This window comes from Nicotiana tabacum, chromosome 18 (assembly GCF_000715075.1).
Source record: "Nicotiana tabacum cultivar K326 chromosome 18, ASM71507v2, whole genome shotgun sequence".
Classification (NCBI taxonomy): Eukaryota; Viridiplantae; Streptophyta; class Magnoliopsida; order Solanales; family Solanaceae; genus Nicotiana; species Nicotiana tabacum.
Window position 1 is genome coordinate 10279880 of NC_134097.1, and position 104689 is coordinate 10384568.

At 36.0% G+C, this 104689-nt stretch overlaps 4 protein-coding genes, 1 long non-coding RNA gene, 13 other non-coding genes and 1 pseudogene across 19 annotated transcripts in view; all 19 read left to right on the forward strand.

Moving 5' to 3' along the window:
• The window catches only part of LOC107796016 (uncharacterized), a 5336-nt gene extending 5074 nt beyond the window's left edge, over positions 1-262 (forward strand). Inside the window, exon 3 of the mRNA XM_016618729.2 lies at positions 1-262. This exon is cut by the window's left edge and continues 242 nt beyond it. Within this exon, the coding sequence (XP_016474215.1) occupies positions 1-60 (60 nt within the window). The 3' untranslated portion in view covers positions 61-262.
• A 3774-nt stretch (positions 263-4036) lies between these two features.
• Positions 4037-4197, forward strand: LOC142173041 (U1 spliceosomal RNA). Its single transcript, XR_012702475.1, has one exon. It is a non-coding gene; the product is annotated as a U1 spliceosomal RNA (small nuclear RNA).
• A 1396-nt stretch (positions 4198-5593) lies between these two features.
• On the forward strand, positions 5594-5788 carry LOC142173043 (U2 spliceosomal RNA). Its single transcript, XR_012702477.1, has one exon. It is a non-coding gene; the product is annotated as a U2 spliceosomal RNA (small nuclear RNA).
• Positions 5789-6568: 780 nt separating this feature from the next.
• Positions 6569-6729, forward strand: LOC142173035 (U1 spliceosomal RNA). Its single transcript, XR_012702469.1, has one exon. It is a non-coding gene; the product is annotated as a U1 spliceosomal RNA (small nuclear RNA).
• A 1042-nt stretch (positions 6730-7771) lies between these two features.
• On the forward strand, positions 7772-10820 carry LOC107796018 (uncharacterized). The gene has a single exon (XM_016618731.2). The coding sequence runs from the start codon at positions 8016-8018 to the stop codon at positions 9990-9992; it is 1977 nt and encodes a 658-aa protein (XP_016474217.2). The 5' UTR covers positions 7772-8015; the 3' UTR covers positions 9993-10820.
• A 5627-nt stretch (positions 10821-16447) lies between these two features.
• On the forward strand, positions 16448-16643 carry LOC142173055 (U2 spliceosomal RNA). Its single transcript, XR_012702489.1, has one exon. It is a non-coding gene; the product is annotated as a U2 spliceosomal RNA (small nuclear RNA).
• An 8693-nt stretch (positions 16644-25336) lies between these two features.
• LOC142172865 (uncharacterized) lies at positions 25337-32539 on the forward strand. The gene is made up of 2 exons (XR_012701886.1): positions 25337-26042; positions 32208-32539. It is a non-coding gene; the product is annotated as an uncharacterized LOC142172865 (long non-coding RNA).
• LOC142173045 (U2 spliceosomal RNA) lies at positions 32335-32530 on the forward strand. Its single transcript, XR_012702479.1, has one exon. It is a non-coding gene; the product is annotated as a U2 spliceosomal RNA (small nuclear RNA).
• Positions 32540-33219: 680 nt separating the features above from the next.
• Positions 33220-33380, forward strand: LOC142173036 (U1 spliceosomal RNA). Its single transcript, XR_012702470.1, has one exon. It is a non-coding gene; the product is annotated as a U1 spliceosomal RNA (small nuclear RNA).
• Positions 33381-34626: 1246 nt separating this feature from the next.
• LOC142172866 (uncharacterized) lies at positions 34627-37567 on the forward strand. The gene has a single exon (XM_075236591.1). The coding sequence runs from the start codon at positions 34925-34927 to the stop codon at positions 36908-36910; it is 1986 nt and encodes a 661-aa protein (XP_075092692.1). The 5' UTR covers positions 34627-34924; the 3' UTR covers positions 36911-37567.
• A 1226-nt stretch (positions 37568-38793) lies between these two features.
• Positions 38794-38984, forward strand: LOC142173066 (U2 spliceosomal RNA). The gene has a single exon (XR_012702498.1). It is a non-coding gene; the product is annotated as a U2 spliceosomal RNA (small nuclear RNA).
• Positions 38985-45521: 6537 nt separating this feature from the next.
• Positions 45522-45717, forward strand: LOC142173044 (U2 spliceosomal RNA). Its single transcript, XR_012702478.1, has one exon. It is a non-coding gene; the product is annotated as a U2 spliceosomal RNA (small nuclear RNA).
• Positions 45718-51394: 5677 nt separating this feature from the next.
• Positions 51395-51590, forward strand: LOC142173046 (U2 spliceosomal RNA). The gene has a single exon (XR_012702480.1). It is a non-coding gene; the product is annotated as a U2 spliceosomal RNA (small nuclear RNA).
• Positions 51591-52272: 682 nt separating this feature from the next.
• On the forward strand, positions 52273-52433 carry LOC142173039 (U1 spliceosomal RNA). The gene has a single exon (XR_012702473.1). It is a non-coding gene; the product is annotated as a U1 spliceosomal RNA (small nuclear RNA).
• A 1456-nt stretch (positions 52434-53889) lies between these two features.
• On the forward strand, positions 53890-58404 carry LOC107759675 (uncharacterized). Of its 2 annotated transcripts, none has more exons than XM_075236592.1 (2): positions 53890-56582; positions 58054-58404. In XM_075236592.1, exon 1 carries the CDS (start codon positions 54144-54146, stop codon positions 56118-56120), a length of 1977 nt encoding a protein of 658 aa, XP_075092693.1. In that variant the 5' UTR covers positions 53890-54143; the 3' UTR covers positions 56121-56582; positions 58054-58404. The 2 variants fall into 2 exon arrangements, with proteins under 2 accessions (XP_075092693.1, XP_075092694.1); XM_075236593.1 differs by lacking the exon at positions 58054-58404 and adding an exon at positions 56915-58040.
• On the forward strand, positions 58134-58314 carry LOC142173063 (U2 spliceosomal RNA; annotated as a pseudogene).
• Positions 58405-60110: 1706 nt separating the features above from the next.
• LOC142173040 (U1 spliceosomal RNA) lies at positions 60111-60271 on the forward strand. Its single transcript, XR_012702474.1, has one exon. It is a non-coding gene; the product is annotated as a U1 spliceosomal RNA (small nuclear RNA).
• Positions 60272-73469: 13198 nt separating this feature from the next.
• LOC142173053 (U2 spliceosomal RNA) lies at positions 73470-73665 on the forward strand. The gene has a single exon (XR_012702487.1). It is a non-coding gene; the product is annotated as a U2 spliceosomal RNA (small nuclear RNA).
• A 5370-nt stretch (positions 73666-79035) lies between these two features.
• On the forward strand, positions 79036-79232 carry LOC142173047 (U2 spliceosomal RNA). Its single transcript, XR_012702481.1, has one exon. It is a non-coding gene; the product is annotated as a U2 spliceosomal RNA (small nuclear RNA).
• The last annotated feature ends 25457 nt before the right edge of the window (positions 79233-104689 follow it).

Genomic DNA, 104689 nt, shown 5'->3' on the forward strand with positions numbered 1-104689 from the left:
AAGAAGTTGACGTCCGTTTGGGAGCGTAGAGCGCGCCAAGCTGGTTGGCAAGGAGAATAAAGATTTAAAACAAAACTAGTGAATAAGTTCATCTTTAAGTTTCACTGCAGTAGCTCAAATTTTGTTGTCCACTGTTGTAGCTTATGTTAGTTCTCTCTCTATGAGCACAAAATTGCTCATATTTCTTTATCTATATGTGTATTTACTTACTCTCCTGTATCTTTTGATCATATGAAATATATACTCTTCACATTATATTTCAGCATTGAATCCAGTTACAACCCTTTATTGATGTCATTATGCACTTTTTTAAGCCATTTACAAAAATTCTTGGTCAAAGTGAAGTTACATTTCTTGGCTCACCATTTACATGGTGAAGAAGGAAAGAATGTTGGTAGCAATATTTGCCAATAAATGTACTATGTAGTTTTTAGCATCTTGAAACTACGTTTCTTACGCAAAGCTACTTTCTTTTTGTATTATCAGAGGCGGAGCCAAGCTTATGAGCTCGGGATTCTAATCGTTTTAAGTTACTAAATTGAAATTAATAATTTATGTGTATTCACATGGAATTTTAAAGATAAATACAAATTCGAACCAAAACTACTGAGTTCGGACGAAATCCGCTCACGACACTCTAGCTCCGCCCTTGATTACCTCTTGGAGTAAGGTGTCCAGCTGATTTGGATAATCAGTCTCCATTAGAACACAAGGTTTGGACCCAAGTGTGACTGCTGAATATTAAGTGAGGAGAATCATGAGATTTTAGGTTCAAATTCTAGCCGGAGTAGAAAACATTACATAATTTCTTTCTATCTGCTCGAGCCTAATGGACAGAGTTATCGATACCTGTGAATTGTAATGATGGAAGATAGCAGCTAGTCAGTGAAATAATCGAGTTGCACGCAAGTTAGTCTGGCACCACGTCTCAATAAAAAGACAAATTTTGGCTTGAACTATAGTATGATCAAATTTTAAACTTCATCTTTCGCAAGAAAACACCACATATTGCACTAAACTGATCTAACAGTATTTTTTCAAACCGTCTTATGAAAATTTAACTCAAATTTGTATGACTCTACGAGCTCAAAGTTTTGTATGAAGGAATTATATATCCTCTCAAATGAGAAACTGTCTATTTATACTGTTGAGCTGTGTGTTTTAATGATTAACAAGTGTTTACAATAAACATGTGCTAAGAACCAGGTTCTCATTGCGGCCGCAAAACGTTCCTTACAAGGCAATTAACTTTCTTTGGATGAATCAAAAATTATTTGTGGAAGTTATGGTGACGAAACTTGAGGAGTCCTTATGACCTCAGGACTTGTATGTTGATTATAGTTTGATTGTGCCTAGGACTCTCAAGTATCAGGGTGCTGTGACGACTTAAATACTCTGTTCAAGGACTGTTCAAGACTATCCTTTTTACACACCTACAGAGTACGAAGGAGCATTAATTTTCAGTCTACAATACACTTGAAGTCGTTTGATCAAGTCTATTCGTGCAGGAGAGCAAACTGTGGAGTTAGTTCATATGCTACTTGAATCAGTCTAGTTCATGTGTATTAAGGAATTGAGTTGTATTCATATTTTATTCAAAACGATGTAGTTGAATTATTGTATGAGTTTACAAGTTAGAGTAACTTGTAGTTTTCACATGATAAACAAGAGTAGTTAAGGTGTGGAGGTGTATTAGGTTATTAGTTTCTGGACACGTGCGTTGCACGTGTATTTCATATTATGAGTATAAACTTTTGAAATGGCATAAATATTATTTAAAAAGCTATGTCAAGCATATATCATACAAAAAATTGAAGAGAAAAAATGCAAGGCGAAAACAACGAATGGCGAAAATGATATAGTTATGTGCTCAAAATGATTGGATAGAGTTTGAGTTGTGAAGGGAAACAATTCTATTTGGTTAGCTAGATATGTTTCTAATTATATTAATTTTTATTTTATGAGATACAATCATGTTATATGATCATATATCTCACCTAATAATTTTTTATAGACGATATTCTCAGAATATGCTCATTCTGGGTAACGATTGCCCTATCATAACAAGAATTTTTGTTTACGGATTGACATTAGTATTTTTTTGAAAGTGCAATATCAAATTATCCATATAGCAAATATGGATAGAAATTGAAACTCTTTCGTACATACTATATTTTTTCCGAAAGAATGTAAGAATAAGATGTTTGTACAAAAAAATGCCAATTAAGTATAAAGCAACCAACAATAATAAAAATAGAACAAAAAGAAAATAAAAAAATTCCAATAAATGCGCAAAATGATACAATAATTAGTTAAAAATATGAATTGTATCGCCAATTTGAGCAAACCTTACACATCGAACTAAAAATGGAAAAGAAGAACCAACATGGTTAGTATATTCAGCAAACTTTTCTCAAGGCATAAATATTCTAGAGAGGAAATTAGAAAGAAAAAAAATGAGTTAACAACATGCTAATCCAGAAATAAAAAATTAGTGCGTAGATTTTAATAATATTTAGAGTCCTTTTTTTAAGAAAAATAATATTTAGAGTCATATGCTATAATTTTAGCAGCAGGAAAAAAAAAAAGAGTCATATGCTATAAGATTAGTATTCAAGTTAATGAAGTTCTCCAATTCCTTGGACAAATGTGTTTCCCTTCTCCTTTTTTATTCCCCTTATTAATGAAAAAGCATCGAATACACTTATAAGCACAAGATCAAGAAAGAAATTATCGAACTTAGAACTTAATTCGAACTCCATGTCTGGAACTAAGCAATTGAAGCAAAAGATTAATTAGACATGGGGTTTTAAGAATGCAAAATTAAGTGTGAGGCATCTGATAATAAACTTATTAATTACCACTTCAATTTGCAAATAATAACTATTGCCATTTTAGTTTCAATTTCAACTACCATAAGAAGACAATAAGGAGAAAAAATAAGTATATGAGAACATTCAAAAAGAAGACTAACCATTAGAAGAATGTCTGCAGTGTTTATATTCAAGAGGTGGCTGCATTGACTTTCAAATTTATCAACTGGATACAACACAAATATAAGAATTGACAAAAATGATCCAGTAAGAGGTGTAAATAGCTCATGCTTTCTCCACTTAATGAGCATAAAATTCTCACTATTTAAACTTGACATGTGATTAATGTTCAAACGTGGTTTGATAAGTTTTCGATGTAGGAAGTGGATGAGACTATCGGGCATAAAGGTGAATGTTACAAAATTTGAAGGGACTCTCGGGCATTAATACTAAATAGTATGGCTGAAATTCTTTATTTAATTATATTTTTTCCTTTTTTATGAAGGTCAAAATAGTCAATTAATTTTAGATGTACATTTTCGTAATTTAACTTTTGATTTAGGGGCTTCCTATATGATAAGAGTTGAATATGTACTTTTGGCTCATTTGTTTTAGTAAAGTTAGAAGCTTAAAATCATACGTGGTAAGTCGTAATTTTTGCACCTTTAAACCGGGCGATTTTACACGTTGATACTGTTTGAACATAAAAAGTTAGATGAAGAACGGAGGTTTTTGGTAATTTAGGACATACAAACAACCTAAAGCACAAAAGAGCAATGTTTTAAAATTATGGTTTCATTTTGTATTAACTCTTGGAGTCAAGTTACTAAAAAACAATTTCATTTCTGGAAGATATAAGCACTGATGATTGTGTTTCAATTTTATAGAGAATACAATAATACATTACCGACGTCTTTTTTTCATCATGTTGTAATATTATATTTCATAAAAAGGAACACATTAAAGGGTTGAGAAGACATATTTAGAAGAAATCTTGTCGATAATATTTTTAAAAATAAATACATCTTAGGATGAAATTGTATATCTCATTGTTTTCTCGCATTAATCTTTTTTTTGGTGTGGAAAATATAATGTATATTTTATTTACCTCTTTCTGAAGATGTTATGTAACTTCTTTCAGTAGTTAATCCCACGTCGGCAAATATAAACTGAGAGTGAGCAAATGCTGTAGAATAAAACTTGGGTTGGGCTGACTTGATAACATACTTACCTGGACGGGTCAATGGGCGATCAATAAGGTCCATGGCCTAGGCTGGTGACTTTCATTACACTCTAGAAAGGGTGCTAGCCTAAAGTCGGCCCAAGTGGTCGAACTTACATCATAATTTGTGGTAGTGGGGGCGTGTGTTCGCGCGGCCCCTGCCCAATCGTAAGTCCAAACATTTGGGCCTCAAGCCCTATTTCAGCTCGAGAGCGGCCCTTTCTTAGTTGGCTGGAAAATTGGGTCTTTTACGTGGCACGTTGATATGAAAAATTATATTATTTATATAAGTAAAAATATTTTTTTTTGTATATATACTACTATGTATTGACCCCTCTTGACTTACTTATGTAGTTATTTTGTTAAATTTTGATATCCCTTAATGAAAATTATACCTTTGTTGTTGCAGCTTCCATTTACTATGCAATCTTCTTGCAAGCAAAAGCTATTTATGACGTTTTTCGGCTTTGATTATTTTATCACTAGCTGGCCTTTTTTATGGGTTGGAATTTGTAAGGTGAAACAGAAAATTAGTTGTGAATTGATCTAACCCTTATTATAGCATGTCAATTTTAGACCCACAATAGTTCTTGTTAGTTGTATCACTCTCTATGGGTTCAAAGTGGCTGATTTATGTTATTACTTCAATACATGTAAACATTATTTTGGTGATACTTGTATTGTTAAACCATGTGTATGTTATTGCAAATATTAGGTTTTTACCGAAGGATGTGGTGCATTAAACAGTGGATGAGACTGCTCTTTCCTTAACCAGAGATCTCGGGTTCGAGCCATGAGTATGGAAAAATTCTTAATACGGAGTGCTTCCCCCCGAATGGGGCCGTACGTGGCGCAAATCCGGATATAGTCGGTATTCCAATGTGGGTACCGGACACCGGATGGGAAAACACCCCCAAAGGATGAAATATTTTATCTAATGTAAACAAAGCTAAAGAAAAAAAATTGTTAGGCTTTTGGGTAATTATCTCAGAAATATCTCCATTAGTTTATGTTTGCTAGTATTTATTAAGGTTTAGAAAATTGACGAGGTTCAATTTCGGCCAACTGGTAGAACGTAACTTACCGGCACCCCCGGTCGTTCATACACCATTTATCACATACATTAAAACCTCTTTGTAACACACTCATTTGTTTCGAATATTTTTATTTATTATAGCGAAGTACTGTTAGAGATAACATATGCTACTATTATAACAGAACATAATTGATTCCATAAAAAGAAATTGACTTTTATAGTTAATAGTAGTTATATAACAATACGGTAATAGAGATGTCTGACCGTATATGTATTCTCACTTTATTTTTTAACCGCTATGATTAAATTACTTAGCTTGGCATAAATATGGGGAGTAAATATTTACCATGGTAGAACAGAATTTCAGATCATAACTTTTTTCCTTTCCCTTGCAGGCAAGGAGAAGGCGCATATATGAAACATAAAATTCTTCAATCTGAAGGAAATCCCACATCGAGAGCTAACAAAAGCCAGAAAGGAGAGGACTGATATAAAAGCGGAAGGCCGTGTACAAGATAAAGCATACCTTTCTCGGCCTTTTGGCTAAGATCAAGTGTAGTATCTGTTCTTATCAGTTTAATATCTGATATGTGAGTCATCGACTCACACGATATTAACTTAATTTTTTAAGGGGAGAGTCTATTAAGGTAGCTTGCTACCTGGGCTCTCAAGTGTCGCCCATGCGTTGCACTATTGCAAGGGCCTGGCGCACCCCACCAAATCAAATCTAAATTTCAGCACTGGCCTTGATTTGTATTGCTTTATTAGTATATATTTTAACGCTTAGATTATACGGTAGACTACAAAAATGTTACTGACTCAAGTAATATTCACTATTCAATTAAATGAATACGAAGAAAGACTCTTGCTTTAGAATATGGACGTATTTATAGTAGACAAGGCAATATTTATCTCCCTGTTTTAGTCGGGCGACTATCGTATTGCTCGCCAAGGAAAAGAATTGATATCATAGATCAAATTTTGTCGTCCAATCCTTCGACTTATCTCAATCTCAAAAGCTAGCTCAAACTATGATCCGCATTTCTGATTAGTACTTCTCTGGGAATTCTCTACTTGAAAGTTTGAACTTCAGAATTTTATTGGTGCCATTGTGCACTTTTCTAGCCAAATGAGAAACTGTCTATTTATGAAAACAACCTAAAGCACAAAAGGGAAATATTTTAAAGTTATGGTTTCTTTTTGTATTACTTTCTGGAGTCCCGTTACTACAAGATAAAAGCACTATTGTGTCTCAAATTTTATAGAGAATACAATAATACATTATGATGTTATTTTTCTTCACGTTGTAATATTATGTATTTCATAAAAAAGGAACACATTTAAGGGTTGAGAAGACATACTTAGAAAAAAGATCTTGTAAATGTAAAGAGAGTGTTTTCTCTTTCTTCATTAGTTGATTAATCCCACACCGGCCAATACAAACAGAGAATGAACAAATGCTGTAGAATAAAATATGAGCTGGTCTGACAAATTAACATACTTACCTGGACGGGGTCAATGGGCGATCAAAAAGACTCATGGCCTAGGCTTGTGACCTCCATTGCACTTTGGAGGGGTGCTAGCCTAAGGTCGGCCCAAGTGGTCGAGCCTACGTCATAATTTGTGGTAGTGGGGGCCTGCGTTCGCGCGGCCCCTATCCAATCCTCAGTTCAAATTTTGTGGTCCGTTCCAGTTTTAGTTTTAGTTTAAGGTCGGCAAAGCAAACTCTTGTCGCTACTGAAATCCCAGGAGAGCGTTATTGCATAAGTGTTATATCCTTTGTTATTTGGAGACTAGGATCTTCCAATTACATCTAATACAATATGGTAAATGAAATTTTATCTAAAATTATTCTCTTTCCTAATATTTTATATTGTTGTTATTTTGTTTTCGCCAAATGGTTTCTGCCCACTTAAACTTGTTGGGTATTTAAAAGTCGATACATAAACATTTTACTTTTTCTTTTAAACACTCAAACTCATTTTTCCCGCAACTAATAAACACAATTGACAAGAGACCATACGTGTCCATCCAGTCATCAAATGACCAATGGATGGTCTTACATGTCGCGTGAAAACCATAACCCAACAAATTTGGGTCCCTTCCAAAATCGATCATAAATCACTCACCCGTTTTTTTTCCTTATATTATATGTTAATCTCGTTTTGATCGAGCTTCGTTTGGTCCAAGTGATGCAAAACTTAGCTTCAACTCCACAATGACAATATACAACTTTTTATCATTTTCATGGTCCGGAGAAAGAAAAAAAATTAGAATTGGAGCTTCAGATTTTACAAAATTGAGGAATGGAGCTTCAAATTTTAAAAATGGAGGAAGATGGTATTTTAGAAAGAATGAATAAGAATATACTTAAATACAACCCATTTTATACCGTTGGACGTTGGGAAAGAGGCTTTCACGCTCCTATGCGTCGTGCGACCTGCTGATTAGGATCAACTGACGCTACCTGAACATGGTCAATGATCAAATGTGTTTATTAGTAACGGGAAAAATGAGTTCGATTGTTCGAATGAGATAATTGAAACTTTATGTATCAGCTTGTAAAAAACCCGATCAAATTTAAGTGGCTAGGAAGCCATTTCGCTTTTTCTTTAAGACTTACCCAAATTATTCCTATATAAACAGAAGCTAGTGCTTATATTATTCCTATATAAGTTTGTTTTTACAATCCCGAATCAATTTAAGCACTTACGTTTGTCATGAAATTGAAACACGTGAAGTCACTTTAATAAAACCCATGAATTTGATGTTTGTTCGACTAACAGACTCTTAAATGTCTATTTTCAAATTTGCCTCTCAGAACAAGTTACAAGCAAATGTGTCTCTAAATTCTGTTCCTATCACATCTTTAATCTGTGTATCTACTACTACTAGTATTTCCATACAACAATAATCCCACAGCTGAGATTATCAACAAAGAATCATGTATAAAACCAGAAGTTTGATTAAATTAAGCCACTCTTTTATAGTTTGGAGTTCACATTATTTGCTGAATAATGATTATGGCCGCATTTTGAGGCGTCCATTCCTTTCAAGAACATATTCAAAACCAAAATCACCTATTCAAAAACATATACAGTCAAAACCCCACTTAGAATCTACCACAAGACAGTCCATTTGTAGCTTTAACAAAATGATTATGACATTAGGCCGTCAAGGCAAAGTTATAGAAGCTAGGAAGGTGTTCGACGAAATGCCTCGAAGAGATGTTGTTTCTTATGCTTCAATGATTACTGTTTATTTAAAACATAAGGATCTTCCTAAAGCTGAGAGGTTGTTTTATTCCATGCCTGAGAGAAATGTAGTGTCTGATTCTGCTATGGTTCATGCATATGCTAAAGTTGGCAGACTCGATGAGGCTCGAAGAATCTTTGAGCGAATGCCTGATAGAAACGTTTATGCGTGGACCAGTTTGATTTCTGGGTATTTTCAGAACCGTAGAGTGGATGAAGCTCGAAAGTTGCTTCAAGAAATGCCTGAGAAAAATGTGGTTACCTGGACTACAGCAATGGTGGGCTTTGCTCAAAATGGTTTGATTACTGAGGCACGACGTATTTTTGATCAGATTCCTCAGAAAAATGTCATTGTTTGGACGGCGATGATCAAGGCTTATGTTGAAGATAGTCAGGTGGATCAAGCTCTTGAGCTCTTTGATAAGATGCCTGAACGTAATTTATATTCTTGGAATGTTATGATTCAAGGTTGTTTACATGATAACAGGGTGAACAAAGCTTTGGAACTATTTAACGCAATGCCATGGAAAAATGCAGTTTCTTGGACAACTATCGTTACTGGTCTTGCGAGAAATGGGTTGATAGAATTGGCAAGAGAGTACTTTGATCAAATGCCAAATAAGGATCCAGCTGCGTGGAACGCTATGATAACGGCCTATGTTGATGAAGGTCTAGTGTCTACGGCCAATGAACTTTTTGATTTGATGCCTAATAAAGATATTGTAAGTTGGAATGTAATGATTGACGGGTACGCAAAAAGTGGCCTTGAGGGTGAAGCATTGAAGTGTTTCATTCTCATGCTTCGGTCGGGCTTAAGGCCTAATCAGACTACTCTTACCAGTGTAGTGACCTCGTGTGTGGGCATCTTGGAGTTATTGCAAGCACATGTTCTTGTTTTACTGCTAGGATTTGACCAAGACACTTCGCTTAATAATGCTCTCGTCACCATGTACTCCAGATGTGGAGATATAAACTCATCATTGATCACTTTTGAGAATCTCAAAGTAAAGGATGTTGTTTCATGGACTGCAATGATACTGGCATATGCTAATCATGGTCTTGGAAACCAAGCATTACAAGCCTTCGCGCAAATGCTAAGGTCCGGTAACAAGCCAGATGAGATCACTTTTGTGGGACTTTTGTCAGCTTGTAGTCATGCCGGTCTTGTTAAGAAAGGTCGAAAGTTTTTCGAGTCTATGAGACACGCCTATGGTTTAAAACCGAGGGCTGAGCATTATTGTTGCCTTGTCGACATTTTAGGTCGTGGTAAGTTAGTTGATGAGGCTATGAAGGTGGTGCACGAGATGCCTCCGGAGGAATGTGATGGTGCTGTTCTAGGGGCTTTACTCGGCGCTTGCAAGTTGCACGGAGATGTTGGAGTAGCGAACCAGATCTGCGATGAAATAGTAGAGCGCGAACCAGGTAACTCAGGAGCTTATGTACTAATGGCAAATGCTTATGCTGCTTCTGGGAGATGGGGTGATTTTGCGCAAGTAAGAAAGAAAATGAAGGAGAGAAATGTGAAGAAAGTACCCGGTATTAGTGAAATAGAAGTCAATGGGAAAAATCACATATTTTTTGTGGGAGACAAGTCTCACCCCGAGAAGAAGGAGATTTACATCTTGCTTAAAGACAATTTATTGCCTCTAATGCAAGAGATGATTTAGAGAAATCAAAGAGATGCATTGAAGGGGAGCCTTGGCGTAACTAGGGATTGACGAATATGATTTGAACCATTTGTTCATGTAAGTTTTGAAGAAAGGCGACCAAGTCAGTTATATTAACCTAATAAGTTGTACTATGGGATTAACCAACCACCAAATCATGAAGAAAAAGTGTGAGAAGATGCGCTTAGCAGCGTTATTTTATGTTCCAAGAACCAATGTAGAAGTGTCATGTACTGGCTAATATGGCGTGATGCTGAAAGCTCGAGTTGAAGTGAAGAAAAAGGTATACCAGGAATATTTCTCATTTTTAGCACTATACATGCTACATTATCAAGTAGTTTATCTGGTTGTTAAAGTCCCTTCTAGGAATTGGAATCAACTTTCCAATATATCATACTGCTCTTGTTTGCTATTTGCATTCTCTCTCACAGTTCTTTTCTAGTTAGAACGTTGAAACTTGTCAGATAGAGTATATCCAGAAATCCTATCCACAATCTACTCTTTGTCCTCAAGAGCACTTTGTATGCTTCAATTTCATATGAAAATTGAGTTATCATGCAGCTATGATAGGATATGATATTAGAATGATATCTGAATCCACCTTTACAACTCCAGTGAGGAAAGTTGAATTTGCTTAATGGTCTGTGACTCTGTGCGATATCTCTGCAACAACTACAACAACAAACCCAGTGGAATCCCACAAGTGGGGCTTGGGGAGGGTAATGTATACGCAAACCTTACCTCTACCTTATGAAGGTGGAGAGGCTATGTGCGATATCTCTGCATATGCCAGTATTCTGATGTAAAGAAAAGGATATCCCAATTTTAAATAAGTTTATTTTAAGGAACATGTTGCTGATGCTTAAAAGTTTAGGACTTTTCTCCTAGAAATAATTCTTTCATATTTCGGGTCAAATTATACTTCATCACACCTTATAGCTTCCACTTATTATGAGTTTCTCTTGCAAACTAAAGCTATTGATAATGCATTTTGGCTTGGTACTTCTATCATTAGCTGGCCTATTTATTTGAATTATGGTTTTAGCTAGCTATTATCATGTCAAGCTACTTCGTGGTGTTTTCTTGTTGCTATCAGACTATGGCTAAGATGAACCTTCTCAAAGGAGAATTTGAGAACCAGTTGAACATAGCTCAAAGTAGCTCATGTATTTTATTCTTTCAATATAAAGGTCAGCCCGATGCACGATGCATCTTTCATGCAGGGTCTCGGGAAGGGTCGCATCTCATGGGGAGTGTGATATAGGCAGGGTATGTGGAAGAACCGCACCTTAATGGGTGTGATGCAGACAACCTACCCTGATGCAAGTATCAGTAGCTGATTCTACGGCTCGAACCCGTGACCATCACAAAATATAACTTTACCGTTAGCCTGACACGTTTCCCAACAACTGGTATCAGAGCACAGACAATGTAATTCTGGTAAAAAAGTACGTTATCAGTGCAGGTACTATTCACAAGAATAGTGCGACATTATTGATCATCGTTATTATTCACATAAATTATTTTTGTGAAAAATAGCATCGGAAGAAGGGAATGTTAATATTGACAAGTTCAATGGTAAATATTTTGAATTCTAAAAAATACAAATAGAGGATTATTTGTACCAGAAAAGATTACACTTACCTCTAACCGAGGTAAAACCAGAGAATATGGCCAAAGCGGATTGGGATCTATTAGATCGCCAAGCTCTTCGTGCGATTCGTTTGACGCTAACACGAAATGAGACGTTTAACATCATTAACGAGAAGACCACTGCATGCTTGATGAAGGCATTATCAAATATGTACGAGAAGCCATCTACTTCAAATAATGTCTATTTGATGCGTCGATTGTTCAACTTAAAGATGAAAAAAGGTGGATCTGTCACGGAACATATCAATGAGTTTAATGTAATATTAACTCAGTTGAGTTATGTCAATATAATATTCGATAATGAAATCAGGGCATTGATTCTACTATAATCTTTATCGGAAAGTTGGTCTGCAATAGTAATTGCAGTTAGCAGTTCATCGGGAAGTACCAAACTCAAATTGGATGATATTAGAGACTTGCTTCTAAGTGAAGATATTTGCCAGAGAGAATCAAGTGATTCCCCAGGATTTGCTTTGAATACCGAAAGCAGGGGGAGAAATAGCCAAAGAGGACAAAGTCATGGTCGTGGCAGATCAAAGTCAAGGAGAATAGGAAAATTCAAAAATCGCAAAGACATTATGTGTTGGAATTGCGATAAAAAGGGTCACTACAATAGTCAGTGATGATAATTCAGCAAATGCAATTGCTGAACAAGTTGGTGATGTACTAATTTGTTTTATAGACAGTCCAGTCGAATCTTGGATTCTCGACTTAAGTGCATCATTTCACTCTACATCATGCAAAGAATTATCGCATAATTATATTGCTGGAAAATTTGGGATAGTTTATCTAGCAGACGGCGAACCTCTAGACATTGTCGCGAAATGTGAAGTTCATATAAAGGCTTCACAAGGCACGCTATGAAAATTGCAAAATGTCTGACATGTTCCTAACCTCAAGAAAAATCTGATATCTATGGGTCAGATTGACAGTGAAGGATATACAACAATATTCGGTAACGGATCGTGGAAGATAACTAAAGAAAATTTGACTGTGGCACGAGGCTTTAAGAAGGGAACATTGTGTGCAACTGCGATACAGAGAGATATTATAGCAACAATTGATCATGGTCGTGATACAACATTGTGGCACCGAAGGCTCGGGCATATGAGTGAGAAGGGAATGAAGTTGTTGGCATCCAAAGAAAAGTTGCCAAACCTAAAGCAAGTTGAATTAGGTTTGTGCGAAGATTGCATTTACGGGAAACAGAAGAGAGTTAGTTTCTCAAAGGTGGGAAGGACGCCAAAGAAAGAGAAGCTGGAACTAGTGCATACAGATGTGTGGGGACCAGCTCTTGTAACCTTCGTTGATGATTCCACAAGAAAGGTATGGGTTTATTTTCTGAAAAATAAATCTCATGTGTTTGTTACCTTTAAAAGATGGAAAGCTGAAGTTGAAAAACATAACCCTGAATGAACGAGCCAGAAGTATGAAAATACATTTTGGATTGCCGAAGTATTTTTGGGTTGAGGCTATTAACACGGAAGCTTACCTCATAAACATGGGACCCTCTATACCACTGGATTTTGAAATTTCTGTAGAGGTATGGACATGAAAGGAGGTAACTCTCTCATATCTGAAATTTTTTGGGTGTGTTGCTTATGTGCATGTAAACTCTAATGATAAAGATAAGCTTGATCCTAAGGCCAAGAAATGTTTCTTTATTGGCTATGGTGATGATAATTTTGGTTATCAATTTTGGGATGATCAGAATAGAAAGATCCTAAGACACATGAATGTCACATTTAATGAAAATGTGATGTACAAAGACAAGCTCGAAGTAGAACCAACCAGCACCAGAAGACGGACATCTAAAACAGTTTAGTTAGAAGAAATATCAGAAAATAAAGGGGCTAGAGAGACTACAACTGGATCTGAAATTGAAGATACCGAACCAGAAGCCGAATCTGGATCAGAATCAGAATCAGAACCAGAATCAGAGATAGAAATAGATGGAGAACCATTTTTGGAGTCAGGACTTGAATCAAATTCGGGATCAGTTAATCCTGAACCTACTTTGAGGAGATCTAAAAGAGTCACGAATGCTCCAGATAGGTTAACTCTCTCTCTCCACTATTTACTTCTGACTGATGCTGGAGAACCAAAGCATTTTGTTGAAGCAATGCAGGTGATAAGCTCTGATAAGTGGAAGCTAGCCATGAAAGAAGAGATGAATTCTCTTCAAAAGAATAAAACATGGATACTTACAGAGTTACCAAAAGGAAAGAAGGCATTGCAAAGCAAGTGGGTGTACAGGGTCAAGGAAGATCAGGATGGTAAGACGAGATACAAAGCACGATTAATAGTAAAAGGCTTTCAGCAGAAGGAAGGGATTGACTACACCAAGATCTTCTCTCCTGTAGTCAAATTAACTACTATCAGGTTGGTGCTAAGTATCGTAGCTGCAGAAAATTTGCATTTGGAGTAGCTAGATGTTAAAATTGCTTTCTTGCATGGTGACCTTGAAGAAGACATCTACATGAAGCAACCTAAAGGTTTTCAAGTTTCTGGTAAACAAACCTTGTGTGTAAGTTGCAGAAGAGTTTGTATGGTTTGAAACAAGCACCCCGATAATAGTACAAGAAATTTGATGGATTCATGCATAATAATGGTTTCACACGATGTGAGATGGACCATTGTTATTATATCAAAAATCTTGATAAATCCTATATCATTTACTGTTGTACGTTGATGATATGCTAATTGCAGGATTTAGCATAAATGAGATCAACAGGGTTAAGCAACAATTGGCGGAGGAGTTTAAAATGAAAGACTTAGGACCAGCTAAGCAAATGCTTAGGATGAGGATTAGTAAAAACATGTCTGAAGGAACCTTAAAATTGTCTCAAGAAAAGTACATACAAAAGGTGCTAAGCAGGTTCAGTCTTCATGATGCAAAGACCAAAAGCACTCCACTCGGAAGCCATCTTAATCTGTCAAAGGGCCAATCACCTAAGACAAATGAAAAAAGGAAGTACATGTCCAAAGTTCCATATGCTTTAGCAGTAGGAAGTTTGATGTATGCTATGGTTTGCACTAGACCTGACATAGCCCCTGCAGTTGGATTTATCAGTAGATACATGTCAAATCCAGAAAATGAGCATTGGGAAGGTGTAAAATGGATATTGCGATATCTCAAAGGCACCTCAGGTATGGCACTTTGTTTTAAAAAGAGTAATATTATCTTACAAGGTTTTGCTGATGCAAATTTAGGCGGCGATCTGGATAGTCGAAAAAGTACCACAGGCTACGTGTTCATCTTGGGTGGTACTGCTGTTAGCTGGATGTCCAGACTTCAGAAAAGTGTTGCTCTATCTACCACTGAAGTAGAGTACATGGAAATCTCAGAAGCTGGAAAGGAGATGATTTGGCTTAAGAATTTTCTTACAGAGCTAGGTAAAGAGCAGGACAATTGTGAGCTTTTCAGCGATAGCCAGAGTGCAATTCATCTTGCCAAGAATCCAGTGTTTCATGCAAGATCGAAGCATATCCAGTTAAGGTATCATCATATCCGAGAGTTGATAAGTGAAGAAACTCTTTCCATGCAGAAGATACCAGGATCAAAGAACCCGTCAAATATGTTGACCAAAGTTGTCGGTGTTGACAAACTGAGGCTGTGCACTGCCTCAGTTAGCCTTCAAGACTGATAGCATGAAGGCGCCACCATAGAATAGCAAATCTTTTTTTTAATTTCTTTCTTGATGTAACATAGGTTTGAGGATAAATTTATGATGTAAGCACTTACATTGACATTCCTATGATGTAAGTGCTTACATAAGCATTCCTATGATATAAGCGCTTACCTCGGCACGGCATTCAAATGCCTATAAAAGGGGTATGCATTTTCATTTGTAAATCATCCCTCAACTTCTTCTTTCTCTCTTCAATTAATAAAGAGCTATTCTTTGTGTGGTCGTGGAGTAGGCAAAATTGATGAACCACGTAAATTTTGTCTTGTCATGTACAATTTATTGCTTTTCTCTTTTAAATATTTTCTCCTTCTATTAGCCTGACACGTTTTCCAACATCGTCGACATAAATACAAATAACAACTCCATAATCTACTGTAAACTTCGAGTAAATACATTTGTCAGCCTGATTATGTACGAAACCATTTGAAAATATTATACTATCAAACTTTTCATGCCACTGTTTTGGTGCTTGTTTCAAGCCATAAAGAAACTTTATAAGCTTACAAACTTTATATTCATTACCAGGAAGAACAAATCCTTCAGGTTATTTCATATAAATTTCTTCACTTAAATTTTCATTTAAGAAAGCAGTTCTAACATCCATTTGATGTACATATAGATCATATATAGATGCCAATGACAAAAGTACTCTAATAGATATTATTGTTGCAATTGGTAGTCTTGCTTTGAAGGTTTTTATAGAACCGTCTGTATTATATTTTCTCTTGAATATCCATTTACAACCTATAGGTTTAGATCTAGCAGGCAAATCAACTAAAATCCAAGTGTTGTTGGACACTATTGAATCCATTTCATCATTGATCACCTCTTTCCAAAAATCAACATCTCTTGAAGATATGGCTTCTTTGCTTGTTCTAGGATCTTCTTCTATACTAAACAAAATAGGTATTTGATTACCGACTTTAGTTCTATCTCCCTCCACTAGAAAAATTATAGATTCCGAAGATATAAAATTTGGATCAAGAGTCTTTTCTTTTCTACTTCTTTGGCTTCTTCTAGGCTCTAATTGAACATTGTACCTTTCTCGGCCGTGAACGATTCAAAGGAGAGAACTGGTACAAAATATGCAGGCCGTGAACGCTTCAAAGCATACCTTTCTCGGCCTTTTGGCTAAGATCAAGTGTAGTATCTGTTCGTATCAGTTTAATATCTGATATGTGAGTCATCGATTCACATGATATTAATTCTATTTTTTAAGTGGGAGAGTCCACTAGGGTAGCTTGCTATCTTGGCTCTCAAGCGTCGCCCATACGTTGCACTATTGCAAGGACCTGGCGCACCCTGCCAAATCTAGTACAATTTTTTATGTGCCTTGATTTAACTTGCATTGTGTATTCACAAGCTGTCTGTTAGAGGAAATTGTTTTTCTCTTTCGACCTTTTTATAATTTGATCTGAGCGTTAAATCTTTTTATGATATGAATATAAATGAGGTTTTCTTCTCCATTCTACAATTCTGTTGACTTGTTAAGTTTTCATTTTTGTTTATTTTTAAAATGTTGTCGTTGATTTGGTATTGTTGAATCAACTATGAAATACGCTCTTGCGCACGAATCTGATGTTCTAGCTCAGACCAAGCTATCTCCGAGAAAATAGGGGTCCCGAACGGGAGAAGAATAAGGCAGGCTGTCCTTTGACTAGTTTATAATTTTTTATGGGGCTATTTATTCTAAATTTCCCTCCTCGCCTAGAATAGAAGGAAAGATAAAAGGCAGGCTAAGTTCTGGATTAAACGAGCCAATGAGTTCTGACTGCCAAATGGTTAAACCAAAAAAGATCTTATTTTAATGCAAGTCGTTCGACCAGATTATTGTCGAATTGGGTTCCTTTTGCACTTGTTTTCCACCATGATATTGACTCACATGATATTAACTTAATTTTTTAAAGGAGAGAGTCCGTTAAGGTAGCTTGCTATTTGGACTCTCAAGCGTCGCCCATGCGTTGCACTACTGCAAAAGAAATACTGTATGCATTATAATACTATAATTTGATTTGATATTTTATAAAGGTTTAGCATTTTCCTACAAACTTTGATACTCTTATTTTGTAGAAGATTGACCATTTGAATGTGTATAATTGCTATAGTTACAAGTTATTTGTTTTTTTATATATAATTTTGACAATGGACGTAGAATAAATTAAATTGTAAATGTGAACATTCAAGATAAAAAGGATTCTGCTTTCAGTCATTCCACATGAATCTTGTTAATTGATCTAAAGTTTATCTTCTCGAATTTTGTGTTATCTTCTGTTCATATTATCTGTGTTTTAAGTTATTTGATAGCCTTAAATAATATTTCATTCTCTAAATCGTGAAATATATTTCGGCAAGTTCACTTCGCCAACCCAACTAATTATTTAGGATATTTGATAGTCGAAAAAGTGTATAAAATTTGAATAATTTTTGTATATAACATACAAAATGTATATATATACAAAAAATATAATTTCTGTTCAACCTGCTCAATCTTATAAAATATAAAGTAGATTTATCAAAACACCAAACTTCAGTCATACAAGTAAATCTGCAACACGCCCTGAACCCCTTTCCTTCCAAAGACGGAGCCAAAATTTGAAATTTATAGGTTCAAATTTCTAACACTTTTAAGTTACTGGATTCTAAATTAACAATTTATACATATTAAATGAATTTCTTAAGACAAGATTTGGATCAAAGTGACTGAATTCGGCCTAACACGCGCCACTGCCTCCTCAACACCCCGAAGAAATTGCGTTTTAATCTAATGATAGAAACATTTCTCTTATTAAATGCACTACTATTACTATTAGGATTGATAACCAAGTGTTCAGGAAGAACCAAATCATCTTTTATTGGATGCTCTTATTCGTTTTCGACACGAAGCAAGAAGACACTGAATATTGGATATGTTCTTAATTTATATTTCTTGTCAATTGAATCTTTTTCATTTGAGGCCAGAAGTATAACTTTGGCAAGCTAGCTTTTACATTCTCTACTTTTGTCAATTTTGGAACTACTAGTAATACTTGACACAAATTACCTCCCAAATCATTAATATTTTACCAAACGGTTCATTAATATCCAATATACCTCTAGAACTTCGTTTGACACTTAGCCATAAGTGCTTCATCCCATATTATTAATTTTGCTTTCCTTATAAATTTAGCACCATTGCTCTGCTTTGATATATTTGCGATAATTATTTAAGTTGTTTGAATAGGTATATCAAATATAAAGTGTGTGGCCTCACAATAAAATTGTTGTTGGTATACCACTTTTTTGTTATTGCTAACACTGTCATGTGTCTTGATATAATATTTGCAAGTAATGCGTGACATAGAAATATTATATCGATTTCACCATAGGTATCTACAAAGATTAATCTCGTTATAGCAAAGTCGACTCTGTATAATATAGTCATGAAAGCTTATTCTTGTTTAGGATTTAGCTTTGATTGTGTTTCCTGAGACACTTGGATAACATTTTGATTCTTAATAATATATTAATCTTTTAACTTTGTGTCCTAACGCTATTTTTTATGAAATAAATTTATGTACCTAAGATTTTCTTTTAACTTGAATAAGAATTTTACTTATATGATGAATTTAAAAAATAATTGAATTGGATTATCTTGCTAAATAATTAATTAAAAGATTTAATTATTTACTTCTAACGTAAAAAATAATTTATTCTATGTTGATTCAGATCTTAATATTAGTTCGTCTCTTGTTTTGAATATTTAATCTTAATTATAATTTTATCCACCATAAATTTTATTTTAAAAAAGGTAAAATATTGAACTTTTAGATCTTTATGTCTGTATAATCATTAGTAGTATTCACTCTTACCTACCATTTTTTTTCTCTTTCTCACAGTTATATATTTTTAAATATTTTCTTAGTTGTTGTTTAATAATTGAGTATTTTTTAATATTACACGAAAAATTGATAAAAATATATTATTTGAGTAGGAAAATAATTCAAATATAATATAAAAATATATTATTGTGGGGGTATTTTTTTCTCAATTTCAACTCTTTATGCAGTCCATTTAATATTTTTTTTGGTATTGGACATTATGGAGTGGTAATGTACTGCCAATACATATGATTATGATGAAATTGATTTATTAAACCTCTTTACATATGTTTAACAAGAATTTAATAGATAAATTTTATTAATTTTAAAATCTTAAATATTAAACATTAGCATAAAAGGTATTTTAGTCCAAAATATAAGTTATTGCAGTTATGTCCTTTCCCTATGAGTTCTTCTATTTAATATTTTAGGGCAATTTTGGTATATTAATATTGTATTTACGCTTTTATAATAATATAGGCTTTCATTTTTTCTTAATGGATTTGGACAATATAATACATTCTCAAATTAAATTAGTAATAGGACATTATAATACGTTTCAAATTAAATTAGTAATATGATTTTTTAAGAAGTATCTCTTAAAAATAATAGGATTACATGACTAAAGATATTTACTCGTTCAATTTTATACGAATTAGACAGCCGGAAAGTAATTATACTAATAGGATTCCTAAAGATAATCATGTAGGATTCCAAACGTGTAGTATTATGTCCTAAACTTAATAGGATTATAAAGCTAATATCTAGAATTTCGGTTATGTCATTTTATTATGAGTTATTTTGCTTAATATTATAAGACTATTTTTGTAAACCGACATTATATTCATGTTTTTATAATAACTAGTCTCTATGTACGTGTCTCGCACGTATAACCTTAGGCCCGTCTAATAGTTAGCTTAAGTTATTTTATAAGATTGAGCAGGTTGAACCATATAAACTTGCTTTCTGTTATGTCTTTTTATTATATGAAGAAAGGAGAACCATATAACCGACTTCAACATGAATACCAAGAAGAGAATTGATGAACCATACTATTTAATAAGATTCCAGTAAAAGAATTGTAACTATTATACATAGTTTTCCATAAGAAAACTCTATTGTCGGGAAACTTTTGTTTTTTTTAGGAAGAATTAACTTAAATAGCCGCCTATTCAAGCAGTCAAGCTTCTAACAAAATTAAGTCATTATGATTTTGGCCGAATATTAGTGGCAGATGGAAAGCATTATTACTTAGTTCAGCAGAGTTATCGAACCTAGTATTTTTTACATTGATCATGTATTTATCAAAAAGATTATTGATATTAATAAATATTAGATTCTTAATTCATAATAGGAAAATTGTAATAGGCTAGGTCATAAAACTTAAGGATTGAACCGATCAAAGTTGAATCATAAATACGCTTCTACTATGTGCGAATCCAAATTAAACAGGACAGTACATTTTAAATATGGAGCTTCTCACTGGTACTGTTTGCCTGAATCCAGAATTTTCATATGGAGATTAATGGTTCTTTTTTTGCCATTTTTTCCAATTCAAAAGTAATGAAGTAAAATGTTATCTTTTTCAAATAAAATGTCTTTTATAGTGTGTAAAGTGTTAGCCAAAATTCATTCCTTAATCTCCTTTTCTTCTTTTTTTATCTTTGTATGACCGAGAGTCCGAGACATATCCTCATAGTTTCTTGGGGTCCACTGATCAAACCCATATATTTGACCCCTTTTTAAAAGATTCATTATCCAACCCATTTTTTAGTGGATAATATGAGTGGTTAACTATTTTCTTTTAACCATTTTGCCACCACTACTTAAGACGATTAAATGGAGAAGAAGTCCTCTATTTTGACACCAAAAAATCTAACAATTTTGGATTAATTTTTTCGGATTGTGATGGATAACTTGTCTCAAACTCTTGGAGTTTGTACTCTCTCCGTTCACTTTTAGTTGTCCACTTTTGACTTTGCACTCCTTTTAAAAAAATGAAGTTTGTATTTACAATTTTACGCATAATAATAATAGCATTTCAAAAGATCTTGGGGAATGAGTAATTAGTGATAAAATTAAAACATGAAAAAAAAGAATTTTCTTGATTTTCGAAAATAAACAAGTAAAATTCTGAACTAGTGGATGCTACCAAAGGGAGGAGGGAATAATATTTAGAATACTTCATTTACTCTTTAGAGTTCTATAAACACCTGGTATTAATAAAGACCTAATAAACTAAGTTAATAACTTAAATAACCTAACTACTCAATTTATTTAAGTATTCGCTTTATTTGTTTTAATTCCTTGACTAAAATTAATCAGGTTACCCGTGGATTCTGGAAGTACAAGAATAACAATAATTCAGTGAGTTTTCACAAGCGGGGTCTGAGGAGGGTAGAGTGTACGCATACCTTACTCCTACTCTCCTACCCGGAGAGTAGAAAGATTATTTTCGAAAGACCCTCGCCCGTGGATTCTGGAAGTGAACTTTCTATATTTTAGACATGCTAGTATAGGTTAGAGCTAAGTGAAGATTAATACTTTAGCTTTTATTATGAGGTTGTATCAAATTTAATTTAAATAATAACAATAAAAGATTTTTGTATGAGGGGTAGTTCATTAATTTTAATAATTGTTTGAGAATTGCTAACAAACGATGAGCGGAGGCCTTATATTGAAAGACTACTCTTTATATGAGTTCGAGAAGTATAATTTATAGTTACAGTTAATCGGTTCAATAACAAAATAAAATAGATGGATCGACTAGAAAAATGAAGTAAATTAGTGGAGTAAAATCAGGACTAGCATTCAAATTTTCGAAATTGAATTAGGTAAAAATCCAATTCCAATGTCAAAGTTCTCAAACCAACCTTAATTATAACGGTTAAAAACATAATTAACTAATAAAGAATATTTTCATCTTTTAAATGAAATGATCACGTACTTCAACAATCAACGATAAAAGCAACTTCACTAGCCTAATTAAATATTGCCAATAAAAGCAAAGGTCCTCAATTTCCATTAAATGACAACATAACAATATTTTGCATAATCAATCGGTCTAATTTTTTTTTTTCACTCGATATTTGGTATTCGTATTGGGACCCGATTAAATTCGGATATTCGTCGAAATTTTTTACATTAGGAGTAAAACGCTCACTAACATACGCGACTTCATATATATGGTTCGAATCTGAGATATCTAATTAAGGATGAACACGTAATTATCACTCTATCATGACCCTTGTTGATCATTCTGTCTAAAGTTTACCGAACGACTATCCCCTCATTAAATAAAATCATAATTGAAAAACTATTAGAAAAGATAATATATTGAAATATGTGCCAACAAAGCTTATCCAAATTCAATAGACTTTACATAAAGCCCAAAAAAGAAAAGAAAATATGTTCCTTCTGTTTGTATGTTGGAAACTTCTTGAGACCATTTTGGCCTTTGTCATCGTCATTGTATTTGAATGATTTGAACTTTTTGAAAATTCAGGTGATTTTGTTTTCTTGAGTGTTGACCAAATTGATTAACTAACCACATATAGACAACCATAAAAGTACTAAAAACACTTTGTTGATTTGTTATTAAAAAAAAGGTGCTTTATCCATCTCCGAAAGTTCAGCTGATGCAAAAGAAAAGGTTCCAAAGTGATTAGACTAATTTGTCGATTTAGATTTCTTTAACCAAACGAAAATTTAAAACAAAAATAACTAAAAAGTGCTTAAACTATTTACGATTTTTGTGTGAATTAAAGGTTCAGACTTTGATGACAAAATATCTGGAACTAAAATGGAGTATTAATTGCATTACGTTAACCTTTTTTTTTTCTTTTCTTGCATCACTTTAACAGTTTAACTTAACCAGTTAAAAATTTGGTTATCCCCTATCAATTTGCATTCTACTACTTTAAATGCAATTACTCAAGCAAATCTAGAAATTAAATTCGTTTAGTTTGTTTGGATGGTTGTTACACATCATTCCATAATGTATCGAAACTCAAGATTATAAGTATTGTATTATTTTGATGACTATAATATTTTGATAGACTGTACCGTTTGCTTTTGTTTTATGATGTCATATACCAATAATATGAAGAATAAACTTATAATATTACAAAAAAAAAAAGTAGGATACGGGATAGAATTATTTTATAAAAATTTAGGGTAAAGGATAAAATATATTTATTAATAATAAGAAAAAGCAAAATAAGAGTAAAACACAAGATAACCACACGATCACATCAAATCGATTGTCGTACAAAGTGACACTTTTACGGCTTGATCCCGTCCAACGGATTGTTAATTATTGGTATGTTCTTAGGTTTTTCCAGTACATGCAGTAAAACCAAATATAAAAGGAAAGAAGCATGTCTTTTCGAGCCAAATATCTCACTTGAACCATAGTCAATTTTTTTTAAGCTTAACTAAACCAATTTTAATAAATATTTATAGTATGCAGAGTTTTTTTATGTAATACTTCTAGTTGGTTAATAAAAATATTTTATTTACCAAAAAAAAAAAAAACATGTTCAAGATTCAACTACTACTCTTCAACAACCAAACAAAACATCAGATTGCGGATACTAATAACTCAGGTGATTAAAAAAAGCACATTATGTACGGTCAAAATCGATTTGAGTTAGTCGTACGGACTGGTCGAGACGATAATGTTTCGATTAAAGGATATCTGCATGACAAGCTCGGTCAAGGTCCGAAGTAAGGGTGGCGAGCTTCGAGCTCTAAGACCGATCAATGACAAGCTCGATATCATTATCGAGCTCATATCCAAATCGAACTACGAGGTAAAACAGTTTGGCGCCCACAGTGGGGCTAAGGATAACAGTGATTGTTTGATATAAATCTGCAATAAACACCAGTTTACAACTTCAAATCAACAATGGCAAACCCTTGATCGATGGCTTTACCTATCGACCACGAAGCCGGCCTTCAAGATGAAACCAACAACTTGACACCCAGGGCCGGAAGGCGAATTAACGATGTCACTGAAGCTTGAGTCGAAGTACCTCTAGATGTCAATTCACAAGTGTCTCTTGAGGCGACCCAACATTCCGAACCGGAAAAAAAGCATTCAGGGCGGTACTCGATCCGTAGCTCGAGACACCCATAACGTGGAGGAGATCAAAATCAGCTTACGGATGGTCTTCGAGATGTTACAAGCCCATCAAATAGCGATAGCTCAATTGCAAAGCCAAACTCAGGTACAAAGCAGGTCGGAGCCCAATCTGCTTCGAGAAATCACCCACAGAACGGAACTAGCCATAGTGAAGTCAAATGAGCAAGAATCGGGGACTACTCCCGAAATTACTAAATTGCTCGAGGAACTCACAAAACGAGTCGAAGCCAACGATAAAAAAGTATAAACATATAATTCCAGGGTCGATCAGATCCCGGGAGCTCCACTAATGATAAAAGGGCTAGATTCAAAAAAATTCATTCAAATGCCTTTTCCCTCGAGTGCAGCCCCAAAACCAATCCCCAAAAAATTCTGTATGCCCGAAATACCCAAATATAACGGAATGACCGACCGCAACGAGCACGTCACTATTCATGTTTCCAAGCAAAGAGGGGCAGTTGTGAGCACTTAATTTTTGACTATATTTGAATTTTTCATCACTTTTTAGTATGTAAATATATTTTAAGTTTAATCTACATATTTTAACTCTTATTTTTTCTTTTATATATATATTACTTAAGAAAATTGAAAACAATAATAAAATAAAATAAAAAGAGTCACATTTTTAGTATAGGTTTTATCTATATTTGTAAAGAAAAAAAAAGGTTTTAAAAAAAATTATTATTATGTTTTACGTCTATATTAATTTAATTTCTAAGTTAGATGCTTTAATAAATAAGATATTGAGTATGTAGTAATTTTACCTTGCTATTTTTAGTTTAGTAGGAGTATGTTTTTTTTTTTTTTAGTTATTATCCAGAAAAAAAAATCAGCCAAAAAAACAAAAAGTGAGCAAATGAGATTATGCCATCTTAGCACAAAATGACAAAGTTTCATAACAAAGTTTGATTCCTTTTTATCCAAAATTCTCATGGCATCACATGGACAGGCTCGCGTTTTGGCCATTTCAGGTTTTTGGAAGAATATTCTATCCACGTTCCTTCATTTTATCCCCATATATTCACCCCACATTATAAAAAAAACAGACATTGACCGCATAGAGGAAAAAGAACGGGGAAAGCAGGGGTGGGGAAACAAACAGAAATAGAGTGTGGATAGATAGAGAAACAAAAAGAGTTGGGGGCTAAAAAGGAGAAGATAGAGAGAGCACGAGAGATATATAGGGGATCGATTTTAGGAAAGAGAAAAAGGAAAAGCCGACCACCCTTCTTGATCTCCATCGCCGACGAGTAGCCGAAAAATACCGGCAACTATGGCCAGCCCCGCTGCTCACCCCTCCTCCCGCTGCTCTTTCCATTTTGTTTTTTTTCTCTCGCACACTTCTCGCTTTTAGCTGCCATCGCCGCTGCTGGAGCTGACCACCAGTTTGCCGACGAGCATTTCCCTTCGTCACTACACTGTTTACCTCTCGTCCTAACCCTCACTGTTTTAGCCATAGAAATCATCCTCAGACCACTAGTAAAACCAGTCCAATGAAGCTCCAAATTCAGCTGAAAAATAGCTAGAAAACAACCCTCTTTCCTCACAAAACAACAACGTTTTGGTCGGGTTCGAGTTGAATTTTCCGACAAGCTTTTCCCGGCGAGTTTCGAGGTTCCGACGTGGTCTATTATTAGCGGGTCTCTTCGTTGTTAGCTTCTTCAACGTGCCTTTCTTTGTATACTTTGAAAGCTAATAAAAGGTTTGTTTTCTTTTTCCTTATTGCTTCAACATTACTAGTGATATCGTGTATTCTTTGTTAAATGCTTTATTTGTGTCCATGGTCTTTTGATTTGCATATTTTGATATTTTAGAATTAATTGCTAATGGCCATATGACTTGTCCGTGAATTTGCTTTGGGTATCGAATGGACAGCCTTCTGTTTTTGATATTTAGTTGCTTGATTTTTATTCAATTAATAACATCTTTGCTCTTCTATTAATTAATAATCAATAATAAAAAAAATGAAAGAGAGTTCGTTAGATAAGTCATTTCGCCAGTAATCATGTGCATAAAGGATTCTATAATTCTTGGACATTCCCAAATAGTCTTAAACTTTAGCAAATGAATAACTCATGAACATCGTAGCTTGCTTTTAGGCGCGATTAATAATAAATCATCGTGATTATGGGTACGGTTTCCGTAGCATGGTCGTGATACGTAAATCCCAATTCGAGTGTGCGTTTCACGTGACTCAACCAGAACTTCAAATACTAATAAAAACAAACATGTTGTAAATCGCGGGTGCGTTTCACGTGGCGCGATTCGCAATGTGTACAAAAAACAAACGAGTGCGCGACATTGCGACTTGTTCAAATTAATTCCATAAACATTAAAAGTGGCAAAAGGAATAAAATGCACATAGGTTCAAAATATGTAATAATCAGATAATCGAGCTAAGTGTAATTGTTAAGCGACCGTGCTAAAACTACAGAACTCGGGAGTGCCTCACACCTTCTCCCGTGTTAACAGAATTTCTTACCCGGTCTTCTGTGTTCGCAGACCATAAAAATAGAGTCAATTTCCTCGATCTGAGATTTTAAAACAAACCGGTGACTTGGGACACCATAAATTATTCCAAGTGGCGACTCTGAATTGAATAAATAATCCCATTTCGATTAATATCACTTAAATTGAAAAAAAAACTCCCCATATCCCAACGAAAAAAATGGAGTTGTGACATTAGTTAGATAATTCTGTATTATTATTTAAAAGTATTTAATGTGATGGTATCTTAAAGAACATTTCTTTGTGGACAATATTTTTTTTGTATGTTTCTTCCTAATCCTTTGGTTGATCTGGCTTAACCAGAACTCTTGTTGTCGATTTTGATATCCCTCTTGAAAGTGCAACATACTATTGTTCGTGCAAGAAAATATATTGCAATAAATATAGTCAAATATTTAGGATGTTTGTCCTTGTGCTTTATTTATTATATCTGCAAAACATAAACATACTAAAAATATTTTCACACAAATTTAAAAAGATATTCCTTAATTCGTAAGACGAAAGTTGAATTCAGGGATAAGAATATACTTAGAAGAACATTGACTAGTATCATAATTTTTGCACGTGTAACGTAATAGTAAAAACTTCTATATACCATATGTATGCTATTACATAAGTTATTCGTAGTATTTAAATTTTTTAGTAGCATGGCAGACATATTTTTCTTCAAAATCAACTTATATACAATGGAAGATCAACTTAGTCTATTATATATACGGTGACACTAACGTACGAAGAAATATCTTCTTAATTCTATCATGTGATTTGCACAAATTATATTTTAATCTAATGATAGAAATATTTCTCTTATTAAATGCACTACTATTACCATTAGGATTGATAACCAAGTGTTCAGGAAGAACCAAATCATCTTTTATTGGATGCTCTTATTCGTTTTCGACACGAAGCAAGAAGACACTGAATATTGGATATGTTCTTAATTTATATTTCTTGCCAAATGAATCTTTTTCATTTGAGGCTAGAAGTATAACTTTGGCAAGCTAGCTTTTACATTCTCTACTTTTGTCGATTTTGGAACTACTAGTAGTACTTGACACAAATTACCTCCTAGACCATTAATTTTTTACCAAACGGTTCATTAATATCAAATATACCTCTAGAACTCCGTTTGACACTTAGCCATAAGTGCTTCATCCCATATTATTAATTTTGCTTCCTTATAAATTTAGCATCATTGCTCTGCTTTGATATATTTGTGATGATTATTTAAGTTGTTTGAATAAGTATATCAAATATAAAGTGTGTGGCCTCACAATAAAACCGTTGTTGGTATACCACTTCTGATTATTGCTAACACTCCCATGTGTCTTGATATAATATTTGCAAGTAATGTGTGACATAGAAATATTAGTTCGATTTCACCATAGGCATCTACAAAGATTAATTTTGTTATAGCAAAGTCGATTCTTTATAATATAGTCATGAAAGCTTATTCTTGTTTATGATTTAGCTTTGATTGTGTTTCCTAAGATACTTGGATAACATTTTGATTCTTAAAAATATATTAATCTTTTAACTTTGTGTCCTAATGCTATTTTATATGAAATAAATTTATGTACCTAAGATTTTCTTTTAACTTGAATAAGAATTTTACTCATATGATAAATTTAAAAAATAATTGAATTGGATTATCTTGCTAAATAATTAATTAAAAAATTTAATTATTTACTTTTAACATAAAAAATAATTTATTCTATGTTGATTCAGATCTTAATATTAGTTCGTCTCTTGTTTTAAATATTTAATCTTAATTATAATTTAATCCACCATAAATTTTATTTTCAAAGGGTACAAGATTGAACTTTTAGATCTTTATGTCTGTATAATTATTAGTAGTATTCACTCTTACCTACCATTTTTTTCTCTTTCTCACACATTTATATTCTTAAATATTTTCTTTGTTGTTGTTTAATAATTGAGTATTTTTTAATATTACACGAAAAATTGATAAAAAAATATTATTTGAGTAGGAAAATAATTCAAATAAAATATAAAAATATATTATTGTGGGGGTATTTTTTTTCCCAATTTTAACTCTTTATGCAGTGCATTTAATATTACAATCTTTTTTTGGTATTGGACATTATTGAGTGGTAATGTACTGCCAATACAGATGATTATGATGAAATTGATTTATTAGACCTCTTTACATATGTTTAACAAGAATTTAATAGACAAATTTTAGTAATTTTAAAATCTTAAATATTAAACATTAGCATAAAAGGTATTGTAGTCCAAAATATAAGTTATTGCAGTTATGCCCTTTCCCTATGAGTTCTTCTGTTTAATATTTTAGGGCAATTTTGGTATATTAATATTGTATTTACGCTTTTATAATAATATAGGCTTTTATTTTTTCTAAATGGATTTGGACAATATAATACATTCTCAAATTAAATTAGTAATAGGACATTATAATACGTTTCAAATTAAATTAGTAATATGATTTTTTAAGAAGTATCTCTTAAAAATAATAGGATTACATGACTAAAGATATTTACTCGTTCAATTTTATACGAATTAGACAGCCGGAAAGTAATTATACTAATAAGATTCCTAAAGATAATCATGTAGGATTCCAAACGTGTAGTATTATGTTCTAAACTTAATAGGATTATAAAGCTAATATCTAGAATTTCGGTTATGTCATTTTATTATGAGTTATTTTGCTTAATATTATAAGACTATTTTTGTAAACCGACATTGTATTCATATTTTTATAATAACTAGTCTCTATGTACGTGTCTCGCACATATAACCTTAGGCCCGTCTAATAGTTAGCTTAAGTTATTTTATAAGATTGAGCAGGTTGAACCATATAAACTTGCTTTATGTTATGTCTTTTTATTATATGAAGAAAGGAGAACCATATAACCGACTTCAACATGAATACCAAGAAGAGAATTGATGAACCATACTATTTAATATTATTTATTTTACATAATAACTTAGTTTCTGAAAGGATAAAAGTTAGTTACCATTTTGAGAATATTTTCATTGTTCAATATATATTACTTCGCATTTGAAATTTGCAATTTTATAGTAATAAATATAGGTGGCAGTTAAAACAAATATACAAATAGTAGCATAATAAATCTAGAATTACTCCCTTGGCCTAGACATGATCACCCCAAAACAAATTTAATCAATTTATCTAATGAAATGGTTACATGTAACTTTAATAGAAAGAACATAGGAATATAGCATGTAAAACATAAAATTTGTAGCGGTATTATATATATACTGTGTGTTTGTTGACACTCTTTAGTCAAAATTCTGACCCCGTTACTGGTCTGTAGTATGTACAAAGCACTATCCGAACTTCTACGGCTTGATCCCGTCCAAAGGATTGTTAATTATTGGAATGTTCTTAGGTTTTTCCAGTACATGCAGTAAAACCAAATATAAAAGGAAAGAAGCATGTCTTTTCGCTAAAATTAAGAAGCCAAATATCTCACTTGAACCATAGTCAATTTTTTTTAAGCTTAACTAAACCAATTTCAATAAATATTTATAGTATGCAGGTTTTTTTTATGTAATACTTCTAGTTGGTTAATAAAAATATTTTATTTACCAAAAAATAAAACATTTCATGTTCAAGATTCAACTACTACTCTTCAACAACCCAATAAAATATCAGATTGCGGATACTAATAACTCAGGTGATTAAAAAAAGCACATTGTGTACGGTCAAAATCGATTTGAGTCAGTCGTACGGACTGGTCGAGACGATAATGTTTCGATCAAAGGATATCTACATGACAAGCTTGGTCAAGGTCCGAAGTAAGGGTGGCGAGCTTCAAGCTCTAAGACCGATCAATGACAAGCTCGATATCATTATCGAGCTCATATCCAAATCGAACTACGAGATAAATCAGAGATTATCGAAGATGCATGGACCGACCAACACTCACCCCGAATACCGAGACCCCAAGTCAGAATCGAGCTCGGACCAAGGTTGAGGGCTCGATCCAATGCCGAGCTCGAGCTAGTATCGAGCTCGTAGACTAGGGCCGTTGCAACCGCACTATGGGAGAGAATCTTGGCGAAAATCGAGGAAAAGACAATACATCATGGGCTCTCCACTACGTATTTTTATTGTATAAAAAGTAGAATCCCTCTACTATAAGAGGGACATGGATGGTAAGCAAGCAACATACACTGTAACAAAAGATCACTTCTCATATTGAAAGATATCCTCTTGTGCTTGTTTTACTTTATTTTATTCATTCTTTTTGCTCTCTATTTTCATTCTCATAGTCAAAAATACACATATTTCTATTTCTCTACACGATTTATATATCAAATTGTATCGCATATCCTTAAAAACATACAGAAATCTAACGTTATCCGATTTTTCTGGTAAACACACATCTAAAGTAGATTTAATTAGAGGTATTATATCACGCACAACAATCAATTGTAAGGCATAAAGAGAAGGTTGCAGTAACAATTTACGAATCGCTTCCCGAATAGAAGGTTGCAGTAACAATTTACGAATTGCTTCCTGAAGAGAAAAGTTTGTCGAGTGTCTCTCATGAATTTGTAGATAAAAAATAGTCTGTCTCTTGTCCACCATGAATATATATAGTTAATGTACGTGTAATGTGTTTTCGATAGAAGTCTTGCCATACTCAATTTCGAATAGGACTAATCTAGAATTTATTAACAATTTAAATTAACAGAAGATTAGTTAATTTCAAAGTCCACTATTGGATATTACAATTTTATCCAATATAGAATTATTGCTTGAATGAATAATTAAATAATTAAATATTTAAGGACATAAAAGTCGATCAATATTTGAATGATATTTTTGTCGTCCAACATTTAGCGTAGAACATTCGTACTTTTATAATAATATAGATATAGACTTGTATTGTTAAACCATGTGTATGTTATTGCAAATGTTAGGTTTTTACCAAAGGATGTAGTGCGGTGGATGAGACCGCTCTTCAATTAACCAGAGATCTCGAGTTCGAGTCTTGCGTATGGAAAAATCCTTGATACGGAGCGTTTCCCCCGAATGGGGCCCTACGCGGCACGAATCCGGATATAGTCGGGATTCCAATGCGGGTACCGGACACCGGGTAAAAAAAACTAAAAAAAGAGAGGATGAAATATCTTATCTAATGTAAACAAAGCTAAAGAAAAAAAATTGTTAGGCTTTTGGGTAATTATCTCAGAAATATCTCCATTAGTTTATGTTTGCTAGTATTTATTAAGGTTTAGAGATGTCTGACCGTATATGTATTCTCACTTTATTTTTTAACCGCTATGATTAAATTACTTAGCTTGGCATAAATATGGGGAGTAAATATTTACCATGGTAGAACAGGCAAGGAGAAGGCGCATATATGAAACATAAAATTCTCCAATCTGAAGGAAATCCCACATCGAGAGCTAACAAAAGCCAGAAAGGAGAGGACTGATATAAAAGCGGAAGGCCGTGTACAAGATAAAGCATACCTTTCTCGGCCTTTTGGCTAAGATCAAGTGTAGTATCTGTTCTTATCAGTTTAATATCTAATATGTGAGTCATCGACTCACACGATATTAACTTAAATTTTTAAGGGGGAGAGTCCATTAAGGTAGCTTGCTACCTGGGCTCTCAAGTGTCGCCCATGCGTTGCACTATTGCAAGGGCCTGGCGCACCCCACCAAATCAAATCTAAATTTCAGCACTGGCCTTGATTTGTATTGCTTTATTTGTATATATTTTAACGTTTAGATTATACGGTAGACTACAAAAATGTTACTGACTCAAGTAATATTCACTATTCAATTAAATGAATACGAAGAAAGACTCTTGCTTTAGAATATGGACGTATTTATAGTAGACAAGGCAATATTTATCTCCCTGTTTTAGTCGGGCGACTATCGTATTGCTCGCCAAGGAAAAGAATTGATATCATTGATCAAATTTTGTCGTCCAATCCTTCGACTTATCTCAATCTCAAAAGCTGCTAGCTCAAACGATGAAGATTGACATATAATGGCTTGTGTATTTATACTTTATTACTTACCCTCCTCTACCCTGTCATGATCATATGAAATATAATTTCACATTATAATTCTATGATCCGCATTTCTGATTAGTACTTCTCTGGGAATTCTCTACTTGAAAGTTTGAGCTTCAGAATTTTATTGGTGCCATTGTGCACTTTTCTAGCCAAATGAGAAACTGTCTATTTAAGGGTTGAGAAGACATACTTAGAAAAAAGATCTTGTAAATGTAAAAGAGAGTGTTTTCTCTTTCTTCATTAGTTGATTAATCCCACACCGGCCAATACAAACAGAGAATGAACAAATGCTGTAGAATAAAATATGAGCTGATCTGACAAAGAAACATACTTACCTGGACGGGGTCAATGGGCGATCAAAAAGACTCATGGCCTAGGCTTGTGACCTCCATTGCACTTTGGAGGGGTGCTAGCCTAAGGTCGGCCCAAGTGGTCGAGCCTACGTCATAATTTGTGGTAGTGGGGGCCTGCGTTCGCGCGGCCCCTATCCAATCCTCAGTTCAAATTTTGTGGTCCGTTCCAGTTTTAGTTTCAGTTTAAGGTCAGCAAAGCAAACTCTTGTCGCTACTGAAATCCCAGGAGAGCGTTATTGCATAAGTGTTATATCCTGTTGAGTTTTTTTTTGTTTTTAAGATGAAATAGTCTTAAAATGAGGGTGAATGGGAAATGGAGGGAAAATGAAATTTTTGAGTAAAATTTTAAGTTTTCCCCTCTTGACAATGAGACATTGTCCCATATTGGAAGAGGAAGAGATTTTTGGTGGGTATATATATAATTGCTCTTCTTGTAGCTCTTAAAGAGTTAAGAAGAAAACAAGTCTCGCGCCGTCGTCGCTCGCTCGGCTTCGGATTCGGTCAATTGATTGATTAATTTTTTGGATCAAATTTATTTGTTAATAGTAAATATTAACGTAAGATTATCTGCATTTGTAACGGATATTTTTCAATCCGTATATTGACCATTTGGCAGCCGCCTAATGCTCTTCCCACCATGAATGTACTTGCTCCACAAACAAGCTAATGCTTACTCCACCCTGGAGGGTGGACGTTTGGTCTTCTTCAACACTGGCTGCTATATATATATATATGCAGCAGATGTTGAAGAAAGACACTCAAGAACACAAGACACAAACTGAAAATCGCTCAACAGATTTGGCTATACATTGCACTCCTTCCTCTCAGCATTTCCATACGATTTTCTGAGTTTCTACTCCCTCGTTCTGCATTGTTTTTAACTTCAAACAAAGCAACTGTAAGTGTGATTTGCTACCGAACTTTGTGTTCGCTGAAACACTGGGGTTTGAAGTACCGCTACACCAGTGTGTGATTCGTTCTATCCTGGGAGGAAATAATCCATAACCTTGGGTACTAGGAGGGGATTAAATTCCTTAAGGAAACACTGTGAATTCAGTGGGCTCGAATTAATTACTGTTTCATTACGATAACTTATATTTTGCAGAATTATTATTTACAAATACAGTAATATTAGCGGGACCAACATATCCTTTGTTATTTGGAGACTAGGATCTCCCAATTACATCTAATACAATATGATAAATGAAATTTTATCTAAAATTATTCTCTTTCCTAATATTTTATATTGTTGTTATTTTGTTTTCGCCAAATGGCTTCTGCCCACTTAAACTTGTTGGATATTTAAAAGTCGATACATAAACATTTTACTTTTTCTTTTGAACACTCAAACTCATTTTTCCCGTAACTAATAAACACAATTGATAAGAGACCATACGTGTCCATCCAATCATCAAATGACCAATGGATGGTCTTACATGTCGCGTGAAAACCATAACCCAACAAATTTGGATCCCTTCCAAAATCGATCATAAATCACTCATCCATTTTTTCCCCTTATATTATATGTTAATCTCGTTTTGATTGAGCTTTGTTTGGTCCAAGTGATGCAAAACTTAGCTTCAACTCCACAATGACAATATACAACTTTTTATCATTTTCATGGTCCGGAGAAAGAAAAAAAATTAGAATTGGAGCTTCAGATTTTACAAAATGGAGGGATGGAGCTTCAAATTTCAACCAGAAGTTTGATTAAATTAAGCCACTCTTTTATAGTTTGGAGTTCACATTATTTGCTGAATAATGATTATGGCCGCATTTTGAGGCGTCCATTCCTTTCAAGAACATATTCAAAACCAAAATCACCTATTCAAAAACATATACAGTCAAAACCCCACTTAGAATCTACCACAAGACAGTCCATTTGTAGCTTTAACAAAATGATTATGACATTAGGCCGTCAAGGCAAAGTTATAGAAGCTAGGAAGGTGTTCGACGAAATGCCTCGAAGAGATGTTGTTTCTTATGCTTCAATGATTACTGTTTATTTAAAACATAAGGATCTTCCTAAAGCTGAGAGGTTGTTTTATTCCATGCCTGAGAGAAATGTAGTGTCTGATTCTGCTATGGTTCATGCATATGCTAAAGTTGGCAGACTCGATGAGGCTCGAAGAATCTTTGAGCGAATGCCTGATAGAAACGTTTATGCGTGGACCAGTTTGATTTCTGGGTATTTTCAGAACCGTAGAGTGGATGAAGCTCGAAAGTTGCTTCAAGAAATGCCTGAGAAAAATGTGGTTACCTGGACTACAGCAATGGTGGGCTTTGCTCAAAATGGTTTGATTACTGAGGCACGGCGTATTTTTGATCAGATTCCTCAGAAAAATGTCATTGTTTGGACGGCGATGATCAGGGCTTATGTTGAAGATAGTCAGGTGGATCAAGCTCTTGAGCTCTTTGATAAGATGCCTGAACGTAATTTATATTCTTGGAATGTTATGGTTCAAGGTTGTTTACATGATAACAGGGTGAACAACGCTTTGGAACTATTTAACGCAATGCCATGGAAAAATGCAGTTTCTTGGACAACTATCGTTACTGGTCTTGCACGAAATGGGTTGATAGAATTGGCAAGAGAGTACTTTGATCAAATGCCAAATAAGGATCCAGCTGCGTGGAACGCTATGATAACGGCCTATGTTGATGAAGGCCTAGTGTCTACGGCCAATGCACTTTTTGATTTGATGCCTAATAAAGATATTGTAAGTTGGAATGTAATGATTGACGGGTACGCAAAAAGTGGCCTTGAGGGTGAAGCATTGAAGTGTTTCATTCTCATGCTTCGGTCGGGCTTAAGGCCTAATCAGACTACTCTTACCAGTGTAGTGACCTCGTGTGTGGGCATCTTGGAGTTATTGCAAGCACATGTTCTTGTTTTACTGCTAGGATTTGACCAAGACACTTCGCTTAATAATGCTCTCGTCACCATGTACTCCAGATGTGGAGATATAAACTCATCATTGATCACTTTTGAGAATCTCAAAGTAAAGGATGTTGTTTCATGGACTGCAATGATACTGGCATATGCTAATCATGGTCTTGGAAACCAAGCATTACAAGCCTTCGCGCAAATGCTAAGGTCCGGTAACAAGCCAGATGAGATCACTTTTGTGGGACTTTTGTCAGCTTGTAGTCATGCCGGTCTTGTTAAGAAAGGTCGAAAGTTTTTCGAGTCTATGAGACACGCGTATGGTTTAAAACCGAGGGCTGAGCATTATTGTTGCCTTGTCGACATTTTAGGTCGTGGTAAGTTAGTTGATGAGGCTATGAAGGCGGTGCACCAGATACCTCCGGAGGAATGTGATGGTGCTGTTCTAGGGGCTTTACTCGGCGCTTGCAAGTTGTACGGAGATGTTGGAGTAGCGAACCAAATCTGTGATGAAATAGTAGAGCGCGAACCAGGTAACTCAGGAGCTTATGTACTAATGGCAAATGCTTATGCTGCTTCTGGGAGATGGGGTGATTTTGCGCAAGTAAGAAAGAAAATGAAGGAGAGAAATGTGAAGAAAGTACCCGGTATTAGTGAAATAGAAGTCAATGGGAAAAATCACATATTTTTTGTGGGAGACAAGTCTCACCCCGAGAAGGAGGAGATTTACATCTTGCTTAAAGACAATTTATTGCCTCTAATGCAAGAGATGATTTAGAGAAATCAAAGAGATGCATTGAAGGGGAGCACTATACATGCTATATGATCAAGTAGTTTATCTGGTTGTTAAAGTCCCTTCTAGGAATTGGAATCAACTTTCCAATATATCATACTGCTCTTGTTTGCTATTTGCATTCTCTCTCACAGTTCTTTTCTAGTTAGAACGTTGAAACTTGTCAGATAGAGTATATCCAGAAATCCTATCCACGATCTACTCTTTGTCCTCAAGAGCACTTTGTATGCTTCAATTTCATATGAAAATTGAGTTATCATGCAGCTATGATAGGATATGATATTAGAATGATATCTGAATCCACCTTTACAACTCCAGTGAGGAAAGTTGAATTTGCTTGATGGTCTGTGACTCTGTGCGATATCTCTGCAACAACTACAACAACAACAACAACAACAAACCCAGTGGAATCTCACAAGTGGGGTTTGGGGAGGGTAATGTATACGCAAATCTTACCTCTACCTTATGAAGGTGGAGAGGCTATGTGCGATATCTCTGCATATGCCAGTATTCTGATGTAAAGAAAATGATATCCCAGTTTTAAATAAGTTTATTTTAAGGAACATGTTGCTGATGCTTAAAAGTTTAGGACTTTTCTCCTAGAAATAATTCTTTCATATTTGGGGTCAAATTATACTTCTTCACACCTTATAGCTTCCACTTATTATGAGTTTCTCTTGCAAACTAAAGCTATTGCTAATGCATTTTGGCTTGGTACTTCTATCATTAGCTGGCCTATTTATTTGAATTATGGTTTTAGCTGGCTATTATCATGTCAAGCTACTTCGTGGTGTTTTCTTGTTGCTATCAGACTATGGCTAAGATGAACCTTCTCAAAGGAGAATTTGAGAACCAGTTGAACTTAGCTCAAAGTAGCTCATGTATTTTATTCTTTCAATATAAAGGGCAGCCCGATGCACGATGCATCTTTCATGCAGGGTCTCGGGAAGGGTCGCATCTCATGGGGAGTGTGATATAGGCAGGGTATGTGGAAGAACCGCACCTTAATGGGTGTGATGCAGATAACCTACCCTGATGCAAGTATCAGTAGCCGATTCTACGGCTCGTACCCGTGACCATCACAAAATATAACTTTACCGTTGCTCCAAGGTTCCCAGCATGTTATCATTCAATATATGCACATATAAACATTTCTTTTGGGATACTTGTATTGTTGGACCTTTACTTGGGTAATTATCTTTGGCATAACTCTGTTTGTTTAAGTTTGCCGGCATTTAATATTGAAAAAAATATTAAAAAAGAGGTTCAATATTGGCCAAGTGGTAGAACAGATGTATTGTAATGTTGATCAAGTCATCTAATCACTAGACATGTATTATATATTATATATGCATATTTAAATATTTCTTTGATGATACTTGTGTTATTGGATCCTACGTTTTAGGTTTTTGCATTGTTATCTTTCACAAATCTTCATTTGTTTAAAATTTTCCGGTATTTATTAAGGGGAAAAAACCCGATGACGTTCAATTTCGGCCAAATGGTAGAATTGTAAAAATTTACTAGCACCTGGTAGCATTCTTACTATATCATTTATCACGTTTCATGATTAAAAGATACGCATTTTTATTTTAATTTTCATTTAATTTTTAATTGTTACAATTAAATTATTTGGTTTGATGTAAACATGGAAAAAATATTTACCATGGTAGAACAAACTTTCACATCACAACTCTTATTTTTTCTTGAAATTTCATCCTTGTCCATTAATTCAACGTGAAAGTTAGAAAGTTTGCATATAAAGTGAGAAGAGTTCGTACTCTCTTTTCAAACATAGAATTCTCCAACCTACCATAATACCACATCGAAAGCTAACAAAAGACAGAAGGAAGAGCACAAAATAAAGTATACCTTTCTCGGCCTTTTGGCTAAGATAAGTTCTGTTCTTATCAGTTTAATATTTGATATGTGAGTCATATACTCATATGATTTTAATTCTATTTTTCAAAGAGAGAGTCTACAAAGGTAGCTTGCTATCTTGGCTCTCAAGCGTTGCCCATGTGCGCCCTCACTATTGCAAGGGCCCGGCGCACCTTGCCAAATCTAGTACAATTTTTATGTGCCTTGATTTATATTGTCTAATTAGTATGTAATTTTGTACTTTGTTTATACAAAAAATGTTACAGACTCAAAATAATAGTATATTCTATCATGTAAGTGAAAAATAAAAAGGACATATTTATCTTCCTATCATGATCATGTGAAATACTTGGCAAAGACTCTTAATTTTAAACATTAGAGTAAACTAATTTATTATAATCAATTAGTTAACAAGTTGGTTAACCGTATTTTGAAACAAAAATATATTAAAAAAGGTTAGCGTAGACTAATTTAAATATAATTCGTGGATTTATGGACTGCGTTCACAATCTCTATATAGAATAGAATAAGATACACTAGAATATTATTCTCTTTTCACATTATTACATTTTATTTTCATAAGAGGAACAATAGGACATATTTATTAAAATAGTTTGCCGCTAACATTTTTTTAAGGATAAAACATCTTGAAACAGAATTAAAACAGGGAGAAAATTTCTCGCACTTAGGATATTTGTTTGATCGGCCTATAATTTGGATGAAATTGCTAAATCTTACTGTTTTTAAAATTCTGAAGATGTAAATGTCACGAAATAGTGTTTTTCTGACTTCATTGGTTGATTAATCCCACATCGGCAAATACTAACTGAGAATGAGCAAAATACTGCACAGTCATTCCGCTTCTTTTCCAACAACTGCTAATACAATAAATTCGGATTCCATAGTAGAATGAGAAATGCAAGTTTGTTTCTTGGATGCCCAACAAATGGCGACACCCCCCAAGGTAAATATTCAACTTGAGTATTACTTGTAAACCTTGAAAGTTTACTAACGGCAAATACTATATCAGAGCACTGAGCCAACTTTTTAGATTGAATGAAGTTACTAAGCTAGTCACCTCACCTTTCTTTCTTACATGCCCTTATTAGTAGTAGCCAAGTGCATAGCATACATCAAACTGCCAATTGCATTGAGCCACTGTTCCTCCAGTCTTTTCAGTTAGTTTGATACTTGAATCATATGAAGTTTTAGACTCCACTATGCCCAGATGACTGAACTTGGTAAGAATATTATCAATGTAATGAGTTTGTGATAAAGTCACTATCTTATCGCTTCTTTGAACTTTGATACCTAAGATAGTATCTACTTCATTCAATCTTTCATTTTAAAGACTGAAGTTAGATACTTCTTAGTCTTAGAAATTCCAAGCATGTTCGTATCAAAAATCAACATGTCGTCTGCTAGTAGCAAACCTGTTGTTGTATGTGAAAGAAAGAAAAGTAGACAAAACAAAAGAAAGAAAAATAAAAAAGAGATGAACTTATGATATAAGCTCTTATATCCGCATTCAATTAATAAAGAGTTATTCTTTGTGTGACTATGAAGTAGGCAAAATTTCCGAACCACGTAAATATTGTCATTCTACGGCTCGAACCCGTGACCATCACAAAATATAACTTTACCGTTAGCCTGACACGTTTCCCAACAACTGGTATCAGAGCACAGACAATGTAATTCTGGTAAAAAAGTACGTTATCAGTGCAGGTACTATTCACAAGAATAGTGCGACATTATTGATCATCGTTATTATTCACATAAATTATTTTTGTGAAAAATAGCATCGGAAGAAGGGAATGTTAATATTGACAAGTTCAATGGTAAATATTTTGAATTCTAAAAAATACAAATAGAGGATTATTTGTACCAGAAAAGATTACACTTACCTCTGACCGAGGTAAAACCAGAGAATATGGCCAAAGCGGATTGGGATCTATTAGATCGCCAAGCTCTTCGTGCGATTCGTTTGACGCTAACACGAAATGAGACGTTTAACATCATTAACGAGAAGACCACTGCATGCTTGATGAAGGCATTATCAAATATGTACGAGAAGCCATCTACTTCAAATAATGTCTATTTGATGCGTCGATTGTTCAACTTAAAGATGAAAAAAAGTGGATCTGTCACGGAACATATCAATGAGTTTAATGTAATATTAACTCAGTTGAGTTCTGTCAATATAATATTCGATAATGAAATCAGGGCATTGATTCTACTATAATCTTTATTGGAAAGTTGGTCTGCAATAGTAATTGCAGTTAGCAGTTCATCGGGAAGTACCAAACTCAAATTGGATGATATTAGAGACTTGCTTCTAAGTGAAGATATTTGCCAGAGAGAATCAAGTGATTCCCCAGGATTTGCTTTGAATACCGAAAGCAGGGGGAGAAACAGCCAAAGAGGACAAAGTCATGGTCGTGGCAGATCAAAGTCAAGGAGAAGAGGAAAATTCAAAAATCGCAAAGACATTATGTGTTGGAATTGCGATAAAAAGGGTCACTACAATAGTCAGTGATGATAATTCAGCAAATGCAATTGCTGAACAAGTTGGTGATGTACTAATTTGTTTTATAGACAGTCCAGTCGAATCTTGGATTCTCGACTTAAGTGCATCATTTTACTCTACATCATGCAAAGAATTATTGCATAATTATATTGCTGGAAAATTTGGGATGGTTTATCTAGCAGACGGCGAACCTCTAGACATTGTCGGGAAATGTGAAGTTCATATAAAGGCTTCACAAGGCACGCTATGAAAATTGCAAAATGTCTGACATGTTCCTAACCTCAAGAAAAATCTGATATCTATGGGTCAGATTGACAGTGAAGGATATACAACAATATTCGGTAACGGATCGTGGAAGATAACTAAAGGAAATTTGACTGTGGCACGAGGCTTTAAGAAGGGAACATTGTGTGCAACTGCAATACAGAGAGATATTATAGCAACAATTGATCATGGTCGTGATACAACATTGTGGCACCGAAGGCTCGGGCATATGAGTGAGAAGGGAATGAAGTTGTTGGCATCCAAAGAAAAGTTGCCAAACCTAAAGCAAGTTGAATTAGGTTTGTGCGAAGATTGCATTTACGGGAAACAGAAGAGAGTTAGTTTCTCAAAGGTGGAAAGGACGCCAAAGAAAGAGAAGCTGGAACTAGTGCATACAGATGTGTGGGGACCAGCACTTGTAACCTTCGTTGATGATTCCACAAGAAAGGTATGGGTTTATTTTCTGAAAAATAAATCTCATGTGTTTGTTACCTTTAAAAGATGGAAAGCTGAAGTTGAAAAACATAACCCTGAATGAACGAGCCAGAAGTATGAGAATACATTTTGGATTGCCGAAGTATTTTTGGGTTGAGGATATTAACACGGAAGCTTACCTCATAAACATGGGACCCTCTATACCACTGGATTTTGAAATTTCTGTAGAGGTATGGACATGAAAGGAGGTAACTCTCTCATATCTAAAATTTTTTGGGTGTGTTGCTTATGTGCATGTAAACTCTAATGATAAAGATAAGCTTGATCCTAAGGCCAAGAAATGTTTCTTTATTGGCTATGGTGATGATAATTTTGGTTATCAATTTTGGGATGATCAGAATAGAAAGATCCTAAGACACATGAATGTCACATTTAATGAAAATGTGATGTACAAAGACAAGCTCGAAGTAGAACCAACCAGCACCAGAAGACGGACATCTAAAATAGTTTAGTTAGAAGAAATATCAGAAAATAAAGGGGCTAGAGAGACTACAACTGGATCTGAAATTGAAGATACCGAACCAGAAGCCGAATCTGGATCAGAATCAGAATCAGAACCAGAATCAGAGATAGAAATAGATGGAGAACCATTTTTGGAGTCAGGACTTGAATCAAATTCGGGATCAGTTAATCCTGAACCTACTTTGAGGAGATCTAAAAGAGTCACGAATGCTCCAGATAGGTTAACTCTCTCTCTCCACTATTTACTTCTGACTGATGCTGGAGAACCAAAGCATTTTATTGAAGCAATGCAGGTGATAAGCTCTGATAAGTTGAAGCTAGCCATGAAAGAAGAGATGAATTCTCTTCAAAAGAATAAAACATAGATACTTACAGAGTTACCAAAAGGAAAGAAGGCATTGCAAAGCAAGTGGGTGTACAGGGTCAAGGAAGATCATGATGGTAAGACGAGATACAAAGCACGATTAATAGTAAAAGGCTTTCAGCAGAAGGAAGGGATTGACTACACCAAGATCTTCTCTTCTGTAGTCAAATTAACTACTATCAGGTTGGTGCTAAGTATCGTAGCTGCAGAAAATTTGTATTTGGAGCAGCTAGATGTTAAAATTGCTTTCTTGCATGGTGACCTTGAAGAAGACATCTACATGAAGCAACCTAAAGATTTTCAAGTTTCTGGTAAACAAACCTTGTGTGTAAGTTGCAGAAGAGTTTGTATGGTTTGAAACAAGCACCCCGATAATAGTACAAGAAATTTGATGGATTCATGCATAATAATGGTTTCACACGATGTGAGATGGACCATTGTTATTATATCAAAAATCTTGATAAATCCTATATCATTTACTGTTGTACGTTGATGATATGCTAATTGCAGGATTTAGCATAAATGAGATCAACAGGGTTAAGCAACAATTGGCGGAGGAGTTTAAAATGAAAGACTTAGGACCAGCTAAGCAAATGCTTAGGATGAGGATTAGTAAAAACATGTCTGAAGGAACCTTAAAATTGTCTCAAGAAAAGTACATACAAAAGGTGCTAAGCAGGTTCAGTCTTCATGATGCAAAGACCAAAAGCACTCCACTCGGAAGCCATCTTAATCTGTCAAAGGGCCAATCACCTAAGACAAATGAAAAAAGAAAGTACATGTCCAAAGTTCCATATGCTTTAGCAGTAGGAAGTTTGATGTATGCTATGGTTTGCACTAGACCTGACATAGCCCCTGCAGTCGGATTTATCAGTAGATACATGTCAAATCCAGAAAATGAGCATTGGGAAGGTGTAAAATGGATATTGCGATATCTCAAAGGCACCTCAGGTATGGCACTTTGTTTTAAAAGGAGTAATATTATCTTACAAGGTTTTGCTGATGCAAATTTAGGCGGCGATCTGGATAGTCGAAAAAGTACCACAGGCTACGTGTTCATCTTGGGTGGTACTGCTGTTAGCTGGATGTCCAGACTTCAGAAAAGTGTTGCTCTATCTACCACTGAAGTAGAGTACATGGAAATCTCAGAAGCTGGAAAGGAGATGATTTGGCTTAAGAATTTTCTTACAGAGCTAGGTAAAGAGCAGGACAATTGTGAGCTTTTCAGCGATAGCCAGAGTGCAATTCATCTTGCCAAGAATCCAGTGTTTCATGCAAGATCGAAGCATATCCAGTTAAGGTATCATCATATCCGAGAGTTGATAAGTGAAGAAACTCTTTCCATGCAGAAGATACCAGGATCAAAGAACCCGTCAAATATGTTGACCAAAGTTGTCGGTGTTGACAAACTGAGGCTGTGCACTGCCTCAGTTAGCCTTCAAGACTGATAGCATGAAGGCGCCACCATAGAATAGCAAATCTTTTTTTTTAATTTCTTTCTTGATGTAACATAGGTTTGAGGATAAATTTATGATGTAAGCACTTACATTGACATTCCTATGATGTAAGTGCTTACATCAGCATTCCTATGATATAAGCGCTTACCTCGGCAGGGCATTCAAATGCCTATAAAGGGGTATGCATTTTCATTTGTAAATCATCCCTCAACTTCTTCTTTCTCTCTTCAATTAATAAAGAGCTATTCTTTGTGTGGTCGTGGAGTAGGCAAAATTGATGAACCACGTAAATTTTGTCTTGTCATGTACAATTTATTGCTTTTCTCTTTTAAATATTTTCTCCTTCTATTAGCCTGACATGTTTTCCAACATCGTCGACATAAATACAAATAACAACTCCATAATCTACTGTAAACTTCGAGTAAATACATTTGTCAGTCTGATTATGTACGAAACCACTTGAAAATATTATACTATCAAACTTTTCATGCCACTGTTTTGGTGCTTATTTCAAGCCATAAAGAAACTTTATAAGCTTACAAACTTTATATTCATTACCAGGAAGAACAAATCCTTCAGGTTATTTCATATAAATTTCTTCACTTAAATTTTCATTTAAGAAAGCAGTTCTAACATCCATTTGATGTACATATAGATCATATATAGATGCCAATGACAAAAGTACTCTAATAGATATTATTGTTGCAATTGGTAGTCTTGCTTTGAAGGTTTTTATAGAACCGTCTGTATTATATTTTCTCTTGAATATCCATTTACAACCTATAGGTTTAGATCTAGCAGGCAAATCAACTAAAATCCAAGTGTTGTTGGACACTATTGAATCCATTTCATCATTGATCACCTCTTTCCAAAAATCAACATCTCTTGAAGATATGGCTTCTTTGCTTGTTCTAGGATCTTCTTCTATACTAAACAAAATAGGTATTTGATTACCGACTTTAGTTCTATCTCCCTCCACTAGAAAAATTATAGATTCCGAAGATATAAAATTTGGATCAAGAGTCTTTTCTTTTCTACTTCTTTGGCTTCTTCTAGGCTCTAATTGAACATTGTACCTTTCTCAGCCGTGAACGATTCAAAGGAGAGAACTGGTACAAAATATGCAGGCCGTGAACGCTTCAAAGCATACCTTTCTCGGCCTTTTGGCTAAGATCAAGTGTAGTATCTGTTCTTATCAGTTTAATATCTGATATGTGAGTCATCGACTCACATGATATTAATTCTATTTTTTAAGTGGGAGAGTCCACTAGGGTAGCTTGCTATCTTGGCTCTCAAGCGTCGCCCATACGTTGCACTATTGCAAGGACCTGGCGCACCCTGCCAAATCTAGTACAATTTTTTATGTGCCTTGATTTAACTTGCATTGTGTATTCACAAGCTGTCTGTTAGAGGAAATTGTTTTTCTCTTTCGACCTTTTTATAATTTGATCTGAGCGTTAAATCTTTTTATGATATGAATATAAATGAGGTTTTCTTCTCCATTCTACAATTCTGTTGACTTGTTAAGTTTTCATTTTTGTTTATTTTTAAAATGTTGTCGTTGATTTGGTATTGTTGAATCAACTATGAAATACGCTCTTGCGCACGAATCTGATGTTCTAGCTCAGACCAAGCTATCTCCGAGAAAATAGGGGTCCCGAACGGGAGAAGAATAAGGCAGGCTGTCCTTTGACTAGTTTATAATTTTTTATGGGGCTATTTATTCTAAATTTCCCTCCTCGCCTAGAATAGAAGGAAAGATAAAAGGCAGGCTAAGTTCTGGATTAAACGAGCCAATGAGTTCTGACTGCCAAATGGTTAAACCAAAAAAGATCTTATTTTAATGCAAGTCGTTCGACCAGATTATTGTCGAATTGGGTTCCTTTTGCACTTGTTTTCCACCATGATATTGACTCACATGATATTAACTTAATTTTTTAAAGGAGAGAGTCCGTTAAGGTAGCTTGCTATTTGGACTCTCAAGCGTCGCCCATGCGTTGCACTACTGCAAAAGAAATACTGTATGCATTATAATACTATAATTTGATTTGATATTTTATAAAGGTTTAGCATTTTCCTACAAACTTTGATACTCTTATTTTGTAGAAGATTGACCATTTGAATGTGTATAATTGCTATAGTTACAAGTTATTTGTTTTTTTATATATAATTTTGACAATGGACGTAGAATAAATTAAATTGTAAATGTGAACATTCAAGATAAAAAGGATTCTGCTTTCAGTCATTCCACATGAATCTTGTTAATTGATCTAAAGTTTATCTTCTCGAATTTTGTGTTATCTTCTGTTCATATTATCTGTGTTTTAAGTTATTTGATAGCCTTAAATAATATTTCATTCTCTAAATCGTGAAATATATTTCGGCAAGTTCACTTCGCCAACCCAACTAATTATTTAGGATATTTGATAGTCGAAAAAGTGTATAAAATTTGAATAATTTTTGTATATAACATACAAAATGTATATATATACAAAAAATATAATTTCTGTTCAACCTGCTCAATCTTATAAAATATAAAGTAGATTTATCAAAACACCAAACTTCAGTCATACAAGTAAATCTGCAACACGCCCTGAACCCCTTTCCTTCCAAAGACGGAGCCAAAATTTGAAATTTATAGGTTCAAATTTCTAACACTTTTAAGTTACTGGATTCTAAATTAACAATTTATACATATTAAATGAATTTCTTAAGACAAGATTTGGATCAAAGTGACTGAATTCGGCCTAACACGCGCCACTGCCTCCTCAACACCCCGAAGAAATTGCGTTTTAATCTAATGATAGAAACATTTCTCTTATTAAATGCACTACTATTACTATTAGGATTGATAACCAAGTGTTCAGGAAGAACCAAATCATCTTTTATTGGATGCTCTTATTCGTTTTCGACACGAAGCAAGAAGACACTGAATATTGGATATGTTCTTAATTTATATTTCTTGTCAATTGAATCTTTTTCATTTGAGGCCAGAAGTATAACTTTGGCAAGCTAGCTTTTACATTCTCTACTTTTGTCAATTTTGGAACTACTAGTAATACTTGACACAAATTACCTCCCAAATCATTAATATTTTACCAAACGGTTCATTAATATCCAATATACCTCTAGAACTTCGTTTGACACTTAGCCATAAGTGCTTCATCCCATATTATTAATTTTGCTTTCCTTATAAATTTAGCACCATTGCTCTGCTTTGATATATTTGCGATAATTATTTAAGTTGTTTGAATAGGTATATCAAATATAAAGTGTGTGGCCTCACAATAAAATTGTTGTTGGTATACCACTTTTTTGTTATTGCTAACACTGTCATGTGTCTTGATATAATATTTGCAAGTAATGCGTGACATAGAAATATTATATCGATTTCACCATAGGTATCTACAAAGATTAATCTCGTTATAGCAAAGTCGACTCTGTATAATATAGTCATGAAAGCTTATTCTTGTTTAGGATTTAGCTTTGATTGTGTTTCCTGAGACACTTGGATAACATTTTGATTCTTAATAATATATTAATCTTTTAACTTTGTGTCCTAACGCTATTTTTTATGAAATAAATTTATGTACCTAAGATTTTCTTTTAACTTGAATAAGAATTTTACTTATATGATGAATTTAAAAAATAATTAAATTGGATTATCTTGCTAAATAATTAATTAAAAGATTTAATTATTTACTTTTAACATAAAAAATAATTTATTCTATGTTGATTCAGATCTTAATATTAGTTCGTCTCTTGTTTTGAATATTTAATCTTAATTATAATTTTATCCGCCATAAATTTTATTTTCAAAGGGTAAAAGATTGAACTTTTAGATCTTTATGTCTGTATAATCATTAGTAGTATTCACTCTTACCTACCATTTTTTTTCTCTTTCTCACAGTTATATATTTTTAAATATTTTCTTAGTTGTTGTTTAATAATTGAGTATTTATTAATATTACACGAAAAATTGATAAAAATATATTATTTGAGTAGGAAAATAATTCAAATATAATATAAAAATATATTATTGTGGGGGTATTTTTTTCTCAATTTCAACTCTTTATGCAGTCCATTTAATATTTTATTTTTGGTATTGGACATTATGGAGTGGTAATGTACTGCCAATACATATGATTATGATGAAATTGATTTATTAAACCTCTTTACATATTTTTAATAAGAATTTAATAGACAAATTTTATTAATTTTAAAATCTTAAATATTAAACATTAGCATAGAAGGTATTGTAGTCCAAAAAATAAGTTATTGCACTTATGTCCTTTCCCTGTGAGTTCTTCCATTTAATATTTTAGGGCAATTTTGGTATGTTAATGTTGTATTTGTGCTTTTATAATAATACAAGCTTTCATTTTTTCTCAATAGATTTGGACAATATAATACATTCTCAAATTAAATTAGTAGTAGGACATTATAATACGTTTTCAAATTAAATTAGAAATATGATTTTTTAAGAAGTATCTCTTAAAAATAATAGGATTACATGACTAAAGATATTTACTCGTTCAATTTTATACGAATTAGACAGCCGGAAAGTAATTATACTAATAGGATTCCTAAAGATAATCATGTAGGATTCCAAACGTGTAGTATTATGTCCTAAACCTAATAGGATTATAAGGCTAATATCTAGAATTTCGGTTATGTCATTTTATTATGAGTTATTTTGCTTAATATTATAAGACTATTTTTGTAAACCGACATTGTATTCATGTTTTTATAATAACTAGTCTCTATGTACGTGTCTCGCACGTATAACCTTAGGCCCGTCTAATAGTTAGCTTAAGTTATTTTATAAGATTGAGCAGGTTGAACCATATAAACTTGCTTTCTGTTATGTCTTTTTATTATATGAAGAAAGGAGAAGCTTTTGGTCTTAGAATATGTCAATAATTTTTGTCCTAGCAATTTAATTTATCTAGACGCGTTGCCATTCGAAGTCGTATGTATATTACATGTATATCTCATAATTTTATATCCACGAAAGAAATTTACCATTATTTTAATTTACCTTGATATCACCTATCCATATTTAGGCTTATAGGTAGGCGCGTTATTGATCGGTACGGTATGATATTTAGGTATTTTGTTTCGGTATTTTCGGTATTTAGTTTCTTAAAATACTATACCAATATCATACCTAATTAGATTCGGTATGGTTCGATTTTTCTTCTTTGGATTTCGATTAACTCGGTTCGGTCCAGTAAGTTTGGTTTGTTCGGCTTGAATATTAACTGTAATTTTCTTAATTAAAGTACTTTCAAATATAAATTTAAAAATGTTCTAGTCATTACGTAACCGACTTCAACATGAATACCAAGAAGAGAATTGATGAACCATACTATTTAATATTATTTATTTTACATAATAACTTAGTTTCTGAAAGGATAAAAGTTAGTTACCATTTTGAGAATATTTTCATTGTTCAATATATATTACTTCGCATTTGAAATTTGCAATTTTATAGTAATAAATATAGGTGGCAGTTAAAACAAATATACAAATAGTAGCATAATAAATCTAGAATTACTCCCTTGGCCTAGACATGATCACCCCAAAACAAATTTAATCAATTTATCTAATGAAATGGTTACATGTAACTTTAATAGAAAGAACATAGGAATATAGCATGTAAAACATAAAATTTGTAGCGGTATTATATATATACTGTGTGTTTGTTGACACTCTTTAGTCAAAATTCTGACCCCGTTACTGGTCTGTAGTATGTACAAAGCACTATCCGAACTTCTACGGCTTGATCCCGTCCAAAGGATTGTTAATTATAGATAAAAAATAGTCTGTCTCTTGTCCACCATGAATATATATAGTTAATGTACGTGTAATGTGTTTTCGATAGAAGTCTTGCCATACTCAATTTCGAATAGGACTAATCTAGAATTTATTAACAATTTAAATTAACAGAAGATTAGTTAATTTCAAAGTCCACTATTGGATATTACAATTTTATCCAATATAGAATTATTGCTTGAATAAATAATTAAATAATTAAATATTTAAGGACATAAAAGTCGATCAATATTTGAATGATATTTTTGTCGTTCAACATTTAGCGTAGAACATTCGTACTTTTATAATAATATAGATATAGACTTGTATTGTTAAACCATGTGTATGTTATTGCAAATGTTAGGTTTTTACCAAAGGATGTAGTGCAGTGGATGTGACCGCTCTTCCCTTAACCAGAGATCTCGAGTTCGAGTCTTGCGTATGGAAAAATCCTTGATACGGAGTGCTTACTCCGAATGGGGCCTTACGCGGCACGAATCTGGATATAGTCGGGATTCCAATGCGGGTACCGGACACCGGGTAAAAAAAACTATAAAAAGAGAGGATGAAATATCTTATCTAATGTAAACAAAGCTAAAGAAAAAAAATTGTTAGGTTTTTGGGTAATTATCTCTGATATATCTCCATTAGTTTATGTTTGCTAGTATTTATTAAGGTTTAGAAAATTGACGAGGTTCAATTTCGGCCAACTGGTAGAACGAAACTTACTGGCACCCGCGGTCGTTCATACACCATTTATCACATACATTAAAACCTCTTTGTAACACACTCATTTGTTTCGAATATTTTTATTTATTATAGCGAAGTACTGTTAGAGATAACATATGCTACTATTATAACATAACATAATTGATTCCATAAAAAAAATTGGCTTTTATAGCTAATAGTAGTTATATAACAATACAGTAATAAAGATGTCTGACCGTATATGTATTCTCACTTTATTTTTTAACCGCTATGGTTAAATTACTTTGCTTGGCATAAATATGGGGAGTAAATATTTACCATGGTAGAACAGAATTTCAGATCATAACTTTTTTCCTTTCCCTTGCAGGCAAGGAGAAGGCGCATATATGAAACATAAAATTCTCCAATCTGCAGGAAATCCCACATCGAGAGCTAACAAAAGCCAGAAAGGAGAGGACTGATATAAAAGCGGAAGGCCGTGCACAAGGTAAAGCACACCTTTCTCGGCCTTTTGGCTAAGATCAAGTGTTGTATCTGTTCTTATCAGTTTAATATCTGATATGTGAGTCATCGACTCACACGATATTAACTTAATTTTTTAAGGGGGAGAGTTCATTAGGGTAGCTTGCTACCTGGGCTCTCAAGTGTCGTCCATGTGTTGCACTATTGCAAGGGCCTGGCGCACCCCACCAAATCAAATCTAAATTTCAGCACTGGCCTTGATTTGTATTGCTTTATTAGTATATATTTTAGCGCTTAAACGATAGACTATGAAAATGTTACTGACTCAAGTAATATTCTCTATTCAATTAAATGAATACGAAGAAAGACTCTTGCTTTAGAATATGGACGTATTTATAGTAGACAATGCAATATTTATCTCCCTGTTTTAGTCGGGTTACTATCGTATTGCTCGCCAAGGAAAAGAATTGATATCATAGCTCAAATTTTGTCGTCCAATCCTTCGACTTATCTCAACCTCAAAAGCTAGCTCAAACGATGAAGATTGACATATAATGGCTTGTGTATTTATACTTTATTACTTACCCTCCTGTACCCTATCATGGTTTCATTTTGTATTACTTTCTGGAGTCCCGTTACTACAAGATAAAAACACTATTGTGTCTCAAATTTTATAGAGAATACAATAATACATTATGATGTTATTTTTCTTCACGTTGTAATATTATGTATTTCATAAAAACGGAACACATTTAAGGGTTGAGAAGACATACTTAGAAAAAAGATCTTGTAAATGTAAAAGAGAGTGTTTTCTCTTTCTTCATTAGTTGATTAATCCCACATCGGCCAATAGAAACAGAGAATGAACAAATGCTGTAGAATAAAATATGAGCTGGTCTGACAAAATAACATACTTACCTGGACGGGGTCAATGGGCGATCAAAAAGACTCATGGCCTAGGCTTGTGACCTCCATTGCACTTTGGAGGGGTGTTAGCCTAAGATCGGCCCAAGTGGTTGAGCCTACGTCATAATTTGTAGTAGTGGGGGCCTGCGTTCGCGCGGCCCCTATCCAATCCTCAGTTCAATCTTTGTGGTCCGGCCCACATCAGCTTGAAGTATACCCAAGCAAACTCTAGTCGCTACTGAAATAGTAGCTTGTTGTCCCAGGAGAGCGTTATTGCATAAGTGTATATCATTTGTTATTTGGAGACTTGGATCTTCCAAGTAAATAAAATTTTATCTAAAATTTTTCTCTCTTCGAATGAAAATTTTCTAATATTTTAGTTTGTCGTTATTTTGTTTTCACTAAATGACTTCTGGCCATGTCTAGTTTTTTAAAAGCCAATACATAAACGTTCTACTTTCACATTTAAACACTCAAATTTATTTTTTCGGTAACTAATAAACACATCTATAATAAGAGACCTGTGCCAAAGGCGATTTCAAGAGGATGTGTGCACTATTGTGAAGACGTGGATTTAAAATTACGTGTTTAACTTTAGTCTCTTACCATAAACTCACTACATATTAAAATTATATATCAATACCATTTTAAATGTATTTGGTGATTTTCACGTATATATCAATGCCCCGTGCCGAAAATAAGTCCGTCCGAAGTGGGATTTGAATCGCAATTTTACTTGTAAAGGTGCACCCAATAACTATTGCACCATATATTTAAGTAATTTTGAAAAAATATAACATAATTACACATGGTTTAGGGAGAAGAGTATGAGTTCACGTGAACCCATACCCTTAGGCCTAGATATGCCCCTGCCGTGAACCCATACCCTTAGGCCTAGATATGCCCCTGCACACACGTGTTCATCCAGTCAGCAAATGACCAATGGATGTCTTGCATATCAAGGGCGTGAAAACCCTAACCCAACAGATTGGGGTCCCCTCTTTTATTCCATTGACCGACCCCTGCCCTCATTTTAACCTCTTTAACCAAACCCTCCCCTATTAAACCTAGGTCCTAACAATCACTCACCCCCTTCCAAAATTGATCATAATCTCACTCACCCATTTTTTTGTTTTTATTTATTATCTGTTAATCTCGTTATGATCGAACTTCGTTTAGTCCAAGTGATGCAAAAACTTTTCATCATTTTCACGGTCTGGAAAAGGGAAAAAAATAGAAATGGAGCTTCAAATTTTAAAAAATGGAGGAAGGTGGTATTTTAGAAGGAATGAATAAGAATATACTTAAATACAACCCATTTTGTACCGTTGGGCATTGGGAAGGAGGCTTTCACGCTCCTGTGCATCGTGAGGCCTGATTAGGACCAACTGACGCTACATGGTCATGGTCAATGATTAAATGTGTTTATTAGTTACAGAAAAAATGAGTTCGAGTGTTCAAATGTGAAAATTAAAACTTTATGTATCAGCTTTTAAAATACCGTCAAGTTAAAGTGCGAGGAAGCCATTCCGCCTTTTCTTTAAGATGTACCCAAAATATTCCTATATAAACATAAGTTAGTGCATTAAATATTGCAACAAGTTGAATATTTATATAAGTTTGTTTTTACAATCCCGTATCAATTTAAGCACTTACGTTTGTCATGAAATAGAAACACGCGAAATCACTTTAATAAAACCCATGAATTTGATGTTAGGTTGACTAACAGACTCTTAAATGTCTATTTTCAAATTTCCCTATCAGAACAAGTTACAAGCAAATTCTGCTCCTATCACACCTTTAATCTGTGTATCTACTACTACTAGTATTTCCATACAACAATAATACCACAGCTGAGATTATCAACAAAGAATCATGTATAAAACCAGAAGTTTGATTAAATTAAGCCACTCTTTTATAGTTTGGAGTTCACATTATTTGCTGACTAATGATTATGGCCGCATTTTGAGGCGTCCATTCCTTTCAAGAACATATTCAAAACCAAAATCACCTATTCAAATACATATACAGTCACAACCCCACTTAGAATCTACCACAAGACAGTCCATTTGTAGCTTTAACAAAATGATTATGACGTTAGGCCGTCAAGGCAAAGTTAAAGAAGCTAGGAAGGTGTTCGACGAAATGCCTCAAAGAGATGTTGTTTCTTATGCTTCAATGATTACTGTTTATTTAAAACATAAGGATCTTCCTAAAGCTGAGAGGTTGTTTTATTCCATGCCTGAGAGAAATGTAGTGTCTGATTCTGCTATGGTTCATGCATATGCTAAAGTTGGCAGACTCGATGAGGCTCGAAGAATCTTTGAGCGAATGCCTGATAGAAACGTTTATGCGTGGACCAGTTTGATTTCTGGGTATTTTCAGAACCGTAGAGTGGATGAAGCTCGAAAGTTGCTTCAAGAAATGCCTGAGAAAAATGTGGTTACCTGGACTACAGCAATGGTGGGCTTTGCTCAAAATGGTTTGATTATTGAGGCACGGCGTATTTTTGATCAGATTCCTCAAAAAACTGTCATTGTTTGGACGGCGATGACCAGGGTTTATGTTGAAGATAGTCAGGTGGATCAAGCTCTTGAGCTCTTTGATAAGATGCCTGAACATAATTTATATTCTTGGAATGTTATGATTCAAGGTTGTTTACATGATAACAGGGTGAACAAAGCTTTGGAACTATTTAACGCAATGCCATGGAAAAATGCAGTTTCTTGGACAACTATCGTTACTGGTCTTGCACGAAATGGGTTGATAGAATTGGCAAGAGAGTACTTTGATCAAATGCCAAATAAGGATCCAGCTGCGTGGAACGCTATGATAACGGCCTATGTTGATGAAGGCCTAGTGTCTACGGCCAATGCACTTTTTGATTTGATGCCTAATAAAGATATTGTAAGTTGGAATGTAATGATTGACGGGTACGCAAAAAGTGGCCTTGAGGGTGAAGCATTGAAGTGTTTCATTCTCATGCTTCGGTCGGGCTTAAGGCCTAATCAGACTACTCTTACCAGTGTAGTGACCTCGTGTGTGGGCATCTTGGAGTTATTGCAAGCACATGTTCTTGTTTTACTGCTAGGATTTGACCAAGACACTTCGCTTAATAATGCTCTCGTCACCATGTACTCCAGATGTGGAGATATAAACTCATCATTGATCACTTTTGAGAATCTCAAAGTAAAGGATGTTGTTTCATGGACTGCAATGATACTGGCATATGCTAATCATGGTCTTGGAAACCAAGCATTACAAGCCTTCGCGCAAATGCTAAGGTCCGGTAACAAGCCAGATGAGATCACTTTTGTGGGACTTTTGTCAGCTTGTAGTCATGCCGGTCTTGTTAAGAAAGGTCGAAAGTTTTTTGAGTCTATGAGACACGCGTATGGTTTAAAACCGAGGGCTGAGCATTATTGTTGCCTTGTCGACATTTTAGGTCGTGGTAAGTTAGTTGATGAGGCTATGAAGGTGGTGCACGAGATGCCTCCGGAGGAATGTGATGGTGCTGTTCTAGGGGCTTTACTCGGCGCTTGCAAGTTGCACGGAGATGTTGGAGTAGCGAACCAGATCTGCGATGAAATAGTAGAGCGCGAACCAGGTAACTCAGGAGCTTATGTACTAATGGCAAATGCTTATGCTGCTTCTGGGAGATGGGGTGATTTTGCGCACATAAGAAAGAAAATGAAGGAGAGAAATGTGAAGAAAGTACCCGGTATTAGTGAAATAGAAGTCAATGGGAAAAATCACATATTTTTTGTGGGAGACAAGTCTCACCCCGAGAAGGAGGAGATTTACATCTTGCTTAAAGACAATTTATTGCCTCTAATGCAAGAGATGATTTAGAGAAATCAAAGAGATGCATTGAAGGGGAGCCTTGGCGTAACCGGTAAAGTTACTGCCATGCGATCAGGTGGTCACGGGTTCGAGCCGTGAAAACAGTATCTTGTTGAAATGCAGGGTAAGACTGCATACAATAGACCCTTGCGGTCGGCCCTTCCCCGGACCCCGCATATAGCGGGAGCTTAGTGCAGCGAGCTGCCCTTTAAAGAGATGCATTGGAAACTAGGGATTGAAGAATATGATTTGAACCATTTGTTCATGTAAGTTTTGAAGAAAGGCGACCAGGTCAGTTATATTAACCTAATAAGTTGTACTATGGGATTAACCAACCACCAAATCATGAAGAAAAAGTGTGAGAAGATGCGCTTACCAGCGTTATTTTATGGTCCAAGAACCAATGTAGAAGTGTCAAGTACTGGCTAATATGGCGTGATGCTGAAAGCTCGAGTTGAAGTGAAGAAAAAGGTATACGTGGAATATTTCTCATTTTTAGCACTATACATGCTACATTATCAAGTAGTTTATCAGGTTGTTAAAGTCCCTTCTAGGATTTGGCATCAACTTTCCAATATATCATACTGCTCTTGTTTGCTATTTGCATTCTCTCTCTCAGTTCTTTTCTAGTTAGAATGTTGAAACTTGTCAGATAGAGTATATCTAGAAATCCTATCCACGATCTACTCTTTGTCCTCAAAAGCACTTTGTATGCCTCAATTTTATTTGAAAATCGAGTTATCATGCAGCTATGATAGGATATGATATTAGAATGATATCTGAATCCACCTTTACAACTCCAGTGAGGAAAGTTGAATTTGCTTGATGGTCTGTGACTCTGTGCGATATCTCTGCAACAACTACAACAACAACAACAACAACAAACCCAGTGGAATCTCACAAGTGGGGTTTGGGGAGGGTAATGTATACGCAAATCTTACCTCTACCTTATGAAGGTGGAGAGGCTATGTGCGATATCTCTACATATGCCAGTATTCTGATGTAAAGAAAAGGATATCCCAGTTTTAAATAGGTTTATTTTAAGGAACATGTTGCTGATGCTTAAAAGTTTAGGACTTTTCTCCTAGAAATAATTCTTTCATATTTCGGGTCAAATTATACTTCTTCACACCTTATAGCTTCCACTTATTATGAGTTTCTCTTGCAAACTAAAGCTATTGATAATGCATTTTGGCTTGGTACTTCTATCATTAGCTGGCCTATTTATTTGAATTATGGTTTTAGCTGGCTATTATCATGTCAAGCTACTTCGTGGTGTTTTCTTGTTGCTATCAGACTATGGCTAAGATGAACCTTCTCAAAGGAGAATTTGAGAACCAGTTGAACATAGCTCAAAGTAGCTAATGTATTTTATTCTTTCAATATAAAGGGCAGCCCGATGCATCTTTCATGCAGGGTCTCGGGAAGGGTCGCATCTCATGGGGAGTGTGATATAGGCAGGGTATGTGGAAGAACCGCACCTTAATGGGTGTGATGCAGACAACCTACCCTGATTCAAGTATCAGCTGATTCTACGGCTCGAACCCGTGACCATCACAAAATATAACTTTACTGTTGCTCCAAGGTTCCCCTGCATGTTATCATTCAATATATGCACATATAAACATTTCTTTTGGGATACTTGTATTGTTGGACCTTTACTTGGGTAATTATCTTTGGCATAACTCTGTTTGTTTGAGTTTGCCAGCATTTAATATTGAAAAAAAAGAAAAAAGAGGTTCAATATTGGCCAAGTGGTAGAACAAATCTTCAAATCATAATCCTGTTTTTTGGGGGCTGACATTTCATCTTTGTCCATTAATTAAATGTGAAATTTATAAACTTAGCATATGGTGAGAACAAAGAGTTACTACTCTATTTTCCCTGTTGTGTCTTCAGGCACAAAATGGGCATATGAAACATAAAATTCTCCATTCTGCAGGAAATCCCACACCGAGATCTAACAAAAGCCAGAAAGGAGAGGACTGATATAAAAGCGGAAGGCCGTGTACAAAACAAAACATACCTTTCTCGGCTTTTTGGCTAAGATCAAGTGTAGTATCTGTTCTTATTAGTTTAATATCTTATATGTGAGTCATCAACTCACACAATATTAACTTTATTTTTTATGGGGAGTATCCTTCAGGGTAGCTTGCTATCCGGATCTTTGCGTGTTGCACTACAGATTTTTAGGACCTTCTGACTTGTTAAGTTTTCATTTTTGTTTATATTTTTGTCGTTGATTTGGTATTGTTGAATATAAAATTGAAACGTTTTGTGAAGATTTCATTATTTTACGATTTATTCCCTCATTCTTTGAGAAGATTTCATGTTTAACGATTTATGGTTTAAATTGTTTTATCTTACAACTTATTCTGTGAATGCATATACTTACCAAGTTACTTGGTGTTAGTATAACTTTTACCATGAACTTGGAAGAAATTAAATTTTAAATGTCAATTTACCATGAACTTGGAAGAAATTAAATTTTAAATATCAATTAAATTTACCCAAGAGATGTGATAGGATGAATGAGATCTCTCCATCCTTAACCAGATGTCTCAAATTCAAGTTGGAGAATAAAAAAATTCCTACTAGGAAATAGTTTTCTCTTAAATGAGCCCCACGCAACACAATTATAGATTAATCGAGCCAATAAGTTCCGACTGCCAATCTTATTTTAATGCAAGCCCTTCTACCAGATTATTATCGAACTGGGTTCCTTTTGCAATTGCTTTCCACAATAATTATGTAAATCTTTAGAGAATGATTGGTAATTTTTCGATTTTTCGGCTTTTTACACATGGTTTTCATTCTCTCACAACAATGCGCGGGTTATTGTGTCTTTTTATACCCGTAATGTACTGTTGATCTATTGTAATGTTGATCAAGTCATCTAATCATTAGACATGTATTATGTTATTTTTTCAATATATTATATATTCATATTTAAATATTTCTTTGCTGATACTTGTATTATTGGATCCTACGTAGATTATTGCAAATTTTAGGTTCTTGCATTATTATCTCTCGCAAATCTCCATTTGTTTAAAATTTGCCGGTATTTACTAAGGAGGAAAGGGGGAAAAACCGATGAGGTTCAATTTCGGCCAAATGGTATAATAGTAAAAATTTACTAGCATCTGGTAGCATTCTTACCACATCGAAAGCTAACAAAACACAGAAGGGAGAGAACTAGAATAAAAGCGGCAGGCCGAGCGAAAAATAATTCATACCTTTCGCGGCCTTTTAGCTAATATCTGATACGTGAGTCATCAACTCATACAATATTAATTCAGTTTTTTAAGGGACAGTTAAGGTAGCTTGCTATCTTGGCTCCCATGCGTTGCACTATTGCAAGGGCCTGGCGCACCTTGCCAAATCTAGTACAGTTTTTTGTGTGCCTTGATTTATATTGTTTAATTCGTATGTAATTTTGTACTTTTGTTATACAAAAAAATGTTACGAAATACTTGGCAAAGACTCTTAATTTTAAACATTAGAGTATACTAATTTATTATAATCAATTAGTAACAAGTTGGTTAACCGTATTTTGAAACAAAGACATATTTAAAAAGGTTAGTGTAGACTAATTTAAATAGAATTCGTGGATTTATGGACTGCCTTCACAATCTCTATAGAGAATAAAATACACTAGAATATTATTCTCTTTTCACATTATTACATTTTATTTTCATAAGAGGAACAATATGACATATTTATTAAAATAGTTTGCCGCTAACATTTTTTTAAGGATAAAACATCTTGAAACCGAATTAAAACAGGGAGAAAATTTATCGCACTTAGGATATTTGTTTGATCGGCCTATAATTTGGATGAAATTGCAAAATCTTATTGTTTTTAAAATTCTGAAGATGTAAATGTCACAAAAGAGTGTTTTTCTGACTTCATTGATTGATTAATCCCACATCGTCAAATACCAACTGGGAATGAGCAAAATGCTGCACAATAAAATATGGGTTGGGCTGACAGAGAAACATACTTACCTGGACGGGGTCAATGAGCAATCAATAAGGCTCATGGCCTAGGCTTGTGACATCCATTGCACTTTGGAGAGGTGCTAGTCTAAAGTCGGCCCAAGTGGTCGAGCCTACGTCATAATTTGTGGCAGTGGGGGCCTGCGTTCGCGCGGCCCCTACCCATTACTCAGTCCAAACTCTTGGGTCTATAGTCCAGTTTCAGCTTGAGGTTTGCCCAAGCGAACACTATTTTTCTGGTCTCCACTGAAATCCCAGTGTATGTCCTTTGTTATTTAGAGGTTTGGATCTTGCAATTACATCAAATACAATAGGAGTTTGTCATTATGCTCCTTTTATTACACACATTTAACAACTCCTCACATAACAGTACATAGGAATCTAGGCTCTAATTGAGAAGATTCTTGCTTAATCAACACGAGCAACTTGTTATTACCCATTAAACTTATATTGTTAAATTGTATACCAACTCAAAGAAGGGTTCCCATCACTTTTGTTTAATTATTTTAGCCCCGTACTGCCTCTCTATTTAATGCCTTTGTAAGTGGATCTGCCAAATTCTTGTTTGATCTCACATACACTATAGTTATAGTTCCATTTGTAACTAATTCTCTTATATAAGCATGGCTTAAGCTTATATGTCTTGATTTCCCGTTATATATTTTATTGTGAGCTACACACATAGTAGTCTCACTATCAAAAAATATTGAAATGGCTGGCATAGGTTGTGGCCACAACTTTATATCTAGTAACATATTTCTTAGCCATTCCGCTTCTTTTCCAGCAGCTGCTAATAAAATAAATTCGGATTCCATAGTAGAATGAGAAATGCAAGTTTGTTTCTTGGATGCCCAACAAATGGCGCCCCCCCACCCCCCCAAGATAAATATTCAACTTGAGTATTACTTGGATTGCTTGTAAACCTTGAAAGTTTACTAACGACAAATACTATATCAGGACACTGAGCCAACCTTTTAGATTGAATAAAGTTACTAAGCTAGTCACCTCACCTCTCTTTCTTACACGCCCTTATTAGTAGTAGCCTAGTGCATAGCATAGCATACATCAAATTGCCAATTGCATTGAGCCATTATTCTTTCAGTATTTTCAGTTAGTTTAATACTTGAATCATATGGAGTTTTAGACTCCACTATGCCCAGATGATTGAAATTGTAAGAATCTTATCAATGTAATGAGTTTGTGAGAAAGTCACTCTCTTATCACTTCTTTGAATTTTGATACCTAAGATAGTATCTACTTCATTCAAATCTTTCATTTTAAAGACTGAAGTTAGATACTTCTTAGTTTCAGAAATTCCAAGCATGTTCGTACCCAAAATCAACATGCCATCTGATAGTAGCAAACCTGTTGTTGTAGGTGAAAGAAATAAAAGTAGACAAAACAAAAGAAAGAAAAATCAAAAAGAGATGAACTTATGATGTAAGCACTTACATCGGCATTCTTATGATGTATGCGCTTACATCGGCATTCGTATGATGTAAGCGCTTACATCGGCATTCCTATGATGTAAGCGCTTACCTCGGCAGGGCATTCAAATGCCTATAAAAGGGGTATGCATTTTCATTTGCAAATCATCCATCAACTTCTTTCTCTCTTCAATTAATAAAAAGCTATTCTTTGTGTGGCCGTGGAGTAGGTAAAATTGCCGAACCACGTAAATATTGTCTTGTCTTGTCTTGTGCAATTTATTGCTTTTCTCTTTCAAATATTTTTCCCTTCTATTAGCCTGACACGTTTTCTAACAACTGGTATCAGAGCACAGACAGTGTAATTCTGGTAGAAAAGTACGTTATCGGTGCAGGTATTATTCAGAAGAATAGTGCGACATTATTGATCATCGTTACTATTCACATGCACTATTCACATAAATTATTTTTGTGAAAAATGGCATCGAAAGAAGGGAAGGTTAATATTGACAAGTTCAATGGTAAAGATTTTGGATTCTGAAAAATGTAAATAGAGGATTATTTATACCAGAAAAAATTACACGTAAAACCAGAGAATATGGCCAAAGCGGATTGGGATCTATTAGATCGCCAAGCTCTTCATGCAAATCGTTTGACGCTAACACAAAATGTGGCGTTTAACATCATTAACGAGAAGACCACTGTATGCCTGATGAAGGCGTTATCAAATATGTTCGAGAAGCCATCTACTTCAAATAAAGTCTATTTGATGCGTCGATTGTTCAACTTAAAGATGACAGAAGGTGGATATGTCACAGAACATATCAATGAGTTTAATGTAATATTAACTCGGTTGAGTTCTGTCAATATAATATTCGATGACGAAGTCAAGGCATTGATTCTACAATCATCTCTACGAGAGTGTTGGTCTGCAACAGTAACTGCAGTTAGCAGTTCATCGGGAAGTACCAAACTCAAATTGGATAATATTAGGGACTTGGTTCTAAGTGAAGATATTCGCTAGAGAAAATCAAGTGATTCTCCAGGATCTGCTTTGAATACCGAAAGCAGGGGGAGAAACAGCCAAAGAGGACAAAGTCATGGTCGTGGCAGATTAAAGTCAAGGAGAAGAGGGCAATTCAAAAATTGCAAAGACATTATGTGTTGGAATTGCGATAAAAAAGGTCACTACAGTAGTCAGTGATGATAATTCAGCAAATGCAATTGCTGAACAAGTCAGTGATGTACTAATTTGTTGTACATGCAGTCCAGTCGAATCTTGAATTCTCGACTCAAGTGCATCCTTTCACTCTACATCATGCAAAGAATTATTGCATAATTATATTGCTGGAAAATTTGGGAAGGTTTATCTAGCAGACGGCGAATCTCTAGATATTGTCAGGAAATGTGAAGTTCATATAAAGGCTTCACAAGGCACGCTATGGAAATTGCAAAATGTCCGACATGTTCATGGCCTTAAGAAAAATCTGATGTCTATGGGTCAGATTGACAGTGAAGGATATACAACAACATTCGGTTACAGATCGTAGAAGATAACCAAAGGAAATTTGGTTGTGGCACGAGGCTTTAAGAAGGGAACACTGTATGCAACTGCAATACAAAGAGATACTATAGCAATAGTTGATCATGGCCGTGATACAACATTGTGACACTGAAGGCTCTGGCATATGAGTGAGAAGGGAATAAAGTTATTGGCATCTAAAGAAAAGTTGCCAAACCTAAAGCATGTTGAATTAGGTTTGTGCGAAGATTGCATTTACGGGAAACAAAAGAGAGTTAGTTTCTCAAAGGTGGGAAGGACGCCAAAGAAAGAGAAGCTGGAACTAGTGCATACAGATGTGTGGGGACCAGCACTTGTAACTTCTCTGGGAGGCTCACGCTATTATGTCACCTTCATTGATGATTCCATAAGAAAGGTATGAATTTATTTTCTGAAAAATAAATCTCATGTGTTTGTTACCTTTAAAAGATGGAAAGCTAAAGTTGAAAATCAGAGAAGTCTAAAGTTAAAATGTCTGAAGTCTGACAATGGAGGAGAGTATGATAGTCAAGAGTTTAAAGCATTCTTCTCTGAGAATGGGATCAGAATGATCTAGACAGTTCCTGGAACACCGGAACAAAATGGCGTTGCTGAGAGGATGAACAGAACCCTGAATGAACAAGCCAGAAGTATGAGAATACATTCTGGATTGCCGAAGTATTTTTGGGCTGAGGCTGTTAACACGGAATCTTACCTCATAAATATGGGACCCTCTGTACCGCTGGATTTTGAAATTCCTGAAGAGGTATGGACAGGAAAGGAGGTAACTCTCTCACATCTGAAAATTTTTGGTTGTGTTGCTTATGTGCATGTAAACTCTAATGATAGAGATAAGCTTGATCCTAAGGCTAAGAAATGTTTCTTTATTGGCTATGGTGATGATAATTTTGGTTATCGATTTTGGGATGATCATAATAGAAAGATCCTAAGACACATGAATGTCACATTTAATGAAAATGTGATGTACAAAGACAAGCTTGAAATAGAACCAACCAGCACGAGAAGACAGACATCTGAAACAATTGAGTTAGAAAAAATCTCAGAAAATAAAGTGGCTAGAGAGACTAAAACTAGTTTTGAAATTGAAGATGCCGAACCAGAAGCCGAATCTGGATCAGAATCAGAACCAGAATCAGAGATAGAAATAGATGGAGAACCAGATCTGGAGTGAGGACTTGAATCAAATTCGGGATCAGTTAATCCTGAACCTACATTAAGGAGATCTGAAAGAGTCACGAATGCTCCAGATAGGTTAACTCTCTCTCTCCACTATTTACTTCTGACTGATGCTGGAGAACCAGAGTATTTTGTTGAAGCAATGCAGGTGATAAGCTCTGATAAGTGGAAGCTAGCCATGAAAGAAGAGATTAATTCTCTTCAAAAGAATAAATCATGGATACTTACAGAGTTACCAAAAGGAAAGAAAGCATTGCAAAAAAAGTGGGTGTACAAGGTCAAGGAAGAGCATGGTGGTAAGAAGAGATACAAAGCACGATTAATAGTAAAAGGCTTTCAGCAGAAGGAAGGGATTGACTACACCGAGATCTTCTCTCCTGTAGTCAAATTAACTACTATCAGGTTGGTGGTAAGTATCGTAGCTGCAAAAAATTTGCATTTGGAGCAGCTAGATGTTAAAATTGCTTTCTTGCATTGTGACCTTGAAGAATACATCTACATAAAGCAACCTAAAGGTTTTTAAGTTTCTGGTAAAGAAAACCTTGTGTGTAAGTTGCAGAAGAGTTTATATGGTTTGAAACAAGCACCCCAATAATTGTACAAGAAATTTGATGGATTCATGCATAATAATGATTTCACACGATATGAGATGGACCGTTGCTGTTATATCAAAATCTTGATAAATCCTATATCATTTTACTATTGTACGTTGATGATATGCTAATTGCAGGATTTAGCATAAATGAGATCAACAGGGTTAAGCAGCAACTGGCGGAGGAGTTTGAAATGAAAGACTTAGGACCAGCTAAGCAAATGCTTAGGATGAGGATTAGTAAAAACAGGTCTGAAGGAACCTTAAAATTGTCTCAAGAAAAGTACATACAAAAGGTACTAAGCAGGTTCAGTCTTCATGATGCAAAGACCAGAAGCACTCCACTCGGAAGCCATCTTAATCTGTCGAAGGACCAATCACCTAAGACAAATGAAGAAAGGAAGTACATGTCCAAAGTTCCATATGCTTTAGCAGTAGGAAGCTTTATGTATGTTATGGTTTGCACTAGACCTGACATAGCCCATGCAGTTGGAGTTGTCAGTAGACACATGTCAAATCCAGAAAATGAGCATTGGGAAGGTGTAAAATGGATATTGCGATATCTCAAAGGCACCTCAGGTATAACACTTTGTTTTAAAAGGAGCAATATTATCTTACAAGGTTTTGCTGATGCAAATTTAGGCGGCGATCTGGATAGTCGAAAAAGTACCACAGGCTACGTGTTCACCTTAGGTGGTACTGTTGTGAGCTGGATGTCCAGACTTCAGAAAAGTGTTGCTCTATCTACCACTGAAGCAGAGTACATGGCAATCTCAGAAGCTAGAAAAGAGATGATTTGGCTTAAGAATTTTCTTAAAGAGCTAGGTAAAGAGCAGGAAAATTGTGAGCTTTTCAGCGATAGCCAGAGTGCAATTCATCTTGCCAAGAATCCAGTGTTTCATGCAAGATCGAAGCATATACAGTTAAGGTATCATCATATCCGAGAGTTGATAAGTGAAGAAACTATTTCCCTGTAGAAGATACCAAGATCAAAGAACCCGTCAGACATGTTGACCAAAGTTGTCGATGTTGACAAACTGAGGCTGTGCACTGCCTCAGTTAGCCTTCAAGACTGATAGCATGAAGGCGCCACCAGAGAATAGCAAATCTTTTTTTTAATTTCTTTCTTGATGTAACATAGGTTTGAGGATAAACGTATGATGTAAGCGCTTACATTGACATTCTTATAATGTAAGTGCTTACATCAGCATTCCTATGATGTAAGCGCTTACCTAGGTAGGGCATTCAAATGCCTATAAAAGGGGTATGCATTTTCATTTGCAAATCATCCCTCAACTTCTTCTTTCTCTCTTTAATTAATAAAGATCTATTCTTTGTGTGGCTGTGGAGTAGGCAAAATTGCCAAACCACGTAAATTTTGTCTTGTCTTTCTTGTATAATTTATTGCTTTTCTCTTTTAAATATTTTTCCCTTCTATTAGCCTGGTACGTTTTCCAACATCGTCGACATAAAGATAATTAACAACTCCATAATCTACTGTAAACTTAGAGTAAATACATTTGTCTGCCTGATTATGTACGAAACCATTTGATAATATTATACTATCAAGCTTTTCATGCCACTATTTTGGTGCTTGTTTCAAGCCATAGAGAGACTTTATAAGCTTACAAACTTTATGTTCATTACCAGGAAGAACAAATCATTCAGGTTGTTTTATATAAATTTTTTCACTTAAATTTTCATTTAAGAAAGCAGTTCTAACATCCATTTGATGTACATATAGATCATATATTGACAAAAATACTCTAATAGATGTTATTCTTGCAACTGGAGCATATGTATCAAAGTAGTCAACGCCTTCCTTTTGCGTGAAGCCTTTTGCAACTAGTCTTGCTTTGAAGCTTTTTATAGAACCGTCTATATTATATTTTCTCATGAATATCCATTTACAACCTATAGGTTTAGATCCAGCAGGCAAATAAACTAAAATCCAAGTGTTGTTGGACATTATTGAGTCCATTTCATCATTGATCGCCTCTTTCCAACAATCAACATCTCTTGAAGATATGGCTTCTTTGTATGTTCTAAGATATTCTTCTATACTAAACAAAATAGGTATCTAATTACATACTTTAGTTCTATCTCCCTCCACTAGAAAAACTATAGATTCCGAAGATATAAAATTCGGATCAAGAGTTTTTTCTTTTCTAACTCTTTGGCTTCTTCTAGGCTCTAATTGAACATTGTCACTTTTCCTTTTATTTAAAAACATTTTAAAATGCGACATCTTTGTGTATCATGACTACTTTGACCTTGTGCAATCAACTGCTCATCAACAATATCATTAATGAATCAATTTTCTAAAAATTCAACATGAATAGATTCTACAACAACATTAGATTCTAGATCAAGCAATCTATATGCTTTCGAATTTTGTGCATATCCAACAAAAATAATTTTTATTCCTCTAGGTCCCAATTTTGTTCTTTGATGATCAGGAACTCTATAAAAGTATATACACCACCACACTTTAAAATAATACTATATGTTAGATTTTCTACCATTCCAAAGTTCATAAGGTAAAATATGAACACTTTTTGAAGGCATTCTATTTAATATATGACAAGCCGTAAGTAGTTCTTCACACCACAGATTGTGTGGTAAATGTGCATTTAATAACATAGAATTAACCATGTCTACTAAAGTCCTATTTTTTCTTTCCGCCAATCCATTTTGTTGTAGTGTATAATGTGCACTCTTTGACGTATTATTCCATGCTCTTCATAGAAATTACTAAATTCAGTAGGAAAGTATTCTCCTCCTTTATCACTTCGAATAATTTTATTTTCCTACTCTTTTGATTTTCCACAACTGGCTTATATTCCTTAAACTTTTGAAATGCTTCATCTTTTGTTCTAAGTAGATAAACATGTACGAATCTAGAGAAATCATCTATAAAAGTGATGAAGTATCTTTTACATCCTCTAGTTAATTCTCCATTTAATTGACATAAGTTAGAATGCACTAAATGTAATAATTCTATAAATCTTTCAACTTTATGAAATGGTTTCTTAGTCATTTTCGCTTGTAAACATATTTCACACTTTCTTCCATGTTCAGTTTTGTAAGTGATATGACCATTTTTGGACATATAATTTAAAGAACCAAAATTTAAATGGCCTAATCTAGCATGCCATAAATTAGAATCAGACACAACGGTATAAGCAGAAGCACAGTTTATTGCATTAACACTTAGTTTGAATATGCCTTCACAATGGTACCCATTTCCTACAAACAGACCACTCTTAAACACAATTACATGATCAGACTCAATTACATTTTTGAAACCTCTCTTAGAAAGTAAACTAGCAAAAATCAAGTTCTTCATAATTTAAGGAACATGGAACACGTTCAGAAGAGTCACCTTTTGTCTAGATGTAAAGTTGATTTCAACTGTTCCTTTTCCTGCAACTTCGGCTATAACATGGTTGCTCATCAGCACCTTTTCAGAATCTTTAACTTCCGAATAAGTTTTGAACATATTCTTGTAGTGATAGACATGAATTGTTGCACCAGAATCCAACCACCAGCCTTGATTCTTTGTGGTTGTTGCAGCCATGTTCAACTCTTTAACCATCTCAGTTGGTATAGTAGAAATCATAGCCACCATCCCTTGTGAAAAACTTTCTACTGTGTTTACCTTCTCTGAATTTCTTGAATTTCCAACATTTCCTAAATGAAAATTTATTCCTGCTTTCTTAAACTTGCAGTCTCGAATCTTATGGCCTTTCTTTCCACAATAATAACAATTCATATTGTTTCTCTTTTTATTAAGAGACTTCTTTGAAACTTTCAGATTTTTATTTTCGTTTCCCGACTTATTCTGACTAACAATATTAATGTGATGACCCGACATGTCATATTTAAATTTAATAACTAATTTTGTATTCTAAGACCTTAAAAAATACTATTTATCATTCCTCGACTTGCGTGCACAGTTTGTAAAATTTTCCAGAAAGTTTTCAGGTAAAAAATGGATTAAATGTGAATTAGAGCTTTAAAACTCAACTGAGTTGACTTTGGTCAATATTTTGAGCAAACGGACTCGGATTAGTATTTTGATAGTTCCAGTAGGTTAGTATCGTGATTTAGGACTTAGACGTATGTCCGGAATCAAATTCCGAGTTCCCTAGCCCGAGATATGGAATTTTGATGAAAAATTAAAAGTTTAAGTTCAAATAGTGACCGGATGCTAAATTATGTGCAAACGACCCCGGAATAGAATTTTGATGATTTCAACAGCTCCGTATGATTATTTTGGACTTAGGATCATGATCGAAATTTTATTTGGAAATTTGTAGTGGAATTAGGCTTGAAATGCCAAAAGTTGATTTTTTTGGGAAGTTTGACCGAGGGGTTGACTTTTTGATATCGAGGTTGGAATCTGATTCTGGAAATTGGAATAGGTCTGTTATGTTATTTATGACTTGTGTGCAAAATTTGAAGTCATTCTGAATTGATTTGATGTGTTTCGGCACAAGATATAAAATTTGAAAGTTCAAAGTTCATAGATTTTGATTTGAGGTGCGATTCGTCGTTTTGATATTGGTTGATGTGGTTTGAAGCCTCGACTAAGTTCGTATGGTATTTTGGGATATGTTGGAATAACTGGTTAAGGTCCCGAGGGTCTCGGGTGGATTTCGGAAGGTAAACAGAATGGATTTCGGACAAAGAGTGCTGGAAATTTCTATTGCAGAAATTTTGCCAGAAATTTCTGGTGCGTGGAGCCAACTTTGGAAGCTTATTTCTCGCATTTCATAAGGAATCAGAAAGTTTTAAAACATAAAAGTTGTAGTCGTTTGATTCTAATTTCCAGAAAGTTAAACCATTTATCATTTGGACATTTGTACATAAAGTTATGATCGATTGAAGGAAGGCTGGTAGAGCATTTTCTGGTGGACTTTTAGTGACGTAAAATAGACTTTTAGTGACGGAAAGTGGACTTTTAGTGACGGATGGGCAGAAACTTAAGGACCAAAAATGGTCATTTCCTTCATTTCGTTTTGGATTTTTGGAGCACGGTTCTTGGGCGATTTTTCGGCGATTTTCACGGGAAAACATTGGGGTAATTGTTCCTTATCCTATATTATTTATATTTCATAATTCCATACTCATTTACATCATGAATCCGTGAATTTATGGAAGAAAAATCAAGATTTTTGCAAAATCTTTCAAAAACGAAAATTTAAGATTTGGAGGTCGAGTTGTTATCGGAATTTGATAAAATTGGTATGGGTGGACTCATAATTGAATGGATTGTCGGATTTTGTAAGTTTCGCCGGATTCCGATATGTGGGCCCCACGGGCAAACTTTGAGCTAATTTTGGATTTTATTGAAAAATGTAATATTTTCTTATGAAATTGATTACTATAATTTTTGTTGACTGTATCGAATTAATTATGACTAGATACGAGTCGATCGGAGTCGTAAAAATTGAGGAAAAGGCATAATACTTGGTTAAATTAGAGCAAGTCGAGGTAAGTGACTTGTTTAACCTTATGTCGGGGAAATTCCCCTAGGATTGGTAATTGTAATGTGTGAAAAGTCGTGTACACGTGGTGACGAGTGTGTACACGGGCTAAATGTGAAAGATTATGTTTTAAATTGTGTAGATCACTGTTGCGCATCAATTAAATTATTTCATTTTATTATATTCTTCATTATTGATTTAATGTTTATATTTTTAAATTTGCTTGACCTTTTCCTGCTAATTATTTTATCTGTTTAGTTGGAACTTGGTTTTTTTTATTCTGTGCATTATTTGAAGGTTGGTTTTCTTTAAATTAAATATAATTAATATGAAGTATTTGATATTTTTAAACTTGATATTGAAGCAATGTATTGAAGATTTTGAAATATTATTTTTCTGAATTATTTACTCCTGAATATTTTTGTAAGATATTCGTATTCATTGTGATGGAGCAGTGAGCTCTTTATTGTGAAAAAATATTATTGTTGAATTATTTTGACATGAGCCGTGAGCTCTTTATTGTGAAAAAATATTATTGATGATTTATTTTGGCATGAGCCGTGAGCTCTTTATTGTGAAAAAATATTGCTGTTGAATTATTTTGGCAAGTTAAATTATTTGAGCACTTGAGGTGCAAATTGTGATATATTGTGATATTGATACACATGCGGTGGTATAAGGTCTGGGTATTGAAACGTATGCGGTGAGATATGGGTGGCTTGATACGCGTGGCTAGTAGGGGGAACTACTAGAAGTTATACGGTGTGATAAGGATGGCTAAAATGCGGGATGCTATTTCAGGAAAAATATTTTCTTTCAAATAAATTGTGAAGGCTCCCGCGGTGAGATAAGGAAATGAGATATTGTGAATTTGTTTATGATTTGGGACTACGAGGCGGTACCTCGAGAGTACCCTTGTTGATATTGATTTATGGCCGCAGTTGCCTTTGATTATTGTTGTGATTTTCTTAAAGTTGAAAAGAATTCTGTTTTGTTTCCACGAGGTATTTATTTGCCATTATTTGATGTAATTAAATGTGACATACTACTTGATTCATTTCCATTATCATTTTATCTTATAATATTGTTTAAATATTTTATCATGCCATTATTTATTCTCCAGTAGGGCCTGACCTGACCTCGTCACTACTCTACCGAGGTTAGGCTTGGCACTTACTGGGTACCGCTGTGGTGTACTCATACTACGCTTCTGCATATCTTTTTGTGCAGATCCAGGTACATCTTATCAGACCACGCATCAGTAAACTAGTTGTACGAGGAGATTTCGAGGTATATATGCCAGCGTCCGCAGACTCCGGAGTCCTCTTCTATCTTACTATGTTATCTTCCTTATTTGCTTTAGATTCTGATGTATAGAGACATAGAGAATAAATTCTAAGAAACTTGTGACTTATTTCTACCGGGTTTTGGGAGTTGAAATTGTTTGAATTGTAGTTTATTTATTTCAGATATTTATTATTATTGTGCATTGATAGGCTTACCTAGTCTTAGAGACTATGTGCCATCACGACATCCTACAGAGGGAATTTGGGGTCATGACAATTAACCGTAGAACTAGAGGCGTGAACAATTTCATCACGAGCACGAGTCTCACTTTCAATTTGAAGATTAGTTCGAAATTGTTCTATAGTTAATTTGTCAGTAGAATGCAGAATTTTCTTTTTGTAGTTATTCTAGGAAGAAGGCAATTTCGAGAGAATCAGACCTATTTGAAGTGCATCAGGAATTTTCACTTCAAGATCACTTAGTTTTGAAACTAAGATTTGTAACTCATGTATCTGATCCATTATAGGCTTTTGTATCTACCATCTTAAATTCGAAATACTGCAAAGATAAGAATTTATCGATACCTTGTTTCTCATTTTCATATGCAGTCTGCAAACGCCGTCCAGATTTCCCTTGGAGATTTTAGATTGGAGTAAAAATAATATAATCGATTAGTCAAAGTATTCAGAATATGACCTCGGCAAAGCAATTCATCTTCTTCTCGTTTCTTCCTCTCTGATTTGATCGCATCAGTATCCTCCGGGGTAGGTTTTGGTAGTGCAGCCAACAATGGATCAAGGACATAAAAGATTTTCAGCGCAGTGAGTAAGAAGATCATCTTGTCTTTCCAACGACTGAAGTTTGATCCATCAAAGCGATCCAATTTGATTAAGTCTTTCAGATTCTCAACAGTAGCCAATAATTTCTCCATTGCAGAAATAACTCGTGAAAATTGTTAGAAAAAAATAGGTAAGTAACAGAGGACTAAAAAAGCTTTGAGGCGTAAAAGATTACTCTCTTTCAAGAATTATTGCCTGTATATACTTTAGGGATTACAAGCAATTCTCTATAAGGATACAACAGAGCTTGAAACATACGTGTAGATTGAATTCACTACTTCTGGATGTCTTCTATATTTATAGATAAGAAAAGGAGACTTTTTCAGAAGTTGCCCCTTTTCATGAATAGCCACAACTTTTCTGTTAATTCAAAATTTAAATTTTAAATTCAAATTTTAAATAACAAAAAGCTGTTCCAAAATAAAATACGAAAATAAAATCAAAGCCAACTAAATGGCTTATGGCCATCGATGTGGGACTCCCACATATTTACAAAGCCTTCGATGTGGGACTTCCACATATTTACAAACTACTCTAACAGCTCCGAGATCCCGTTCAAGTTATTCTTTTAATATATGCACATATAAACCTTTCATTTTGGATACTAGTATTGTTGGGGACCCTTACTTGGTTGGGTATCTCTGGCATAACTCCATTTGTTTAAGTTTGCCAGCATTTATTATTATTAAAAATAAACCCATGAGGTTCAATATCGGCTAAATGGTAGAACAAATCTTCAAATCATAATCCTTTTTTTGGCTGATATTTCATCTTTGTCCATTAGTTAAATGTGAAATTTGTAAACTTAGCATAAGGTGAGAAAAATGAGTTAGTACTCTAGTTTTTCCCTGTTGTGTCTTCAGGCTCGAAAATGGGCATATGCAACATAAAATTCTCCAATCTGCAGGAAATCCACATCGAAAGCTAACACAAACCAGAAAGGAGAGAACTGATATAAAATATGCAGGTCGTAAACGATTCAAAGCATACCTTTTTCGGCCTTTTGGCTAAGATCAAGTGTAGTATCTGTTCTTATCAGTTTAATATCTGATATGTGAGTCATCGACTTACACGATATTAACTCAATTTTTTAAGGGGGAGAGTTCGTTAAGATAGCTTGCTATCTGGGCTCTCAAGCGTTGTCCATGCGTTGCACTATTGCAAAGGCCTGGCGCACCCTGCCAAATCTAGTACAGTTTTTTATGTGCCTTGATTTAACTTGCATTAAGTATTCACAAGCTGTCTGTTTAAGGAAATTAGTTTTTCTCTTTCGACCTTTTTATAATTTGATCTGAGCGTTAAATCTTTTATGTTATGAATAGCATAAATGAGGTTTTCTTCTCCTTTCTACAATTCTGTTGACTTGTTAAGTTTTCATTTTTGTTTATTTTTAAAATGTTGTCGTTGATTTGGTATTGTTCAATATAAAATTGAAACATTTTGAAACCGAATATTGATTTTTCCTACAAATTGTGATACTCTTATTTTATGAAGGTATATAATTACAAGTTACTTGGTTTTACTATAATTTTGACAATGGACTTGGCAGAGTATTAAATTTTAAATGTCAACAACATTATCCTGCTATCGTGCTCTACAATTTAATTGTTTTGGGTGCAATCCAAAGTACTTATTTTAATCAAGATATATGGTAGGATGGATGAGATCTCTCCACCTTTAACCAGAGATTTCCGACTCAGGCCTTGAGAATTGAGAGATTCTAGTAGGGAATGATTTCCCTGTAAATAAGCCCTACGCAACACAATTGTCCCCAGAGAAAGTGGTTGTTGTTGAATCAGCTGTGAAATACGTTCTTGCTCACAAATCTGTTGTTCTAGCACAGACTAAGCTATCTCCGAGAAAATAGGGGTTCCGAACGGGAGAAGAATAAGGCAGGTTGTCCGTTGACTAGTTTGTAATTTTTTCTAGGGCTATTTATTCTAAATTTCCCCTCCTCGCCTAGAATAGAAGGATAAGATAAAAGGCAGATTAAGCTGTGGATTAAATGAGCCAATGAGTTCCGACAGCCGAATGGTTAAACCAAAAAAGATCTTATTTTAATGCAAGTCGTTCTACCAGATTATTATCGAATTGGGTTCCTTTTGTAATTGCTTTCCACCACAATAAAGTAAAATCTTTAGACAATGATTGGTGATTTTTCGATACCGTTCATGGTATTCTTATTTTAATTTTTAACTGTTACGATTAAATTATTTGATTTGATGTAAACATGAAATTGAATAAATATTTACCATGGTAGAACAAACTTTCACATCACAACTCTTATTTTTTTTTTTCTGAAATTGCATCCTTGTCCATTAATTCAACGTGAAAATTATAATACAAAGTGAGAAGAGTTCGTAGTCTCTTCCCCCCCTTGTTGTGTCTTAACTCTTCAGGCAAGAAAAAGGCGCATATATGAAACATAAAATTCTCCAGCCTACAATAATACAACATCGAAAGCTAACAAAATCCAGATAGGACAGAACGCCTACCTTTCTCGGCTTTTGACTAGTTACAATTCATTTTGTAAAATACGTTCTTGCTCACAAATCTGCTGTTCTAGCACAGACCAAGCTATCTCCGAGAAATTATCCGTAAACCTTGATTTGATGTAAATATGAATAAATATTTACTATTGTATGAAATAAAAGCAATTCAGTAAAACGTGAACAAAAAATAGAGATAGAGAGAAGGAAGAGATTTTCTTCTTCAATTATGTGTCTTTTCATATATATTACAAGGCCTTTATATAGGCATGAAAAGTGAATAATCACTATTGTAAAATATGTCATTGAATGTCACGACCCCAATTTTCCATCCGTAGGATGTCGTGATGACACTTAGTCTCTAAGATTAGGTAAGCCTAACAATTTGCGGAATAATTGAATAATAATATGAACTCGAATCTCAATACATGATATATAAATAGAAGCTGCGATTTAAATAATTACAACTCTCAGAATCCGGTAGAAATAAGTCACAAGCTTCTAAGAGAAAGTAGTAAGTGTCTCTATACATCAAAGTGTAAGGAGAATAAGGGAAACAACATAATAAGGATAGAGGGGGACTCTGAGGTCTGGGAACGTTGGCAGATATACCTTGAAGTCTCCACGTACAGTCTAGCTCACTAGTATCTCGCTTGGTAGGAAGAACCTGGATTTGCACAAAAAGATGTCTAGAAGTGTAGTATGAGTACACCACAACGGTACCCAATAAGTGCCAAGCCTAACCTAGGTAGAGTAGTAACGAGGTCAGGTCAGGGCCCTACTGGTTTAAAAGATAAGCAAGGTAGAAGATATAATCATATTTTGAAATGACTGAGAATTTAAACAACGAGAAACTTCAGAAAATAACAGCACAACAAATAGAGGTAAACAACAGGGGCGCTCCCGAGGTATCTCCTCGTAGTCCCAAATGTAAATATGCACGACAGGGGGATCTCCCGAGGTACCGTCTCGTAGTCCCAAAGGTAAATATGTAAACAGGAAAATCTCCCGAAGTACCGCCTCGTAGTCCCAAAAGTAAATATGCATGACAGGGGGATCTCCCGAGGTACCGCCTCGTAGTTCCAAAAGTAAATATGCAAGCAGGGGGATCTGCCGAGGTATTGCCTCGTAGTCCCAAAAGTAAATATGCAACTCATAAATTATGGAATCACGAATTTACGGTAAGGAATCCTATAGTTAAAGACCGAATACAATAGTCAAGGAAATAGGTAATTCAACTAAGCATGTTGCACGAATTTCAAGTAAAGGTTAAGACACGTAGACATGCGATACTAGGCTAAACATGACAGCTACACATGCTAAGGCAACTCAGTAAAGGAATTTTAAAAAACTCTTCTCAACGAGAATCGGAATTTCCACAATTAGCTCGTGTACGCACTCGTCACCTCGCGCACGGGGCTCACATATCACACATTGTTACAACAGTACCAAATCCTAAGGGGTTTCCCCCCTCCCCCCCACATGGTTATACAAGTCACTAACCTCAAATCTCGCTCAATCAATCGATAAGGATGCCTTTCTCTCGATTTTTCGACTCCGAATGGCCCAAATCTAGCCAGAAGCAATTACATATCATGAATACAACTACAAGAAACTAATTTAAATCATAAATCTACGACTTTAGCAAAGAACCAAAAAATCTTTCCAAAAAGTCGATCCGGGCCCACGTCTCGGAATCAGGTAAAAGTCACAAAATACGAACACCCATTCGATATCGAGTTCACCCATACCAAAATTACCAAAATCCGACACCAAGTCGCCACTTAAATCCCCAAATTAAACTCTCCAAATACCTAGCCTCAAACTCTCAAATTTCACCTTAACCACACACAATCTAAGTGAAAAAATCAATGGGGAAACAAGATTATTGATAAATAATGAGTACAAGAGACTTACCCCAAGAAATCCCTCGAAAATGCTCTCAAAAGTCGCCAAGACCCGAGCTCAAAATGTTTAAAATGAAGCAAAATCGCGAACCCTTGTATTTAAGTGTTCTGTCCAGCACTTCCGCTTCTGCGAAAACTTAGCCGCATCTGCGGCGTCGCAGAAGTGACAACTTATCCGCTTCTGCGGTTTCCCTCGCTCTTGCGGTCTCGCTTCTGCGGGCCTCCCAGCCGCTTCTGCGGTCTCAGTTTCCTCGCCAATTTTTGCTTCTGCGGATCAAAGACCGCTTCTGCGGGTGCGCATCTGCGTAAACTCGTCCGCTTCTGCGGAAAGGCCTCCCAAGCACGCGTCCGCTTCTGCGATCACTCTTCCGCAAAAGTGACTCCGCTTCTATGGCCTTCACGTCGCATCTGCGACCACTGGCCATTACCCCCGGCCCCGCACCTGTGCCCAATTGCTCGCTTCTGCTGGCTCGCACATGCGGTCAATCTTGCGCATGTGAGATTACAGCAGAACTGGTGCCTTCAACCATTCTCACAAATCCAAATTTGATCCGTTAACTATCCAGAAATCCACCTGAGGCCCCCGGAACATCAGCCAAACCTACCAACAAGGCCTAAAATATCATAAGAACTTAGTCGAGCCTTTAGATCACCTCAAGCAACACTAAAAATATGAATTGCACATCGATTCAAGCCTAATGAACTCAATTTTTTAAGTAGAAGGTCCTTCGGGGTAGCTTGCTATCCGGATCTTCGCGCGTGGCTTTGATGTTGCACTACAGCCAAAGCCTGGCGCACCCCACCAAATCTAGTCCAGATTTTTATGACCTTCTGACTTGTTAAGTTTTCATTTTTGTTTATATTTTTGTCGTTGATTTGGTATTGTTGAATATAAAATTGAAACGTTTTGAAACGGATATCATAATTCCCTCATCCTTTGAGAAAATTTCATGTTTTACAATTTATGGTTTAAATTGATTTTTCCTACAACTTATTTTGTGAATGCATATACTTACCAAGTTACTTGGTTTTAGTATAACTTTTACAATGGACTTGGAAGAAATTAAAGTTTAAATGGCAATAGCATTAATTATTTAAACGTCAATTAAATTTAACCAAGAGATGTGGTAGGATGGATGAGATCTCTCTACATTTAACTAGAGGTTTCCGATTCCAGCCTTGAGAATGAATTCCTACTCGAGAATGGTTTCCTCTTAAATAAGCCCTAGGCAATATAATTATAGATTAATCGAGCCAATAAGTTCTGACTGCCAATCTTATTTTAAAGCAAGCCCTTCTACCAGATTATTATCGAATTGGGTTCCTTTTGCAATTGCTTTCCACAATAATTATGTAAATCTTTAGAGAATGATTGGTAATTTTTCGATTTTTCAGCTTTTTACACTTATGGTTTTTATTCTCTGACAACAATGCGCGGGTTATTGTGTCTTTTTATACCCGTAATGTACTGTTGATCTATTGTAATGTTGATCAAGTCATCTAATCATTAGACATGTATTATGTTATTTTTTCAATATATTATATATTCATATTTAAATATTTCTTTGCTGATACTTGTATTATTGGATCCTACGTAGATTATTGCAAATTTTAGGTTCTTGCATTATTATCTCTCGCAAATCTCCATTTGTTTAAAATTTGCCGGTATTTATTAAGGAGGAAAAAACCGATGAGGTTCAATTTCGGGCAAATGGTAGAATAGTAAAAATTTACTTGCACCTGGTAGCATTCTTACTATATCATTTATCACGTGTCATGGTTAAAAGATACGTATTCTTATTTTAATTTAATTTTTATTGTTACAATTAAATTACTTGATTTGATGTAAATGTGGATAAAATATTTACCATGGTAGAACAAACTTTCACATCACAACTCTTATTTTTTCCTGAAATTTCATCCTTGTCCATTAATTCAACGTGAAAGTTATAAAGTTTGCATATAAAGTGAGAAGAGTTCGTACTCTCTTTTCCACCCTGTTGTGTCTTAACTCTTAACTCTTCAGGTTTGCATAACTCTTCAGGTTTGCATAAAGTGGATGTTCTCCAGCCTACAATAATACCACATCGAAAGCTAACAAAAAACAGAAGGGAGAGAACTGGTATAAAAGCGGCAGGCCGAGCACAAAATAAAGCATACCTTTCTCGGCCTTTTGGCTAAGATCAAGTGTAGTATTTGTTCTTATCAGTTTAATATCTGATATGTGAGTCATTGACTCATATGATATTAACTCTATTTTTTTTAGGGGGAGGACCCATTAAGGTAGCTTGCTACTTGGGCTCTCAAGCGTCGTTCATGCATTGCACTATTGCAAGAGCCTGGCGCACCCCACCAAATTTAGTCGAAATTTCTTAACGGGCTTTGCTTTATAGTGCTTAATTATTATGTATTTTATACTTTAATTATACAATATTATACAAAAATTTACTGACTCAAAGTAATATACATCATGAAAGTGAAAAAAAAGGAAGGACATATTTATCTTCCAATCATGATCATGTGAAATACTTGGCAAAGACTCTTAATTTTAAACATTAGAGTAAACTAATTTATTATAATCCACTAGTTAACAAGTTGATTAACCGAATTTTGAAACGAAGACATTAAAAAAGGATAGTGTAGACTAATTTAAATAGAATTCGTGGATTTATGGATTGCGTTCACAATCTCTATAGAGAATAAAATACACTAGAATATTATTCTCTTTTCACATTATTACATTTATTTTCATAAGAGGAACAATAGGACATATTTATTAAAATAGTTTGCCGCTAACTTTTTTTAAGGAAAAATACATCTTGAAACCGAATTAAAACAGAGAAAATTTCTTACACTTAGGATATTTGTTTGATCGACCTATAATTTGGATGAAATTGCAAAATCTTATCTATCTATCTATCTATCTATCTTATACTATATTAAAAGCACGAAAACTCTTAGCGAAATGTTGTTCGCCTTTTTTACCCTTTGTAACTACAATTTATGTTGGATAAATTCGTACTTATAATACCAAAAGCTATTTCGAGAAAATCACAATTAAATTGCCCAACAATTTATGTGACTTTATGTTTTAGCATTATATTTTTCTACTGTAATTAGTGTCATTTTAGATTAGGATTCTTTAACTAGAATTGCCGAGCAATTAATGTTAGTCTGGATTTAGTTTCTTTTATCATAATTAAAGCCACTTTTTGGTCTTCTAGAATTCTAAACCAAAAGTAAATAATGAACAACAATTAATGACACTAGGTTTAGTAAACCCAAATTCTACCAATGTGTGTGCCAAGACCTGGTGTCACAAGTACATGAGTATCTAGTAGATTATAGAAAACTCCAAATACTGTCTGAAATGAAATAGACAGAATGTAAATATATGAAGAGACACCGGTAGCTGCAGAACGACTCAGAAAGGCAGCTCACCACTATGCCTCGGGATGACGTGGATATGTAATGATATGTCCTCCACTAGTACCTGTCTCAGATCCTGCACAAAAAGTACAGCAAGTGTAGTATGAGTACGTATACAACGTGTACCCAGTAAGTATCAAGCCTAATCTCGAAGTGGTAGAGACGAGATGGCCGACTTTGACACTCACTATGGGTCAATAATAATAATTAAAATACAACCGGGATATTTAAATCAGCATGGTTTATAAAATTTTAAATAATTTATTTAATTAGCGGAAATAATCAAATTCCTTAAAATGCAACAATTCTCAATATATTAATTAAATTCATTCAATTCAAATAATTTCTAATTTATCAATTAAATATCATTTACAGGAATAACAATTAATTCTTTAACAAGCAAGAATAATAATTCATTAAATTTCAATGATTTTTCAATTAGCTTCGCAAGCTGAAATAAACTATTAAAGTATCGTGTACTTATTATTATTAAGCACGAGTTCTGCTGAGGACGTACGGCCCGATCCAGAGTGTCGTGTACACTGCCGAGGCGTTCGGCCCGCTCCACAAGAAAAGGAGGACATTTTCTTATGTACCTCCGAAAGGAGAGTATTTTTATTATAAGATAAATTTGGGAGGAGAATAATTTCTTTTAATAATTAATTAATTTAAACAGAAAATTAAGTTTATGAGATTTTCATCCTTTAATTAATTTAAACAGAAAATCAAGTATATGAGATTTCCATCCTTTAATATTTTTATCTAATAATTCACAATATATATATTTATATCAAATAATATTAATTAAACAAAGAATACAATTTACACAAATAATTCATGCTTTGAGTCCTAAACTACCCGGACTTTAGCATTAATAGTAGCTACGCACGGACTCTCGTCACCTCGTGCGTACGTAGCCCCCGCAATTTAGCAAAAATATATTTAATTTAATCACCTATGGGGTAAATTTCTCCCTCACAAGATTAGGCAAGAGACTTACCTCATCTTACTCCAATTTAATCCACTAGAAGGCCTTTTCCACGATTATCCAACTCTGTCTGGCTCGAATCTAGCCAAAACTAATTCGATACAATCACTAAAAATTTTAGGAATCAATTCTATAAGAAAATACTATATTTTCAATAATAATTCCGAAATTAATTAAAAATTCGTCCATGGGACCCACGTCTCGGAATCCGGCAAAAGTTACGAAATATGAGCACCCACTCAACCACGAGTCTACCCATACCAAAATCACTAAATTTCGATAACAATTCGGCCCTTAAATCCTCAAATCTATCCAAGAGGGTTTTCAAACTTTTCCAACTCAATTCACCAATTAAATGATAAAAATAGTGATGGATTCGGGTAATTTAACCAATATTGAGTTAAGAACACTTACCCCGTTATTTTCTCTGAAAATCTCCCAAACATCGCCTAAATCCGAGCTCCAAATCGTTAAAAATGAAAAATGGGACGAAGTCCCATTTTTAGAATGTAAACTCTCTGCCCAATGATTTCTTCTACGCGATCGCGTAGCACAAATTTTACTGCCCAAACATTAATCCTACGCGATCGCGGAAAATCCCACGCGATCGCGAAGCACAGTCTCCGCAAGCCTACGAGATCGCGAACCTTCTCACGCGATTGCGAAGCATTAAGCGCGTGGCCCAGCTCCTCCCCAGTTTCCCCTACGCGATCGCAAATAACTACACGCGATCGCGATGCACAAGCTGGCCTAACCTATGCGATCGCAAATTTGCCCACACGATCGCATAGAACGAATTTCCAGCTGCCCAAAATAAGCCTACGCGATCGCAACCCCATTCACGCGATCGCGTAGAACAAATCCACCTCTGTCCAAATTACTCTACGCGATCGCAGACCAACTTACGCGATCGCTTATAAGGAAATCAGAAGAAAATACCAGCAGTTATTAGCAGTGTTCCAAAGGCCAAAAGGGATCCGTTAGTCGTCCGAAACTCACCCGAGCCCCTCGGGACCACGACCAATTATACCAACAAGTCCCAAAATATCATATGAACTTAGTCGAACCCTCAAATCACACCAAACAACCCTAAAACCACGAATCATCCCCAATTCAAGCTTAATAAAACTTAAGATTTCTAACTTTTATATTAGGTACCGAAACCTATCAAATCAAGTCCGATTGACCTCAAATTTTTGCACACAAGTCATAAATGACATAACGGAGCTATAAAAATTTTCAGAACTGGATTCCGACTCTGATATCAAAAAGTCAACTCCTCGGTCAAACTTCCAAACTTAAATTCCTATTTTAGCCATTTCAAGCCTAATTTAACTACGGACTTCCAAATACAATTCCGAACACGCTCCTAAGTCCAAAATCACCATACAAAGCTGTTAGAATCGTCAAAATTCTATTCCGGGGTCGTTTTCTCAAAATTCGACATCGGGTCACTATTTGAACTTAAAGTTTTCAGTTTTCATCAAAATTCCATATCTCGGGCTAGGGACCTCGGAATTTGATTCCGGGCATACACCCAAGTTTCAAATCACGATACGGACCTACCGAAACTGTCAAAATACTGATCCGAGTCTGGTTGCTCTAAATGTTGACCAAAGTCAACTCAGTTGAGTTTTAAAGCTCTAATTCACATTTTAATCCATTTTTCACATAAAGACTTTTCGAAAAAATTTACGGACTGCGCACGCAAGTCGAGGGATGATAAATAGTGTTTTTTGAGGTCTTAGAACACAAAATTAATTATTAAATTTAAAGATGATATTTTGGGTCATCACATTCTCCACCTCTAAAACAAACATTCGTCCTCGAACGGAGTTAGAAAAAGTATCCGAGCTGGTGAATAAGTGTGGATAACGGCTGCGTATCTCATGCTCGGTCTCCCAAGTCGCCTCCTCGACCGTATGCCCACTCCACTGAACCTTCACTGAAGCAATGTTTTTTGACCTCAGCTTTCGAACCTGCCTATTTAAAATAGCCATTGGTTTCTCAACATAAGATAGATCCTTGTCCAACTTAACCGAACTGAAGTCTAACACATGAGATGGATCGCCGTGATATTTTCGAAGCATAGAAACATGGAATACCGGATGAACCGTAGAGAGGCGAGGTGGTAGTGCAAGTTTGTAAGCCACCTCTCCAACTCTCTCAAGAATCTCAAAAGGCCCAATATACCTAGGGCTCAACTTGCCCTTCAATCCGAACCTCATCACACCCTTCATAGGCGAAACCTGGAGCAATACCCGCTCACCAACCATGAATGCAACATCACAGACCTTTCGATCTGTATAACTCTTCTATCTAGATTAGGCTGTACAAAGCTGATCCTGAATCAACTTAACCTTTTCCAAGGCATCCTGAACCAAGTCTGCACCCAATAGTCTAGCCTCCCCTGGTTCGAACCAACCCACTAGAGACCGGCCCCGCCTACCATACAAGGCATCATACAGAGCTATCTGAATGCTCGACTGATAACTGTTGTTGTAAGCAAACTCCGCAAGTGGTAAGAACTGATCCCAAGCACCCCCAAAATCTATCACACACGCACGAAGCATATCCTCCAGTATCTGAATAGTGCGTTCGGACTGCCCGTCCATCTGAGGGTGAAATGTTGTACTCAACTCTACCCGAGTACCCAACTCATGTTGTACTGCCCTCCAGAACCATGATGTAAACTGCGTACCCTGGTCAATGATGATAGATATCAGTACGCCATGGAGTCTGACAGTCTCGCGAATATAGACCTGAGCTAGCTGCTCCGAAGAGTAAGTAGTAACCACAGGAATGAAATGAGCTGACTTGGTCAATCTATCCACAATCACCCAAGCTGCATCGAACTTCCTCTGAGTCCGTGGGAGCCCAACAACGAAATCCATAGTAATCCTCTCCCATTTCCATTCTGGAATCTCTAGCTTCTGAAGCAACCCACCCGGTCGCTGATGCACGTACTTCACCTGCTAGCAATTTAGGCACCGAGCTACATATTCCACTATGTCTTTCTTCTTCCGCCTCTACCAATAGTGTTGTTTCAAGTCCTGATACATTTTTGCAGTACCCAGATGAATGAAGTACCGCGAACTGTGAGCCTCCTAGAGAATAAACTCATGCAAACCATCCACATTAGGCACACATAGCCTGCCCTGCATCCGTAATACATCATCATTTCCAATAGTGACTTCCTTGGCATCACCGTGCTGAACTGTATCCTTAAGGACAAGCAGATGGGAGTCATCTGTAACGACCCGATTTGTCATTTTAAGAATTTATGCCCCGTTCAGTGACTTAAGGTTTCGAGCAGCCTCGCAATATGTATTATGACTTGAGTGTGTGGTCGAGTTTGATTTACGGATGATTCGGAGTGATTTGGGACACTTAGTCCGTAAGACGGAAGCTTAAGTTTTAGGATTTTGACCGTAATCGAAACTATGTGAAGACGACTCCAGAATGGAGTTCTTATGGCTCCGTTAGCTTAGTTGGGTGATTTTGGACTTAGGAGCGTGTCCGGACTGTGAATCTGAGGTTTGTAGCCAATTTAGGCTTAAAATGGCGAAAGTCGATTTTTTGGAAAATTTGACCGGGGGGTTGATTTTTTGATATCGGGTTCGGAATGCGATTCTGAGAGTTGGAACAACTCCGTTATGTTATTTGGGACTTGCCTGAAAAATTTGACATCATTCCGCGTTGGTTTGATAGGTTTCGACACGAGTTTTAGAAGTTGAAAGTTTTGGAAGTTCATAAGTTTGATTCGTGGTGCGATTTGAATTTCTGGCATTATTTGATGTGATTTGAAACCCCGAGCGAGTCTGTGATAGGTTATGGGACTTGTTGGTATGTTTAGACGGGGTCCCGAGGTGCTCGGGTGTGTTTCGGGGTAGTTTTTGGACCAAATTGGAGCTGTTTGGACTACTGTTGCTGAAGTCTGGTTTCCTTCTTTGCGAACGCGAAGGGAGTCCCACGTTCGCAAAGAGGAATTTGAGGGGCTGATGACTTGTCCTTCGCGAATGCGAAGAAGAAGCAGGCCAAGCCTTCGCGAACGCGGCCCAGGCAACGCGAACGCGAAAAAGAAAGGAAGATAGGGGCCTGGGGGGTCGTTTGGCCTTCGCGAACGCGAAGCATGGAACGCGAACGCGAAGGAGTTTGTCAGCTGGTCATCGCGAACGCGACGAGGGGATCGCGAATGCGAAGATGAAATGATGGGGCAGAAACAAATGGCCTTCGCTAACGCGACGAGGAGGTCGCGAACACGATGAAGGATTTGGGGCAGTTGGGTTTTTGGACATCGCGAACGTGAGGCAATGGTCGCGAATGCGAAGAAGGCCTACCTGGGCAGGATTAAAAGTCCCAAAAATGGGGGTTTGAGTTCATAACTTAAAATCAAAGTTGGAGCTCGGTAGAAGGCGATTTCTGGAGAGATTCTTGGAAGTCGAGTTGTTATTGGAATTCGATAAAATTGGTATGGTTGAACTCGTATCGGAATGGGTGTTCGGATTTCATGAAAATTATGTCGGGTTCTGAGAGGCGGGTCCCTCGTTTACTTTTGTTGATTTTTGGAATAAATTTTTAAGTCGACATATTATTATCCGGAATTATTTCCGACGAATTTTAATGAAGTATTATATAATTAATTTGGATAGATTTGAACGGCCCGGAGGTCAATTCAAGAAAAAAGGTGATTTTGGAATATCGGCATAACTTCAAAGAGGTAAGTGTCTTGCTTAACGTCGAGTGGGGGAAATTCCCCTTAGGCATTGAGTCTTATGTGCAACTTGGGTAATTGAAAACCATGTACGTGAGGTGACAAGTACGTACTTGGTTTATATGTGCAAATTTTATTGAGTTAAAGTCTTGAGCATATCATCTACTTGTCGTGCCTAAACCCTTGTTGTTGACTCTGTTGTTATATGACAATGTGATGTGATTGTTATTTGATTATTTATGAAATTTCGTGAATTTGCTGGCTTGATAATTTTTGGAATTTAATTTCATTTTGGATTTTTCCCTTTGCAAATAATTAATTAAATGAGCTTAAGAAGAGGTGTTTATATAATTATTGAAAATTTGATCTTTTATGAAGATTTTGCTTTATGTTGAGTAATTTCTATCTCTATTGATTATTTTTGGGTGTTGTACACATTGTGTGGAGCATTTGGCTATTTGCTGTGAAATTAATTGACTTGGTTGTAGCTTTGAAATTTGGTTATGGCCATTGGGCAAATTGTGATATGAATTGATTTTTGTCATGTTGTTGTGATAATTTTCCGTGTAAATTGTTGTGTTGTGTGAGTTGTTATTTTGGGGAGATAAGGGTGGCATTTCACTATTGTGTTTGTCGGCTATTGATATTGTTTGGGCGAAGCGATAAGGGTGGCTATAGGAGCGATAAGGGTGGAAATAGGAGCGATAAGGGTGGAAATAGGAGCGATAAGGGTGGCTATTGATATTGTCTGGGCGGAGCGATAAGGGTGGCTATAGGAGCGATAAGGGTGGCAATAGGAGCGATAAGGGTGGCAATAGGAGCGATAAGGGTGGCTATAAGAGCGATAAGGGTGGCAATAGGAGCGATAAGGGTGGCTATTGTCAGGGACGATATGTGATGATGTGGGGTTGTGGTGTTGAAAATTTTCAGGTGATGTTGTGATTTTCTTGTGTTTATTTTTATACCTTGTGCAACTTGACTTGTTGTTAGAAAATTGATAATAGTCTGATTTTGTTGAAATTGGGAGCCTGTGGCTATTGCCAGGCGGTTTATAAAATGAAATGTGGGCACGAGGTGCCGTGAATTGTGATATGAAATGGGGATATTGGCACGTGAATTGTCCGTGCAGTTGTGATATGAAATGAGGGCACGAGGTGCCGGGCAAATAAGATGATTTAATTATGGGCACGAGGTGCCGTAGAAATATGAAAATGGGCTGAGACCCGTATTTATAAAAAATATAAAAATGGGCTGAGACCCGTATTTTGATGATTTTGAAATGAGGTGTCCCATGGTGACTTTTTAATGGAAAGAATTATATTCAAAATATTTATTTGAAAGGATTTTTACTTAGAAAGTATCATATAAAAGAATTGTATTTTGAAAGATATTTATTTGAGGAAATTGTATTTGAAAAGATTTATTGAAAGAATTATATTTGAAAAATAATTATTTCAGAGAATTATATTTGAAAGAGAGTTATCTGAAAGAACTATGTGAAAGACATTTATTAGAAGGGCTTGATTTAATTGGGTGTAATTGTGTTTATTAATTGTTGAGTGATATTAATGGTATTCTTGTTGTCTGTTGTGCATATCACTGGTTGTTTTATCCTGCCTTTATTATTATTTGTTTCCTATTATTTTGTATATTATATTGCACAGGTTATTAGACTAGTGAGTGTCTTGACTGTACCTCGTCTCTACTCCATTGAGGTTAGTCTTGATACTTACTGGGCACCGCTGTGGTGTGCTCACTCTACACTTCTGCACATTTTTGTGCAGAGCCAGGTATTGGATATATCAGACTTGAGCAGAGTGAATGTGCCATCATAAGGATTCAAGGTAGAGCTGCTTGGCCGTCGCAGTCCCTTGGAGTCTTTTTATTTTATTGTACAGTTAATTTGTAATCAAACATTATTTTATATTCGGTCCTCGTGATCATTCCATGTATTCAGTTAGAGTTCGTGACTCAGTACTACCAGTCTTGGGAGGTTGTACATTCATATTTATTCCGCTGTTAGTTTTGATTACTTATTTAATTAAAAACAAAATGGCTGCAACAATGTAATTGAAATCGGCTTACCTAATCTTAGAGACTAGGTGCCATCACGACACCTGTGGTGGGATTTTGGATCGTGACAAGTTGGTATCAGAGCTCTAGGTTCATAGGTTCTACGAGTCACGAACGAGTCTAGTAGAATCTTGCAGATCGGTACGGAGACGTCTGTACTTATCTTCGAGAGGCTACAAAACTGTTAGGAAATTTTCATTTCTTTCATTCCTGTCGTGCGGAATTTGTTGAAATTGAAATTTGAACCTTTGTATCTCCATTCTCTCGCAGATGGTGAGGACACGTGCTACTGGTTAACTGAGCCGGCATCCGCACATACTGCTAGGGGTGCAAGAAGCCGGGGCCGAGGTAGAGGCCGAGGAAGGGCACGTGCTACGACTAGAGCACCTATCAGAACAACAGTTGAGGAGCCACCAGTAGCTCCAGTTGGGGAACAGGTACCAAAAGCACCTGTTGTTACCCCCGGACTTCAGGAGACTTTGGCATAGTTCCTGAGTATGTTTGGTACATTAACTCAAGCGGGATTGATCTCTGTTGCACCAAACATTCCGCTGATTATGGGAGTAGCTCATACGCCTATCACAACTCCAAAACAACAGGTTCACATTGGTCAGGTTCCGGGTGTAGTACCGGTACAACCTGTTATTCTGGTTCGACCTGAGGTCAGGCCAGAGGCATCAAAAGAAGAACAAAATAGACTTGAAAGGTTTAAGAAGTATGATCCACCAACTTTCAGTGGCACAACCATAGAGGATGCCCAAGGATTTCTTGAAAATTGTCACTGTATTCTCCGCACCATGGGTATTGTGAAAGTGAGCGGAGTTTCCTTTACTATATTTCAACTGCCAGGCACAGCGTATCGGTGGTGGAAAATCTATGAAAAAGGTAGACCAGCCGATGCCACACCACTAACTTGGGCTAAATTTTCAAAAATGTTCTTGAAAGAGTTTGTTCCCCAGACACTCAGAGATGCATGGCGTACAGAGTTTGAACGGTTGCGTCAAGGCACAATGAAAGTGTCAGAATATGCTATCAGGTTTAGTGAGTTAGCCCGTCATGCACCTATCTTGGTTCCTACAATTAGAGAATGGGTTCGCAGATTTATTGAGGGGCTTGATTATGATATTAAAATATGTATGGCTCGAGAGTTGCAAACTGATGCTCCATTTCAACAAGTAGTGGAGATTGCAAGGAAGATTGAGGGTGTTTTAGGCGAGGAAAGGGGGTCTATGGAGGCCAAAAGATCTCGAAGATCTGGAGGGTTCAGTGGATTTTACTCTTCAGCTAGAACCCATTATAGCGGAGGCTCGAGCAATCGGTCAGCTCAGTCCGCACATCAGAATACTCGGAGTGCTCCAGTTTACAGTGCACCACCGACACGAGATTCTTACAGTGATTATTCCAGATATTCGGCACAGACTCAGTACGAGCAGCCGCGACCTCAGAGGGGTTGTTATGAGTGTGGTGATACTAGGCATATCATGAGAGATTGTCCCAGAATAGGGAGGGGTGGATTTCATCAGAACACTCTAGCTACAAGCTTTATTCCAGTTGTTACTCCACGTGCACAGTCAGCTAGAGGTGGAGGACGGACGGGTAGTGGGCGCTTAAGAGGTGGAGGCCCGACCCGTTGATTTAATATCTATGATTTGGCTGAGGCCAATACACCAGATGGTGTCGTTACAGGTGCGATCCAAATTTTTATTATAATAGGATACTTTCCTTAATTTGATTCAGTTCTGAATATTGAGGTAAATCCTCTTAGTATGCTCCACTTATGGGCGAGATTCGTAAATCTGTGACCCACTTATATGTGTATCCCTATTGGGAGATTTAAAGATGTGAGCCGTGTCTGTTATTTTATTTCTGTACACCATTGAGGGCTATAAGTGCAAAAGTAATTTTTATTATTCATTATAGTAGGTTTAATGTGTTTCGAAATATTTGATTCCAATTTTATCGGATTATACTCCCTACCGGTATGAGGATTCATTATATGTTGTGAAAATTGTTTATGAAATGTATTGAAAAGAAGATATAAAGGAAATTGAAAATTTCAGTTGGCACCATGTGCAACCTAATTGTGATTCGGGTTTGAGGACGAGATCCTCGCATTTTTACTTGATGTGAAATATTTAAACCGGGCTGCAAGCCGCGATGGAAGTTATATAGGGACGAGATCCTTGTGGTGAAATGTTTATGAATTTAAAATTCTTCCTTGTGAAATTTAATTTGTGCAATAATATTAATAGGGAGTCATGCATGTTAAGCTTATTTGATAATGCTTGTATATTTTCTGTTCATATCTAGTCATTTTCGTGCTGTAAATATTGAGTTTTAGCCTATGAGGTGAGTGCCCAGGTGGCGTTAAATGTGACTCATTAATCCGAGTAAGTAATCATGAGGTCTTCATGCCTCACGTTCTGTTGTCAGTATTGTGAAAATTCGAAACGAGGTGATGGTTAATATGAGATTAATTGATGATGCTGGAATTAATTATGAATAGCTTTTGAGACAAGAGATGTGGTGATGAGCATACGTATGGTGTGCTTCATGTCCTGATATCATTATGATAAGGTAATGCTGAGATTAATGTTATTGATATATACCCTGTGGTATTTTGTTGGGTTGTGGTTATGTTGTTAAGAGTTGTTTGGGTGTTACTCTGGCAGGTGGATAGGCCCAATTACCGGGGAGACTCTGCCGAAATTTCTGAAACATTTGGGAGTTAGTGTAATTTGGAGGATTGAGAATTTGCAAAAGAGGAGATAAATATGTTATGTGTTTGAGGGCGAATGGTCCTAAGCGGGAAATAATGTAGCACCCCAGAGAAAGTTTTGAATTACTTCAACACTATTGAGAAAATTTATATGTACATAGGCACGAGTTGCTATAGCCAGTTGAGACTAATACTGTGCGTTGTTGTGAGAATTCACGCATTTTTGGAAATGATTGGAGAGTTAGGGATTTTGCTTTAAAGCTTATTATAATGGAGAAAAGAAATAATCTCAATTGAGATGGCGTTGTCGGACCCGTGTTAAATTGCAAGAATGTAAAATCACTTACAAGTATGTGTGCAAGAATATACTCAGTAATTTAAAGTCCTCAGAAAGATTCTTAGCAAGTTCAAGGATGAACGTTTGTTTAAGAGGTGGAGAATGTAACGACCCGACTTGTCGTTTTAAGAATTTATGCCCCGTTCAGTGACTTAAGGTATCAAGCAGTCTCTCAATATGTATTATGACCCGCGTGTATGGTCGAGTTTGATTTACGGATGATTCGGAGTGATTTGGGACACATAGTCCCTAAGACGGAAGCTTAAGTTTTAGGATTTTGACCGTAGTCGGAACTGTATGAAGACGACTCTGGAATGGAGTTCTGATGGTTCCATTAGCCCCATTGGGTGATTTTGGACTTAGGAGCGTGTCCGGACTGTGAATCTGAGGTTTGTAGCCAATTTAGGCTTAAAATGGCGAAAGTCAAATTTTTGGGAAGTTTGACCGGGGGGTTGACTTTTTGATATCGGGTTCGGAATGCGATTCCGAGAGTTGGAACAGCTCCGTTATGTTATTTGGGACTTGCATGCAAAATTTGATGTCATTCCGGGTTAGTTTGATAGGTTTCAGCACGAGTTTTAGAAGTTGGAAGTTTTGGAAGTTCATAAGTTCGATTCGTGGTGCGATTTGCATTTCCGGCAATATTTTATGTGATTTGAAACCTCGAACGAGTCCATGATAGGTTATGGGACTTGTTGGTATGTTTAGACGGGGTCCCGAGGGGCTCGGGTGTGTTTCAGGGTAGTTTTCGGACCAAATTGGAGATGTTTGGACTGCTGTTGCTAAAGTCTAGTTTCCTTCTTCGCGAACACGATGGGAGTCCCGCGTTCACGAAGAGGAATTTGAGGAGCTGATGAATTGTCCTTCGCGAACGCGAACGCGAATGCGAAGAAGGAGCAGGCCAAGCCTTCGCGAACGCGGTCCAGAAAACGCGAACGAGAAGAAGAAAGGTAGATAGGGGCCTGGGGGTCGTTTGGCCTTCGCGAACGCGAAGGAGTTGGTCAGCTGGTCATCGCGAACACGACTAGGGGCTCGCGAATGCGAAGATTAAAAGATGGGGCAGAAACAAATGGCCTTCATGAACGCGACGAGGAGGTCGCGAACACGATGAAGGATTTGGGGCAGTTGGGTTTTTGGCCTTCGCGAATGTGAGGCAATGGTCGCGAACGCGAAGAAGGCCTATCTGGGCAGAATTAAAAGTCCCAAAAATGGGGGTTTGAGTTCATAACTCAAAATCAAAGTTGGAGCTCGGTAGAAGGCGATTTCTGGAGAGATTCTTGCGTGGGTGTTTGGGGTAAGTGATTCTTATCCAGTTTTGATTAATTTCCATGATTATGTCTTTGAATCCATCATTTAATTCGGATTTAATGGAGGAAAAATCAAGATTTTTGTAAAATCTTCCAAAAAATGAAAATTTAAGATTTGGAAGTCGAGTTGTTATTGGAATTCGATAAAATTGGTATGGTTGAACTCGTATCAGAATGGGTGTTCTGATTTCATGAAAATTTTGTCGGATTCTAAGAGGCGAGTCCCGCATTTACTTTTGTTGACTTTTTGGAATAAATTTTTAAGTCGACATATTATTATCCGGAATTATTTTCGACGAATTTTAATAAAGTATTATATAATTAATTTGGATAGATTTGAACGGCCCAGAGGTCAATTCAAGCAAGAAGGCGATTTTGGAATATCGGCATAACTTCAAAGAGGTCAGTGTCTTGCTTAACGTCGAGTGGGGAAAATTCCCCTTAGGCATTGAGTCTTATGTGCAACTTGGGTAATTGAAAACCATGTACGCGAGGTGACGAGTACGTACTTGGTTTATATATGCAAATTTTATTGAGTTAAAGTCTTGAGCATATTATGTAGTAAATTGGATAATTGTTGGCATATATTTTATCATCTACTTGTCGTGCCTAAACCCTTGTTGTTGACTCTGTTGTTATATGACAATGTGATGTGATTGTTATTTGATTATTTATGAAATTTCATGAATTTGCTGGCTTGATAATTATTGGAATTTAATTTTATTTTGGATTTTTTCCTCTGTAAATAATTAATTAAATGAGCTTAAGAAGAGGTGTTTATATAATTATTAAAAAATTGATCTTTTATGAAGATTTTGCTTTATGTTGAGTAATTTCTATCTCTATTGATTGTTTTGGGGTGTTGTACACATTGTGTGGAGCATTTGGCTATTTGCTGTGAAATTAATTGACTTGGTTGTAGCTTTGAAGTTTGGTTATGGCCATTGGGTAAATTGTGATATGAATTGATTTTTGTCATGTTGTTGTGATAATTTCCCGTGTAAATTGTTGTGTTGTGTGAGTTGTTATTTTGGGGAGATAAGGGTGGCATTTCACCGTTGATATTATGTGGTTAAAAGGGTGGCATTTCACTGTTGTGTTTGTTGGCTATTGATATTGTCTGGGCGGAGCGATAAGGGTGGCTATAGGAGCGATAAGGGTGGCAATAAGAGCGATAAGGGTGGCTATTGATATTGTCTGGGCGGAGCGATAAGGGTTGCAATAGGAGCGATAAGGGTGGCTATTGTCAGGGACGATATGTGATGATGTGGGGTTGTGGTGTTGAAAATTTTCAGGTGATGTTGTGATTTTCTTGTGTTTATTTTTATACGTTGTGCAACTTGTCTTGTTGTTAGTAAATTGATAATAATCTAATTTTGTTGAAATTGGGAACCTGTGGCTATTGCCAGGCGGTTTGTAAAATGAAATGTGGGCACGAGGTGCCGTGAATTGTGATATGAAATGAGGATATTGGCACGTGAATTGTCCGTGCAGTTGTGATATAAAATGTGGGCACGAGGTGCTGTGATGAAATGATAATGATATTTGGCACTTGAATTGTCCGTGCAGTTGTGATATGAAATGAGGGCACGAGGTGCCGGGCATATATGATGATTTAACTATGGGCACGAGGTGCCGTGAAAATATGAAAATGGGCTGAGACCCGTATTTACGAAAAATATAAAAATGGGCTGAGACCCGTATTTTGATGATTTTGAAATGAGGTGTCACATGGTGACTTTTTAATTGAAAGAATTATATTCAAAATATTTATTTGAAAGGATTTTTACTTAGAAAGTATCATTTAAAAGAATTGTATTTTGAAAGATATTTATTTGAGGAAATTGTATTTGAAAGGATTTATTGAAAGAATTATATTTGAAAAATAATTATTTGAGAGAATTATATTTGTAAGAGAGTTATCTGAAAGAACTATGTGAAAGACATTTATTTGAAGGGCTTGATTTAATTGGGTGTAATTGTGTTTATTAATTGTTGAGTGATATTAATGGTGTTCTTGTTGTCTGTTGTGCATATCACTGGTTGTTTTATCCTGCCTTTATTATTATTTGTTTCCTATTATTTTGTATATTGTTGCACATGTTATTAGACTAGTGAGTGTCTTGACTGTACCTCGTCTCTACTCCATTGAGGTTAGTATTTATACTTACTGGGTATCACTGTGGTGTGCTCACTCTACACTTCTGCACATTTTTGTGCAGAGCCAGGTATTGGAGATATCGGACTTGAGCAGAGTGAAAGCGTGATCATAAGGATTCAAGGTAGAGCTTCTTGGCCGTCACAGTCCCTTGGAGTCTTTTCATTTCATTGTACTGTTAATTTGTAATCAAACAGTATTGTATATTCGGTCCTCGTGATCATTCCATATATTCAGTTAGAGTTCGTGACTCAGTACTACCTGTCTTGGGAGGTTGTACATTCATATTTATTCCGCTCTTAGTTTTGATTACTTATTTAATTAAAAAAATGGCTCCAACAATGTCATTGAAATCGGCTTAACTAGTCTTAGAGACTAGGTGCCATCACGACTCCTGTGGTCGAATTTTGGGTTGTGACAAGTTGGTATCAGAGCTCTAGGTTCATAGGTTCTACTAGTGATGAACGAGTCTAGTAGAGTCTTGCGAATCGGTACAGAAACATCTGTATTTATCTTCGCGAGGCTACAGAACTGTTAGGAAATTTCCATTTCTTTCATTCCTGTCGTGCGGAATTTGTTGAATTTGGAATTTGAAACTTTGTATCTCCATTCTCTAATAGATGGTGAGGACACGTGCTACTGGGTTAACTGAGCAGGCATCCGCACATACTGCTAGGGCTGCAAGAAGCCGGGGCCGAGGTAGAGGCCAAGGAAGGGCACGTGCTATGACTAGAGCACCTATCAGAACAACAGTTGAGGAGCCACCAGTAGCTCCAGTTGGGGGACAGGTACCAGAAGCACCTGTTGTTACCCCCGGACTTCAGGAGACTTTGGCACAGTTCCTGAGTATGTTTGGTACATTAACTCAAGCGGGATTGATCTCCGTTGCACCAATCATTCCGCAGATTGGGGGAGTAGCTCAGACTCCTATCACAACTCCAGAACAGCAGGTTCACATTGGTCAGGTTCCGGGTGTAGTACCGGTACAACCTGTTATTCTGGTTCGGCCTGAGGTCAGGCTCGAGGCATCAGAAGAAGAACAAAATAGACTTGAAAGGTTTAAGAAGTATGATCCACCAACTTTCAGTGGCACAGCCACAGAGGATGCCCAAGGATTTCTTGAAAATTGTCACCGTATTCTCCGCACCATGGGTATTGTGGAAGTGAGCGGAGTTTCCTTTACTATATTTCAACTGTCAGGCGCAGTGTATCGGTGGTGGAAAATCTATGAAGAAGGTAGACCAGCCGATGCCACACCACTAACTTGGGCTCAATTTTCGGAAATGTTCTTGAAAGAGTTTGTTCCCCAGACTCTCAGAGATGTGTGGCGCACAGAGTTTGAACGGTTGCGTCAAGGCACAATGAAAGTGTCAGAATATGCTATCAGGTTCAGTGAGTTAGCCCGTCATGCACCTATGTTGGTTCCTACAATCAGAGAACGGGTCCGCAGATTTATTGAGGGGCTTGATTATGATATTAAAATATGTATGGCTCGAGAGTTGCAAACTGATGCTCCATTTCAACAAGTAGTGGAGATTGCAAGGAAGATTGAGGGTGTTTTAGGCGAGGAAAGGGGGTCTATGGAGGCCAAAAGATCTCGAAGATCTGGAGGGTTCAGTGGATTTTACTCTTCAGCTAGAACCCATTATAGCGGAGGCTCGAGCAATCGGTCAGCTCAGTCCGCACATCAGAATACTCGGAGTGCTCCAGTTTACAGTGCACCACCGACACGAGATTCTTACAGTGATTATTCCAGATATTCGGCACAGACTCAGTACGAGCAGCCGCGACCTCAGAGGGGTTGTTATGAGTGTGGTGATACTAGGCATATCATGAGAGATTGTCCCAGAATAGGGAGGGGTGGATTTCATCAGAATACTCTAGCTACAAGCTTTATTCCAGTTGATACTCCACGTGCATAGTCAGCTAGAGGTGGAGGACGGGCGGGTAGTGGGCGCTTAAGAGGTGGAGGCCCGACCCGTTGATTTAATATCTATGATTTGGCTGAGGCCAATACACCAGATGGTGTCGTTACAGGTGCGATCCAGAATTTTATTATAAAAGGATATTTTCCTTAATTTGATTCAGTTCTGAATATTGAGGTAAATCCTCTTAGTATGCTCCACTTATGGGCGAGATTCGTAAATCTGTGACCCACTTATATGTGTATCCCTGTTGGGAGATTTAAAGATGTGAGCCGTGTCTGTTATTTTATTTCTATACACCATTGAGGGCTATAAGTGTAAAAGTAATTTTTATTATTCATTATAGTGGGTTTAATGTGTTTCGAAATATTTGATTCCAATTTTATCGGATTATACTCCCTACCGGTATGAGAATTCATTATATGTTATGAAAATTGTTTATGAAATGTATTGAAAAGAAGATATAAAGGAAATTGAAAATTTCAGTTGGCACCATGTGCAACCTAATTGTGATTCGGATTTGAGGACGAGATCCTCGCATTTTTACATGATGTGAAATATTTAAACCGGGCTGCAAGCCGCGATGGAAGTTATATAGGGACGAGATCCTTGTGGTGAAATGTTTATGAATTTAAAATTCTCCCTTGTGAAATTTAATTTGTGCAATAATATTAATAGGGAGTCATGCATGTTATGCTTATTTGATAATGCTTGTATATTTTCTGTTCATATCTAGTCATTTTCGTGCTGTAAATATTGAGTTTTAGCCTATGAGGTGAGTACCCAGGTGGCGTTAAATGTGACTCATTAATCCGAGTAAGTAATCATGAGGTCTTCATGCCTCACGTTCTGTTGTCAGTATTGTGAAAATTCGAAACAAGGTGATGGTTAATATGAGATTAATTGATGATGCTGGAATTAATTATGAACAACTTTTGAGACTAGAGATGTGGTGATGAGCATACGTATGGTGTGCTTCATGTCCTGATATCATTATGATAAGGTAATGCTGAGATTAATATTATTCATATATACCCTGTGGTATTTTGTTGGGTTGTGGTTATGTTGTTAGGAGTTGTTTGGGTGTTACTTTGGAGGATTGAGAATTTGCAAAAGAGGAGATAAATATGTTATGTGTTTGAGGGCGAATGGTCCTAAGCGGGAAATAATGTAGCACCCCAGAGAAAGTTTTGAATTACTTCAACACTATTGAGAAAATTTATATGTACATAGGCACGAGTTGCTATAGCCAGTTGAGACTAATACTGTGCGTTGTTGTGAGAATTCACGCATTTTTGGAAATGATTGGAGAGTTAGGGATTTTGCTTTAAAGCTTATTATAATGGAGAAAAGAAATAATCTCAATTGAGATGGTGTTGTCGGACCCGTGTTAAATTGCAAGAATGTAAAATCACTTACAAGTATGTGTGCAAGAATATACTCAGTAATTTAAAGTCCTCAGAAAGATTCTTAGCAAGTTCAAGGACGAACGTTTGTTTAAGAGGTGGAGAATGTAACGAACCGACTTGTCATTTTAAGAATTTATGCCTCGTTTAGTGACTTAAGGTTTCAAGCAGCCTCGCAATATGTATTATGACCCGCGTGTGTGGTCGAGTTTGATTTACGGATGATTCGGAGTGATTTGGGACACTTAGTCCCTAAGACGGAAGCTTAAGTTTTAGGATTTTGACCGTAGTCGGAACTGTGTGAAGAAGACTCCGGAATGGAGTTTTGATGGTTTCGTTAGCTCCGTTGGGTGATTTTGGACTTTGGAGCATGTCCGGACTGTGAATCTGAGGTTTGTAGCCAATTTAGGCTTAAAATGGCGAAAATCAAATTTTTGGAAAGTTTGACCGGGGGGTTGACTTTTTGATATCGGGTTTTGAATGCAATTCCGAGAGTTGGAACAGCTCCGTTATGTTATTTGGGACTTGCCTGCAAAATTTGATGTCATTCCGGGTTGGTTTGATAGGTTTCGGCAGGAGTTTTAGAAGTTGGAAGTTTTGGAAGTTCATAAGTTCGATTCGTGGTGCGATTTGCATTTTCGGCATTATTTGATGCAATTTGAAACCTCGAGCGAGTCTGTGATAGGTTATGGGACTTGTTGGTATGTTTAGACGGGGTCCCGAGGGGCTCGGGAGTGTTTCGGGGTAGTTTTCAGACCAAATTGGAGCTGTTTGGACTGTTATTGCTGAAGTTTGGTTTCCTTCTTCGCGAACGCGAAGGGAGTCTCGCGTTCTTGAAGAGGAATTTGAGGGGCTGATGAATTGTCCTTCGCAAACGCGAACGCAAAGAAGGAGCAGGCCAAGCCTTCGCAAACGCGGCTCAGGAAACGCGAACGCGAAGAAGAAAGGAAGATAGGGGCCTGGGGGTCATTTGGCGAACGCGAACGCGAAGTGTGGAACGCGAACGCGAACGCGAAGGAGTTGTTCAGCTGGTCATCACGAACGCGACGAGGGGCTCGCGAACGCGAAGAGGAAATGATGGGGCAGAAACAAATGGCCTTTGTGAACGCGATGAGGAGGTCGCGAACGCAATGAAGGATTTGGGGTAGTTGGGTTTTTGGCCTTCGCGAACGCGAGGCAATGGTCGCGAACGCGAAGAAGGCCTATATGGGCAGAATTAAAAGTCCAAAAACGGGGGTTTGAGTTCATAACTCAAAATCAAAGTTGGAGCTCGGTAAAAGGCGATTTCTGGAGAGATTCTTGCGTGGGTGTTTGGGGTAAGTGATTCTTATCCAGTTTTGATTAATTTCCATGATTATATTTTTGAATCCATCATTTAATTCGGATTTAATGGAGGAAAAATCAAGATTTTTGTAAAATCTTCCAAAAAATGAAAATTTAAGATTTGGAAGTCGAGTTGTTATTGGAATTCGATAAAATTGGTATGGTTGAACTCGTATCGGAATGAGTGTTCGGATTTTATGAAAATTATGTCTAGTTCTAAGAGGCGGGTCCCGCGTTTAACTTTTTGGAATAAATTTTTAAGTCAACATATTATTATCCGAAATTATTTTCGACGAATTTTAATGAAGTATTATATAATTAATTTGGATAAATTTGAACAGCCCAGAGGTCAATTCAAGCAAGAAGGCGATTTTGGAATATCGGCATAACTTCAAAGAGGTAAGTGTCTTGTTTAACGTCGAGTGGGGGAAATTTCCCTTAGGCATTGAGTCTTATGTGCAACTTGGGTAATTGAAAACCATGTACGCGAGGTGACGAGTACGTACTTGGTTTGTATGTGCAAATTTTATTGAGTTAAAGTCTTGAGCATATTATGTAGTAAATTGGATAATTGTTGGCATAGATTTTATCATCTACTTGTCGTGCCTAAACCCTTGTTGTTCACTCTATTGTTATATGACAATGTGATGTGATTGTTATTTGATTATTTATGAAATTTCGTGAATTTGCTGGCTTGATAATTATTGGAATTTAATTTCATTTTGGATTTTTTCCTCTGCAAATAATTAATTAAATGAGCTTAAGAAGATGTGTTTATATAATTATTGAAAATTTGATCTTTTATGAAGATTTTGCTTTTATGTTGAGTAATTTCTATCTCTATTGATTGTTTTTGGGTGTTTCACACATTGTGTGGAGCATTTGGCTATTTGCTGTGAAATTAATTGATTTGGTTGTAGCTTTGAAATTTGGTTGTGGCCATTGGGCAAATTGTGATATGAATTGATTTTTGTCATATTGTTGTGATAATTTCCCGTGTAAATTATTGTGTTGTGTGAGTTGTTATTTTGGGGAGATAAGGGTGGCATTTCACCGTTGATATTATGTGGTTATAACGACGGTATTTCACTGTTGTGTTCGTTGGCTACTGATATTGTCTGGGCGGAGCGATAAGGGTGGCTATAGGAGCGATAAGGGTGGCAATAGGAGCGATAAGGGTGGCTATTGATATTGTCTGGGCGGAGCGATAAGGGTGGCAATAGGAGCGATAAGGGTGGCTATTGTCAGGGACGATATGTGATGATGTGGGATTGTGGTGTTGAAAATTTTCAGGTGATGTTGTGATTTTCTTGTGTTTATTTTTATACCTCGTGCAACTTGTCTTGTTGTTAGTAAATTGATAATAATCTGATTTTGTTGAAATTGGGAGTCTGTGGCTATTGCCAGGCGGTTTATAAAATAAAATGTGGGCACGAGGTGCCGTGAATTGTGATATGAAATGGGGATATTGGCACGTGAATTGTCCGTGCAGCTGTGATATAAAATGTGGGCACGAGGTGCTGTGATGAAGTGATAATGATATTTGGCACGTGAATTGTCCATGCAGTTGTGATATTAAATGAGGGCACGAGGTGCCGTGGAAATATGAAAATGGGCTGAGACCCGTATTTATGAAAAATATGAAAATGGGCTGAGACCCGTATTTTGATGATTTTGAAATGAGGTGTCACATAGTGACTTTTTAATTGAATGAATTATATTCATAATATTTATTTGAAAGGATTTTTACTTAGAAAGTATCATTTAAAAGAATTGTATTTTGAAAGATATTTATTTGAGGAAATTGTATTTGAAAAAATTTATTGAAAGAATTATATTTGAAAAATAATTATTTGAGAGAATTATATTTGAAAGAAAGTTATCTGAAAGAACTAGGTGAAAGATATTTATTTGAAGGGCTTGATTTAATTGGGTGTAATTGTGTTTATTAATTGTTGAGTGATATTAATGTTGTTCTTGTTGTCTGTTGTGCATATCACTGGTTGTTTTATCCTGCCTTTATTATTATTTATTTCCTATTATTTTGTATATTATATTGCACAGGTTATTAGACTAGTGAGTGTCTTGACTGTACCTCGTCTCTACTCAATTGAGGTTAGTCTTAATACTTACTAGGCACCGCTGTGGGGTGCTCACTCTACACTTCTGCACATTTTTGTGCAGAGCCAGGTATTGGAGATATCGGACTTGAGCAGAGTGAAAGCGCGATCATAAGGATTCAAGGTAGAGCTGCTTGGCCATCGCAGTCCCTTGGAGTCTTTTCATTTCATTGTACTGTTAATTTGTAATCAAACAGTATTGTATATTCGGTCCTCGTGATCATTCCATGTATTCAGTTAGAGTTCGTGACTCAGTACTACCAGTCTTGGGAGGTTGTACATTCATATTTGTTCCGCTTTTAGTTTTGATTTATTATTTAATTAAAAACAAAAATGGCTACAACAATGTAATTAAAATCGGCTTACCTAGTCTTAGAGACTAGGTGCCATCACGACGCCTGTGGTGGGATTTTGGGTCGTGACATCATCATACTGACGTTCCCTAATACGATCATAAAGAGAAGAGTGAGAAACCACGCAAGCCAAAACTCGGCTCAGCTCGAAAACATCCAGTCAAACAAACTGGTTGGCCAAGGCCTGAACATCCAAGGCTAAAGCCCTCTCTGCAACCGGTAAATATGCTAAGCTGCCCAAACTCTCCGCCTTACGGCTCAAGGTATCGGCCACCATATTGGCCTTCCCATGATGATAGAGAATGGTAATATCATAATCCTTAAGCAACTCCAACCATCTCCGCTACCGCAAATTATGATCCTTCTGTTTAAACAGATGCTGTAGACTCCGGTGATCGGTGTAGATCTCACAATGGACACCGTACAAATAATGCCGCCAAATTTTTAAGGCATGAACAATAGATTCTAACTCCAGGTCATGTACAGGATAATTCTTCTCATATACCTTTAACTGTCTGGACGCGTAGGCAATCACCCTACCGTCTTGCATCAACACTGCACCGAGACCAATACGCGACGCGTCACAATACACAGTATAAGATCCTGTACCTGTAGGTAATACCAATATTGGGGCTGTAGTCAAAGCTGTCTTGAGCTTTTGGAAGCTTTCCTCACATTCCTCGGTCCACCTGAACGGAGCACCCTTCTGGGTCAATTTGGTCATAGATGCAGCAATAGAAGAGAAACCCTTTACAAATCGGTGATAATACCCAGCCAAACCAAGGAAACTCCCGATTTCCATAACTGAGGACGGTCTGGACCAACTCTGCACTGCTTCAATCTTCTTCGAATCTACCTTGATTCCCTCGCACGAACTATATGACCCAAAAATCCCATTGAATCAAGCCAAAATTCACACTTTGAAAATTTTGCATATAACTTCTTTTCTCTCAAAATCTGAAGCACAGTCCTCAGGTGTTGTTCATGATCTTCCCGACTCCGGGAATCCACCAGAATTTTGTCAATAAACACAATGACGAAAGAATCAATATAGGGCTGAAATATACTATTCATTAAGTGCATAAATGTTGTTGGGGCGTTGGTCAGCCCAAAAGATATCACAAGGAACTCGTAATGACCGTACCGAGTCCTGAAAGTAGTCTTTGGGATATCTGGCTCTCGAATCTTCAACTAATGATAGCCTGAATGCAAGTCGATCTTAGAAAACACTCTGGCACCCTGAAGCTGATCAAATAGGTCATCTATACGTGGCAATGGATACCTGTTCATCACTGTAACCTTGTTCAGCTAGCGGTAATCAATACACATCCGCATAGAACCATCTTTCTTCTTTAAAAATAAGACAGGAGCACCCCAAGGCGATACACTGGGCCGAATAAAGCCCTTATCCAGCAATTCCTGTAACTGTTCTTTTAATTCTTTCAACTCTGCTGGGGCCATACGGTATGGTGGAATAGAAATAAGCTGAGTGCCCGGTAAAAAATCAATGCCAAAATCAATATCCCTGTCGGGTGTCATACCCAGAAGATCCGCTGGAAATACATCGGGAAAATTCCTTACTATAGGAACTGGATCCATGGTAGGAGTATCAATAGTAACATCTCTTACATAGGCCAGATACGCATCACACCCCTTCTCAACCATTCGTTGAGCTTTAAGAAATGAAACAACCCTGCTAGGAACATGATCCGAGGTACCTCTCCACTCTAGTCGCGGTAGACCTGGCATAGCCAACATTACCATCTTGGCGTAACAATCAAGAATAACATGATAGGGTGACAACCAGTCCATGCCCAAAATAATATCGAAATCCACCATACTGAGCAATAATAAATCGGCCCTGGTCTCAAAACCACTGATAATAATTAAACACGACCGATACACACGGTCCACAATAATAGATTCACCCACGGTGTAGATACATAAACAGGAGAACTCAAGGAATCACGTGATACGCCCAAATACGGGGCAAAATAAGATGACACATAAGAATAAGTGGAGCCTGGATCAAATAAGACTGATGCATCTCTATGACAGATCAGAATAATAACTGTGATAACAGAATCGGATGCAACGACATCTGTCCTATCAGGAAGGGCATAATATCTGGCCTGGCCTCCCCCTCTAGGGCGACCTCTACCCGCCCGACCTCCACCTCTAGCTGGTTGTGTAGGTGGAGTGGCAACTGGTGCAGTAATCATGGCCTGAGAAGCCTGAGGGCCCTGTGGAATAGGTGGGGATTGAGAAATCAGTGCAGGTGCACCCCTCCTAAGTCTGGGGCAATCCCTCATGATATGACGAGTGTCACCACACTCAAAACAAGCCCTCGGAGGATGTGACTGCTGGGACTGGCTCGGGCCTGATCGACTAGACTGTCCGCTGAAAGAACCCCGTACAGGAGGTACAGAAGACACTGGCGATGCATAATATGGAACCTGAGGTCTGGGAGTAGCCGGAATACCACTAGAAGCTGGAAGTGCTAAATGAATAGGACGTCTCACATAACCTCTACCATGACGGGCTGCAATTGGGGCACGAGAATTATTATATGTGCCAGAATCTCGGGGTCTCTTAGCTTCCCTCTCTTCCCTCTCCCGAGTCCGCATACCTTCCAATCTCCTAGCAATTGACACCATATGTTGGTATGTGATGTCCATCTCCAGCTCTCGGGCCATACTGTATCTGATACTAGGGTGAAGACCCTCAATAAATCTGCAAACCCGCTCTCAAACAGTAGCAACTAAGGCTGGTGCATGCCTAGCCAAATCACTGAATCAGATCGCATACTCTGACACAGTCATAGAACCCTAGCGCAACTGCTCAAACTTTGCACGCCATGCATCCCTTAGACTCTGAGGAACATACTCCCTTAAGAACATATCTGAAAATTGAGTCCAAGTGAGTAAAGATGCTTCAACGGGACTATCCAACTCATAT

Bases quoted from the DNA above. Each gene is read 5' to 3' on its own strand.
- LOC107796018 (XM_016618731.2), top strand. From the start codon at position 8,016: ATGTATAAAACCAGAAGTTTGATTAAATTAAGCCACTCTTTTATAGTT.
- LOC142172866 (XM_075236591.1), top strand. From the start codon at position 34,925: ATGGAGCTTCAAATTTCAACCAGAAGTTTGATTAAATTAAGCCACTCT.
- LOC107759675 (XM_075236592.1), top strand. From the start codon at position 54,144: ATGTATAAAACCAGAAGTTTGATTAAATTAAGCCACTCTTTTATAGTT.